General features: G+C 35.7%; 1 pseudogene; it reads right to left on the reverse strand.

The window, feature by feature from the left end:
* Positions 1–18,478: 18,478 nt before the first annotated feature.
* Positions 18,479–66,247, reverse strand: LOC110568624 (cleavage and polyadenylation specificity factor subunit 5-like; annotated as a pseudogene).
* Positions 66,248–144,179: the final 77,932 nt, after the last annotated feature.

Here is a 144,179-nt window from a genome sequence, read left to right on the forward strand (position 1 = left end):
TGACCAAAGTGTATCATGTTATCAACTCTACAATCCACATGTGAGAAACAGTTTTAAAATAACTCATTTAACTCTCACAGTGAGTGAAGAGGCAGAAACTGTTATTATGACCATTTCACAGATAAGAAAACTGAACCACGGAGAGGTTAAATGGTCCAGTGACCAAGAAAAGGAATTCTGGGAGTTTGACTTCAGAGCTTGGTTTTTTAACTAATGCAGATCTCCTGCTCATTCTGTCTAGGAACTTTTAGTAACAACTTAAATTCATTTTCTAGACTCCTTGGTCTTGGTTTTGTGTTTTTCTTGGATACAACAATATGCTGAGAATGACTCAAGAAGCACAGTTTGAAGACAGAGGGGTAGATAGAAAATAGAAATCAATCTAGATAAAGATATGTGGATAAACGTACTGATATTCTGCTCATTCGTTATTCTGTCCACCATATACATTTAATTCAAATAAGCAACTCCTTCTGACATACGTTTCTCAATCTGAAATTTGGGAAGAAATAAAACAGGTGTTCTGAAGATCCAGTTCTGTAATTGAATTCACCATACCTTGGTCTGAGCTTCGTAGATATAAATACATGTGAAGAGCCTCATGACGTTACCACCATCCCATTCCCTCAGACATTTGCTGCATTAGTGTGACAGAGAATGGGTGAGTTGTGTTCTTTCTCATGACACTCTCTTGGTTTCCTAAAAGACTGGATAATATCAGACTGGAAGCTGAATGTTGAGTTCCAAGGGATTAGAAGTAGTCTAGACAGCAAGGACAGTGAGCTAGACCCTGGGAGAGTGAAATTGCTACACTCTTGGCGATGCTCCTCCCAGCTGTGGCCCTCTCTGAAGTGGGGGCCATACTAGATTTTTCTTTCAGGCCCACCACCAGAACCTTGTGATTGTTATAATTCAAGCAATGTGTTCTGGGAAACCTGGTTTAGTCCAGTCAAGTGAAGCCCAGTCAAGCCCTGCCTAGCACACACAGACACTCCTGCAACTGAGCCCATAGCTGGTTCTCCCCGTGAAATAGTGGAAAAGAAAAGATGAGCTTCCAATAGTTGTAATTGGAATGGATACTTGAGTGTGTTCTGGTGCACACCAACCAACTCAATAATGGGCATGTCAGAGAGAGAGAGAGAGAGACAGAGAGAAAACATCTGTCTACCTTCAAGTGTTTACACACTGCTAGGTAAGTTTCTGTGACTTAGAGAAGATTCGTGGATGGGAGAGTACTTGGAATCCCAACGTCTGTCAGGCAAGTAAAACATGACATACTTAAAACCATTGCAGAAACAATTATTTTGTTTCAATAGTGACAGGGTGTTATTAACAAAATTCCCAATGTACAGTGTGAATGTACCTAAGAAGGGATTTCAGCCACCAAGAGGTTTGGAAAGGTGCTGTTGAAAAGCTCTCTGCTGGCTTTCTCCTTAGATTAGGAGATGGAATGGGTGTTACCCAGAAGGTGGGAGCAAAAGAACCTTACACTGTGCAGATTACTAAATCAGGAAGGAAATTGTTAGGTTTAAAGATCTGAAGAGCCTATGCCTTGAGCTTAGGGACTGAAAGGGGGCAGTGGCAGGAGGTGAGGCTGGGGTGCAGGGCAGGCAACAGGTCCTGCAGTACCCTGGAGACCAGACACTATCATCATAATTAGCCCATGATAGGTTACTGAGTTCATACCTTTTAAAAAGATACTTCTGGGGATCCCAAGATGGCCGAATAAGAGGCAGCTTTGGAAAGCAGCTCCCAGAGAGAGAGGCGCAGAAGCCTAGTGTTCTCCACAATTCCAAAGGAGGTACCAGGTTCATTTTGTGGGTCTGGTTGGACAGTGGGTATAAACCAAATAGGGCAAGTTGAGGCAAGGCGGGGCACTGCCCCACCCAGGAGGTGCATGCAACTGACCGGAGGACCAGGGGATCTCTCCCTCTGGGACTTCAGTTCTGATACAGGACTCCATGCAAGCCCTCTACAACCCACAGAACAGGAGATCTTTGCTGGGCTGAAAAGCCTCAGCGAGCTGCCTGAGCAGGGCAGAACAGCAACTTGGGCCAGCGCCAGGGCTGTCATCATAGATCTAGGCGGAAGTACTGGCTGAAGCTGAGAAAGCCAAAAGGCTGGCTTCTTGACACCTTACACTAAAATTAACTCCAGATGGATTAAAGATCTAAACATAAGACCTAACACCATAAAAACCCTAGAAGAAAACCTAGGTAAAACCATTCAGGACATAGGCGTAGGCAAGGACTTCATGGCTAAAACACCAAAAGCTAAAACAACAAAAGCCAAAATAAACAAATAAGTGGGCAAATGATATGAACAGACACTTTACAGAAGAAGACATCGATGAGACCAACAAACATATGAAAAAATGCTCATCATCACTGGTCATTAGAGAAATGCAAATCAAAACCACATTGAGATACCATCTCACACCAGTTAGAATGGCGATCATTAAAAATCTGGAGACAACAGATGCTGGAGAGGATGTGGAGAAATAGCAACATTTTTACACTGTTGGTGGGAGTGTAAATTAGTTCAACCATTGTGGAAGACAGTGTGGCAATTCCTCAAGGGTCTAGAAATAGAAATACCATTTGACCCAGCAATCCCATTACTGGGTATATACCCAGAGAATTATAAATTTTTCTATTATAAAGACACATGCACATGTATGTTCATTGCAGCACTGTTTACAATAGCAAAGACCTGGAACTAACCCAAATTTCCATCAACGATAGACTGGATAAAGAAAATGTGGCACATATACACCACGGAATGCTATGCAGCCATAAAAAATGATTAGTTTGTGTCCTTCATAGGGACATGGATGAATCTGAAAACCATCATTCTCAGCAAACTGACACAAGAACAGAAAACCAAACATTGCATGTTCTCACTCATAGTCGGGGGTTGAACAATTGGAACATGTGGACACAGGGAGGGGAACATCACACACTGGGGTCTATTGGGGAGGGGTAGGGGAGGGACAAAGAGGGGTGGGAGGGTGGGGAGGGATAAAGAGGGGGGAAATACCAGATATAGGTGATGGGGGCATGAAGGCAGCAAACCACCATGCCATGTATGTACCTAAGCAACAATCCTGCATGATCTGCACATGTACCCCAGAACCTAAAGCACAGTTAAAAAAAAAGATACTTCTGATGCTCCTGCAGAAGCATACGTTATTTTTCACTGCTGTCTTTAGGGATAACAATGCATGGAAAATGTTTAATAGTGAAATAACAAAAATAACAACAAGCCCATACTTCATACTAGCTTTTTTCATTGTGTAGTAATTTACATGCCTTTGCCCAGAGAGAGAAAAAAACAGACAACATTGAAATTTTAGAGAAAAAAATTGTTAAAAGTATTTCACAAAAATACTTTGAAAATAATTGTGTTGTGTTCTTCCTAGCTTGTTGATTAAATTCTCTTCCATCATGAAGAACATTTAGTGGGCCAAGGAACATAGAATGTAGTTTTGTGTTCTTTTTATTCTTGTGAATTTTTACATCTACCTACTGTATTGACGCTGTGAAGGGTGGAGGCCACGCCCTAAACAACTTAGCAAATTGCATGAAGCCTGGCATTGGATAAAAGAGGGTGCCTTGATAACAAAGGGCTAGATGGAAAACTCTTTCAAAATAAAGAACACTCTTCCTATTTAAAACTAATTTCCTAGTCATATATACTTTGTTCTTAATTAACTGTGATTAGGATAAAAGGTTATAATCTTCCTAACAAGGGGAATTTAAAAATCATGTGCCTTGAATATTTTGTTGGTTTTTCAAGTCAAGTGAAGCTTGTAGAACTCATTTTTTTATGTTACATTAAATTTATCTTGAAGTTTAAAAAAAATTACCTTCAGTTTCTTTCTGATTAAAGTATTTAATCACGTTTAATAATTAGAAATTCATAGTGATATGTCACATAAAAAGGGAAAAATCCATTTGATAGATTAATTAGAAACTTCATTTTGTTTTTAAAAACATATGGTGTCTCTACTTTTCATCATTTTGTGTGTATCTTCTTTAATCTATAGTGTAATATGTAAATATATATAATCACATTTATTTTTTCTGCTTATTCTCTTTTCCAGGCATGTTTTTCAGTTGAGCTGGATATTTATGACATGAATCAATAAGAGCTACAAGCATGCCTTTATTAAACAGCTATATGTGCAAATCTTAATAAAAATGATCATTTATGGAGGGCTTGAACTTTGCAGACTTGTCTACAGTTTCTGAGGTGGGTATTGCTATCCCTATTTTACATAAGAGTAAACTCAGCTCAGAGGGGTTGAATTCATCAAGGTCCCACAGCTAGTAAATAATGAGGTCTGAATCCAACAATCTGACATGAAATATTGTGACATTGAAGTTACACAACACATATACACACACACATACATGCACATCCCACAAACACTGAAGTTAGAGTCATTCTTGGTCATAGAAATAATACATTCAAAAAAGTTCATTCTTGCAATTATTTTCTAACCTTATGCTTAATGTACTGAATTAGGGTTAAAAAAGAACATGGAAATCTTTTCATAGTTAGTTTTTGATTTGTGTCCTCTGACAATTATTAGGTGTTTTTACTAACAAAGTGTTTAGCTGAAGATAGCATTCTTCATTTGGTTATTGGTGCTTGGGAGGCATTGAAAATTAATCAGAAGGCATTAAAAAAAGACCTTCATTTTGTTTCTGACATCCAAGGGCTTTGCCCAGCTGTGACTATTTTAAAGAAATCAAGGGCATGAGTACATTATTTGTTCCTTTTGCCAGCCATGCATCTTAATAACAGCGAATATCTATGTACATCATGTTCAATATAACAAGGCTTTTGATTAACTGTTATACTCATCTACAGAAGAATCTGTACAATTTAGTCACAGAAAACTGTACAAGAGTTTATGTGCTTTATTCCATGTAAGTTAGAGCCAGGTGCAGTGGCTCAAACCTGTAATCTCAGTGTTTTGGGAGGCTGAGACAGGGGGATTGCTTGAACACAGGAGTTTGAAACCAGCCTGGCCAACATGGCAAAACCCTGTCTCTACAACAACAACAACAACAAAAATTAGTTGAGCGTGGTGGCATGTTCCTATGGACCAGCTACTTGGGAGCCTGAGGTGGGAGGATTGTTTGAGCCCAGGAGGTTGAGGCTACAGTGAGCCATAATCCCACCACTGTATTCCAGCCTGGGTGACAGAGCAAGACCCTGTCTCATTAAAAAAAAAAAAAAAAAAAAATTAGACAGTGACTGTTATTACATTATATTTTGCATTATTATAGATGCACTAATTCCCATACATTCATCTTAATTCAGTCACTTTATTTTTGGTTTACTTATTTTCTTCACCCCTAAGTACATTTTATTTTGGCATATTCTAGCTTGGGCATTTAGGTTTACACTTCTTGTGTCTCATGTGTTGCATGTATTTATGAACTCAGAAAAAATTTATTAAAGTATAATTTCTTTATGACAGAGAGTGGAATTGAATTTCAAGTGTGAAGAGATTTTAATAATGAGGCATTTATGATATAAAACTCTGAAGACATATTTTCAAAAAATACCTAAAAATATATTTTTGAAATGGTTGCACTCAGGGATCATTAATTATAATATAAATAAACTGAAGGAAAACTTAGAAATTATTTTACTTCCCATCCTCATGTTTTATGGCCAAAATAATTGCCTTTGGAATTTAACAGCCAATAACCTTAATGTCTTTTTTTTTTTTTGAGACTGAGTCTCATGCTGTCTCCCAGCCTGGAGTGCAATGGGGCCATCTCGACTTGCTGCAACCGCCACCTCCAGGGTTCAAGCAACTCTCCTGCCTCAGCCTCCCAAGTAACTAGGACTACAGTTGCAAACCACCATGCCTGGCTAATTTTTGTATTTTTAGTAGAGATGGGTTTTCGTCATATTGGCTTGGGTGGTCTCAAACTCCTGACCTCAAGTGTTCTGCCCGCCTTAGCCTTTCTAAATGCTGGGATTACAGATGTGAGCCACTGCACCCAGCTTAATAACCTTAATGTCTGTCCCTTTTACTCTTAGAAACTGAATTTAGCACAACCACATCCCTCACGACAACCATGCCCCACACCGTAGCCACACCCCCCCACTAACAGCCACAGCCTTCACTATAGCCAGGCCCCACATATTGCCATATTCTCTTACTGACAGCCATGCCCTTCACCACACCACATCCCATACTACAGCCACATCCTCTGACAGCCACATCTCTTACCATCAGCCACGCCCTCTTACAGGTTCACACCCCACACTATCAGCCATGCCCCTCACTATTAGCCACGCCCCTCACCAGCTACACCTTCTCATTGACAGCCACACCCGGTAATAAACCACACCGCTCTCCAGCCACGCCCCTAACCACACCCACAAGTCACAATATAGCCACATCCCCTCACTAATAGCCATGCCCCTTACCAAGCTTTCACTACTCCCTGTGGCCACACCTTTCATGGTAACCACACTCCGTAGTATAGCACGCCCCTTACCAAGCCACACTCCTTGCCAACAACCATGAACCCGTTTGAGCTGTCTTTCAGCACCAGCACTGTCACACTTCCTTGCCTTTGTTCATGCTACTTTTTTCATTAGACATACCGCCCTTTCCCATCCATTCTTCAACCTCTACCAGCCTATGCACCTCGCTTCCAGTGTTCCTTCTCGGAAGCCTATTTAGGCTCCTGAAGCTGAGTTAGTCCTATACTTCTATAGCACCCCGGAGATGTCAGCATGACAGCAAACCACATTTAAGTAATGCTTTAGGTATTTTTTTCATTCCTAGACTAGAGGCCCTTCAGAGTGGGAACCGTGCTCTCTAGTTTCGCTCTTTCCACTTAGCACAGCACTTATCATCTGGTAGGTGCTAACTCAGGAGGTGACTTGATCACAGGTGACTGGTGAGAGGCGTCCTCTAGCTCAGTATTGTTTCACAAACTGCACAGCTTCCCTAGTGGGCTTAAAGGGATTTTGCTCCGCTTTATGACCTAATTGTCCTGGGCTTGTCATCACGAGGGAGAAGAAGAAGGAGAAGTTGCTACCTATAAATGTTTCTGTTGCTTCTTCATTCTCTAGAATATGATGGCCTAAGGCATCGAGGCTAAATCAGTCTCACGACTTTGAGCAAATTTGCTGCCCTCTTTCTTTTCAATATGTGACCAATTTTCTAATTCATTTCCCCCAAATTTCTCTTTGTGTGCTGTTTTCCACCCAAATTATACGTATGATACATCCTATTAATATTCTCTGCACCTAAACCTACAGAGTACATATCGCTTCACTGATCATCTGGAAGAAGACGTTGCTAGAAAATAGAGCTCAATTATTTCTAAGGTGAAAGGAATTTCGTGATAAGGGATTTTACCTTTAGCAGGGCTCACGCTCGTCTTATTTTATTTTCTTGAAAAACTCAGAGTCTGAGTCTCTAAGAATTGTACATTAATGATTTCTTTCTGTGCTTTGGGAAAACAATTCTTATGAGAAAATACAGCGCATTCTTCAAGCAGATTAGATAGGCCAGGAGGCTGTTGACCCGATATTTTCTTAATACCTCTAGGATTTTAAGGCACAAATCTGAGAAATCTTTATTCATACAGCCACACATTCAAACGCTATTTACCGAGCATACAAACTGGGATTAACAAATATTCCTCACATGCATAACAAATCTATTTATTTGGCAGTCACATTTTATATATGTGTCACATGTGCCCAATATCCTATTAAGTAGACAAGATTTTAAATGACATATAGTTAAACTTGGAGTAATTAAAATTGGAATAAGTAGTGTTTCTACATGACCCAAAGATGGGCATGTATGTAAGAAGATTTATGATGCCAAGCTTTGTGGTGGATGCTGGGTTTGCTAAAATGACTAAATATATTCTCTCTTGAGGAGCTCAGTACCAGGCTTACCCTTCCAAATGGTTGCATATTCTGCCAATCAAGTCATTGAATCTCTGCTGAGTGTTGTCCATTTGAATTAGGACCCAGATCCCTTCTCTACCCCTTTCTTCCCTGCTCTGTGCTTCACAGGCCGACTGCATAGAGTCTTTAATATGATCTCCCCTGACTTTAGTTGAACATGGCCAAGGAGAAGGACTAGCAGTGGACGTGGGGTGGGAGAGAGTTCTGGATGTTTATGACTGCATTTCTCCCTGTTGCATTTGTGGTTCTGGTGGTGACACATTCCTCTAAGGCCATGGTTCCTCTCAGTGGCCATTTTTCTTAGGCTCCTCATCTCATCAGGCTCCAGAATTATGACACACTGTCCCCACATCTGTCTTTAGTCCCAGGGCTGAAATGGTTTTTCCTGTGGCTGGTGGCTCACTGGCCCTTGATGACTCCTTTAATCTTAACTTCATTCATTTTAACTATTTTAGCGTGCTGTCGATTTCACTCTTGGTGGGACCCGCTGGTAAACAAGACATTGAGTGCTGAAAGAGGCTTTTCAACTACAGTCATCTAGTTTTATCTCCTGTATTAGTTTCTTCAAATTATTATTAAAAATTTCCCAAATTTGGCTGCTTAAAACAAGAACAATTTATTCTCTCACAGTACTGAAGGTAAAAAGTTAAAAGTCACCATATAAGCAGGGCCACACTTCCTATGAAGACTCTTGGAGAGAATCTTCCCCTGCTCTTTTTAGCTTCTGGTGGCTCCTAGTATTCCTTAGCATTTTCTACCTCATTGCTCCCTCAGCCTGGTGTTTTGTTCTCATCCACATGACTCATGAGGGCTCACCAAATGCCTCCATTCTAACTGTCATGGAGGAGGAAGAGTGCCAAGAAGGGCACACTTCCAAGAATTCCTGTATGTCACTTCTGAGTACATATAGTTAGAGCTTTATTATATGGCCCCGTATTGCTGCACAGGAAGTTGGGAATAGAGGGCTTATTTTGAAGAGTCATATGTTCAGCTAAAGGTCAGAATTTACTTCCTATTTGATGAAAAATAAACAACAGGTTTTTGGAATAATTAGCATACTATTTCGCTCTCTGCAAAACCTTAAGTACCATTTGCTTAAGCATATCCTTTACACCTTTTCAGGATCTGCAGAATTTTCTGCAAAATTTGTAATGAACTCCTTAAAAGATAATTTTTAAATAGATATTTTCTGTGCTTTCATAACCTCATCTGAAAAGTCATTAACTCTTATTGTATGACTACCATGTGCTAAACATTCATTCAATCACCATATATTAATTGGGTACCTATTATGTACCACTATTGGAAATGTATCAGTGATGAAGACAGCTGAAGTCCTTATCCTTTGGAGGGAAACACAGCTCCAATGGGGCAGAAAAATAACCATATTAATTCATTTATTAATTAAATAATCATATTAATTCATTTATTAAAGATATAAATGAACTAAATCAATTTATATACTTATACATATTAATAAAATAAAATGGAGTATGATACAGAGAATGACTTGGGAGGGGAGAGTTTACTTTGATAAGAGAAATATACTACCTTGAAGCTTATAAGCAGTTGTGCAAGAAAGATTTTTTCCCTTCTTTTATGCTCAAAATAACAATAGTGTTTATTATTTTCTCATTTTACAGGTAAAAAAAATTGCCTAAGGTCATATAACTTGTAAATTCAGCCTTGCTGAATTTAAGGACTAAGTCTGGGCCCAGAGTTCTCTTTCCTTTCCTCTATTCTACATTTCTTCAAACAAGTCTTCTCTAGGATTATTTCCATTTCACCTTATGAAATATATAATTAGGCAATTATCTTTTAAGATGAAAGAAGAAGCTAATGATTTCATCCAACTCTGTAATTTTCATGCTGCATCAGGTTGAACTGTAAAGTCAGTTTAGAATATGTAGGAGCCGCTTAGAAGAGAGCAAGTGAGAGAGTAATGGGGGCTTACAGGCCATCGAGGCTCAGTTACAAGGTCACTGGGCATTGTTTGTAGAGAAAAAAAAAGACCCAAGCGGGCATGAGAGCAGTCTCCAAACATAAGGATTCAATTTTTGCCAAAGATCAATACATTTTTACCTTCCCCTATCATATTTCTGTCCTTAACTGATGAGGAGAGTTTTGAGAACTAAGTCAACCATTTGTTTGTAATACTTTGATTGTTTCATTTCTAGAGTTATTTGTCTCTAAAGGTACTACGTTTGGAATCACATAATATTCTTGTTAAAAATATAGATTTCTGCTGGATGTGGTGGCTCACGCCTGTAATCCCAGCACTTTGGGAGGCCAAGGTGGGAGGATCACAAGTCAAGCTCAAGAGATGGAGACCATCCTGGCCAACATGGTGAAACTGCATCTCTACTAAAAACACAAAAATTAGCCAGGTGTGGTGGCATGTGCCTGTAATCCCAGCTACTTGGGAGGCTGAGGCAGGAGAATCTCTTGAACCCAGGAGGCAGAGGTTGCAGAGAGCCAACATAGCATCACTGTACTTCAGCCTGGTGACAGAGCAAGACTCTGTCTCAAAAAAAAATACATACATATATGTTTATTTATTTATTTAAGTGCTATATTATATTTAAGTGCTATTAAACAGTACTAAGACATCTACCAACAAAAACTGTTAAATATATATGCATATATATTCCTGTGCATCTCTCTAGAGACAGGGTATATTTTGAAGAAAAAAATAACCCTGGCAATTCTTTATACACATTAAATTTTGAGGAGCACTATTTTGCCAAAGACTATTGAGTAGAAATGAGCCAGGTTAGCTGCTAAACATGGTGATAAAATGGCCAGAAGATTTAAGATAATCTTGGATAAGTCCCTCAACTGTGCGTTTCCCCATATACAAATGAGCTCACGGGGACCAACAAGAGCCTTGCTGCGCATCTGTAATTCTAGATACTGAGACAGAGTGCAGGCATAAAGTCACATGTGAAAGAAACTAGAAAGAATGAGTTATGACTGGTTATATATCTGCAGAGAAATCAGGAAAAGCTACATAGAGTTGTTAAAAAGTTTTTATTGGTAGATGTCTTAGTACTGTTTAATAGCATTTAAAAATTTAATGAAAGTAAATCACTCTAATGAGTACTTTAGTTTTTATGTTTATATTTTACTAATTTATCAGTGTGTTATCTTAAAAGAGAAATCAGATTAACTACCTATCACAATCCTACATCATTTCAGAAACTTTACATTTTCTTTTCAAAAAATATTTAAGTCTGTGCCAACAAACCATTGAGATTTTTCTCATATGTTAGGAAAACAAACGAGCAAAGAGAAATAAGATAGATTGCAACATGTAATTTAATCTCATGATACTGATGATATCATAAACATTACAATCTACAGATTGAATTACAACTTTGTGAACAATCTCTCTCCCTATCTATTATCCACCACTGAATATATGATGGCAGAGGAATCTAAATCAGAATGCACCCATGAACAAGATTAACAAATGAATGCAAACTACTCCTGAAACTTCCCTCAACAAAACTACCATTTACTGGTAAAATAGATGAATTTAGGACTTTTTGTGTTAACATTGGGACTTAACTCATCCAGTTTTCTTCATGAAGACAAAGAATTTTAGGACTGGCTTTTGTAGACTTACTGGCTTAATGACATGATGTCTACACTTGAAATGCTGTGAAGCTCTGAAATGAACACTCAGCACTTTGACTAAAGAGAATTTTGCCATCTGGCGTATTTTGTTGCCACATAGACCTAAGACATTAGAAATCAACAATTCTTTGTTTGGTAGCGTGATTCAAAATAAGATATTATCTTTGAATCATGGTTTATAAGTTGTTAAATGTTGTTAAGTGCTTTGGTTTACTCCAATACTGTAAGGAAGAAATTAGGAAATGTTAGTATGGACAGTAACATATTGGAATATTGGACTGAAGAGATTGAACTGTATAAGGACACATAGCTAGAGAGAGGGGTCTAAGATCCTGATCTAGGACTCAGGTTCTGAAGGTATCTGAGTGCCTTATTTAGTGCATCATACCACATCTCATAAACACTGGAGAATTATTCTTTGAAAATTTGCTTGCATTGTATATTTGTAATTATAGATGCATGTGCTTTTAAAATATAGCAATTTCTCAAAATGAAACGTATTTCTTAGTATTTTATAAAGCGCTGTTAAAATTGAAATTATACATACTTTTGTAGTGACCCTTAAACTTTTTAGTGAGAATAAATCAAATCAGTGTTATTGTTGAAAGTAATTACTTATTAAGTAAAAGAAATTCAGAGTTGAAAGAGAATGTAAGAACCACATTTATTATTTATGCTCCAATTCCATTACTGGCTTGGAAACTATCTGGAGAGAGAGAGACAAATACCTTTGTAGAGGGTTTACCTCCCCGATGCCAATTTTTTTTTCCATATTAAAAACTGCTAACAAATGAAGTGCTAAGGTTTTTAAAAATGTACGAAGCATTGTTGACAAAACATTACTTAAGAATACTCTGGAATATGATATGGAAGCTAAAGGTATTTAATTAAAGGGATTGATAGTTCAATGGGCCCTGCTGAATGAATATTATAATAATCAAAATTAATATCTAGTTAAAATGTATCTGTATTTTTCATATGCCAGGCACTATTTGAAATATCTTATATTTTAACTTATTTAATACAACAACCATATGAGATGAGTTCTCATATTACTCATATTATCTCAGGTTACAGAGGAAGAAAATAAGTGCAGATAAATCAAGCAACTTGCTCATGGTCACACAGCTAGCCATTTTGGAGCTGTGATTTAAAAGCAGTAAATCTGTCTCTAGAACTCATGAACCTATTCACAAGCTGAGATTAATCTCTCTTCTTCCATATGAATTTGCGAACTGAATGTATAAATACCCAGGGCCATGGTAGATATTTTCTGAATATTCCAAAAGATACGCTTTCAGACTTGAATTTTGTCTAAGTAGGCATTTTATTGATCGATGTTGTCCAGAGAAATGGAACCAATAGGATGGATATCTATCTATTGACATATTTATCTTACTTTAATGCACTGGCTCATGAGATTTTGAAGGATGGCAAGTTTGAAGTTTGTAGTAAGCCAGAAGACTGAAAATTCCTTACTGGAATTTTTATGGAAATAACAATTAACCTATAGATCACTTTGGTCAAAACTGATATCTTTACTATTGCAAGACATGCAATCTGTTAATTTGGTACATTTCTATTCATTTAGATCTTTGATTTGTTTTCATCAGTGTTTCATAATTTGCAGCATATACTGTACATATTTTGTTAAGTGTTATCTGAATTATTTAATTGTCATTGAACAATTTTAAATGTTTTTTAATCGATTTCTGCATGATCATTGTTAGTATATAATAATTCGATTGATTTTTGTGTGTTCTTGTATCCTGCAACTTGCTGAACTGACTAATTAGATCCAGAAGTTGTTTGTTGAACACCTTGATATTTGCTACATAGATAATCATGTAATCTGAAAACAGAAAGTTTTATTTCTTAATTTTCATTCTTTATGCCTTTTATTTCTTTCGCTTGCTTTATTGCACTAGTTAGAACTTCCAGATAACTTGAATTAGATTACTGAGAGCAGATATTCTTGCCATGTTCTCAATCTTAGTGGGGGTGACTGATTATTTAGTACAATGGTAATTATAGGATTTCTGCATATGAGTTCTATCAAGTTGTAGTAATTTCCCTCTGTTCCTATTTTTTTTCTGAGATTTTGCACATACATAGGTATGTGCCAATACCTTGCTGGATATTTCCAACATTCAGTTCATCTCAGTGTTATCAATTGATTGTTTTTTCTCATGAAGTTTTGATTTCTTGCTTCTTGGTTTTTGATTTTTGATTGTATTCTGGCCATTTTGTCTATTATGGTAGGAGAATGAGTCCTGCTTAAATACTTAGTAAGAAGCCCCACTGTTTGTGTTTAGCATGCATTTCCTAGTCTACTTTTGTGGGCTGTATTTCAAATGATGGTTTAATTTTCAGATGCCTTGCAGTATTATTTTGGTTTGCTCAGTTTATTTGTTGCTGGTTTGGTTTCCACTGGTCCCCGTTGCTGTTGCCTGAATGGGCAGGGTTTCTCCAGGCCGCCTGCTCCCTCTCAGTGGAGGAAAGGAGTCTCAAACCACAAGTGTGAAGAGACTACCTTGGTTCATGCATGTTGTGGTGAGATATTTCTGCCTTTGATAGAAAGCACTTTCCAGGAAGGTCACTTGCAGGAGTGGTATCTCCTGTATCAGAGTTCACCAGACACCCATGTCTCTGGGGAAAAGTCTCAGGTCTCTGGGGACAAAGAGGCTTCTTTGACTGGGCCACATTTTATGGTGAACTCTCTTTGAGCAATGCTCACAAGTCACCCTGTTTTTCTGGGCCAGAATGGGAGTCAAAACACACACAGAGATAAAGAGAATTTCCTAGTGTTTTGATTTTCCCTTGTTGCCTTTACAAATAACCATAAACTGAGTGGGTTAAGCAACTCAAATTTATTATTTGATAGTTCTGAGAGTAAGAAACTCTCACATATCTCAGTGGACTAAGATCAAAGTTGACAGGGCTGCATTCTTGTAGGCCTTGGGTCCCATTCATTTTGTTGCAACTTCTAGAGGCCATGTGTATTCCTGGTCTCATGGCCTCTTCCCCATCTTTAAAATTACCAATGGCAGGTCAGGTTCATTTCATATTGCATCACTCCAACCTACCCTTCTGCTTTCGTTTCTGCTGTTAAGAAACCATGTGATAATATTGGTCTTACCTAGACAATCCAGGGTAATCTCTTATTCCAAATTTCATCACGTCTGCAAAGTCCCTTTTACCTCACAAAATGACATATTCACAAGTTACGGTGATTAGGATATGGACGCTGGACCGAGTCACTTGTGGCATAGTCCCTTTCACCAGCAAGCCCAGTTTCTCTGGTGTCTGTAGGTGAAAACAAGGGATGGAATCCTTAGGGACAAGGAGGCTTCCTGAGTTGGGATACCTGTTGTGGTGGAATGCTTCTAGATTGTGCCATCTTGTCACCTGATGTGTCAGAGAGGAGCCTGCAGAGAATGGGGGCCTGTGTGGAGGGAAAGTTCTTCTCCTAGTCACTTTTTAATTTTGATACTAGACACAGTGCTAATTTTCTTTAATTAATTTTCCTAAGTATCTTTATGTTCATAATTGACAAATAAAAATGTATGCATTTGAGGTGTACAATGGGATGATTTGATATACACCGTGAAATGATTGCCACAGTCAAGGTCATAAAACAATCCATCACCTGGCCTCTAATTAGCAGGGTTTCCTATGGTTCCCCCTGCCAGTGGTGCTGGGCTCAACTGGTGTGTTAAAGGAAGACCCATCCCATCCAAGGAAAGAATAAGGTTACCTGGGATGCCTCTGTTGCTGTGTTGGAGGTGGGAAGGCGTGAAGTCTGGCTGCCTTGTCTGTTAGCTGGGGTCACCTACGATGCCTTGCTACTGACTGGAGCCCCTCACTAGTTCCTCTTTCCTTTAATATATTTCAGAGACCTCTTTTAGTTTCCTCTTTTGCTATTTCCAAGGTTTGCATTTATCCTTAGGAGGATAGCAGGGAGAGACAAGTCTAGTTCATCTTGTCTACACGAGAAGTCATCTGTTCCATTTCTTATATTTCAAAGTTCTCTGAGTGACGTGGATAAAACCCATCTTCTTGAAACTAAGTGCACTTTTATTTTTGTAAAACTTAGATTTATCCACCTTATCACAATTATTAACTGAATTTATTGGCTAATAGTAGTTTCCTATTTCATTTTCCTTTCATAGACTCACCTAGGGTATAATTGCACAACACAGCAATAAGTCACCGTGTCAAAGCTTAAAATATTTACTCATAAAGTGTGTGTCTCACAGTGCAAATAAACCTAGACCTAGTTAGTTGAGTTAAATTATTATATTAAAGTTTGTCTTTTTTTTGACCTTTACATATCTTTATCTGTTTTATATGCCCATTTCTTCTCCCATATAACTGTCCAAAAGATTAAAATTGCATCTTATGCTTCATTAAACTATGCATTAGGATTCTTGAGGTTCAGAATTAAAGTGACATGATTATGAATAAAATGATTGAAGCATAATTATGGTATAATTACCAAGCGATTAGAATAGTTAATCTAGATGGTTGTGTCAATAAACATAACCATTTTTTTCTGATTTTTATTACAGAGTCAAATTATAAATATACTTCATGTTTTAAAAAACTACTCTGGTTTTAACTCATTTTTATTAGAAAAATTATAATGACTTCATTTTAATCTTGAGGTAAATGCACATCTTAAGTATAAAATGGGGATAAAAGACAGTTTGCATGACTTATGATGCTAGATGTCATTCCTGATGCACTTGTCCAGGGAGTGTAAAGCACGCTCTGAAATGTTCCAACTGTTTTCCACTCGATGGCTCATTCACTATTCACTTTCTGCCTCTATAAAATTAGCCAGTGGACCCTTTACAGGGAAGGATGGCTATTCCTATGAAAACTTCTAATTTCATTCTAGTCTAGTCAAACACATTCTGTAGTGTTATATTAGTAATGCCCAATTAGCAAGGCCTAGGGTAGAAAATAGAAAAAAAAAATTGGCAAATGCATCTCACTCCTAGTAAAGTCATTTAATCTCACTCATCAACAGCTTTGCTTATCTTCACTAAAATAGCAAAGTGGAAGTTTTGAGAAAAAGAAAAAGGAGTCAGTAGGTCACGGTTCCTAGACAACACACAGTTTCTGAGCCAATGTATTTTACTTAAGGCATTCTAAGGACAATGACTTGTCCCAAAGCAGAACCTTGTTCAAAGCAGGAATTCAATAAAAGTTCATTCAGTGAATGGATTAAATAATATGATATTCTGAATTTGCTATGCAAAACTTACAGGTGTTAATATTTCGCCATAATTATTAAATTATTCACCACATAAACCCTCTATTGTGTGACAGACACTGTCAGGGTGCTGCAAATCCCTAATTCATTCTTGATACTCTCTCTCAAACACTTCAGGGATAAAATGAGATTTGCTGAGATGGAATCATCTTTGGGTGGGTGTTACTGGGACACAGCTTAAATGTACCTAGGGTCCCAGCATATTCTGCATCTTTACCTGTGTGCCAATTACCTGGGCATTTTGCAGGGCTAAAAGTTATTGAGTTATACAATTACGTAATTTTTCTGTATGCATCTTATCTTAAAACTTTTTTACATGGGATTTGTGAATTGACTTTCATAAACACAACATATTTGGTTTGAGGGTCAAAGTACAAGCTGTAGAGGACTGATAAACATCAAAGACTGTCAATCAAAACGCAGGAAGCCCAGTTAAACTGGAATTTAGATGAATTCCAACATTTTCTTTTCTGTAAGTATGCTGCGAATATTTCATGAACATACTTACAATAAAAAGTGTTTAACTAAGTGTCTTACAGATCCTGTAAATTTTGTTTGCTAAGTCAATCAATCCTAATTGGAAGCAATCCACAATGACTATAAATCAGCAATAAATATCACACTTTTTACAGTTATGTACTATTTGCCACCTATCTTTAAACAGCTTACATTTTTCTTAAAATACTGTGAAGCTGTTATAAATCTATTCTAGCTAGAGAAATTTGCAAGACATATTTGTAATTACAAAGGAAAGATCACCAGGCTTGGTTTTCAAGAATTAACCAGGAAAATTAAGAAGGATGGAAAGAATAAATTGATCCCATTGTAACTCCAACAACTGCCTTAATTAACATTGTGCACCTTTCTAAAATCAAATAATAGCAGTTTAAACCTATTATAAATAATGTATTAATTTTACAGGTAGCTTTTACTGTTTCCCTGCAGTTCGCTGTGGTCATTCTACTTATTGTTGACTTTCTACATTGATGAAATACACATTGTTTGTGCTTTTTGGCTCATTCTAAAAATCTTCGTTGTACATTGAGTAAAAAACTAAGACCAACCTGAAGAACTCACTCATCCTATCATTGGTTCCTGCTGGTAGAATTCTTATGCCTAGAATTCCCATGTGGAATAACCTACTTTGTGTAGGCAACTGGTGAAAAGCTTAGTGAATTAACTAAAATGATTTTACTTTTGTTTCAAATATACCGAGGTTGCAAATGTCTTCTAGCAATTCTGCAGGTTTTTTTTCTGACATAGAGTCTATGAACTACCTTAAAGCACTAACGGATAAAGTTATTTTACTATGATTGCAATAAAATGGCTCAAGTTACTCCTCATTTTTTAGAAAGAAGTCTATCTTCTTTAATGTTGTACAAAAAGTGAGTAGAACCAAAAGTAGATAAACATCATCACATTTGTTCACTCTACCATCTAGTTCTCTATATTAACTTTACCATTTAGACAATAGAAAGTAGGCAGCAATTTAGGGATTGGGAAAGAGATAAACCAAAGAAACTATTCATTCTTCTACACTGTGTATCTGTGCTCACAGAATTGGCTTCTTTCACTTCTCCACTGTGCAGCGATTCATTTGTAAATAAAACTGGACCTGCTCAACAGCTGAGGGAAGCTGGAAATGATAGGTCCATATCTTGGTGCATTATCTTACAATTCAAATAATGGTTTATCTACCGGCTTGTACTTTTCAGGGACTCCAAACAAGGCTTTTTCTTGAAGTTGAACAAAAAAGCAACTCCCTGTGTCCCGTATACTTTGCAATACGTGCAGGAACATAAGGATACTGAGGAGGTTCAAAATGCCCTTCCATCATTTACCAATGCAGCCGTCAATCACCCAGTCTTCAGAGCTCCATCTTGATGACACAATGTCTCTGTCATTAAGCGTTTTAGTCCTTTAACTTTATCTTCTCCTGGGTTAAGTTTGTGACCAGGTGAGTTGAAGAAAGTTGTTCCCAGCTGTAGCAGTATCACATGGGGTAGCCAGTGGTTCTTGTCCAATCAGAACCCTTTCTACAGTCCTCTTCCTTGTAATTTTATGAACTCCTTCCCTCGTGCACTAAAATCTGGCTGCAACAGAGCTGTCCATTACACAGAGGGGTTCTTTTGTACCCAAAGTAATCATTGGTAAGGGGGTGCAACTTGATAGTGTGCTCCAGGGTGAGGGGCTGGGTCTGCTGGATGTACTTCTTGCCCAGTGATTGACCCCCCTGGGGCCAACCAGTCTGTGAGCAAGTGGGTGGTGCCCGACAAACTGGTGAGCTCAGCCCTGGAGGACAGCAGGAAGCGGAGGTAGGGCGCAAGGTTAAGTTATCTGCAACCCACTCAGCAGTCACTGCCTGTCATTAACAGGAAACCATGGTAGAAGGCCAAAGCTGTTTCATAAATTTCATATTAACTAGAGAAGAACCGGCAAAACTGGAAAAATTTACTCTATTAACTATGTGTTTAAATTTAGTTAATACATACTAGAATTGGTATTATTATTTGCTACCATACATTCAATAAATATTCTAGACATTCTTTTACAGTCTTTTATTTTTTCTTCTTAATTTTTTCTTCTCATCAATTTATTTGCAATTGACAAATAAAACTTATATGTATATATACATACCTTTATCATGTACAATATGATGTTTTGAAACATGGATACATGGTGGAATGGCAAAATCAAGCTAATTGACATATACATTACCCCACTAATATTTTGTGGTGAAAACACTTAAAATCTGCTCTCTTAGCAATTTTCAAGAATACATCATTATTCATTATTGTCAGTATGTTGTACCACAGATCTCTTGAGCTTATTTCTCATAACAGAAATTGTGTGTTCCTTAACCAATATCACCCTTGTTCCAGCCTCTGGTGCACACTGTTCTATTTTCTACTTTCATGAATTCAACTTTTTTAGATTCCACATATGAGTGAGATCATGTGACATTTCCCTCTCTGTGACAGGTTTGTTGAACTTAACATAGTCATGTAGGTTCATCCATGTTGTCGTAAATGACACGACTTTATTATTTTCCAATGCTAAAGAGTATTCAATTGTGTATCGTATCACATTTTCTTTATTTATTCATCATTTGATGAAGACGTGGGTTGATTTCTTACCTTGCTTAATTGTGGATAATGCTGCAGTGAATATGGGAATGCAAATATCTCTTTGACATAGTGATTTCATTTTCTATGGATGTATATCCAGTAGTGGTATTGCTGGATCATGTGGTAGCTCTATTTTTAATTTTTTCAAAACTCTCCATACCGTTATCCATAATGGCTGTACCAACTTGCACTCCCACCAACAGCATGCAAGGATTTCCCTTTCTCCATTTCCTCTCCAATATATATCTTTTGACTTTTCGATAATAGGCATTCTAACAGGTTTGAGGTGGTGTCTCATTTTGGTTTTAACTTGTGTTTCTCTAATGATTAGTGATGCTGATTTTTTTCAAAAACACCTGTTGGCCATTTGTATGTCTTCTTTTGAGAAATGTCTACTCAACTCCTTTGTCCATTTTTAAAGAGCGTTATTTCCTTTTTTCCTATGGAGTTGCTTGAGTTTCCTAAGTATCTTAGATATCAACACCTTATTAGATGTATGGTTTGCAAATATTTTCTCACAACATAGGTTATCTTTTCACTCTGCTGATTGTTTCCTTTGTTGTGCAGAAGTTTTTTAGTTTGGTATAATCCCATTTGTCTATGTTCACTTTTATTAGCAGTGCTTTTGGGGTCTTTCCCCAAAAAATCATTGCCCAGACCAATGCACAAAGCCTTTACCCTATGTTTTAGATAGAGTTGAAATTGGTTCTTCATAGTTTGTCATTCTTGCCATTGTTTTTACATTTCCCTGATAGTATTCTGATAGGCAGAACCCAACTGAGGGCCAGAAGGCAAGGGAGTCCTTTCGAAGAGTCAACTCATGGGGCTTAGAGCAGGTGGAGAGTAGATCTGATGGAGAAGTGGGAGGTACTCAGCATTTCCTATGAATTCCTTTAGTGTGGGTGATACCCCTCTTTTGGAGAGATTTATTAAAGATAATCGTTTATGAGCTGAAGAACTACTCTTGATTTGCTTTTTCATTGAAATTGGCTGTTCGAACATCTTTAACTCACTAAATATTTAGCCTTAAGTGTTTGGATTCCCCTTTCAAGTTGAATCAATGATTTCTAACTGAATTCTTGCCTTTGAATTTTGATGCATATTTGGTTGAAACTGTGTTTTTGGATTATAGTCTCAGCTGAGGCGTGCAAGACAGCATTACCATTCTGAGTAAAAGTTAACATTATTATCTGATAGCAAATTCTCAGTTGCTCTCCTATGAAGAGGAATATCATGTTATATTTTTAAGGAAGTGAAATTTGCCAAAGTGAAATCCTAGATAAATAAAAAACCAATAGCTGAGATTACTGAAATGTTGCATATGGTATTTGAGAAATCTTAAAGAATAAAAAAAGTAATGAAGAATTATAAATGTAATAACATTGCTCAATTTTTAATTTGAGATGTTACCTTTGAGCAAATACTCCGAAGAATTATTTTAAAATTTGACAAATGTATTTTCCAATAATCATAAAGTGTATGCAGGCTTTTCATGCAATCCCCAAAACCATGTCTATCATTTGGTGATTTTTTTCAAATAGTTACTATAACTTCCCCATTTTAAAAGCAAAAGATAAAAAAGTATTTGGGGAAAAAAGTGAAAGAAAACAACCACAAGTTACTGTAATATACTTGGGAATGTATTTTATTATTATAAAGTTTATGGAAAATGCTACCATGACACAGTTAAATCCTTCCCAATGAGATGAGTTTTCAGTTGCCATTTAATCTGCTTTCCTTTATTGGGCAACAGAAAATAAGAAATTAGGAAAAAAGCAATCTTTATTTAATCCTACTAACCAGGGCTGTGATAAGCTGATAGAGAAAACAAAAGGAAATTGAATTTCTCAGAAATAATCTAGCAAAAATGGGTCAGAATGGACTGGAAAGGGGAAAAAAGACAATATCAGTCTACTTTAAAATAGGAAGCAGTCAGAAATTCAGCATGAATTATTGTTTATCAAAAGGCACCCACTTTCCAGCCTTGATGTAAATTTCCATTTGCAGAAAGCTCAAATATCTCTGAACTTGATGTTCTGAATAAAAGGTATGATTTCTAGAGGAAATCTACTAGCTGTCTTATTTCCCATGCAAAGGGACAAAATCCTGCAACTTCTAGGCAGACTTCCTCACTACATAGGAAGTAACATCTCCTGTTCATATAAGATAAAGAAAAATCTTATAGTTTGTAGTAGAGAAATATTAATTTCTCATTAGCTATTTTTTTAATTGAAGTTTTAAAATAAAGAAATAGTAATTGGATATATGCCACAGATAATTTCCCCTAAACAGGCTGCTAAATATGTTCTGCTTTATACAACATGCATTCAAAATATCTTGTAGATATAATTTATTTTAAAGAGGGATTTCTTTTTAAAATTCATCATTTGCCTGTAAAATGAAAAGTTGTCTGTTACTAAAACTTTACCTAATTAATTACTTCCAAAATCAAATCAGTAAAATTCCAAATTGAAAAGGACTATGTTAAATTGTCCCTGTTTGTAGATGACATAATTATATATACAGGAACCCTGAAGACTCCACCAAAAAAAACTGTTAGAATTAACAAACAAATTCATAAGAGTTGCAGGACACAAAACCCTCATACAAATATCAGTAGCGTTTCTACATATTAAAAATTAACTGTCTGAAAAACAATCGAGGAAATTCCATTCACAATAGCTACAAAAAATAATAAGTAAAACAGGAAGAAATTTAACCAAAAAGTTGAAAGATCTGTATACTGAAAAGTATAACATACTGATGAAAAAACATTGAGAAAGACAAAAACACATGGAAAGATGTCTCATGTTTATGGATTGGAAGAATTAATATTGTTAACGTCTACACTACCCAAAGTGATCTACAGATTCAACATCATGTCTTAAAAATATCAATGACATTTTTCATAAAAATGGAAAAAATAACCTTAACCTTTTTGTGGGACCACAGAAGACCTTGAATAGCCAAAACAATCCATAGCAAAAAGAACAAGGCAGGAAGCATCACACTACCTGACTTCAAAATTTACTGCCACGTTCTAGTAATCAAAACAGCATTGTACTGATATAAAATGATACAAAGTCTAATAGAAAAGAACAAAGGGCCTAGAAATGAATCTATGCATTTACAGTCAACTGATTTTGACAAAGGAGCTAAGAACACACGATGAGGAAAGAGGGTTTCTTTAGTCAATGGTGCTGGAAAGTTCGAATATACACTTGAAGAATGAAACTAGATGCTCATCTCTCATTATAAACAAAAATAAATTCAAAATAGATTAAAGACTTAAATGTAAGACACAAAACGATGAAATTAGTAAAATTAAAAAAATATATAGGGGAAAAGCTCCATGACACTGGTCTGGAAAATGGCTTTAGGAATATCATTCTAAAAGCACAGACAGAAAATACAAAAATAGACACATGGAATTTCATCCAACTAAGAAGCTTCTGCACAGCAAAGAAAACAATCAACAGATTGAATAAACAACCAAAAAAAGGGGAGAAAATATTTGCAAGCTATACATGTGATAAAGGGTTAATATCTAAAATATATAAGAAACACAGACAATTCAATAGCAAGAAAACAAGTAACCTGATTTTAAAATGGGTAAATGATCTGAATGTAGATATACAAATGACCAACAGATATATATTAAAAATGGTTCAGCATCACTAGTCATCAGGAAAATGCAAATTAAAATCACAATTAGATACTGCCTCAATAGCTATTATCAAAATGACAAATGATAAGTGTCAGATAGATACAGAGAAAAGGGAACCCTTGTACACTGTTGGTGGCAAATGTAAATTAGTAGAGCCATTATAGCCAACAGTGTGAAGGTTCTTCAAAAAATTAAAAACAGAACTACCATATGATGCAGCAATCCCACCACTGGGTGTATATCCAAAAGAAAGTAAATCAGTATGTCAAAGAGTTATTTGCACTCTCATATTCATTGTTGTGCTATTCATGACAGTCAAGATATGGAATCAATCTAAGTGTTCACCAGTTGTGAATAAAGAAAATATGGTGTGTACTCACAATGGAATACTATTCAGCCCAGAAAAATAACAAACTCTTGTCATTTGTGACAGCATGGATAAACTTCCAGGAAACTATGTTAAGTGAAATAAGCAGGCACAAAAAGAAAGATACTGTATGATCTTGTTTGAACCTAGGATCTAAAAAAGTTGATCTTACAGAAGCAGAAAATAGAATGGTGGTTATCAGGGACTGGGTGGGTTGGAGTGGGTTGGGCAGATGTTGGTTAAAGAATATGGAAGTTCAGTTAGACAGGAGGAATAAGTTTGAGAGATCTATGGTGACTGTAGCTAATGATTCTATATTGTTAAAAAATGCTAAGACAGTGAAAGTAAATTGTTCTCACCACAAAAGTGATAGCTATGTGAGGTGATTCATATGTTAATTAGCTAGATTTGTCATTCCATCATGTATATATACTTCAAAACATCATGTTGTAAACAGTTAATACATTTACTTTTACCTGTTCATTTTAAAAAGTAGTCTTTTTTTTTTTTTTTGGTTTGTTTTTTGAGACAGAGTCTCTGTTGCCCAGTCTGGAGTGCAGTGGTGCCACCTCACCTCACTGCAACCTCCACCTCCCCTGTTCAAGAGATTCTCCTGCCTCAGCCTCCCGAGTAGCTGGGATTACAGGTGTTCACCACCATGCCCCTCAGCTAATTTTTGTGTTTTTAGTAGAGATGCGGTTTCACTATGTTGTCCAGGCTTGTCTCGAACTCCTGACCTAGTGATCTGCCCGCCTTGGCCTCCCAAAGTGCTGGGATTATAGGTGTGAGCCACTGTGCCCAGCCAAAAGTAAAATAAAATATTTTTTAAAAAAGAAATAATTATCCAAAGATTTAATAACATATAAATATTCCACTGTGAACATAGCAGTCTACTTGTTCTCTATTGATCTACATTCTAGTTAAAATAGACAAGATGAAAACAGAATATATATATATATCTATGACTATGTACATACAAGATATGAATAGGTTATACTGACAGACAATATAACAAATAAATTAAAATGTGGTTTCACTTTTAGTAATGTATTTCTGATAAACTGTTATCTCAACATTTTATGTTATAGAATATATTTAAATTCAAATTGCCCTTCAAAACTCAGTACATTTATTATTAATCAGTGTCCTAGAGGATTTCTTTGCACTTCAAATATTGCTGCAATAGCTTAGGCGCAGTACCTTCCAGGTGATGTTAGCGTTGACAATCAGATGGTGAGAGATAAAGAGACGTCTGTGAGACAGTAACTACTTTCATTTAAGTGTTTTTCTACCACTACTTAGATTTACAGCAATTAATTTCCACATGCTTTAACAATAAGCCCGTCCTCATTAAAACACTAAAACCAATATGTAGAAAACATATTACTTCAGTATCTTGTCTCCAAATTGTTATATTGGCACTGGTTAGAAAACATATTTTAAAAATTCACACATCTTAAAGGCTAAGAGATTTAAAAAAAAATACTCATCTTGTCTGTGGAATATAACATTTTAGGGTCTTATTGTAGGTTCTTCAGGCTTTAGGAAAACAAAATTAAAATTGCTGGCTTAATTTTCTTCTCTGGTTGTAGCTACATTATCCTGTGAGAGGAGAATCCTTTGATGTTGCAGATATGTACCTTTTCAGATGTAACTCTAATATACGCTTGGGGACTATTGACCTCATGTCGTCAAGAATCCCATTAACAAAAACACACATGCACACACACACACATACACACATGCACACACACACATACACACACACCTCAGAAACTAAGAGTATTAAGAAAAGGAATAGCCATATAGTATTTATATCTCAGGAAGAACATTAGAGGTGATCCATTTCATGATCCATCTCTTTAGTTCTTAAATCTTTTATATCTTTTTCCCGATTTTCTTCCTTATGAGATCTGCTTGATTGGATCACATATAACAAACCCTGACAACTTTGCTAGGCAACTTGTCCCCAAGTTGCCTAGGTTTTATCAGAACCTTATGAAGTTCTGATAAAATAGAATCAAATTTTACAATGACCTAGAGTTGACATAAAGGCGTAGGATCACTCCTCTAAACATGGTTTTTAAACTCCAGACCCAAGCCGGGCTCAGGACTAAAGTGAACCTCTTGAGATACATCTCTGATCTCAAATGGGTTATTTTAGATCTTTCTCAGAACAAAACTGTGCTAAGAGGTTGCTTTGCTGTCTACACACACGCCTCAATAGTCCAAAAACAATGAGCAAGGGAAAAATGGAAAGATAATCCAAGCTTGTCTTTCCACATCTTAACTACCTTTGAGCTCTTCCTTTTGCATAAGGATTCAGTAAAACTGTGACCTCTCCCAGGACAGAGCAAAACACCTGGATTTCCCATGCTTCACTAAGTTGCAAACAGCTTCTAGAGTTAGAAGCTTGCATTTACTACTTGCATTTTTAAGGGACTAAATAAGCTTTTATAGCTAAGAAATATTCTAATGATATGAATTTAAATAAAAAATAGCAATAAACTAATACATTTTGAAATCACTGGGACCTTCTAGTGCTCTCCAAAATGAAAAGAAGTGGGACAGACATTTATATCATGCCTTTTTTTATTGGGCAATTTAATGATAATAACGAAGATAAAAATACGAATCCCACTTTAAATCTGATAAACCTGAGGTTAAAAAAGGGTATGTAATGGGCGTAAAATACGCATAAGTGAGGGGGTGAAACACGGAATAGAAACTTTAAATCTTTGACTCTAATGTGCCCTCCTAAAACCAGGTTACCTTTTGTGTTTGTACATGGCAATATACAGGTAATTTTCTGTGCAATTTCAATTCAGTTGCTTTGTGGTCATTTGACCAAATGTTCCAAACTTTTCTCATTCAGTGGACTACATGTTTCTTTTCAGAGCTGGTGAATGAATACTTGAGGTTCACTGGGTTTAGAGCAGTCAGATAAAACAGAGAAGATCCAGTTAAATTTGAAATTCAGATACACAAATGAATAATTTTTAGTAGAAGTGTATCCTAAATATTGAATGGGATATACTTGCAATATTTGGGACATGATTCTACTAAAAATATTCACCTATAATTCAAATTAACTAGGTGTCCTGTGCTTGCATTTGCTCGATCCATACCCTAACTGGGACACACCAAGTTAAGGCATCATTTCTAAATCCATCGTTTTTTATCCTGACATTTACCATTGTTTTGGGTATGTAAGATTAGATGCAAAATTTTACATTGTACTGGGGTGAATGGTATACGTGCATTACTGAATTCTATCTTTCTATTACTGAATTCCTTAACTGGAAGCAGAAAATCTCTTTCACTTTTTCAGCAAGAAAAAAAGTGACTCATGAAAAGTTCAGCAAAATAAATAAAAGCTTCTGTGTAAGTATCACTAACAGTAAGGTGTGTGTTTTCTTTCAATATTTTGTATTTTTATTTTGCTGTGGCACCAATTTTAGTGACTCTTTCTATAGCCTGTGGTGAATCGGTATGTTTGCCATCCATTACTTTTGACAGCTTTAACACGCTTCATTGAATATTTAACAATAAGGGCATTTGATTGTACACATTTTTCATAAAGCTTAAAACATTTTTCTGTATTGAAGTTGAGGGCAAATGGATATGCCAAGGGTAATTTTCAGCAAGCGGCTAACATCCCTAACGGTCTAATTGTGCTGAAAATCTGTATACATAAAAAATCAACGTATGTCCTTTGCCTTTCTGTTGATGTGCAGAGTGTTATTTACCAGCTCTGAAGTAATAGTTGTTCCAAAGAAATTAACATAATTATGTCTATTTTTTTGTCATCTTGTAGCTTACTTTGCATTTTTACTTACGTTTTAATTCATAATAACAGTCTACTGAATTAGATAGGTATTACCCCATATATACATGAATTAATTTTACTCCTTAAGACAAGAAATTTATGCACTTTTGAATTTGCACAAATTGTAGGGTGGTATTTATCTGAAAAACAACCAATGCTGGACAAATAAAGATATATATGTATATATGTACATATACAGACACACATATATATGCACACACACATACAGAAATACTATTTACTATACTATACTATATAAATGCTATAGATACACATGTGTGTGTATATATACACATATATATACACATATATATACACACATATATATATACACATATATATACACACATATATATATACACATATATATATATACACATACTTATCTATGAAAAAAATCTCTTGCAATGGTAAATTTGCTAGCTTGAAGATGCTTCCTGACATAGAAAGCAAATCTGACTTTTGGGTCTCTGGTGCTACATCAGAATGAACATGACCCTTGTTTTGAGTTATATGAGATTTGTTGCAAATTATATAAGAATGGGACAAAAATATGTAAGGATTGTATTTTAAAGTGTTATAAACACATAGGATTTTAAGTCTTTTGATAACAGATTTTTAATTTATATGCATGTGGTTTCTATGATATTGTAATTTTTTAAATTTATGAGTATTTTCCTTGTGAGTCGTTGTGTGACAAATATTGAAAATATTTCATATTTACATGACAAGAATCAGAGACTCATATAGTGTGCATGTTAGATAACACTTGTTAGTATTGATATTGAAAACTTCTATTTTCATAATAATATTTTATCTTCTTTCTGAAAGAGGGCTATACAATTTTTGTACTATGATTTTGCAGTTGTCAAATCTTTCTTTATGTCCATAAGTTTTTTGCTTTCATACCCATTATGGACATATTTGTAGATGTTCACAGGATGATAACTGTAATATCTCTTGGTGAGTTACTTCATGAATAGAAGTTATCTGCTTTTAGCACTTTTTGTACATTTTTATCTTAAATGTAATTTTGTCTGCTGTTAATATTACTACATAGAATTTCTTCTGGTGAAGTGTCACGTTTATATTGCTTATTAGTCTCCATTCCTCATTTTTAAATTTTGACTGCTAAGTAGCATCCATTTACTGAATTTTTCTCTGTAGCAAATGTGACTATTTCATTAAAAAAAAAACCTTTTTATTTGTGAACAGTTTTAGATTTGCAGAAAAGTTGTGGAGATGGTACAGGTTTTTCAGACACTTCATATTCAGCATTTCCTATAATTAATATCTACTATCCTTACAGTATATTAGTTACAAATTAATGAACCAGCATTGATACATTATTTTAAGGTAGTGTCCATAGTTGGTTCAGATTTTTTTGGATTTTACCTAATGTCGGTTTTCTGTTCCAGGATTCCGCATTATTTTTAGTCTTCCATCTCTCATTAGGCTCCTCTTGGCTGTGAACGTTTCGCAGCCTTTTGCTTTTTGATGACCTTGATAGTTTTGAGGAGTACCGGTCAGGTATTTTCTAAGTGTCCTTCATTTGTGTTCTCATCATGATTAAATGGTGGTGATGAGTTTTGAGATGTAGATGCCGAAGTAAAGTGCCATGTTCATTATATCATGTCAAGGATACAAATCAAGGATACTGTTAACTGAAGAATCATGAGGTTTATAAATTTGAGGAAGAGACTTAATTTCTTATAAATGATTGCAGCCTGCAGGTTGGCCATTTTGGCAGAATGGGAGGTGTGCATAAACTCTGGCAGAGACTGGAAGATGGCACTTTGAGGGAGGGGAGGGTGGAACAGGAATTTATGTTGAAAGCGTTGGCCAAGTATACATATTTAACAGGTATATGGGGGTTATGTATATTTATGAAGGGGGGCATGAATATGTATGTTAAGCAACATGTTACACGCATCTTACATTTACTTTGGGATGGAGATGCAACATTTAAATGTATTACAATGAGGCCCTATACGTCAGAAGGTGAAGCAGGTGCATGAAGATATTAGTGTGCAGCCTCTGTAAACTGGCCAGAACCAGTCCATGGTCGGCAGTCTCCTAATTTTTTCAGAAAAAAATTATTAAAATCAGTTTCTTGTCCAATCAAAACTATAGTTATGACCTGCAAAATAGGAGAGCCAGTTAGTGAGTGCCTGACAGTTGGCAAGTTGTAATTATTTTAATACTGTTTATATTAAAGGCCAGTTTTTGTCTACCTGCTAAAAAAAAAAAAAAAGAAAGAAAGAAAGAAAAGAAATCTCATGACAGTTAAAACAAATTCATTCTTTAATTTTAGGTGTGTGTGCCTTAACCCTTACCTGACATGGTTTTAAGTCTAGATTATAACTCGGTATTTTATTGCCACAAAAAGTCCATTCTGTTGTTTTATAACCCCTATTTAGCAATAGCATCAAATTACTTATCATGGCTGGTGTCAATCTTGACCACCTGGCTGAAGTGGGATTTGTCAGCTTTCATCACTGTATTGTTACTCGTTTTTCACCCTTTGCCCACTGTACTCTTAGGAAGGAAGTCACAAAATGTAACCCACATGTAAGGAGTTGAAAGTTGTATATTACCTCTTAAAGATAGAAAATCTACACAAACTATTTGTGCTCTGTGAGTAACAATTTTACAGAATTTCTAGCCTATGCAATAAGTTAAGGAGATGTTAGATAATGATCGAATAATTTACTTTATTCTTAATTTCAAATAAATAAAAAATCATGTAAAGAATGCAAGGACTACAATCTTTTCTATGTACCAGTAATCTAGTCAAAATATACGATGAACCATATATATTAGCAATAGCATAAAAACTATAAAACATGCTTAAACATGAGAAATGCTTATAACATATAATAGGAAAACTAGTATGAAGACACTATAAAACGTTATTGAATGTCATATAATTGTGTTTCTGAATTAGATTAACCAATATTGTAGTAGCCAACTCTGTATTATTTAAAAATTTAACAAAAGTTTACACAATTCTACTTAAAAATCTCAGTGATATTTTCAGAATAAATTCTAATATTAGAATTAAGTCTAAATTTAACACCAAGAAAAAGATTATAAACTGTCATATTGGCAAGTGATTTTATTTTAAAGGCATCACTGTTTTTTAGCATAAAAGGAAGTAAGCAATTATAAAAATTGTTGGATAAGGATTCTTAGTTTATTGAGAATTTTTAGTATGAAGGGCTGCTGAAGTTTGTTGAAGGCCTTTTCTGCATCTATTTAGATAATCATGTGGTTTTTGTCATTGGTTCTGTTTATGTGATGGATTATGTTTATTGATTTGCATATGTTGAAGCAGCCTTGAATCCCAGGGATGAAGCTGACTTGATCGTGTTGGATAAGCTTTTTGATGTGCTGCTGGATTCAGCTTGCCAGTATTTTATGGAGGTTTTTCTCATCAATGCTCATCAGGGATATTGGCCTGAAATTTTCTTTTTTTGTTGTGTCCCTGCCAGGTTTTGGTAACAGAGAGAGGCTGACCACATAAAATGAGTTAGGGAGGATTCCCTCTTTTTCTATTGTTTGGAATAGTTTCAAAAGAAATGGTACCAGCTTCTCTTTGTACCTCTGGTAGAATTTAGCTGTGAATCCATCTGGTCCTGGACTTTTTTTGGTTGGTAGGCTGTTAATTACCGCCTCAAGTTCAGAACTTGTTTTTTAAATTAAGTATCGAGAAAGGAGCGTTCCCATTTCTCCCCCAGGGCTATCAGTTTTTCTACGTGTATTTCGAAGCTATGCTTTAGGCTACCCACACATTTAGGGCCTAAGTGTACCTGCACATATACTTTTAAGAGATGTTGCCAAATCTCCCTGTGGAAGTGTTATCTCATTTTTCATTTCATCAACAGTGACTATGGGGAATGAGAGTAATGATAGTTTCCCTAAGGCATTATCACATCTCGTTTAAAAAGTGTTGTCTAGTTTTCTTTTTTTAATGTTTTTGCTTTCATTTTTTAAAAACTTTAAGTTCAGGGGTACAAGTGCAAGTTTGTTACACAGGTAAACTTGTCTCATGGATGTTTGCTATACAGATCATTTCATCACCAGGTATTAAGCCTAGTACCCATTAGTTATTTTTCCTGATCCTTTCCCTCCTCCACCCTTCACCCTCTGATAGGATCCAGTGTGTGTTCCCCTCCACATGTCCATGTGTTCTCATCATTTAGTGCACACTTATAGGTGAGAACATGCAGTATTTGGTTTTTGGTTCCTGGATTAGTTTGCTAAGGATAATGGCTTCCAGCTCCATCCATGTCCCTGCAAATGATCTGATATTATTTTTTATGGCTACATAGTATTCTACATTTTCTTTATCCAGTCTGTCACTGATAGGCATTTAGTTTGATTTCATGTTTTTGCTATTGTGAATAGTGTTACAGTGAACATATGTGTGCATGTGTCTAGTTTTAAAAATTGTGTTTATCGGATGGATTAATCACAACAGCACCTCTGTATCATTTTAACTTGAATTTCTCTTATTATGAGTAAAGTTGAACATGTTTTCACATGACAGAGGTCTATTTTAATATTTTTAATTGTGAATTGTCTGTTCATGTTTTATCTATTTCTTCATAGAATTTTTGGCCTTTTTCCTCAATTTCTAAAATTTCCCTATGAATTTGGCATACCAGCCCCCAATATGTGGTCTGTGCCACACATTGCAAGTGGTTTCTCACAGTTTGTCATTTGTCTTTTGACTTTAATTGATGCAATAAAATCTATCAATTTTTTTACTGCATTGATATTTCTAGTCAGATTTAAAAATCCCTTCTTGAAACCGAGGTTGTGAGTAATCTATGTTTTCTTCTAGTATTTACAGATCTTATTTTCGCATACAGACCTCTGATACATTTGATATTGATTGTCATTCATGGTGTGAGAAATAGACCTAATTTTATCTTGTACAAATTGCTACGTTTATTTAGTGATGTTAGACACCACTTTTATTATATAGTAGATTTTAAATACAGCTGAATCAATTGCTAAACTTTTCATTTTATTCTATTGTGTCTGTTTATGCATGCACCACAACTACATTTATACAGGCTTCTTATTAAATTTTAACAACTAATGGAATTTGGAGCACTTCTGTTTTACTGTTTTCCTAGCAATTGTTGTATTTTTTTTTTTTTAATTTTAAACTTTGGATCAACTTGTCTATGTCCATTAAAAAATTCCCATTGAGGGCCGGGCGCGGTGGCTCACGCCTGTAATCCCAGCACTTTGAGGCCGAGGCGGGTGGATCACGAGGTCAAGAGATCGAGACCATCCCGGTCAACATGGTGAAACCCCGTCTCTACTAAAAATACAAAAAGTTAGCTGGGCATGGTGGCGCGTGCCTGTAATCCCAGCTACTCAGGAGGCTGAGGCAGGAGAATTGCCTGAACCCAAGAGGTGGAGGTTGTGGTGAGCCGAGATCGTGCCATTGCACTCCAGCCTGGGTAACAAGAGCGAAACTCCATCTCCAAAAAAAGAAAAAAAATTCCCATTGAAATTTTCATTAAAATTGCATTACATTTATAAATTGACAGAGGAGAACTGACATATTAATGATGTAGAGGTGTCATAACCAAGAACAAGAAATAGCTTTCTATTTGTTCAAGGCTATGTTTTTTTTCATTTTTAAGGAGTATTTGATAATTTTTTCTTATAGGTTTTAAACAGTTTTATTAGGTTTATAACTACATGTTTTATGATTTTTGTGGCTATTGTAAATGGGATCATCTCATTCATTATATCTTCTAACTGGTTTTTATATGTCAATACAAATGCTATTGATGTTATATTAATTTTGTATATTGCTCCTTTAACTTCTTTTGTATTTTGGTTTGTTTTACTATTGTTTTAATAGAATTTTTGGTGAATAATAGTATCATATCATCTGTGTATTGAGGTGTTTGATTTTTTCTTTTCATATTCTTATTACTCCAGTTGATTTTCTGAAATCTAAATTCATTAGCTAGTACATACCAAAGTATCTTAAACAGCAGCAGAAATGGTAGTCATCCTGTCATTATCCTAAGTCCATTGGCTTGAGCTGTTTCTTTAGGGTTTTCCCATTAAATGATTATGTTGGCTTTCGAATCTTTCTCTCTTTCTCTCTCCCTCTCCTTACCCCATCTCACTCTACAGATCGATCGATGGGTAGAAGATTGATAGATAGATAGATGATAGATATTCTACCCACTCTTCTTTTCGAAATGATTTTTCAATAGTACCGAATTGTAGATATTGTCATATAATTTTTCGGAATCTATGGAGACAGCAATGTAGATTTTCTCCTGGTATTGATTGATATAGTCAATTATTGTGATACATATTCGAATTTTGAAATAGTTTTGCATTCCTGATATAAAACCTGCTTGATGTAGTATTTCTAAATGTAATGTTGGGGTCTTTTGCTAATATTTTAGTCAATATTTTTGCATGCATATTTATAAATGATATTTATCTTTAAATTTTTTTCTCTGTGTGCCGTATTTATCAGGTTTAGTTATCTGTCTTGTATTTTGTTCACAAAAAATAATTTGAAAGTTTTTCTTGCTTTCTATGCTGATGCATTTTGTGCAATATTGGTATTCTTTGGTCTCCAAAAGTCTGGCAGAATTCCCTTTGAGACAACCAAAACCTACTGCTTCTCTTTTCTTTTTTATAAAGCAATATTTTATAACTTTTATTTTTTCTATAAAAACTTGTCTGCTTCAGTTTTCTGTATGTTTTGGGTCAGTTTTGGAAGATAGGGTCAGTTTCGGAAGACTGTATTTTGTAAAAATCCATTCCTTTTCTCTAGTATTACCATCATGCATTACCATCAATTATAATTTACCCTGGGCTGGGTGTTGGGACAGCAATTAGCTGTGACACTGGCTAGTACAGTTTACGTCTCCATTATTCACATAACAGAATAAACAGTATATTTCCATCTTCTTTGGGTGGTTTGTTTGTTTTGCATTGTTTTAAATTTAATTTTCTATGTATAAATGATTATTTCTTCCTCATTTTTTCTTAGTTTGTATACCTCTGCTTTATCTTACCTTTTTATAGATTAAATTAATGATTCATCTATTTTATTTTTTTCCTAATGAAGCAGAATTTGATTTATTTGATGTAAGCTTTTTATTGGTCCTCTACCACACTAATTTATGTTTTTGTTTTTATTTCATTCATTGTATTTTATTCTAGCTACACTTTAACACATACATGCAGTCCTGTTTTCTGCATACACAAATATTCAATATTATTAATCTCATATTTTTGAAATTAAATAAATTGCCTTTGTTTTGAAGAAAATCTTACTTATTGAAGTTAAAATTTAATTTTGTGCTATATGACATCTAATGCAGTGCCAAGTACAGAGTCTGTATTCTAAAACACATCTTGAATCATGACAGCGACAGTCAGTTAAATAATATCTTGAAGCCTGATATAAAACAAATTGGTGAAATGGTGGCTATATACTATTTCCTAGGTTGAAAGCTTCATGTTCAGAGTTTATGAACTATGAGGGTTTATACGGTTTGACTTTCTGTCCTCACTCAAATCTCATCTCCAATTGTAATCCCCACATGTCGAGTGAGGAACCAGTAATCCCCACATGTAGAGGGAGGGAAGTGATTGGATTATGGGGGTAGTTTCTCCCATGCTGTTCTCAAGACAATGAATGAATGCCCACAAGACTTGATGGTTTTATAAATGGTAGTTTTTCCTTTGTCACACATGCTCTCTCACCGGCCACCATGTAAGACATACCTGCTTTCCCTTCTGCCATGATTGTAAGTTTCCTGAGGCCTCCCTAGCCATGCAGAACTGTGAGTCAATTAAATCTCTTTCCTTTGTAATTATCCAGTCTTGGGTAATATTCTTTATAGCAGTGTGAGAATGGAGTAATAAAAGGGTATATAGCTTTTTCTCTCAAAATTTGTAGTTAGATAAGGGTCTTATCCATGAAATAATTAAAGAAAAGGCTTAAAAACAGTGATCAAAGTCTTATATATAATGTAAACTAATATAATAATAACTTTAATTATTCTAATGATATCAGAATAAATAGTTTAATAGCAAAACATTAGTGGGTAAGTTGGAGGTGATTATAACCTCATTCCACATAGTTGGTCATGTATGTTCTTTAGTAGGGATGAACCACACTTCAAACAATCAGCAACAATGTGACCAGCGATCTTAATGATTCTTCTTCTAAAATATTACATGTTATAGTATTATCTTCTTAGACAGTGGCCAAAGCAGAGCTTTCCACTATTTTTATTTTGGAAAACTTTTGATAACTATAAAATTTTATTGCTCTCCTTGGTCACATACCATCTGTGATCTTTCCATCCTTCTCCTAGGTGAGAATCAACTATAAGGAATGATTTCACAAATTAGAAGAACCCTTTTTAAGTACATTCATAAAACATTATATGTTTAAATAATGACTACTGATAACTATCCCCCTATGACATTTCTGATGCTGTTTTTCACTTGAAACTCTGATAGCATCTGGCCCATGCACAAATTCTAGGTAGAAGTAGGTAAGGGCCTGCCAGATAGGTTAAAATGTAAGTCATGTTGACAGATGGCTTGGAACGCATTTTCCATTACAGAAAGCAGGGAGCTAATGAATAGAGAAGGTGCAAATAGAAGATTATGGTAACTGAGTATCTTGTGCAGAAACTATCGTCTGTAATAAATGGTGCGAACACACCTATGATATGAATGAAATGGATTATATTTTAAGCAAAGGACTCTTTTTTGAAGCACATAAGTTTTTAGTCTCATTTGGAATTTGTAAGTTGCCATTTCTTCCAGGAAAATTTAAATAATTTGAAGTATTTTATTTTTATGGGAGTTTCTATTTTAAATTAAATCAGTGCAGCAGTATTGTCTTTCTACTCAAGAAAAGAGTAGAAGATTCAGCATCAGAACACCCAGCATTTGAATCCTGGATTTAAGTTGCACTGTGTTTTGGGCTATTAATGCATCTCAGTTTTTAAATCCATATAATAGACATAATAGACTGCATGAGAATAAATTTAAGATAATATATAGAGAGGCACTGGATAGATGGTAAAGGTAAATTTTTACAAGCATGTTCTTAGGTGATAAATTCCTCTTCCTGTTAGTCTTCCTTATTCTTTGTTTTTTGTTGCTTTTGTTTGTTTTCATTTCATTTCATTTTAATGTACTTAAGGTGTACATAATTTTGTTTTGTTTTGTTTTGTTTTGAGATGGAGTCTCACTCTGTTGGCCAGGCTGGAGTGGAGTGGTGCAATATTGGCTCACTGTAACCTCTGCCTCCTGGGTTCAAGTGATCCTCCTGCATCAGCCTCCTGAGTAGCTGGGATTATAGGCATATGTTACTGCACCAGGATAATTGTTGCATTTTTAGTACAGATAGGGTTTTGTCATGTTGGCCAGGCTGGCTTTGAACTCCTGACCTCAAGTGATTCACCTGCATTGGCCTCCCAAAATGCTGGGATTACAGGCCAGAGCCACCACACCCAGCCTTACATGATGTTTTAATATACAATATGCAGAGTGAAATTATCACTGTAGTCAAGCCGATTAACATATCTATTGTCTCACCTTGTTATCTTTTTCTGTGTATATGGTAAAAACACCTAATATCTATTCTTTTATCAAATTTCCAATACACAATACAATCATATTAAGTGTAGCCCTCAGGTTGTATATTAGAGCTCTCAGCTTTATCTTGAATAAGAGCAGTTTGTACTCTTTGACCAACATCTTTCATTCCTTCTACCCCATCTTTGATGGTCTTTCTTTCTCTGCATTTAACTTTTGTTTAGGGTTGCACATTTAAGAGAGATCATGCCTATTTTTCTTTTTATATCTGGTGTATCTCACTTAGCATAATGTCTCCAAGTTCATTTATATTGTTGCAAATGACAGGATTTCCTTCTTTAAGACTGAATAATATTCTATCATTTGTGTGTGTGTGTGTGTGTGTGTGTGTGTGTGTGTGTGTGTATACCATTGCTTTATCCATTCATCAGTCAATCGTCACTTAGGTATTGTCCATATCTTAGCTACTGTCAATAATGCTGCAATGGACATGCGGGTGCAGAAAATGGGGATAATAATGACATCTGTCACATGAGGGTGCTGTAGTGATTAGAGTTTTTAAAATGTTAAGCTCATATCTGGCCCTAACACACAGCATGTGCTAAGTAAGTTCTAGTTACTGCTGGTGCTGAAGTTCTCCTTCTTTTTTATATTACAAGAGTTACATATTTGATATTTACACAACTGTTTCCCACTTGTGTGTTTTGCCCTTTGGAGACAGACCCTGTGTGGCATTCAAAGTATTTGTGAACCTTACCGTGATCGAAAAAAATCTCATTGTTAAAGTTATAGTTTATGGACTACAGTGTTCTAAGTGAGAATAACCTTCCCTGGGAGGGATCAGAATGATTAGAACAGAATGCAGAGGACATAGTAATTGGCAGTTCCCAGAGTTGCTGACTGTATCTAAGCCACATGGCACAGCTCCAGGCACCACGCAGCTCAAGATGTTCAGTGTTTTAGCCATGCAGGAGAAGCGGATGGCAGAAAGATAGAGCCCAGTGCTTAATTGTTTTAACATCCTTATTCAAATGCAAGCTGAGTTTCAAAGATAGACATCCTTTTATATCAACAAAGGGCAGATTTTACTGACAAAAATAAATGCTGAAACTACAACCACAGAGAACCATTACACTGCAAATGCTTCATTGAAGTTTGATTCTGTTTTCTGTCAGCTGTGGAGGCATTTATGAAAATGTGAGAGTCATAAAATGATGTTCTGGCATAATATTATCTGTAATCTTCTCCAGGAAGAAGATGCCTGTGAGTCCAATTGGATTTTACTTTAAGGTACTCGCAGCAGCCAAATTAATCAGAGTGTATTTCGAGGCAAGTTTTAGCAAGTATGTTCTTATTTAATGCTGAAATACAGAAATAATATAATCACAGATATATTTTAATTTTACTATACATCACTCCTTGTATAAAACCTATCAGACCTAGAATTTCCAACTTTCCCAGGTAAATTCTTTTTATTTTAATAACATATTTAACTACCATATGAAAGCCACAGTATTAAATGAGCTTAGAATTTTAAGATAGTACTAGACATTTGTCTGTGTTCTGAGCAGGAACATACGTGTGTGTGTGCATGTGTGTATGTGCGTGCATTCAGACATGTACATATGCATAACTTCTGCATTTTTATATTATGCCAGAACGATTTATTTTGTTACAAAGGAATTTACTTACAAACAGGAAAAATGAAAGAAAAGAAAAAAAAACTGCTTGAGAATAAACTGAAAAAAATTATTCAAGAATCAGAGTGATTACTCAGGTTATAACATTATGTAACTTTAATAACGCTTTATTTTGAGTAAGCCAACCTATCCTATGCCATGGGGTGGCGGGGGGTGTATATTCTGAAGTTTACATATATCTAGTGATGCATAAATCGATCAGATGTAAGTATCAAAATTCTGTCTCAAAAACCAGTACTTCTGTTTTGCTCTTTGTGTTAAAATGTCTTTCTTCTTGTTAAAGATGAATTAAGATCCTTAATATTTGTTTTAAACTTTAAATAATAATGTAAAATAATTTAACCTGGGCCATCAAGCCGGACTGAAATAATGGATTGAGTTCTGTTGACAGTGTTAACAACTACTAGTATCCTGGAATCAAACTGGACAAGGAGACATCTTTTGGCCATACATAATTATAATTAACATCCATATTGATGATCACAATGTTTTATGAAGTATTGAGATACTTTTGCAATTATTAACCAAAAAGATTCTCTGTTTTTAAAGATAAAATTTCTTTTTTCCCATTGTCTTTAAAGATTGTGTTTCTGCAACATGGGAGTGAGAATTGGAAGTTATATTCCTTAATAAGGAAAATATTACCTTATATTACCTTAATAAGGTAATTGGGCAATTATGACCATCAACCAGCTTTTAAAAACCACAGTCCAAATACAGTAAAAACTAGCTTTTGAGTCACACAATTTCTGTATTAGCATTGCAGGTTTATAGGGTATTATATTAGTCCATTCTCATGCTGCTATGAAGAAATCCCTGAGACTGGGTAATTTATAAAGAAAAGAGGTTTAATTGACTCACAGTTCAGCATGGCTGGGGATGCTTCAAGAAACTTGCATTCATGGCTAAAGGGGAAGGGGAAGCAGGAAGGAGAGGTGCTGAACAAACAGGGAAAAGCCCCTTATAAAACCATCAGATCTCATGAGAACTCACTCACTGTCGTGAGAACAGCATGAGGGTAACTGCTCCCACAATCCAATCACCTCCTACCGGGCCCCTCCCACGACATGTGGGATTATGGGAACTACAATTCAAGGTGAGATTTGGGTGGGGACACAGCCAAACCATGTCAGGTACCCTCTAGGAACACGAATTCTCCTGCCACTTAGTGTAACTTGGTGTTATTCAAACTCTTTGTGAATTTCTCCAGGTTTCAATTAGCAAAAACAATAGCAAATATAGTTGGTTCTCATTATTTCATGAAATCTTTATTTGTGAATTTGCCTCCTTGCTACAATTTATTCGTGACCCCCTAACCAAAACTCTCAGTGCTTTCACGGTCATTCTGGGAAGTACATAAAGCAATAAAAACTTGGAGTCACCTGATGCCAACATTCCCACCTGAGGACAAACAAGGCTATGCTCTGCCTTTTCATTTCAGCTCTCACAGTAGGAACACGTGCTCATTTGGCAGTCTGTGTAGTGTCATGATTTTCACATCTGTGTCCTTTTTTTTTTTTGACAGAATCTCACTCTGTTGCCCAGGCTGGAGTGCAGTGGTGCAGTCTCTGCTCACTGCAACCTCTGCCTCCCAGGTTCAAACAATTCTTCTTTCTCAGTCTCCTGAGTAGCTAGGACTGCAGGTGCACACCACCACACCTGGCTAAAAACTTTTTTTTTGTATTTTTTTTTTTTTTTAGTAGAGACTGGGTTTCCCCATGTTGGCCAGGCTGGTCTCAAACTCCTGAACTCAAGTGATTCACCCTCCTTGGCCTCCTAAAATGTTGCGATTACAGGCATGAGCCCCGATGCCCAGCCCTTTTTGTATGATTTTGTTGATGATTCTGCATTTATAATGGCCCCTAATCATAGTGCTGGACTACTGGCTAGTGTTGCTAGGTATAAGAAGTAAGGGATCGGTTTCATTTAGGCTTGAGTTACAGTGCATTGGCTGACTTCACCAATGAGTTTATAATGTTAATGCATCAATAATACACATCAAATGAGGTTTCTTTCAAGAAAATCACACAAAAAGCAAGGTTATGTATGGATTGTTTGATAAAAATGACTGGAGGCTCACAGGAATCTGACCCTTCATTTCCCTTAGGAGCAACCATTCTGTATTTGTTAATTCAGTGTTTATAGCAATTTTATAGAGCATAACTACTATGAAACATAAAAATCTATTGTATATGATGAATAAATTTACCTAACATTTTAAATTCATCTAAGTATAAGTTAATGGCTTGTTTGTGATTCTTAAAGCATGTTTGGGATTGTACAAACTACAGTCTGTTGAGAAATCTATACAAAAACATAATCTGCATTTAAATAAATGTGTTTTTCTTAATAGCTATTGTATACATACTATGTTAAATCTATCTTATTTATATAAGAACAGTATTTTATTATTATAATTAGAGCAACAATAGTTATCGTAGTAACAATATTGACTGAAAATTCCTGGGTGTCCAGAATGGCATATAGCAGAATACACACATTTTGCATTTAATCTTCACATGGTACAGGTAAGCGCAGGAAGACACAGAGGTTTTGTGACTTCCCCAGGCACACTGCCAACAAAAAGTGGACCAATTAATACATATTATTATATCATGTGTCTTATTTATTAGGTATATATTAACTAAATATATTAAGTATATTAAACATATATTGGAATAATTAATTTTTTGATACTTGTTGCCTTAGTAGATTGTAATTCTCATAAAAGAACATCTCTTATTTTTTTCATCTTGGCTTTACTGGTTCTTGTGAACACAAGACCTCAATATAGAATGGATACAAAAATAGGTGTGTGTTGCATGTAAAGTAGGCTTTGAGCCCATCATGTCAGTGTTACATCTTAGAATCACAAAGGTAAAGAAATCATAGGCGTGTTATGTAATGAGAAGCACATTAGTCCCCTCTCTGGCAATAGTTAACATTGTCACTGAGTCAATCTGAGTTGCATATTTTAAGTATACAATGGAGAAACTGTTATGTGTCCTTTACCTTATTGTAAATTACTTCCACATCCAGGACACTTATGAATATTAAATAACATATTAGCTGTAAAAATACTGTTAAACACAGGAGGTGCTGAACATGAATCATTCATCGTCATCGTCATCGTCATCATCGTCCACTAGATACAGTCATTTTATCATTGCTTCTTTCAACAGTTAGTGTTTGACAACTGTTTCCTTGAATTAAGTTCAAATATGATTCTTAATGGTCCTGCTTTTTATACTGGTCTTGACTGAATTTATATGAGTTGAACCATTTTTAAGACATATCATTAAAATTAAAAAGAAGACTTCCAGCAATTTGTATTTTATATGTTTTTACTGAGTTAATTTTGGCTTAATTTCTCATGTCATTTTTGATTACTTGTCACTCAAAGCACTTCTTAATTTGGCACTAAATATCTCTTTGATCAACCATCTCAAGTCATTGGGATTTTCTTAATGGACTACCTCCCTACATCAGAATGAAATACACTAGCAAATAAAAGCAGTAAATATCTTTTTGTTCTATAAATAACAATCAATTAAATTCTTTTTTTTTAAATTAAAAATTTCTTCACAAACTCATCTTGAGCTCGTTAGATAACATTCAAAATCCTGGCATTATCTCCCTACAAGCAGAGCTTAGCTTTTCAAATGGCTGGTAGGAAAATTTAACAGCTACATTTTAGACTCAGGCAATTGATTTCCTTTTTATGATGTGATACATTTTAATACCCGATAAGCTCAATAAGAAGAGTCTTCTGTGAAGCATTTACTCAATAAATATTGATGTGAGTTGATTTGCAACACTGTGCCCTGTCAGCAATTTATGTTTTTAAGGTAACAAACTTAAAATGAAAACTGTTAAAGAATTTTACTTCTAAGAGTATGTTGAATCCTTAGTTGTCTTCTTTTAGCTTTCATCTCTGCTTCATTTGGCGACTAACACTAAACATATTCTATTCCTCAGGTTGCTTTTTGTGTGTGACTAGATGGAAAGTCACCAGATCTAGGGCTTGAAAATATTTTCCATCCCAGAGAAAGTTTCTTATCTTTCATTGTGTCATCGGTGAAATACAAATTCTTCAATGACCTTTCTCACACAATGAAAGCAAGATGAAAGTCAGTCCTGTGAAGTTTAGCACTCAGTACTCTGCTGCCTGTTGAAAAAAGCCATTTTATGTCATAATAACTATTGAGTCTAAGCCTGAGACAGGAGCTCCCAGTTTCTCTTGAGCCAGTGTGACTTTAAGTTAGATGACTTTGAAATGACTGCGGGTATGGGAAAATCAAACATGTTAATATACATTCATTAGGTACCTGCTTTGCATAGGCATGTGGCAACATTATTCAACATTCGGTAAATATTATTGAGCTGTCTTATGAGTAAATATTTGTTCCAGGCATCTGAGATAAGGCAATAAACAAAAGATACAAAGGCTCTTTGTAAATGCAATTTACATTGTAGTGAAATGAAGTGGGTGAATAAATATGCGTCTGGTAGAGATAAGTCTTGTGAATAAAAAGAAACCGAAGCAGGCTAAAATAATACATAAGATAGCTTACGTCTGGGCTACCTGTTGTTTGCTTGCTTTATGCATGATGAGGAAAAACTACTCTAAGGAGGTGATATTTGAGAAGAAACTTGAAAGGAGTGAGGGAATAAGCCAATTAGAGGTGAGGGAAACATTTCAATCAGATAAAAACAGCAGGTGGGAACCAACCTGGCATGTTTAAGGAAGAGTGAGATGGATGTGACTGAGAGAAGTCAGGGAAGGAAGAATGAAGGAAACCCAGTCCGGGGCTAAAATTCAGATCTATTTAAACATTAGGGGAAGCCATTAGAAGGTTTTGAGTATTGGAATAGTATTCTCTATTGTCTTACTTATTTTTCAAGAAAGATCCACAGGCTGGTGGGTTAAAAAGTAGGTTGTTGGAACACATCTTTATGGGCTTGGAGTACTCAAAGTCCCTTAAATAGAACACCAACAGCATTCTCTAGAGAGAAAATGTTTGACCAACTGGACTGCATGAAAATTAAGACCTTCTGTCCATCAAAAGACACTATCAAGAGAAGGAAAAAGTCAGCCTGTAGAGAGGGTGGTGATATTTGCAGTATGTGTATTGCAAATACACGTATATGTGTATATACATATATAAACACACACACGTGTGTATACAAATATATATATACACACCAATGTGTGTATATATGTGTGTGTGTATATATAATGACTCATATCCAGAATATAAACATATAAAAACCAAAAAGCAGTAAGAAAAGATATCCCAACATAAAACAGGCAGAAGACATGGGCTTTTTTACAGAAGATGATATGTTTGACTGAACAATAACATGGAAAGGGCCTTTCAACTTTATTAGCCATCAGGTTACTGCAAATTAAAAACACAATTTGATGCCACTGGATATTCACCAGCATAGGAGGAAACAATGGAAAATGCCAGGTATTCGGATGTGGAGCAACCAGAATGCTCAGATGCTGCAGTGGAAGTGAAAATGGGGATGACAACTTGTTTAGATAAATGGTGTAAGGAAGAGAGAGAACAGGCATGCCTCATAGGGACTTTTGCCTGAGTAACAGAGTGAATAATGGCCTGTGTTCAAGATGCCATTTGAAAGGAAAGAGAGGGGTGAAGGGTGTCTTCTCCCTGTTTGGTTTGAAGTTACTGTTAGACATTCTAGTAGAGTTTCTGAGTAGGACATGAAGATTTAAAAAGATGTCAGGATTTGTAAGATAAACAGGGTGTTTCAGCACCTAGCAGATATGCAATGTTCTGTGATGAGATGAGATCACTTGGAAGGTGAATAGAAGTCGAGAAGAGAAGGAGACCAAAATTGAGACTCCCAAGCGTGCCAACACTTGGAGTTTGGAGAATAAAATAAACACAAAAGGGACAGGCATAGTCAGAGAGTAAATGCAGAAGAATACAGTGTCATAGAAGCCAAAGGTTCAAGGTGTTTCAAGGAGGACTTAAAGAGGGAGTGGTAGAGTATGCCAAACAAGGGAAGGTTTTGGAAGATGATGATCGCAGCCTGACAACTGAATTAGGCAAGATGGAAGTTACTGACAACTTTGAAAGGGGAGTTTCCAATGGATGTGATCTCAGAATCTGGTTACAATGATTTGAGATAAAAAGCTGATAAAGAGAAAACAGGATAGGCCACTATTTCTAGGTATACTCTTTCTCTGATATTAGGCACGGATAAATGGAATGGTAGGTTTAAGGTGACATGGAATGAAAGGAGAGAATATTTAGAAGGAAGAGGTATGAAATTCTGATTGTAACCTTGTAGGGCTAATATAGAAGAGGAGAAATTGATGCAGAAAACAAAGAGATGTTTGCAAGAGAAAATACTGGGTATGGAAGAAAGATAAGTTGTGGTATACAAGTAAGAAAGCCAATCTTTGCTTACCAGGCAATTAATAATACCACCGAAAGCAAGTAAAACTAGAGTTTGAGACAAAATAAGTAAGAATATAGCAGACTCCAATCAACCTGGCTGATTGCTTACTTAAGCTAACTGGCATTTACAGAACACTCCTCCCAATACTGCCAGAATATACTTAAAAAAATATATATATACATAGATAATTCAACAAGGCAGACCATGTGCTGGGCAATGAAACTAATGTAAATAAACAAAAAGTTATTGAAACCGTACACAGCTTGTTCTCTGAGCACAGGGAATTTCACTTAAAGGAAGCAACAGAAAGATACCTGAAAAATATTCTGAATATTTAGAAATTTTTTACAATGCATATAAAAATAACCCATGACTCAAATAAACTCATTTGGAAGAGAAATTAGAACATGTGTTGAACTACATCATATATTTTTCAAAAGAATCAAGTTTGTGGAAAATCCACATTTGTGGGATGCAGTTAAAGCAGGGCTTAGCAGGAAATGCATAGGCACAGACAGTTGTATTCGAAAGGAAGAAAGAACCAACACTCGTAACTTAAACTTCCAACTTAAGAAGACTTTAGAAAAAGTAGAGTAAAGCGGTCTGGGCATGGTGGCTGATGCCTGTAATCACAGTACTTTGGGATGAGAGGCAGGAGCATCACCTGAGCCCAGGAGTTCAGGGAGGATCCCTTGAGACTAGCCTCAGCAACATGGGGACACCTAATTCCTATAAAACATTTTAAAGAATAAAAGCAAAAAAGCAAATTGAAATCAATTAAGTAGAGAGAAGGAAGTGATAAAGACAATGGTAGAAGTGAATAAATACAAATGGATAATAGACAAATATCAATGAAATTAAATGCTAATTTATTTGAATATTATGAATAAAATTGACTAATCTCTAAATATAAAAGCAAAGGAGATACACATTTCCAATATCAATAATCAAAGAGAGAACAATACTATTATTTGAGTTATTTATCGGATAATATTATGAATAACTTCAGAACAATATATTTGACAGCTTAGATGAAGCAGACAAAATCTTTTAAAAGCACACATTTCCAAAACTGACTCAAGATAAAAAAAGAAAATCATAATAGTTCTATATTTACTAAATAAATTAAATTCCTAATTAAATTTTTACCACAAATAAAATTCCAGGCCAACATTTTATCAAACATTTAAGGAAAAAATAACAATCTTACACAAAATATTTCATAGTATAAAGGAAAAGGGAACCCTTTCAAATTCATATCATGAGACCAACATTTCTCTGATTTTAGACTCATGAAGACCATTATCAAAACAGAAAACTACAGACAAAATCCCTCATTAATATAGAGAAAAAATAGTCAAAGTTTATACAAACTGGATCCAACCATATGTGTATGTGTAAACACATATATAGAGACATGCTTTATCCAAGGATATGTGATGTTTGTTTTCCATATTAAAATTAATCTACCATGTTAATAAGTGAAAAAAGAAAAAAAAACATTTAAAAAATCAACACCCATTCATGATAAAATTCTCTCACCAAACTAGGAATAAGAGACATTTTTCAACCTGGTAAAAGGCATCCATTAAAAAAAAGCTAAAATTAAAAATTTAAAAATATACATTTAAATATCTAATATCAAACATAATGATGAGAGACTGAATTTTTTTCCTAGTTCACGAAAAAGGATGTTTGCTTTTACTACTTCTATTCAACATTGTACTGAAGATCCTAGACAGTACAGTCAGACAAGTAAGAAAAAAGTCATATAGATAGGAAATGACGATGTAAAACTGTCTATATTTGTAGAGAACATGATTGTGCATGTAAAAAGTCTTTAGTCTTCTTAGTGCTGGTAGCACTGATATATGTCATTTAGCAAAGTCACAGCATACAAGATAGTTATTAAAAATTAATTGCATTTCTACATTTAAGCAAATAACAATTTGAAAGTAAAAATATTTAAATGATCATTTACAATGGTATCCCAGAATATTCAGTACTTAATAGAGGTCCCCAGAATATCAAATACATAGGACAAATCTTGCAATACAATATGTGCAAGACCTGTACATGGAACACAACAAAAATACTTCTAAAAAATAATGACCTAAAGTAAATGAAATCGTAATCCATGTTGATGAGTTAGAAGACTCAATACTGTTAAGATGTTCATTTTTTCCCCAAATGGTGTACAGAGCTACACAATCCTAATCAAATTATCAACAGGGTTGCATTTATTTGTTTGTTTAAAAATTGACAACTGGCATGTCAATTTACTGGGAAATATAAAGGATCTAGGTTATCTGAAACTACTTTGAAAGAGAAAAACAAAAGTTAGACTTAGATTATATGCTATTAAGACATACTTCGCAGCTACAGTAACTAAAACAGTATGCTACTGTTGTAGAGTAGACATGTAGATCAATGGAACAAAGTAGAGTCAAGAACAGGCACACATAGAAGGTCAATTGATTTTAACAAAGATTCCAAGGCAATTAGATGGAGAAAGAAAACTCATTCAATAAATTGTTCTGTACCAAATATAGATGGATAGGGAAATAAAGAAATTTTTATCTTTACCTTAAACCATGTATAATATCATATCTATATCTCTCTTTGTGTTATAAATACATAATATGTAAAGAACTCTTGAGATTCAATAGGAAGACAAAAGTCAAAATAGTCAAAAAATTTAAGCACATGCATACTATATATATATATATATCTCCAGTAATAGCCAATAATCAAGTGAAAATACACTGAACATCTTAGTTTTCAGGAAACGCAAGTAAAAACAGCAATGACATTGAAATTGCTAAAGTTAGAAATAATTGAGAATACTAATCATTGGCAAGGATATGGAGCAGCTGGATCTCTCATGCAATGGGGGGAATGTGAAATGGTAAAATGCCTGCTAAGGGAAGCAGTTGGACACTTTCTCATAAGCCTAAACTTACATACAATTCTGCAATTTGTTTCCTACGTATTTACCCGAGATAAATGAAAACATATTTCGCTCACACTTACTTCTGCAGAAATGTTTAGAGCAGCTCTACAGGTAACAGCTCAACCCTGGAAACTTCAAAAGTTCTTTAACAGTGAATGTCAAACAAATTAATGTCTGTCTGGCCAGGAATATTACTTGGTTATAAAATAGTCTAAAATATTAATTCATGCAATGTTATGGAGCAATCTCAAAAATATTCCTCTGAGGGAGCCAGATTCAGAAGAGTTTATAGTGTGTGATGCCATTTACATGAAATTCTAGGAAAGTGAAGTCTAACCTCCAGTGACAGAAATTAGAAGTTAGATCACTGGTTGCCTAGAGGCAGGGGTCCAGTTAGATTGCCCTTAAAGGGGCAGCGGGAATTTTTTGTGGTGATACGCATGTTCCACAGGCTGATTTTTGTGATGCTGGTAGGAAGAAGTGTTAATCAAACCCATTGGTCTGCACTCTTCATTTGTGTCCATTTTAGTCTATGTAAATTATGTCTTATTAAAGTTAATTTTCAAAAGTTTGGCCAAAAGTGCACTGTTGCTCTAACAGAATTATCTCCCAATTTGTGTCTATTGTATTTCATGAATTAAAATGACATGCAAATAAAAATGAGTAGTCAGATGCAGGGCAGCTGTGGTCTACTTGGTTCCACTTTGAGAGGGTTGGTGAGAAGTTTAAGAGGGGCTTATGGCAAAAAACAGTGTCATTAGTGGAAGGGTATGCATTAGTTTTTAAAGAGTTGACTTGAACCTACCCTTATAATAAAGATTTTGGTGAAGTTTGTCTCTCCTGCTCATTTAGCCTGCTCTACTAAAAAAAAAGAAAAAAAGAAAAAGAAAAAGAAAACAAATCACTACGAATCACTAAGGAGCTTGTCCTGGATAAAGGCAGAGCTCACCCTCCTGGTTCCCTCGGTTGAGAGTTAGACCAGTGTCAACAGCTTGCTGCTAGAATTGCTTTCTTCTATCTTACTGGAACTTATGTGTTCAGACTGCCTAGAGCAAGGAGAAAGAATGGAGTATCTAAGAAAGCACAAACACAGGTTGAATTTAAGGCTGAAAGATAGATAAAGAAATCTCACTTTATGTCTCAGTCGAAATTATCAGTGAAGACTTTAGCTAAATTGAAGGAGAAAGGGACAGGCTGTGAAATTTTCATCTCAGTAAGACGAATTAGTTGACCATGTAATTGTCCTAGGACAACAAGGGATTTTTGGCGAATCACTTGGAAGGTGCATCTACAACTTTAAAATGGGACATACTAACAGGGTGTATGTCTTTAATTAACTACACTCACCTTTGTGGGTACGGACCCAGAGTAGGCAAAGGAATGAAAAAGTCAGGCTACTGCGTGATTGTGGGGTGGGTAATTGGAAATAGGAACGTTTCTTAGCCACAACAAAATCATAGTTTATTCAAAGGGACATACCCATACACATATATTTTTGTTGTTTTCATTGTGATGAAATATAAGAAAATAAGAAAAAAATCTAAAATATTTTCATAAATAGATTTTTTGAGTAGATTTATACATAGGAAAATTGGTTAATAAAAACCAACACAACATTTTTACTACTGGGCATGTTGGAATTATGAGGAAGCTTCCGTCTTCTGACTTTTATCATGGCTAAACCCAAGTGAGATGAAGCAAAAACATGAAGGATTCCTCACCCCTCAAAAAAAAAAAAAAACAAAAAACAACTTTGTCTTTGTTAGGACTGAGAAATGTTGAAAACAAAACAACACAAAAGATATTTTCTGAATAAAATGCCAATGCAGGTGGCAGCTAATAGAAAACAGACTGTTTGTGGTTACTGCTCCTCCTCACTCTAGCTGAAGTGATACCTTTAATAAAAAGGAAGCTGGTGATGAGAATAATTCTAGAACCTCAGAAAAAATAATTACTTTGAAATTAAATGCATGAATTCACTATCATTATTGACAATGAACAATTTAATCATTCTTAACTTGATTAATCATTGTTAAATATAACCTCACAGTTATATTTGGACTATCACCGAGAAAACAGAGTTACACATATTGTACCTTAGTTAAAATTATTCCCAGATCAGGACTTTGACACCTTAAGTACAAATAGTTAAAATATCCCCTTGAAGAAATTAGTATAAGGGCAGCATATTCTCACTTATGTTTTGAAACGTGATTTAAAGAATTCAAAAAAGTGTGCCACAAACCTTACACATCCAAATGTAGGTACTTATAAGTTCACAACGACTTCTAACTTAGGATTTCCGGTGGACTTAAAAGAGGGTGTGGTCAATTTGAAATCTGATCAGAGCCTTTGGCATCGACTGTCTTCTGGTATTTCTCTGCCCCTTAGATGTTTGGACTTTGGGAAGTCCCCTCTCTTTGAAGGCTTTATCCCTTTTGAGTGCAATTATTGTCTAATTCTGGACCCAGGTGAGAACACCGTCTCATTAGGGAGTAGATTGAGACTCAAACCTGCCAAGTCCATGTAGTAGTGGACGAAAACGTGGGAAAATTCAAGAAACATCCATTGTAAAAAGGCAACAACACGTGGCTGGAGGGCCAATCTTTTTAACCCCCAGGCCTCAGGCACCTTCACAAATAGGTCATTTGCACGGTTAGGACCCAACCTCTTATTTGGGAAGGGGAAGGTTGCTTTTAAAATCTGCAACCTGGCAAGAAAGTCCATTTAGCTAATGAGACAGCTTTCCCTTGAGGCAGCCACATCTGACATGCTGTAGCTTATTATAAAATTATTAATGACATGACATGTAACCATGAGGATGTGTTACTGAGGACCAATGGCCTTAGCCTTGCTGTCACAGAGCAGGATTGATGAAAACTTAGCCTTTGCACACAGAGACTGTTAGTCCAGGCCTTTGGAATTCTTTAGTCACTTCAATTTCTTTGCTGAGATGCTCCATTTCTTCATTTGTTTTAGGAGAATTCGAACTGTTCATTGGAGCATTTGAATGAAGGCTGCTCTAAATCTCTTTTCGGACAATTCTAATAGGCGACTCCTTTTGGCGTTCATTGTCAACAGTTGATGGAGTAGACTGCTCAGGCTGTGCTTTTCCTGGTTCGTGGTGTGACATCCGCTTTTTCATCATATTCTAGGAATTTTGGATGTTAGGAGACTTTGATCCCATTTAAATCTATTCTAGTAGGTAACTTAAACTTATTTTGCCCAACATTTTTTTTTTCTAAACTTTCTTTAAGTTTAGCTTATAGGTCTTGGCTTACTTTTCTAAGCTTTATATCCAGTAACAATTTAGTTTTCAGAGTACTTGCAATAACATTCTGGTATACTGTCACTCTCCTGATGGCTCTGGGTCTCTGATTTCTATCTCTGCAGGTGCCTTTGGGTGGGAGTAAAACAAATCTTGACCCTGATTTGCTTTCTGATTTGAGGGGAAGTTCAGGGAGATGCTGGCCCCGGGCTATTTTCTGCTGCAAGGCAGAGGGCCCAGGGATATCAGGCTGGCTGGCACTGCCCAAGGGCCACCTACACGACTGGAGGGTGGGACAGGTGAGGATGGATAGGTAGCTGCCCAGGCTCTGCTGAAGTTGGTGCTGCTGGCAGATTGGGTCATCACCACTCAGGATGGGGAGGGCACCTGCTTAGGCTGCTGTGGCTGGGGAGACCTGCCCGTCTGCAGGTGTGCTGAGGCATGGATCTCCCTGCCAGGCTTCTGCTGGTCCATCCCTTTCCTGCCACTTTGTCCAGAGAAAAGCCAGGTTTTTTTTTTTTTTTTTTTTTTTTTTAATTTGAGACGGTCTCACTCTGTCACCCAGACTGGAGTTCAGTGGCACCATCTCAGCTCACCGTAACCTCTGCCTCCTGGATGCAAGCTATTCTCCTGCCTCAGGCTCCCGAGTAGCTGGGATTGCAGGCATGTGCCACTACTGCCGGGCTAATTTTTGTATTTTTAGTAGAGACGGCAGTTTCATCACGCTGGCCAGGCTGGTCTCGAACTCCTGACCTCAAACGATCCACCTGCCTTGGCCTCCCAAAGTGCTGGGATTGCAGGCGTGGGCCACTGTTTGTTTTTGTTTGTTTTTCCTATTCTCTTTTGGTCTGTACCTGTTGTCAGTTCCAACTTCCAAGACTCTGGTTCCCAGTCTGGGATATAAGGAAGGTAAAGGGGAAGCTTGCAGAACTCAGCTTAGTGTCACCAAGTCCAAGGATCCCCAGACAGCCTTCCTTTTTTGCCTAACCTTTCAGAGTACTTTTATCTCTTTGAATTATTTCCAAGGACCAAGGTGGCCTCCGTGTTACCCTCTGTTTGACTAAACTTCAGATGGGCTTCTTGCGTCTAGGCCTGAACTCCCTTTCACCAGCCCTTACAGAATGCAGTTACCCTAACCACAGACGCCCTTTGACTCCCTTTCCTTGGAGCTTTTACTTCAGAAAACTGGCCATTGTCATCACCTGTTTGAGACGTAAATCTTTTAAAATGCTCCTAGGCAGTTTTGTAACTCCGGACTCTCTTTTCAAGCACCTGGGAGGGATCCCTTTGACATATAATCAGAGAAGCTAGCATCCCCACCTCCCATTCTTTGGGAGAGAGTAGAAGACCAACTTCCTGCTCTAAGTTGTGAAACCACCTCCTGCAAGAAGATAAGAGAAAATGTACTTTCCTTTGCCTAAGGCCAATTAGCAAACATAGATGGCCTCAGATACTCTCTCCACCTCCAGCTCTTGTTTCGGGGGCGGAGTCCTGACTTTTCTCTCATTGCAATAGCCTGGAATACAGCCTCCCTTAGTGGGTTACCTTGATCCATATAATATTTGCCTCTATATTCCTACTAGAGTTTCTTGCTGGGAACCCCTACCCAGCTTTTTGATTCGTATTTGGGCTCTCAAAGCCTGCACTGGTTTCTCTCTCTTCCCCCTGGCAAACTTGCTTTATAAGAACCAATGAAGATTTTGGAGTTGATGGATATGTTTATCGCCAGGATTGTTCTGATGGCTTCATGGGTGTGTAACCGCCCAAACGGTTCACCTTGCCCGCTGCCTAGACAGAACCAATTTATCACCACAGGGGAATTGCAATGGAGAAAGTGTAATTCATGCAAAGCCAGCTGTGCAAGAGACCAGAGTTTTATTATTACTCAAATCAGTCTCCCCAGGCATTCAGGGATGGCCGGTAGAGGCTTGGGAAGTGGAGAGGGTTGATTGGTCAGGTTGGAGATGGAATCAAAGTGGGTGGAAGTCAGTCGTTCTAGCTGTCTTCTGTTCCCGGGTGGGATGGCAGAACTGCTTGAGCCAGATTACAGGTCGTGGTGTCTGCTGATCCACCAAGTGCAGGGTCTGCAAAATATCTCAAACATTGATCTTAGTGGTTTTGTTTTCTGTTTTTGGAGACAGAGTTGTGCTCTTGTCACCCAGGCTGGAGTGCAGTGGTATCATCTCAGCTCACTACAACCTCCACCTCCTAGATTCAAGCAATTCTCCTGCCTCAGCCTCCTGAGTAGCTGGGATTACAGGCATGTGCCACCACACCCGGCTGATTTTTTGTATTATTAGTAGAAACGGGGTTTCACCATGTTGGCCAGACTGGTCTCAAACTCCTGATCTCAGGTGATCCACCCACCTCAGCCTCCCAAAGTGCTGGGGTTACAGGTGTTAGCCACCATGCCCGGCTTGATCTTAGGTTTTACAGTAGTGATGTTTTCCCCAGGAGCAATTTGGGGAGGTTCAGACGCTTGGAGCCAGAGGCTACATAACCCCTAAACTGTAATTTTTAATCTTATAGTGAATTTATTAGTCCCCAGGCAACAAGGGGGTCTTTTTGGGAAACAGCTGTTATCAGTTTTGTTTCAGAGTCAAACCATGAACGAATTCCCTCCCCAAGTTAGTTGGCCTATGCCCAGGAATGAACAAAGACAGCTTAAAGGTTAGAAGCAAGATAGAGCTGGTTAGGTCTGATTTCTTTCACTGTCATAATTTCCTCAGTTATAACTTTGCAAAGGCGGTTTCAGGTGTGTGCATATGTTCAACCTCATCAAACTGTACACATTAAATATGTGCATACACCTTTCCTTCTTTCTCTCTTTCCCTTTCTCCCTCTCTACCTTCCTCGCTCTTTCCTTCTCGTCTGCCTCTCTTCTCTTTTTCTTCAGGATTTCTTCTTAATTCCTTTCTTTCTTTTTCAAAAACAGTTTGGGGGTTTTCTCAAGGAAAACTTAGATGATAATGTAAGAGGCCTGTTCTGTTCCCTCTAGGTACATCTGCATTTGTAAAAGGGATCACCTGTCTCCTCTCCCTAAATGACTTATGAAACTATTTCAAGCACAGGAGGATTTGGTAAGTCCGAGGTATGAGTGTCTTTTATCTGTTTTTATTTAGGTTAATAATAAAAAGTCAAAGGTTGTCACTGCCTGTATGTTTAACAAAGATTTCACTGGGTGAGAATCGATCATTACATATTAAGACCAACATTTTTTCAATGACATATTGTTAAGGATAATATTAAAATTGCCTTCAGAATATCTTAAATTGCCACAAGAGAACAATACAGTACCTTGTCTTTATGTCTAAGGCAGGGCATTTTTTCCCCAAATCATTTGAACAGATCACTATTATTAAACTTGAACACAAACTAAATTATTTGTGCTACATTTGTGAGGCAGGTTGTCAAGAAAGCATATTGTATTTTTGAACACTGTAATCATACCCTCAACAGGTTAAAAAAATAAAATCTCACATTTTGTGAGGCTAAATGAAAAACACAGACTTGAATCTTCCATCTGTTAACGTAAATTAAAATGGGGACCAGGCCTGCAGAAACCTCAAGCAGACAAAGCCAGTTAGGCCTCCTTGTGACACCAACTTTGCTTGATATGCAAACATAAGTGAAATGAGCTATTTCTTGTAATTGCCTATTTTGAAAAACAGAACATAAGCTCAACCAACCAAAAGCAGCCAACAAACTTACAATTATATAACTAGAGACTTTCTGGTGGAATAGAACAAGTAAGGCAACTTTGAAACCAATCACACATCTTCTTTGTGTGGCTTCTTTCTTCATTCTATAAAAGCATGACCCTTAGGCTCCTTGCATGAGGGCTCCAAACCACTTCTGGCACGGAACTCCTAATTCAGGAATCGTTATTTGCTCAAATAAACTATTAAGAATTTCTCAGTTTAGTTTAGTTTACCTTTTAATATCTTTCATCATCAATAAGAAGTATATGCTTAAACTGCATGTCAAAATCATCTCTCTTTCTTGCCATGCATGTATATAGTTAGGTTTTGGGGGCCAGTAAATAATACCCTGCTTTGTCTTCCAAAGTCATGATCTCTTGAGTGATAAAGGCAGAAGTACACGTTTTGGTGTAAAAATATCTACTTTATTACCAATAGAGCTGATCGGAAAATATGACCTTGGATTTGCTGCTGAATTGACTGAATAATAAGCCTTCCCCTTTGATAGATATAGATGGATGCACCAACCCCAGGCAGTGTTGAAAAACCATATATCATAGGGCCCTCCCAAAAGGATGGACCTGGCCCTGGGAAGCTTGCTGTGTAGTGCAGAAAGCGCAGAATGGGAAAAAGTGATCTTTTCCTTTATCCCAAACACAATGATGGAACCTGAGATGCAAGTCACAGAGAGTCTGGGAAGGTTCCTCCACATGAGTGGCCAGGAATATTCTTTCTTGTTCTTTTTTTTTTTTTTTTTGAGACAGAGTTTCGCTCTTGTTACCCAGGCTGGAGTGCAATGGCGTGATCTCGGCTCACCGCAACCTCCGCCTTCTGGGTTCAGGCAATTCTCCTGCCTCAGCCTCCTGAGTAGCTGGGATTACAGGCACGCGCCACCATGCCCAGCTAATTTTTTGTATTTTTAGTAGAGACGGGATTTCACCATGTTGGCCAGGATGGTCTCGATCTCTTGACCTCGTGATCCACCTGCCTTGGCTTCCCAAAGTGCTGGGATTACAGGCTTGAGCCACTGCGCCCGGCCCTCTTTCTTGTTCTTTTCTCTCCTTCATTTTTTTCTTTTGGTAGAGACAGGGTCTCACTGTGTGGCCCAGGCTGGTCTTGAACACCTGGCCTCTAGCAATCCTCTCCCTCGGCCAATGTCCAAATGCTTCAGTGTCATAATCTGGGCCCAACCTTGCTGCCTGGCATTCTCCCTCTCTGAGGAGTCCCACTGGGCTCTGTGCCAGTGAGTCTGCTTCTTACCTTCCCTCTACATGGCTTTCTCCCTTCCATCTTCTACTGAAAAAATCCTGATCATAATTTTTAAAGTATCTATTTCATAGTGTTGTTATGGAAATGGCACACATTATATTGAATAATCATGGATTAGATGAGGTTCTTGGTGATTATTACTGGTATTATTTAGGGTGCTGTTCAGGTGTGATGCTATCCAAAAAACATTCCCTTTCTCAGCAAGTGGAGTGGATTCTCCTCTTCCCTCATCCTCTCCCAGTAGCTTGCACCTGTGTCTACCATGGAAAGGCCTTTGTTGACTGCCTTTCCCTGGTCCTTATCATTTCCTCTGTGACAAGACCATACTTTGCCCCCACCTGCACACTCACAACAGCCCAGAGTCAACAATTAATCACACATAGTGTTTGGGGGATGAAATTGCTTCCCATCGGTCAAGCTCACAAAGCCTGTATCAGATTCCCCTTTTCTGCTCACCTTAACTCCCCACGTTCCTCTCTGTCTTCCTCCTTTCCTGATATGGTTTGGCTGTGCCTCCACTCAAATCTCAACTTAAATTTTATCTCCCAGAATTCCCATGTGTTGTGGTAGGGACCCGATGGGAGGTAATTGAATCAAGGGGCTTGTGCTATTCCTGTAATAGTGATAAGTCTCATGAGATCTGATGAGTTTATCAGGGGTTTCTGCTTTTGCTTCTTCCTCATTCTCTTTTGCTGCCATCATGTAAGAAGTGCCTTTCACCCTCCACCATGATTGTGAGACCTCCCCAGCCATGTGGAACTGTAAGTCAAAACCTCCTTTTCTTCCCAGTGTCGGGTATGTTTTTATAGGCCGTGTGAAAACAGGCTAATACATATCCTTCTTCTTCTTTTTGTCCATTCTTCTCCCCCATCCTAAGTCAGCTGTGGCTGCATCTGTAAGCATGGTGAAGGCCATGGCAGAAAAAAGAGGCATTGATGTGGAAAATCCTCTATCCTCTCCTTCCAGCCACAGCTCTGAATGGAGGCAGTTTGGAGGCATGCTGGTCGCTGGCCGCTGAGGCCTGGCCCTCCACTTTCACTGTTGATCTCTCCTGTCGGCAACAACCAGTCTTTTGTAAAATCAAATGAGAGGAGGCTGAAGAAGAGCTGAGCATTGCTGGCTCCATAAGTGAGAACTTTTTATATTAAAATAATAATTCTAGTTTTAAAAGACAGAGCAGGAAGATTAAGACATATTAATGTGGTGGTAGAATACCAATAAATCCTGCTAATGCTTTCCAATACAGCAGTGAAATGTTTTTAGCCATTTTAATGGCCAGCTTATAATTAAGAAAAAGATGGGATTTCAGATCTAAAAGATAGAACATATAATTCTTTGAAAGAGTTATGGCCTTTGTCTAGGTAGATTGGTATAACAGGACATCCTCTGAGAAATTATGACCAGGAGTGGTCTTGGTTAACCAGGGAAGAACCTGTCAATGTGCTTGGGAATATCACTAACTGGCTTTAAGTAGGTAACTCCCTGCACCATCCGGTAGCGGACCTTACGGTGAGTGCAAAGTGGTTCCTGGGGCTGCTCTGGAAAAATGACAGCTCAATTTTATACCAACCTCCATTGTAAAGCCCCAGCCTTCCAAAATGAGGAATAATAGCAGGGCTTTCCATAAGAATTCCTCTGCTGTGAGTAAGAATTCAAAACCCTGTACCCCAGGAATCTGACTCTGAATGCTGGTTGTTATACTTCTTTTTTACCTCAAAGATGGAATATCTTCCATAGACCCGAGGGGTCAGGAGGACCATGAGTGAAGTGAGGAAAATCCAAAGGAGGCACAGGCTTTGGGACTTAGATAAGGGGCTCACTTATTTGTGTGTAATAGAGAGGGACTTTGTGAATCGTAAACTTAGATTTGTCATATATATAACTTAACTTTTTTAAAGAAAATTTACTTCACTTTTGAATCTGAATTTCTGTATGTTAAGTGGAAAACCTAATTTTGCTAAGCCATCCTAAATTACTTCTTGTGAAAAACTCAGTTTCTAGGGAAAAATAATAGGGTGATTCAGGATTCTCTGCCATCTTCTTCTTGCCTGACTGCCCCAGGTGGTGAGCTGAGTGTTGGGGGCAGGGGTGAGTGAGGTGCCTCCGTGTCACCCCGTGTCTGAGGGAGTGGTGTGCAGAGCCACTGCATCACCCTCTCCATACGTGGCCCCTATTAGATGAGCTTCATTTCCTCTGGTCCTTGTCATTGTTCACTGATATCTGCTGTTCCTGTCAAAGCCCCCAGCTGCGGGATTCCCCACTCCCATCCCCGCTCCTTTTCCAGCCCAGGTAGTTTTGGTTCTGCTGCTGTTCTCTTAGAGTCTCCCTTCTGTCTTACTGGGGGTACAGGACCTGCTGCCTACATTTTCCATGCCCTGGGAAGCTGGGAAGCTGGGAAGCTGTGGACTCCACCAGTTCCTTGTCAGGCTCACCCTCTTAGTTTTAGTTAAAGGTTTAGTGCTGAGGCCAAGTCAGCACCTGTGCAGACACGGCCTGCCTAAATGGCTCACATTGTCAGCACAGTATGCAGAGCCAGCAAAGTGAGAGCATTTCTACTATCAGCGTGGGAACTACGGGAGGAGGGAGACAATGGTCCGCACCCAGCGGGGGCAGATGTTAGGAACAGGAGAAGGAAAGTCAACAGCATGCATGGAACACCAACAGCGTACTTTCTTTAGATAGACACTGTGGAACTCGTCATTCAAGTTTATGAGAAATGTGTTTGCCACATTTCAGAGGAGGAAAGGGTGATTTGACTGTGTTCAGAGAGAAAAAGTTCCTTTCCCTGGGCTTCCTGGTCTTATAGGGGGAAAAGTTGAGATGCATATCTATTTCTATAGTCTCCATTATGTATTATTTTCTTTCAGCAGCTGGTATCAGCTTACTGCATCACTCTTTTCCCCATAAGCAACAGAATTATAGTTGGGAAATACTGCCTTTAAGTATATTTTATTAGAATTAGGAAGACTATTTTTGTTTGTTTGCTGAAAATAAAATGACAGAGGGCAGGAAGGGGATGAGGAAAGGGGAGGGAGAAACAGGAAGAGAAAGAAGAAAAAGGAGGAGGAGGTGAAAAGAAGGGGAGGAGAGGAAGAAAAGGAGGGAGAAGAGAAGAGAAGAAAAGGTAGAGAAGGAGTAGAAACAGGAGAAAGAAAAAGAAGAGGAGAGGAGGAGGAGGGGGAAGAGGGGAAGCATCATTCAAATTAGATGGAGAAGGATATAATTGATGGTGCATCACCCCAGGAAAGAGAAAGAGAGTGGTAGAAAAATACAGGTGAAGGATTTTACTTGCCTGGAATAAGTAACTTTTCTGCATAAACAGGAAGAGACAATTATATTTGATTCAAATGAATTTGCAGTTAGGAGAGAGGGTGTTCCAGTTTTCTATGAAGAGGCAGTTGGAGTGTGCTGGTTGCTTAAGACAGGGTTAAATTTAGGAAGAATCACTGTCAGGCTGGTATGGGGGATGAACTGGGAGGAAATAAGGACAATAATTGAATTTAACTAAGGGCCTTGAAGAAACGTGAGTATCACACTGTGTTTTTCTCTACCTTCTGCTTGGCACTCATATTTTTTCACTTATAAAATTTATGTGTTGGGTGTTTTGGTCTCTTAAGAGGGCTAAGTGAAACTTTTACAAGGCACACAGAACTGAAATATCGCAGCTGTCATAATCAGGTACTGTTTTCACCAGGAAGGATAAAAAAATAAGGGAAGCAAAAGAAAATACTAGTGAGGAATCTGTATTTTACTGAGTGCTTCCTAGGGAACATGGAAGAGTGTGTTTACTTTATAGACTCTCTGAGAATACTTCCAGGACCTCTGGGAGCATCTAATCTTCCTAACACAGCCACTTCTCCTCTTTCCGATCTTCCTCAGCCAACAGTTTTATGTCCACAGCTCCTGCCATCCTGTTCTCAAATTGCCATTAAGAACATCCTTTTCCACTACAGCTCCACGTCAGTCCCAGTGTGCCTGGCCAGAAAGGGATCTTCCCAAGATGAAAACCTCCATCCTATGAGAGCACTGAAGGGGCCACACATGACACCATCAACAAAAATTGTCTGTGACATAAAAATTCATATATTTTTACACTGGCGTTTTCTGCAAATATTCCAGAATAGGAATCTGTGTCTTGTCATGCTTACTTTTAGTCTATTATGTGATAAGAGAATTGACCTAAAATTCTTTAAAGAGGAAAAGTATCCAAAATAAAAATGAATAAATCCTGAAACCTATCTTTGAAAACACAAGTTCCCTTTGGATATATACTCAGTAATAGGATTGCTGGATTATATGGTCATTTCATTTTTAAATTTTTGAGAAACATCCATATTGTTATTCTTAATGGCTGTACTAGTTTATATGTTTATTAACAGTATATATAAGAGTTCACTTTTCTCAGCATACCTCCCAGCATTTATTATTTTTCTTAATTGCAGTAACTCTAACTAGACTGGGTAATTTATAAAGAAAAAGGTATAAAGACATACCTGAGACTGGGTAATTGATTAAAAAAAAGTAAGTCATGAGTTCCACATGACTAGGGAGGCCTAACAACCATGACAGAATGTGAAAGGCATGTCTTACATGGTGGCAGACAAGAGAGAATTGAGAGCCAGGTGAAAGTGGTTTCCCTTAAAAACATCGGATCTCATGAGACTTGTTTACTACCATGAGAACAGTGTGGGAGAAACTGTCCCCATGATTTAAGTATCTCCCACTGAGTCCCTCCCACAATATGTGAGAATTACGGGAGCTACAATTCAAGGTGAGATTTGTGTGGGGACACAGCCAAACCATTTAAGATGGAAGATGGATACTTTGCAAATATTATATTCCATCTGTAGCTTGTCTCTTCACTTTGTTGATTGTTTTCTTTGCTGTATCAATTAAAAAAAGAAAACTAAAAAAGTATTCTGGAAAATTAGGAAGGGTCAGCCAGTGAATGACGTAACAAATGAATGAATACACCAGGTTGTGCTGTCTGAAGTTTGTCCTGTAGGTGATGCACGTGCTGGGAGCCCCAAGCAGAGTCCACAGGAGAAATGGCAAGATCCTCACAGGAGGATGGGGATGATTTTAAGGGGTAGAATATTTGGGTGATGTTTATATTTGGATGTTTGAGATGGAGAAAAAGGAGTTGGGTAATGGCTTTAATTTAGGTAGGCTTGGTGAGGAGCTGTGCTGGAATTAAGGAATGGACTACAGTAACTTCGGCTGGAGAGGAGATGAGTGAGTCAAAACATGGCAGGCAGCATCAAAAACTCAGTCACTGAGATGAAGGCAAGACTGGAACAGGAGTATATTTGATTGGGAAAACCATGAATTTACTTTGGAAAATACTGACTTCCAAGTGAAAAGAATTGATACCACGGCACAGAGAACGTTGGCTTTATAATTTCAAGCAGATGACAAATGAGGTAGGTCTAAGAAGATAAAAAAGAAAATAAAAAGAAAAATTTGAGCAGCATTTAAGTTGATTCGTTCAGATAGCACAGAAAGAAACGGTGGCAAAAAGGGGATTGCAGCACCTCTACCCTTAATATTATGGGTTGGCATTATATATGGCACATTATTCAAAGAGGTTTTTACTAATTTCAATGTGTTCTACAACCCAACAGGTCAAGAATTACTAGAGAATATGTTGAAGCAGAGTAAGGGCAAGGAAAATTGTATGTAAAGAGCTCCTTTTTCCCCCAGGTAAAGTAGGAATCAAGGTTCTTTGAAAGTGAACCAGTGAAAATGCATTAAAGAGGCAGAAGAAGGTGGAAAGAATATAGAAAAGCTGTTGTGGAGAACTAGAGAGAGTCGGCTCAAGATTAATTAAAGATATCAGCAAGTATCATTGAGGACTCGCTGACTGATCCCAAAAGCAATATGTTTTTTAAAAGGTTTTGTGCAGCGACACTATGATTGGATAGGTATGTATCTTCTCTATGTGACCTCTTTTAGATATACGAGACTCATTTGTACATGTAAGTTGATTTGTTTACTAAAATTATATTATATAATTTTATAGCCCTGACTTGTATTACAGTGGTAAACTCAAATAAAGACTTTCTATTAGAATATACTTTAGAATACCTGGAAGTGTTTACATTAAAAATCCTTAAACATTGGATAAAGCAAACAATTTCTTTGAAGTAAACATTTCTTCAAGCCTACAAATGTCACTTATCAAAGCCAGCAGTATTAGAGATTTAAGCTGAAAGTAAGTAGCACACTGAAGCAAGGAAGATTTTGAAAGCCATAAAACCATAATCCTCTATTAAAATATGGGATTGCATTGCTTTGTCAAATTTGAGAGGTGTAGTTTTACTGGGAAGTCAATAAAAGCCTCAGAGGGAAGGTGACAGAGGAGAGCAAGTCAGAGTGTTCTTCATAAGTAGAGAGAAGAGGAATGCTTTGCCTGATACTGAGCACTATTATTTAGGGAGGCTTGTGAAATAAAAATAAACTAAGTGGATCCCACTTTTATCAGATACAAGTGATCTTACTATCTTTTGAAGTGTAAAATTATCTCACAATGAATGGAGTAGATATGTTGCTAATACTTTGCAACTATTTCTTGAACACCTGATATTATCCAGCTTACAGTTGATAATGAAATGCATTTATGTGGAGAATAAAGTATGCTAGAATTAGGGAGGAAATGTCTTGAGCAATAAGAAATAAATATAGAGAAGATTGTATCAGAATAGCTAAAGACCTAGTAAACAGTGAGATAAGCACTAGAAAGATTGTATATTTTCAATTTTTAAATGAAATATTGTATATATATACACATATACATGCACACATATATTTTATATTATATATATAGTGTCTGAAAGGTATCTTTAACAGAAATAAACACTTAATAAACAACTTGTCATACAATACTAAAAACAGTAAAATAAGTCTGTTTACTGACATACATATTAGAATGGCCAAAATACAGAATATGATGAAACCAAAGGCTGACAGGGATATGTAGCAATAAGAGTGCACATTCAATGCCAATGGAAATGCAAAATGGCACAGCCACTTTGGAAGGCAGTTGGCAGTTTCTTACAAAACTGAACAGAGTCTTAACATATGTATTAGTCAGGGTTGTTTAGAGGGACATAATGGAATATATATATATATACACACACACTTATATATATGTACACACACCCAGGATTAATACTTTGCATCCTTCAATCCAAAGTGTGTACATATATATGTGTGTGTGTGTGTATATATATACACATATATATATATAAAAACTCTCCCGTATATATGTGCATACACACACACACACACACACACACACACACACACACATATATAGGGGAATTTATGAAGCATTAACCCACATGATCGCCAGGTCCCACAATAGGCCATCTGCAGGCTGAGCAGCAAAGAGATCCAGTCTGAGTTCCAAAACTGAAGAACTTGGAGTCTGATGTTCGAGGGCAGGAAGCAGCCAGCACAGGAGAAAGATGTAGACTGGGAGGCTAGGTCACTCTAACCTTTTCATGTTTTTCTGCCTGCTTTATATTTGCTGGCAGCTGATTAGATGCTGCCCATCCAGATTAAGGGTGGGTCTGCCTTCCCCACCCTTCCACACTGACACAATGTGAATCTCCTTTGGCAACACCCTCACAGACACTCCCAGCATTAATACTTTGCATCCAATCAAGTTGACACTTCAATCCAATCAAGTTGACACTCAGTATTAACCATCACAAGTCCACCCATTGTCAGCTTGAACTCATACACATACATCTCCTGAGTTCATATATAATCTTCAAATAAGGACAATAATAAGGTCATAATTACACCTAACATAATACAGCTATCCTTCTTACAGCTCGAAAAGCACCAATCCCCAACTCAAATACTGTTACATTAAGTTAACAATACTTAAATGCTGATATGAAGTCAATAATCTTATGTTACATGATCAAGGAAAAAGGAAATTAAATGAAGATGTTTTCTTAGTACAAGTGTATACATGCTCAAACATGTTTTTAACAAAAGGAGGAGGACTCACTCATGACAACGCTGCAGCTGGTCACATGGTTGTAGTTAGTATTAATAACTACCTTCTTCTATTACCCATTCTGTATTTCCTTTACCTTCAGGAAGCACCTCAGTAGGTCGTGGGTTTTTTTGTTTTTTGTTTTTTCCTGGTGGAGTGACCCAAACCTTCATTCCTGAAGAGTCTATGCTGTTTGTACTCCTGCCTAGATTGGGCTGTTGTAATTTCCATTGGCCTTAATCACAGAGCCTGGTAATACTAAGAGATGCCCTAATGGGTCTCCTGTATTCCATGCATACTCTTCCTTACCTCCGTTATGGAGTAGTAGACTGAATTCATCTTGACAGTCCGGGTCAATCACCCTGGCCAACACTGTAACTCCCTTTTTAGCCTGTTGACTTAAAGGTAGGAGAAGCCTGAAGTGTCCAGGGGGCAATCTTAACTTCCAGTTTAATGGAATTGTTGTTGTGTCTCCTGGTGGCAGCATTCCTTCCTCTGGAGCTAAGACTTCTAGGCTAGCAAAACATAGCTTCTCAGAAATGGGAAGCACAAATTTTGCTAGTGGATCACTAGGGGTGATGGTGAGTGGTGCCACTATCACCCCTTAACTCCTGGACCCATGAATTTTGGCTATGGGACAATGATTCAGAGCACACATGGCCTTCTGGATAACCTTGCCCCAGTCCTGCAAGGTATTGCCACCTGGGGGGTTGTCACCTAGTTGGTGTTGTAATTATAGTTTCAAAAGGCCATTCCACTGTTCTATCAATTCAGCTGCTTCAGGATGATGAGCAACATGGTAAGACCAGTGAATTCCTTGAGCATGAGCCCACTGATGCACTTCTTTATCTGTAAAGTGAGTGCCATGGTCAGAGGCCATGCTGTGTAGAATACCATGTTGATGGATAAAGGCATTGTGTGAGTCCATGGATGGTAGTCTTGCAGAAGTATTATGTGCAGGATAGGCAAACCCATATCCAGAGTAAGTTTCTATTCCAGTGAGGACAAACCTCTTCCCTTTCCATGGTTGAAGAGGTCCGATATAATCAACCTGCCACCAGGTAGTTGGCTGACCACCCCAAGGAATGATGCCATATGGAGGGCTCAGTGTTGGTCTCTGCTGCTGGCAAATTGGGCAGTCAGCAGTGGCCATAGCTAGGTCAGCCTTGATGAGTGGAAGTCCATGTTGCTGAGCCCATGAATTACCTCCATCTCTGGCACCATGGACAGTTTGTTCATGGGCCCATTGGATGATGACAGAGGTGGCTGGGAAAGAGGCTGAGTGGTATCCACAGAACAGGTTATCCTATCCATTTGATTATTAAACTCCTCCTCTGCTAAGGTCCTCCATTGGTGAGCACTCACATGGGATACAAATATCTTCACAGTTTTTGACGACTCAGAAAGGTCCATCCACATACCTCTTCCCCATGTTTCTTTGTCACCAATTTTTCAATCATGCTTATTCTAAGTCCCTGACCATCCAGCCAAATCATTGGCTTCAGCTCATGAACCAGTATATAATCTCACATCTTGCCATTTCTCCTACTATACAAAATGCACAACCAGGTGCACTGCTCAAAGTTCTACCCATTGGGAAGATTTTCCTTCACTGCTTTTCTTCAGGGAGGATGTCCTTAAAAAAGGCGGTAGTGCTGCAGCTGTTCACTTTCAGGCGGTGCCTGCATATTGTGCAGAACCCTCTGTGAACCAGGCCCTAGTCTTGTCTTCTTTTGTCAACTGATTGGAGGGCACTCCTCATGAGGCCATCAGTGCAGGCTAGGGGAGAGAAGGCAGGGTGGCTGGAGTAGGTAATATGGGCATTTAGAGTCTTTATTCTTATTTGGTTAAAATTTCCGGAAGGACAGGGGCCAGTATTCACAGTTGCATAGCTAGTGCTTGGGGCATAATAAACACCCAATAAATATCTGTTGACTAAGAAAGATTATGTCTGTCAACCTTCTGGAATGAGAATCATATATATGTATATATGTGTGTAAATATGTATATATACATATGGATATATGCACAGACATATGTATATATGTGTATGTACTATATGTACATATGTACACAAACACATTTATACATTTGGTATAATGCTTAAAAACACTAATTAAAAATAATAGAAAATCTAAAGTAACATTGAAATTTCCAAAAAAATCTCAGGTATACTAACAAAGTAAGATCGTGGGTACCTGAAAACACACTTAACTGATATATGTATAAACAATAAACAATTTTTTAAAATAAAAATTTAGCATCCTCTGAACTACTTCTAGTGAGTATGATATGGGTGGTGGCTTGAGCATATTAAAATTAGCTGTTCTGGTTTCCCTTGTAAACCCACATGGGAGACCCGCCTTTACAGTGACTAACAACTTGGATGGTGTGCAAGTCATTTGATAAAAGTGCCATTTAGTGAACTGTGTTTGCAATTTCCTAAATGGCAGCCATGAGGCCTGAGCATAATTACAACTCCTCCCTAAATGATGGGAAAATTTCCACTAATTAGGCCTAGATGCTTTTATGTATTAATGACATTACTAAAAAAAAAAATACTTTAATTAAAGGTTAAGAGTATTTGAAGATAAAAAGGCCATCACTGAATCCAGCTGTTTGTTACTGTTTATAATAGGCTTTCTTTACATTAAATGGCAGAAGAGTAATGTGTTCATATCAGAGAATTGCATTAACATTACACTGAAATAAACAGAGGAAGAGTGGCTGCTTCCTGTTCCACATGCTGCAAATAGGTTACTGCAAAATCATTAAGCTGTGTAGCACTTCTGGCACATTTGATGCACCCTGTACACTCTAAATCAGAAGTGTTGGCAGAGTCTCCTGAGCTAAGTTGAATTCACAGAGTTAGGAACATTATCATTAAAGATCATCTTTACCTGGCCTTCAAAATATTTACTGTTTTATTTATTAAATGTATAAACTGACCATGTGAATTGCCATGCAGTTTAGATTCTAGAGGAACTTCAAGCACATGGTCATTTTCTCCTATTGGACGTTTCCTGAATGCTGGAATGGTATAGGATGCAGGGTGTGAGATCTGGACTAGAAAGGCTGAATATCGCATCTGATGAGGAAGGAACCCATAGCCAGTATTCCAGCTTTTTTCCTTTCTTGAATAGGTAAACGAAAGGAGAATCAAATGGCTGCATACATTATTAATCCATTTAAGTGGCATTCCACCCATACAATGGACATTTTTGTAATAAATGGAGAAGGCAAAATTGAAGGACAGAAAAGAGCAGTGCCGGCTACAAGGCTGCATGAATGAGATAAATATAAAGGGACACAGGAAATTATTTGGAGTTAGGAATCATCTATAATTTGATGTGGAGATGGTTATATCACTCTATGAAATGTCAAAATTCATTTTGCTATGGTTTCATCACTCCTATACTATAATGAAAGTAAAGCTGAACAATCTGAAAATCAGTGAGTTTTCTTGCAACCTTCAGAGAACTGAGGTTGCAGGGCAAACTGCCATCCCAAATTCTGGACAAACACAGAGAGTCACAGCTAAGATCAGTTTACCTGAAGCAGAAGCCACTGTTATTATAAACTGGTAGAAATACAAAAATGGCAGCCTTCAGAAATCACTGGAGGCTGAGTGTACATCATTGTGAGTGTGAGAAATTCCTCAGGGTGGTAATTTGGGGGGGGTTACCCCCTTTCATGGGTCTTATCTCAACAACCCCAGTAGGCTTTCATGAAGAGCCAAGAGAAAAAGAAAACCCTCGTGTATCTGGTGAGAGAAGAGGAATAGCAACAAGTTTTAAGTACACATGGAAGATTACTCATGACAAAGGCCTACCCTGCAAGGGAAAATACCTCACCAGGGCCTCATCAGACCTAGTAGAAGAGCAATTACCCAACTCCATCCCCACCTAGTCTTCCTGTGTGGGGAAAGAGGAGAAACTCCTGATGGTGATAGTCCAGGAACACAGGCCACTATAAGCCTGATACTTAACCATAAGATTATGGAATGGTCCTCTTCTCTTTTCTTTCTTATAATATTACTGTTGTTTCTTATAATATTGCTGTCATTCATTTCATTGTTCTGTATAATTACCTAATACATTGTCACTATTATTTGAACAAATAATTATTAGATCCATTAAGAAAAAAGAAAAAGTAAAACATGTTATTTTACCTTCATTTATCTCTTCTCCACTGCAATTGCATCATGTAGACATGAGTTTCTGACCTATGCCATAACCCTGAAGAACTCTGAATACTTCTTGCATGTTATTTCCACTGGTGATTAATTCGTTCAATTTATATTTGTCTGAGAAAGTCGCTGGTTCTCCTTCACTTCTGAAGGATAATTTCAGTGGATATAGAATTCTAGGTCATTGGGATTCTCTTTCCTTAAATACTTTGAATATTTTAGTCCACTCTCTTGGGGCATTTGTGGTTACTAATGTGAAGTTCAATGAAATTGTTATTTTTGTACCTAAGTAATGTGGCGTTGTCATTTTCTGCCTTCTTTTAAGATTTTATTTTGCCTTTGGCTTTCTTCAATTTAAATATGATATAATGAGGCATATTTGGGGGCTTATTTATACTGGTTGGTTTTCTTCCTCGATCAGTGATTATTTTGGTGTCTGCCATTAATTTTGGAATATTCTCAGGCATTAATGCTTGAGGTATTGCTTCTGCTACATTATTTCTTCTTGTGTATTTCAATTATGTATATTTCACATCTTCAAAGTTCTCGAATATTCTGTTGTTGCTGCTGCTGTTGTTCCGTTTTCTTTTGCTTTTCAGTTTGAACAGTTTCTGTTGATCTTTCTACTCAGTGATTCTTTCCCTGGCCATAGCCAGTCACTAATGAGCATATTTAAGCCACTCTTCATTTCTCCTGCAGTGTTTTTACCATTTCCTTCTCATTCTTTCTCAGAATTTGCATTTCTCTTCTTACATTATCCATCTGTTCTTGCAGGTTGCCTACTGTTTTCATTAGAACCTTTAAAGTATTAATCATAATTATTTTAAATTCCTTGTCTGGCCATTTTAAAATCTGTGCCATATGTGAATCTTATTCTGATGCTTTCTTTGTCTTTTCAGATTGTGTGTATTTGTAGTTTTTTTTAAAAATTCATTCCCTGGGACATGCTGTGTACTTTTTTGATAAAGGCTAGACATACAGTATAGGGCAATAGGAAGTGAGATAAACAATCTTTAGTGTAAGGTTTTATCATTATCTGCTAGGAGTTGCTCTGTGTTTTATGTTTACTGTTGCTAAACTGTCAGAACTGTCACTACTTCTGACTTTGTTTTTCTCCCATTTTCTCTTTAGTTTTCCTACTATCTCCCTGTGACATACAGTCTACACCTCACAGCTTTCTGGCTAAAATCCACGGCTATTTTGCTGAACTTCTGTTGTTCTGGGACCAGGGGCTCCATTGAGAAATTGCTCATTTTATGAGTGAGCCAGAAACATAAATAATGAATCTGTAACTCTTATAGTGCTAGAAAGTCAGACAGTTCTCAAAAAACAAAACAGAGCAAAACACATTGATGGAAGTATGTCGAAAGAGTGTAGGAGTTCACTGAAAGATATACGAATGGTCAAACCTGAAAAAAATTGGATTGGATTATATTGGATTGTTGGATTATAATCCAAAGTACAAAATAAATGTTGCTGATTTCATACGGATATTTTTTAAACGTCTGAATCAATTAATCGGCAGTGGAAATCACATGGACACTGTTTTCTAAGGGACGAGGAGCATAACTCCCTTTAATAAACTTAGAAAATATAGAAAAAATGCAAATAAGAAACTATCAGCCATATTCAGAGTTAGTAACTTAAAAACTGACATCCATCCATCCATCTTTTGTCTATCTACCTACCTGTCTAACCAATATCTATTTATATCTGTGTCTATACCTGTATCTACCTATCAGCTATCTATCTAAAATATCATTCAAATTTTCTCAATACTCTCAATATCTATCCTGACAGCTGTTTTGCATTTATTTCATCTGTTATTTCTGACCTCTTGGAGATGGGATATACATTTTATTTGTGTTTCTTATTGATTTTATCTAATTCATTATTAACTGTTTTTATTATGGAAATGTATCCTCTTTTCTCATTCTTATCACAAATGTATTTGTTTTAATTATTCATCTTATATTTAGCTTTCCTATTTACCAAGTCCTGTTTGTTTTCATTTTTATCTTTTTTTCAGGCTTCAGATGGATTGGTGACATGATTTCATTGTTTTGTTTATTTGTTTTTGTTGTTAAAACAATTTGGTTTGGAAGTTACACATTCTACTTATATTCCCTTGTTTGTGATTACTCTTAGATATTTAATGTGTATTTTGAATGTGAATTTTTATTGCAATTGCTAAAACGAATCATAACCTCTAGACTGCTTCTAAATAAGACAAAAATCTTAGCAATACAGGATGATAAACTAATATGCACAAAAATGTTCTGCTTTCTTACTCGGAATTTAAAAAAAATTTTCTTTTTAATAATTCTGGATATTTCCACTTCTTCCCAGTATATTTTTGTCTATAAATTTTGTTTAGCTTATTTTTAAATATGTATAGATGCAGAAAGATAAACAGGTAGAGGAATAGATAATAGGTAGATAGATAGGTAGGTAGGTAGGTAGACAGATACATAGATACATAGATAGGCAGATAAGTTCAAGCTTCTGGTGTTAAAATCCACTTCAGTCTCATTTATTCGCAATGTCCTTGCTTTTTCCTTCCTAGTTGATTTTTTTTTTAACATTTTAACTCCTTAATATGCTTTAGTTTATTTCATCGAATCTACTGTTATTTCCATGACTTTGATTTGTCTTGTGTCCTTGCTGGCTTTTCCGAAATGAAGCCCTGCAATTTTCTGTTCTGAGATAATTCTGAGTCATTATGTTTTCAAATACTGTGTCTCCTGTGTTCTCTCTACTAGATATATGTTAGTACCAATGGATTTAACCTCCATACATACAAGTTCTTTTTCAAAAATTTTAATCTACTCAAAAAAATTTTAGCTACATTCTCAACTGAATCTTCCCATTTAGTAGTTCTTGTTTCTTTTGTGTTTGGTTTTATATTCAACACATCTAATGTTGTTTTCCTAATTTTTTTATAAAAGTATTTTAAAAATATATCATTTTCCTTTAAAAATTTTATAGCCTCATTGTTTTGTATTCATGTTTCATGACCCAGTCTCTATTTCATGGGCATTATTCTCTCTGTTTATCATGGACAGTATTAAGCACACTTACTATAAAGGCTACCAAATTGCTCAATTTCCTCAAGCATACTTACTATAAAGGTTATCAAACTGCTCAGTTCCCTCTTTTTCCTCACTTCCTTGTATCCATTTGTTGAACATGCTGCTGTGTCTCTCACTGTGTCGGACTGGTCTTATACTCAGTGATTCTTGGTTTGAGATCATAGTGTGGGTGAGTCACAATTTCTCTCCTGATGTGGAGTGTGAGGTTAATTGTGGATGCTTTAGTAATGACCTCAGCACTGGGTTTCTAGCACAGCTCTGGTCCAAGTCTTTCATGGTCTGCTTGTTTAGGGACTTTTTTCATGTGTGACCAATGTGGTTTCAAGCTTCTACCTGATGTGATGCCCTTCTCTGGGACCTGGTTACAACCCATGCCATCTCTAAGAATGTCCATGGTATCATTCTTGGACATGACCATGGGTTGTATCTCAGCTGGGTTCTGGGGGCAAGGATGTATGAGAGATTCCTGGGCCCTGGTGTGGCCAGACAGCACGTCTAGAGTCTCAACTCTGCACAGTGTAGGACCCTAGGCCACAGCTTCACATATGCTGCAAATCCTCATCCCCAGTTCTATGTGTGCACACAACTTTCTCCTTATCCTCACTAGAAAATATTGGTTCCTACTATGGGTGTTGTTTTCTTGCTTTCAGGGATATTTCTCTATTTCTGACTGATGAATATTCTCCATTTCTAACTGATGAATATTTTAAATAATTGATTACATTTATTTATTACTTTTTAAGAAAGTAATTTATTACATTTACTGTATTTAAAGCAGAAACATTAAGTTTTAATGTGTGCTCAGCCAAATTGGGCATTGATTTTTATAGGTATTTTCTTGGTCTTTGTTATGATACAAACATACTTAAAATGATTATCATTACAATCTTTTTCTGGAACTTCTGGGAAAAGTTGTTGATATTTCTTTCTGCCATAACACATACAAAATGGCCTAAAAATTAAGTATTTGTATTATACAACTGCTTCTGTCCTGGTTCATTAAAAATAAAATAAATAGACATCTCAAGATATTTTTCAGGTAAAGAATACATTGGTTATTCCAATAATTAACTTTTATTCAAAAGAAATTTCTACTCCTAATGAAAAAAATGAATAAAATTCAAATAAGGTTAATCTTATCACTTCAGTTTGTGTTTTATATTTCCTATTTGTTCGTGGAGCAAATTCTAGGTTGAATTTTTGTTTCAATTATAGTTTCATCAACAAAATGCTGATGGGTGAGATTTCTTGGGCATATTCAATAAATCATCTCAACTATCACTTCTTTTTATATTTCTGTATATGCTGCTCTTTCCATTCAAAACATCTATGAAAACATCACAGTCTACTGAAGACACTAAGAGAACATTGGTAGAGCTCAGTATATTTGCTTTTAGTAGTTGTGGCTTGATGCTTACATGAAATATGGCTAATATATTCTTCCTCACCTTTCCACACAACATGTGCTGCATTCATTTCCTCTACTTCTTGATCCTTATCTGTAAGAGATACGTCAATGAGAACTAAGGTGAAATATATACTTTGACATTTTTTATGGCACATCATTGTGCCATACAGTGTATTGATCCCTAAGTTTGCTTCAGTTCTGAACTGTGTTTTACTTTCTTTGAGTTTACAAAATCACATACTTTTATTGTTTGAATTTGCACCTCTCTACATCTCATTCACACACAAGACCTTTGTGCACTGAACTTAGTAGGGTTAAAAATTAGAGGTGAAGGCTGAGAGTGATGACTCACACCTGTAATCCCAGCATTTTGGGAGGCTGAGGCGACAGATCACATGAGGCCAGGAGTTTGGGACTAGCCTCGCCAACATGGCCAAACCCTACCTCTACTAAAAATACAAAAATTAGCCAGATGCTGTAGTGGGCTCCTGTAATCCCAGCTACTCTGAAGGCTGAGACAGGAGAATCTCTTGAACCTGGGAGGCAGAGGTTGCAGTGAGCTGAGATGCGCCACTGCACTCCACCCTGGGCTACAGAGGAAGACTCCCTCTAAAAATAAAACAAAAGAAAAAGAATAAAACAAAGCTGACTTGGAGGTTAGCACAAATAAATAGATGGCTACTTATTTTCTCCACTTGCCTTTTGCACACCGTTTAGTTCATTCCTTTAGAAATTCTCAATAAAAATATTTACTTCATTGATAACTTATTAGTTTATTTTTTAAGAATAACAAATGTAACAGCAGCCATTCAACATGTATTTAGAATAAAAATATTTGTGTAGTTTAGATGATATAAATTAAAAGTCTTAGCAGCAATTCCTAAAACCTAGGCACATATACAAAGGCATGATAAATCATTACCCACTCTTGTTAATGGAATTTATAGTAAGACTTACTCCAAGAAGTTAGAAAGTTAGATTGCCTTAGGGTGAAATTTTAAAATCAATGCATAATGAATCAGAGTAGAGGTATGAAAAATCCTTTAAAATGAGAAAAAATAGTTTCTATAAATATAAAGATGGGCTTGTAACTTAAGTATATTAGCATATCTAAGTTAGAAAGTGTCAATTCAAAGGCCATTCAATCATCCTTGACAACTGAAAAAGAGAGGACCACTTTCAATTTTCCAAGGAGCGAGAATTGGAGTGAATGGACCTACGGTGTGCTCCAACCTCTTGGTAAAACAGTTTCTACTTTGCAACGTCTGTATCTATTTTGATATAATTAAATATTGTACTCTAATTCCTCTTGTTGATTCTGAGCTCACCCAGATTATCAGCTTCCCCTCTCTGTCTCTTTAGGTAAAATCACAGGCAGTGATATTTCTAAGCCAGTAGTAATTGTGCCACTTGGCATATAAATTAATCAGTGCTTCCTTTTATTCAAACTTGAGCTTGAGTGAATTTACTCTTGGTTCGTTGGATAAGTCACTTTTCTGAGCCTGAAATAAAGAGGGCTCAGTTTTCAAACGGAGCAAATTTACTAAGATATCATCTAGCACTGAATGGGGCATCCAGAGAAATAGACTACAGCTTTTGTCCTAGCCTTCCCGTGCCCTCAGCAACTTTTTCGACACTGTCATCCAAAGCAAGGCATAACTCTCCATAGAAAATTGCTAATAGGTCAGTGTGAGAAGTACCGAGCATGAGAATTTGGCAGAATGTCTATTTCTTCAAATAGAATTATCTTAAAATTAGACTTTTTTTCCCCAAAACTTTTGGATCTAAACAGTTTTAACTTTAGAGATAAAATTATTTATCCTATTTAATAAAGGAAAATATGTGACCTGGTGTTTCATCAAATAATAGGGCAAGTTTTAAGATATATCAAAGCTTTGAGGAGAAATCTGATTTAAAATGGAGGGCGATTTCTATCATAATAACATTAACATCATTTACTTCTCTAATGACTGAGAAGAACGAATTGATGTTTTCATTCATAAGTTGACACAGGCTAGTAAAACACCATGAACCATTTGGGATAGAAGATTGTGAGGAATAATAATAGGAGCATTACATAATGGTAAGGGTCAATTTTCTGAAAACAGATAACCATTCTAAATGATTTTATATCAAACAAGTTACTATCAAAATACATATGGCAAAACCTGATAGGACAGTAAGAAGTAGACAAATACACTTTTGTAGTTGAAGTGTTTAAGACTTCTCTGTTATTAATTGAAAGATCAAGAAGGTAGAAAATCAGTAGGGATGGGAATAACCTGAACAGGCTATCAGTTAACTTGATCTAATTTACATTTATGGATACTTGAAACCACAGCAGAATACACATTCTTCCCAAGTTAACAAGGAACATCCACCAACATAAACTATATTCAGTGCCATAAACTGTGATTAACAAAATTAAAAGAATAGAAACAACATAAAGTATGTTATCAGGCTACAATAAAATTAAAGTAGAATTCAATAGCAGAAAGATAATTAAACAAATCTCTAAATATTGGAAAATTAAACAACACACTTCTCATAGCACATGGATCAAAAAAGTATCAAGAAGAAATGAAAAATGTTGTACTATGTTAAAAGAAAAATATTTTCACTTTTCAATTATTTTTCAATGTATTTTAATTTTATAGTTAAAAAAATCTTTGAAATATCAAATTTCAATGAAAGTTGAAGGATGTAGTAAAGCAATACTTATAGAGAAATTTATAGTACAATGTATATATTAGAAAAGAAAAAAGTCTAAAATCAATAACTTAAGTGTTTTCCTTTGGAAACCAGAGACAGAAGAGCTAATTAAGCCTAAAGCAAGCAGAAGAAATGTAGCAGCAAAAATTAGTGCAGAAATCAACGAAACAGAAAAAAATGGAAAGCAATAAAAAAATCAACATTTAAAAAAATTAATAAAGTTGATAAACCTCTAGACAGACTAAGCAAAAACAAAAAAAGGAAGAAAGAAAAGAAAAAGAAGAAAAGGAAAGAGAAAGATAAAACACACATATAAATTCCTGATACCAGACATAAAAGAAGGGTCATCACCACTGATCCTGTGAACAATAGAAGGACAATAAAGGACTAGTATTCTATTCCCACATATTTATAATTTAGATGAAATGGCCAGTTCCTTGAAATACAAAAACTATCCAAACTCATACGAGGAAAAATAGATAACTGAATATCCCTACCTATTCAAAACTTTGTGTTAATAACTAGTGACCTTTTGAAATAGAAAGTACCAGCTCCAGATGGCTATACATGGTAATTCTACCACTCATTTTTATAACAATTTCATTGAGATATAATGTACAGACTACATAATTCACCCTTTTAAGGTGTACAATTCAACTATTGTTTCTTCTATTCATAGAGCTGTACAGTTCTCACTACAATCAATTTTGCAGTATTTTCATCACCCACAAAGAAACTCTGTATCATTAGCAGTCCTTCTTCTTATCCCTCTAAATTTCCAGTTCTAGACAACCACTAATCTACTTTCTGTATCTATATATGTGCCTGTTTTGAACATTTCATTTAAATAATATCACTCAACATATATTTTGACTTGCTTCTTTCACACAGCATAATGTTTTCAGGATGATCCAATTGCAAAATGCATCAGTACTTCAATCTACTTACTGCCAAATAATATTTCATTGTATGAATGTACAACATCTGGGTTGTTTCCACTTTTTGATTAATATTAATAATGCTGATATAAGCCTTCATGCACTGTTTTTGGTGCAGGCATATATTTTGCCTCCTTTCTGGTATAGACTTAGTAGTGAAATTCCTGAGTCAAATATTAACTCTATGCTTAACTTATTGAGGAACCACCAGTTTTCCAAAGTTCTTCCACCATTTTACATTCCCACCAGAAATTTATGAGACTCCCAATTTTTTAATGCCCCAACAAACAATTATTTTTGTCATTTTTCTTGCAGTCATCCTATTGGGTATGCAGTAGTATCTTATTTTGGCTTTTATTTCCATTTATGAAGGCTAATGGTATTAAGCATTGTTTCCTGTTATTGTGATTTGTATGTCTTCTTTAGATAAATGCCCATTTAGATGCTTTGCTCATTTTTATTTGGATTATTTATATTTTTATTGTGCTGGTGACGTTCTTTACACATCCTAAGTACAAGTCCCTTATAATGCATATAATCATGTATATATATATATATATATAGTTCTGTGGGTTATCTTTTTACTTTCTTGATGGTATCCTGTGAGCAAAGGAATTTTTAATGTGAAAAAGGTAAATTCATCTAATTTTTGTCTTACGTCGCTAGTACTTTCGCTGCCTTATCTGAGGGGGTTTGGCATAACTAAGGTCACAGAGTTACTCAGATGTTTTCTTCTAAGTTTGTATAATTGTAGTTCTTACATTTAAGTTTGCATTCATTTTGAGTTAAAGTTTGTGTTTAGTGTTTTGTGTGAGGAAGGTGCCAAACTTCGTTATTTTGCTTATAAATATTCTGATATCCCAGCACGATTTTTACACCCCTGGATTGTTTTGTGACCATTGTTAAATGTGAATTGACTGTAAATGTGAGGATTTGTTTCTAGACTTTCATTTCCATTCATTGATCTATATATTTACCCCATATCATTATCTCAGTCGATTACCATGGTTTTGTACTAAGTTTTAAGATCAAGAAAAATGTGCCCTCCAAATTTGTTCTTCTTTTTCAAAATTGTTTTGACTGTTATTGGTCAGCTTGAATTTCCATATGAATTTTAATAGTTCCTTGTTGATTTTGACAAGTTAATCAGCTGCCTTTTGATAGAGATTGAATTGTAACTGTGCGTCCATTTGGCAGACATTGTTATGCTAACAATATGAAGTTTCCAATTCATCAAAATGGAGTGTCTTAACACTTATTTAGGTCTTCTTTATTTTCTTTCGATAATATTTTGCAGTTTCACATGGTGTTTTAATTCTTCAGTTAAATTTATTTCTAATTATGTTATTCATTTGGATACTATTATAAATTGACTTTTAAAAAAATTCATTTTTGGATGATTCATTACAAGTGTACAGAAATACAATTGGCTTTTGTATATTGACCTTGCACCCTGGAACCTTGATGAATTTTTTTATTAATTCTAGTAAACTTTGGATGTCTTAGGAATTTTTAATATACAAGATTATGTCATCTTCAAATAGAGTTGTTTTATCTCTTTCTTTCCAACCTGGATGCCATTTATTGCATTTGATGTCTTAATTGCCCTGGGTAGAATTTCACTGCAATGTTGAATAGGCATGGTGATAGTGGCCATTCTTGTCTAATATCTGGCAAAGTCAGAAGCATTTGTTTGATTAGCACCAACTGTGATGTTTGCTGTAGGTTTACTGTACATGCGCTTTGTCAGGTTGATAAGGTATCCTTCTATTTCTAATTTTTCAATTTGTTTATCATGAAGTATTGTGGGACTTTTAAAAAATTCTTTTTATCCTTTAATTGTGATAATAATCTTTTTAACCATTTTTCTGACAATAGGTGTATTATATTAATTAATTTTCAGTTGTTAAGCAACCCTTCCATGCTTTGGATAAATCCCAGTTGATCATAGAGTATGATCATTTTCATATGGTGATGAATCTGGTTTTCTAATATTTCACTGAGGATTTTTGTGTCTTCATAAAAGATTTTGATCAGTTGTTTACTTATGATGTCTTCTGCGTTTTGTGTCAGGGAAATAGATGCCTTATATAATGTGTTGGAAAGTCTTCCTTCCTCTTGTATATTTTTTTGGAGGAGTTTGAGAGGAGTTGATATTAATATCTTTAAAGGTTTGGCAGAATTCACCTGTTAAGCCATCTGTGCTGTATGATCTCACTTTTATGTGGAATCTAAAAAAGTTAAACTCATAGAAGCAGAGAGTGAAACAGTGGGTCTTTTCTGTATGGGAACTTTCAAAATTACTAATGCAAATTATTGTTTTAAATAAATTCATTCTTAATTTTAATAATTAGTGTCTTCCCCCCAACTTTTTCCTTCTTTTGTTTTGAGTTTAATTTGCTCTTTGTTTTCCATTGCCTTAAGGTAGAAGATTAAATAGTTGATTTTAGATCTTTCTTTTTTAAAAAAGCAATAGGCATTTATAGCTATACATTTCTCTTTAAATATTACTTTAGCTTAATTTGGAATATTTTGGTGTTTTATGTCTTCATTTTAATTCATGTAAAACTTTTTTCTAATTTCTCTTGTTATTTTTGCCTGATCTATCGGATATTTAGGAGTATGACATTTACTATCATCTTGTCACTTTTAAAGTAAGCTTTTGTCGCTGATTTTTAATTTTATTTCACTGTGGTAAAATAAAATACATGCTTGTTGTTTTTTAATTTATTGAGGCTTGTTTTAACTGTGAGGATATAGTGAGGTTCCTGGGAGTAAAACCCACAAAAGTATGGGAGTCAGCTAAGAATGGGCCTCCAGTACTTCCTCACCCCTCTGCCTGTCCACTCCAGCAGCAAAGTGTCATTATTACCATTTACTTGTCTCTACCAACATACGACTCTAGTAACTTCTGCTCCAGGAAATCTGATTTCAGTTACAATCTTCTGTATTCACATATTTCTCGATTTCAGGGTCTGTTTGTTCTGTGATCTTGAATCTTTGATAGGTCCAAGGAAGCCATCGATTTTCAGTTTACTCGGCTGTTTTTTTGTTTTGTTTTGTTTTGTTTTGTTTTATGTGAGGATGGGAGGCTGTCAATATCCCTAACATGTTGAAGTTCAATCCAGGAACCATCCTCCAAACCCCTGACTTCCTAACGATGATGGCAAGCTGTCACATCCACGGTTGAAACTGATCAATTTTGCCGTTTCTCAGATTTGTCTACCTTGTGCCACCCTCAGAGGCTTTCCTTTACTCTAGGAAACAACGCAAAATTATGCGGCCCCTTTGAACACCCCCTACTCCACCAACTTTCTGCCCTCATTTCTCCATAACTTATCTTTGAAATTCTCTCTCAAATCTAGAGTTTATTTTTCAGAAATACTAGCAATAGCCCTATCACCATCTCAACACTTTAATTCTCACACATTTATTCACATCTTTCTTATTATCCCACCTGAGATATTAAATGACTGATAAAAGCCTAGCTTCTTCTGTACATTATTCTTCTAATTGTAGAAGGTCTGGAGCTCTCTGCATTGTCTGGTAGATTAAGTAGGAAAGTCCTGCCTGTGGTCCGTGCGTCTATTAATTAGCTGCTTAAGTTTTATTTTCTCCATTGGGCTACTTTCCCAGGAATTTCCATACTGTACTAGTTCTTAGAAGGGATTATAACCGTTGATCAGATCTTTCAATTGATAGCTCTGGATTAAATGAGGCAACTGAGGTTAATTTAATTAATCAATTCATTCAAATTGTATGCCCTAAATTATCTTACAGATGTATTGTTATGCATTTGATAGAGCTTGTATTTTGACAGTAAAGCTATAACTTTTTGACTCAAGAGCCAAATCATATAATAATCAAGTAAAATTATGTTTCATTAATATCTGGGATATGAAATTTGGTTTTAAAAATAGGGCTCTCTTTTAGAAACCTTCAAGAAAAAAATCTGTCATTAGGCCTCAAAATACAAGAAATCCTTAGAAGTTTAGAAAAATTAAAAATAACAAAAACAGAAAAAAATAGAAAATGTCTATAATAGAAATATTGTTAAGTGGAAAATTTTTCAGTGGCAGAATTAACCTTTGATTTAACTGAGATAGAGTCAATGGGTAAGAGAAACCACTCAGCAACCTGCAGGTGTTCCTAAGAGTAAAGGGTATCAGTGTTATTGTTTTATAGTAGGAAATTATAGTGTCTCTCATTGTGGTCACTCATATAGGTTATGCAGTAGAGGGGCTGAACTACTTACAGAGTGGCTCCTGGTCCCCAAAACACCAACGTCCCACGAAGTTTCAGATGAAAGTTGTAGTGCACTTTAGCTTCAAGATTAGCCTGAGACTGGCACAGTGTCTCTTGTTCTACCTGCAATTCATTAACCCAAGTAGCTGACCAGCCCAGAATCTCTACAGGAAGAACTACACCAGGGTGTGAATAGTGGAAACTCCAGTTTAATGCAGGGAGTCTCTGAAGTCTAGATGCCAAAGAGGGATGCATTAAGTAGTCTCAACTTATTTGAATGCTGCCAGTAACTTTCCCGTACACTTTAGTATAAATGTGTCTCTTGTCTCTGCAATTTATATAAGCCAGTGATTATTTAAATATATTAATATATAGAAGTCTGTGACTTTGAACTTCCAAAGTAGAATTAATTAATGTCTGGCTAACTCTAAGAAAAAAGGTTTATTGTTTTTTTTTCTTAGAAGAGAATATCATGCTATTTTGCTTCACTTTTTGTTTATTAAACAAAGAAAAAATCAAAATAGGTATTTATGGCTGTGGCTATGAGATGTCAAAAAAGAAACAACATCATCCTGGAAGCTAAAATGTATATTCTTTCCCCAGGTGTGATATTTCACAGGTAATTTAATACAGTTGACCAGTGAACTACATGAGAGTCAGGGCACTGATGCTCTGCACTGTTGAAAATTTATGTGTGTATCTTTTGACTCTTCCAGAAATTAACTACTGTTGACCGGAAGCTTTACTGATAACATAAACGGTCAATTAACACAGATTTTCTATAAGTATTATACACTATATTTTTATAATAAAGTAAGCTAGGAAACAGAAATATAAGGAACAGAAATATATTTACTATTCATTAAGTGGAGGCGAATTCTTATAAAGGTCTTCATCTTTGTTGTCTTCACATTGAGTAGGCTGAGGAGGAGAAGGAAGAGGACAGGTTGGTCTTGCCATCTCAGGAGTAGCAAAGGCAGAAGAAATCTACCCCATATAAGTGGACTTGTAGTTCAAACTTGTGTTATTTAAGGGTCAACTGTATTTTGGGTCCTTGGTTTTTTCCAACCATGAGAGGGTATTGGATTTAGTTTGAACGTTACTTCATCTTTGAAGCTTTATGCTTGATTTTACCTAATAATGAACTTACAGAGTAAAGAGGGACCTCCAGGTGTCCCTCATCATCTAACTTATAAGTACAAACATCTAGCTAAGATATCTCACATGTTCTTGTGATCATAATATTCAAGATACTGAGATGCCTAGGAGGAAATAAGATATTTATTTATTTATTTTCTCATTTTAAGTTTACAAATTTCCTTAGGACCCCAATCTTTCTTTTTTTTTTTTTTGGTCCCTCGGGAACGAGCTAGCCAACAGCGTCCGGGAAGAAGGACCCCAGTCTTTCTTCAGCCTACTGGCACTAACCCAGTTACACACACACGTGCATACGCATACAGAGATGTGTCATCTCTATGTGATAGAGGTCATCATCAGATTGTCCTTTTCATTTTCTCATCAGATTATTATTGAGAATAAGCTTGTACATCATTCCTGATTTTGGCTTTGTGGTGAACATATATTCATTTGTGGCCTGTGCTTTTTCATTAGAGTCTTTTTAAATCAGAAAAGTTTTTTTTTTGTCAATCTGGGGCATAATATGGTAAAATGATCAAACTATAAGCTGCTAGAACCAGGAAGTATGAATGATCATGTTTGATTCAGAAAATGTCCTGAATTTCTTGTTTTCTACACCAGAGGGAACTTTAACTAGATAAAGCTCAGCATAGCAGTTGAACATTCTCACCAAAATCCATGTGCTCTACAACCACTTCTATAGTTGTAGAACTTAAGGACACACAAATTGGAGATGTTACATGCAAATGACTGAACTATAAACAGTGGCATGCTGCCAGTACATATTATAATGAGAGCAAGCTGACCTGCAGAAGAAAATTGACCCTATCTTTGCAACTAAGAAAACTAAGACACTACAAATATGGGAAGACTTAAAACTTAAAAGTATGAAATTTGAATAACAATAGACTGAGAAACATAATTTTGTGCAATTCATACCAACAGTCCTAGTCTGTGGAAAAGATTGATTCAATACAGATGGCTCATGATTCAAATAGCATCAGTCACTGAAAAGGGACTAGAATGTTATAAAAAGGAGAATGTTATAAAACAGCTGAGCCCAAAGAATTCTCATTTGGTTTTGTCTGGCAAATGATCTCACTGATTTCTTAGTTCAGGGAGGATGGATGCTAAAGTCAGAATAAGACTAAATCTTCCTTTTAGATCCATCCATGCATAATTTTGACCCAACCTCTAATAATATGCATATGATTCTTGCTTGGGTGATGATCATTCTTTATTCATAGGTGTCTTTTTTATTAAAAAAGGAGTCATTAAAAGGCAGATACCTAACAAGGTGACCACCAATGTATAACTGATATTAATGTTTGTCCCCAGAATTTATAAGCTAAGATTTTAATAAAGTGAACTCCATTCCGACTGCATCACATGTTTCATTGGCTCTGTATTTCTAAGTTAGTAAATGATCTGCAATGTTCAAAACCACATTCATTTGTTTAAAGAGTACTGTGTCTTTACAGTGCACCTTCTGAAGTTCTTGTTAACATGCAGAACTTCTAAGATACAAACTAGCAATTGGGAATGACTGTTACAAGTTTTTGTTCCATCTGTGGAATAAAAATATAATTAGTTTATAAACCAAAATTTTTCTTTCATTCAAACCTTTTTATATAATCTATAGACATTTATTGCATACCAGTATTATTGGACATTATGCTAGCCATAGTAAATGAGAGGATATTAGATAATTTTCAGTTATCTCTGCTAAATCAGTACAAGTGAAAAATAAAATACAGATTATTAGCAGTGTGTAACAGCAGAAATTTAGATAAAACATCTTCTCAAGGGTTTTCGTTTTTGCCACTGTTAGGTCAGTTTTGGTTCAAAAATGGGTGGCAAAGATGAGTAAAACTAATGCACACACACAGACTCTTGGATTTGGGGCCAGATGAGTGAATGTGCAGCACTTGTGTTCCCTCTGTTTAGAAAATGCTTTGTCAGTAAAGCAACTTGACAATGCCTCTTGAAGGAAAAATGATTACAGAGGGTTTCATCTGGATCGTGACTAGTCTTAAATGAACTATGTATGTGGAAATCACAATACTCTTTAAGACCTGAATGATTTTAATGTAAAATTTAAAATTGATTCTTGAATTATTAACTAGGACATTTTTGTCAAACCAATTATTAATTGTTTATAAATACATTATTGTAGATAGTACTATTTTCCAATATCATAGTCCTGAAAGAGGATTTCCAAAGAAAAGTGATGAGCTCAGATCTTTTTTATATAAAAATTACAGATAAAATATTAGCTATTGATAAGCTATGAAAGATTTTAAACTTCCCAAAGAGGCTACAGAAAGTTCTTTACAAATGATGCCAATTTAAAAGAGATTTCAGTTCCATTAGTTTGCGTGTCTATCTATAGGGCAACATGCTGAGGTTTGGATACAATGCAAAAGAAAGTGATATTTATTTACCTACTATAGAGTAAAGAAACATATAATTGTTTTTACATTCATATAAGGAAAAGGTTATTTACAACAAAGTTCTTGGCACATTTCTAAAAATTGGAAAATTTACTGAGTTTCTAGGTGCTAAGGATCATTGCTAAGTTTATATACTAAGTTCTGTTATAAGGAATTGCAGAAAAAACTGATAATAATGACAACATATTCTGAGAAAACTGGAAAAATTGCTCAGACCCAATTTCCTGATGAAAAGACTGACTTTTTAACAGTTCTGAAAATTGTTTTCCTTTTCACCTGTTGGTCTAGCTAATTGTACATATCCATATTTCATTAGTGCCAGATTGCAAAACCCTTGTCAACAAGATTATAACAAAGTTGTAAATGTGGGAAAAGAAGAACACACATTTCCTTCCATAAGGTATATATCTATATACATGCAGGATTTTAGGGATTTGTTACCACTTGCCAAGGAGCTTGGTAATAATGGAATATCAAAAGATGAGACAAGGTCATTAGAACAGGAGATATCAGAGTTATCACCGGGAGGTGAAGACTGCAGAAAGTAAAAATGCAGTTTTGTTTGTTTTCTTCATTAGCTGCCCCTCCTCCCTCTAACACACACTCTCAGTTACACTTTTACGGAGAGATAAAGGAAAGTATTAAGATGGGCAGTAAGAGTAGTTGGAGGGTGCTGTAGAGGGGAGGTTGGGACGGTTAATGGGTACAAAAATTGTGAAGAATGAGTAAGACCTACTCTTTGGTAGCACAACAGGGTGACTGCAGTCAATAATAATATAATCATATATTTTAAAATAATATATAAATAAATAATAATAAAAAGAGCATAACTGGCTTGTCTGTAACACAAAGGATAAATGCTTGAGGGATGGATACCCCATTACATATTGAGTGTCCGTCTCAAATGTTTCATGTACCCCATAATGGTATATAACTGCAAAAGTTTAAAAAAAATTAAAAATAAGTATATAATAAATACACATTTTATTGCTACCCCAAACCCACTTCCCATGCTTCCTGGTGACAAAACTCCCAATTTCCCTTGGCAACCAACCCTCCCCACATTTGTTCATGTCATTTGGGGTTATTCTAATGTAAAGCAATCAGATTATCTCATTTTCACTGCCACCACAATTGATTCTGGAGAGGTTGTTATGATTTGAATATATGTGTACCTCCTAAATTCCTGTTGGAACTTAAGCCCCAAGGTGATGGTATCATAGGGTGCGGGTTTTGGGAAATGATTAAGTCAGGAGGCTCCACCTTCATGAATGGATTAGTGCCTTGTGAAAGAGGCTGGAAGGAGAACCCTAGTGACTTTGCCCCTTTTCCCTTCCACCTTCTGCCATATGAGGACGCAACAAAAAGGCCCGAACCACACGCTTGATCTGGGGCCTGGATTTTGGACTTCTGAGCCTCCAGAATTGTAAGACATAAATTTCTGTTTTTTATACATTACCAAGTCTAAGGTATTCTGTTATTGCAGCAGATACAGACTAAGACATTGATCTTTACCAAGTAAGGCCACTGTGAGGCTCTGAAGAGACACCCTGGTGGGAGAGTCCAAAATAGCAAAGAACATTTAAATCCCCAAATGAAGCACACACAAGAAAGCCAGGTGATGATATGGATTCTGAGGGTGTGAATCCTGGATCCAGCTATGCTTGACAAGATGGTCATCTTTCCAGTGGTGACAGTCAATAAATAACCTTCAAGTTTCACATAAATTTTATTTGCTATTTCTGCCGCATACAAATGAATTATTTCCCAAACACCTTTGTAGATGTTTTGCTATTTTCCCATAATCTAGCATGCCCCAAGATGTATTGTTCTGGTCAGAAAAAAAAAAGACACAGTTAAGTTTTTGCTTTCCTTACCCAATCAAATTGTTTAGCTAACTCAGCTGGAGTTACACTTTTAAAATTCCATCTAAAGTGTTAATGGTTCTAAGAACAATGCATGTAGGCAATATCCAATTTATATGTATATAATTTCAACAGGTGCTTAGAGATACTACAGAATTGATTAAGATGGCTTGATTTGATTTGAATAAAGAAATGTTTGGTCTCTGGCTGGGCACTATGGCTCACACCTGTAATCCCAGCACTTCGGGAGGCCGAGGTGGGCGGATCACGAGATCAGAAGATTGAGACCATCCTGGTCAACATGGTGAAACCTCGTCTCTACTGAAAATACAAAAATTAGCTGGTGATGCACTCATGTAATCTCAGCTACTCTGGAGACTGAGGCAGGAGAATCACTTGAACCTGGGAAGCAGAGGTTGCAGTGAACCCAGATTGCCCCCCTGCACTACAGCCTGGCAACAGAGCGAGCCTCTGTCTCAAAAAAAAAAAAAAAAGAAGTGTTGTCCTTAGAAGTCTTCCTTTATGTCTTTTTTCCTATGTCTATATATAGATAGAGTAATTCCTGCCAAACATTTTGTTAATGTAGCCTTGGACATGGAGAGTTACTAAAAACAGGAAAAATGGAATATTATTTACTTTCATTTTAGGAAAGAGGAATTATGTGCCTGACTACCTCTCTGTGCTATAAATTTACTGGTCATCAGAAAAGTAACACTGTATTAATCACCAATGTATAATCATTTAGTAGCTTATACTGACATGTGATTTGGATATTTAATGAGATTTGAAAAGAAACAAAATTCTTTTTTGTAGCTCCCCACATATATCCAGTAACCTAAGCCTGACATATGCAATAGGCTGAAATGCTACATGCTCATATCATGAGTATAGTTGCCAAAGTGTCTTTTGCTCAGTGCCTGTGACAGAGTAGGTTCTGCATGTCCATTCACTCGGTCAGTCTGAGTTCCACACTTCTGTATGAGAGGAATTTCAAGACTACATATTATTCATGATCTCCCCACATGCAAAATAAATGTTTTTGCAATGTACAGAATATCTGTGCTTTCAACACTATGTAAAGCATAAAACAAGAAAAATCAACACTAAATTATTTCAATCTATTATAAATTAACATTTTAATGGTTTTTTATTATTAAGAATTTGATAAATTATGTAGGAAGGCTAAGATAAATTAGCTATAGGAAGCTCATTTGAAGGTGCTGAAATTCCACTTAGAACTAATTTGCTAATTAGTCCAGGAATAGGCTGTGTTGACAATGCTCATATTTCATGGGTGTATTCTCCACACTTCTCATAATTCTTGTGACTGTGAGATTGATTAATAAGTATTTTATCAGAACTGTTTCTTTCAAGTATGATGTAACCTTGTTGTACATCTTTAATTCCTGCCAAACTCCATTTAAGAAAAATAGTAAACTTGTCTTTGTATCAACAAATGGCCCTTTCATTGTTACCTCCATTACCCATTACCCTGAGACAAAGAAAATACTGTTCAGTTATATGTTCCCTGATTTTTCAGAAATTCGACTTTGACTGAGCATTCATTGTTCTTCTGAACAAATGGATTTGTCCTCACTCTATCTGTCATTTTATAAAAAAATATGATGACCAAACAGCTAACGTAATCTACTTATGCCATCAAATTTTCTTAGTATACATTCTGTACAAATAGTTTGAAATAAGTTATGCAAGGAAAGTACTGAAGATTATAGTTATCCTGTGCATCAATAGGCAACCTAACTGTTTGGGAGTTCCATTAAAAATGACATTTCAGTAAGCAAAATAAGAAAAGAAAGAAAGAAAGAGAGAGAGAAAAAGAGAGAGAGAAAGGGAGGGAGGGAAAGAAGAAAGAAAGAAGGAAAGAAAGAAAGGAAGGAAGGAAGGAAAGAAGGAAGGAAGAAAGAGGAAGAGAGAAAGATGGAGGGAGGGAGGAAGGGAGGGAGGGGAAAGAGGGAGGGAGGGAGAAGAGGGAGAGAGGAAGGGAGGGAGGGAAGAGGGAAGGAAGGAACGAAGGAAAAAAGGGAGAGAGTGAAGAAGGAAGGAAGGAATAAAGGAATGAAGGAGGAAAGGAAGGGAGGGAGGGAGGAAGGAAGGAAGGGAAAAATGTTAGTTTATTCTCCAACTACTGTAGGCTTCATAGCATATTCTTCCAAAAGAGTAACTGTATTTTTTCTGGCATGTTTCTCTTATTTTGAGCTTGGTAAATGAAAAGTTCTGCGAAGGAGAATGAAGGAAAAATAGTCTCTATAAACTCAGTATGAATTAACATTGAGATGGACACTTTGGCCTTCTGGTCTACCAGTAGGGCCCTATAGAGTGGTCTCTTGAGGAAATGATGCCGAAGTCTATTGAGGGAAATTATATCAGTGCCCAGGTTGGAACTAAGTTCTAGTTCCACCTTACGTGTAGCCAAAAATACTTATTCCTGCATCAAAGAGTAAACACTTAGCTCTATAGGAAATATTTAGTCACTCTCTAGGCTACACATCATGGACCTGCTGTTTGACGATTCTTTGAGAATCTACTGGTGATTAAGTTGTCCACGGATTTAAAACTTCCAAGAAGTAAATAATTATCTTATATGAAATTAGGAGAGAGCTATAATATTGTCATGATTGGAGGGCATTCTGAGTGTCCCACTTACTCCCTAAACAAGTTAAGCATGAGACTGCAATTTCAAAATGTCTAACCAAAATATGTTGGAAAAGCAACCTTCCCTAGAGAAAGACAGAGCAGATTACATAAATACAGATGTGTCTTTTTGTGTCTCATGTTCAAATGTCATACATAGAATGCTTCTATTAGAGGTGAATGTAAAAGGTATGAGAATGGAAGTTAACTTTGAGAATGACTGATCTAGCAGGGGAATCAGCTACAGTCAAGTTGCTCAGTATCATTGTGGAATCCCCAGTCCACTTGTACTTCAGAACCGTGGGAGGTATTCAGAAACTCTTGTGGAACAGTATATTGCGATATAGCTTTTCTTGTAACCTTTGGGGGTTTCTTCTCTAAATAAATACTTTTCGTAGATTACAGCTAACAAGGTGGGAGAAATAGAGTCAACGTTTAGACTGCAGTCAATCAATCAACAAAATGCAATCAAATGCCAAACAAGAGTTACATGATCTGAAATAACAGAAACAACATAGTTCTGAAGGGATCTGGGGGCTGGTTCAATTTTGCCTTAAAGCATATACTTAACATTTTTTGAAATCACTTCTCTTCTAATTTTCCATAATTTTATAACCTGTTGTGTCATTCCAAGCACTTTTATTTACTTGAATGTATGCCCTCATTTTACTTGTGTTGTGTATAAGTCTGAAAAATTAACTTCTAATCAACTTGAAGTAATTGAAAAAAATACTACAAACTTTTTCTTTGTTAAAATGTACACTAAAATATTTAAGTTTTATTCAGTTCTGGAAGTTATGCATTTTCCTTACTATTCCTGTATTCAAAATTTCTAGTGGAGTTTAACAGGATTTTTTTAAAAAATCATTTTTTTTACTGTACTTAAGTTCTGGAGTACATGTGCAGATCATGCAGGATTGTTGCATAGGTACAAACATGGCAATGTGGTTTGCTGCCTCCATCCCCCAGTCACGTCCACCTGGCATTTTTCCCCATATTATTCCTTCCCCACCTTCCCACCTCCTGCTGTCCCTCCCTTGGCCACCCACAACAGACCCCAGTGTGTGATGCTCCCCTCCCTGAGTCCACGTGTTCTCATTGTTCAACACCCACCTATGAGTGAGAACACGTGGTGTTTGATTTTCTGTTCTCGTGTCAGTTTGCTGAGAATGATGGTTTCCAGATTCATCCATGTCCCTACAAAGGACATGAACTCATCATTTTTTATGGCTGCATAGTATTCCATGTTGTATATGTGCCACATATGTGCTCTCTTTTAGTTCCATATGAAGTTTAAGGTGTTTTTTTTCTAGTTCTGTGAAGAAGGTCATTGGTAGCTTGACAGGGATAGCATTGAATCTATGAATTAGTTTGGGCAGTATGGCCATTTTCACGAAATTGATTCCTCCTAACCATGGAATGTTTTTCTGTCTGTTTGTGTCCTCTCTTTTTTCGTTGAGCAGTGGTTTGTAGTTCTGCTTTAAGAGGTCCTTTACATCCTTTGTTAGTTGTATTCCCAGGTATTTTATTCTCTTTGTAGCAATTGTAAATGGGAGTTAGCTCATGATTTGGCTCTCTGTTAGTCTGTTATTGGTATATAGAAAAGCCTGTGATTTCTGCACATTGATTTTGTATCCTGAGACTGCTGAAGTTGCTTACCAGTTTAAGGAGATTTTGGGCTGAGATGATAGGGTCTTCTAAATATACAATCATGTCGTCTGCAAATAGAGACAATTTGACTTCCTCTTTTCCTAATTGAATACGCTTTTTTTTTTCTTGCCTAATTTCTCTGGCTAGAACTTCCAATACTATATTGAATAGGAGTGGTGAGAGAGGGCATCCTTGTCTAGTGCCGGATTTCAAAGGGAATACTTCCAGTTTTTGCCCATTCAGTATGATATTGGCTGTAGGTTTGTCATAAATAGCTTTTATTATTTTGAGATATGTTCCTTTGACATCTAGTTTATTGAGAGTTTTTAGCATAAAGGGCTGTTGAATTTTGTCAAAGGCCTTCTCTGCCTCTATTGAGATAATCATGTGGTTTTTGTCTTTGGTTCTGTTTATGTGGTGGATTGTGTTTGTAGACTTGAGTATGTTGAACCAGCTTTGCATCCCCAGAATGAAGCCTATTTGATCGTGATGGATAAGCTTTTTCATGTGCTGTTGCAATCGGCTTACCAGTATTTTATTGAAGATTTTTGCATCTATGTTCTTCATGGATATTGCCTGAAGTTTTCTTTTTTCATTGAGTCTCTGCTGGGTTTGGGTATCAGGATGATGTTGGTCTCATAAAATGATTTAGGAAGGATTCCCTCTTTTTGTATTGTTTGGAATAGTTTCAGAAGGAATGGTAACAGCTCCTCTTTGTACGTCTGGTAGTATTCGGCTGTGAACCCGTCTGGACCTGGACTTTTTTTGGTTGGTAGACTATTAATTGCTGCCTCAACTTCAGCTCTTTTTATTGGTCTGTTCAAGGTTTCAACTTCTTCCTAGTTTAGACTTGAGAGGGTGCAAGTGTCCAGGAATTTATCTATTTCTTCCAGGTTTACTGGTTTATGTGCATAGAGTTGTTTGTAGTAATCTCTGATGGTAGTTTGTATTTCTGTGGAATCGGTGGTGATATCCCCTTTATCATTTTTCATTGCATCTATTTGATTCTTCTACCTTTTCTTCCTTTTTTTTTTAATGATTCTAGGAAAACCTAGCACATGATTTTTTTTCCTCCTAGATGCATTAGGATAAACCAACTGAAGTTGCTCTTTGTTAATGCTGTGATTTCAGTGCCTCTGTGTTGGTTCAGTAAAACATACGCTACGACAGATTTGGTAGTATGCCCTCATTTCTGTAACAGCCTTAATTCTGCAGGTTCTTCCTCCAAGTTGTTGGCCTTTGTTTTTATTTGATTCTCACAGCATATGAACATTTATAATGTGAAAAAAGTCTTCGTTTTGTAATATACTAGTAGAAATATCTTTGACGTTCTAGTATCTGATGTGGTTTGATTTTAACAATAAAGTTAAAATCATCCTTGTTTAATATCTTCAGGATGTTTGTCTTTCTCCTCATGTGTCAGGACTTCAATTTCAGAGCTCTGTGGTGGTGCTGTCTCAAAATGTGGGAATGTACAGTCTAAATCAGCATTCACCTTTACTTTGTCACTATTGAAGTGCCAGAGAAAAATGCCATCTTGAAACTTATTTTCATTTGTGTCAACTTCTTTAACATTCTTTCTAACCATACTCTTTTATGAGATATAGTGGATCTATTATCACTGAGAAAAAATTCAGTGATCAAGATGATCTTCGAGCTTCTAATCTCAAGCTTCTTCCTCGAATGAGCCACCACTATCATATTAAATTACAACCTTCCAAACTTTCAACCATATATGCATATACATGTACGTATATGTGTGTTTATCTATCTATCTAATGTAGCCTATGCTTTAGCTTTAAATGTAAATGATATTGTATTACTTCTTGCTTTTTTTTCATTTAACAGACAACATGTTAAATATATCTTTCCTATTTGTGAGTGTAGAATCTCGTTTATTATATCTATCTATCTCTTTCTCTCTCTCTCTCTTACCTCTTTCTTAGTAAAGATTTAGGTAACTCACTATTTTTCTGCTTCAAAAAATCTTGTAATGCACGTCCACATCAGTATAAGAATCTTTTATATCTGTGTACTTTTATTCCAGATAGATGCAGATTTGCAATTTTTGGATCTGTGGGTGATGTGTGAGTAATATTGTAGGGGGGAGCTTACTTTTTAAAAAATTAGAAAAAGACTTTGACTAGAAGATCTGTAACATTTAAAAAACTCCTTAGCATTTTTCACATCTTCACAACAAATTTACATCATCAAATTATGTATATATATATTTTTAATCTGGTGGTTGAGAAACATTGTATGTTATTATTTACTTTGCATTTTAGTGATTATTACTGAGATGAAGCATCTTTTCTTAGGTTTTTCAGCCTTGCGTTGGTGAGTCAATTATTCATGTTTCTTGTCTATTTCTTTCACAGCATTGTTTTTGATAAAGATAGATAGGGTTTAAACATGTTCTGCATATGAATTATTTGATATTATTAAATGAAAAACTTCAGCTGAATTAATTTTAAAAGAGTTTAACTGAGGAATGAACAATTTCGAATCAGGAAGCCTCCAGAATCACAGCAGATTCAGAGAAACTCCAGGGGTGCTATCTGGTCAGAATAAATTTATAGAAAAAAAAAAAGTAAAGTGAGATACAGAAACCAGAAGTAAGGTACAGAAACAGCTGGATTGATTACAGCTTGGCATTTGCTTTATTTGAACACAGTTTGAACGCTCGGTAGTGTATGGTTGGCTGATATATGGCTGCCAGGATTGGCCAAGACTCAGTGATTGTTACAGGCACACATTCCTAATTAGACCTTAATAGGTCTCATCTACCTATTAAATTAGGTTGCAGTTCATTCACAAAGACTCAAATATAGAAGTACAGAGTCCTTCTCAGGCCGTATTTAGTTTGCTTTAACAATATTAATGTTTAAATAATTTCTCCCAATTGATTTGACTTTTAACTTCATTAATAATATATTTTGTTGTACAGCAATTTTAAATTTGAAGCAATAAACTGTATTCATCTTTTTCTTTGTGGTTTTTGGATTTGTGTTTTTTTTTAGAAACTCTGGTTTAAACTTACATAAACATGTTGATATTTTCTCTTGTTTTTTTTGACTTATGATCTTTTAAATCTATCTGAAATGTTAATGCAGTGTTAAGTGACTCTAAATTTATGAATTTGCATATTAATAAATGAGTGTACAAGAACCATTAGTTGTATTAATTCCCCATTGATTTGAATGCAAATCACTAAGTTTGTCTGAGTTGTCTGCACAAAAGCCAATCACAATTTCCTTCTCACTTTCCTTCATTTTCTATAGATGTCAGAAAGCTTAAAACATTCACTTACCCAGATTCCTTTGCAGCTTGGTGTGGACATGTGATCCAGTTCTTGCCAATGAATTTGGATGGGGTTTCCTCAAAAGTTTTATCTTTGGATCAGATTAGCATCCCTCCTCTGGCTTTTGTTCAGCCATTGTCTTCCTAGTTAAAGTATCAATGAGTTTTGAGGAACAACTACTTTGAAATCCATATGACAAAGCTCTATGTGGAAGGAGGGTGGGAGAGAAGGATGAAAAAGACAGAGTCTCTAACAGCACCACTACATCACTGTTTTCAATGCTGAAATATTATTAACCACAATTTATTTAAGCTGGTATTGTTGGGTTGTCTGCTGCATGCAACCGAATGCAATCCAAATGATTAGAAACATAAACCAAATTCCAATATATTCCTGACTCTGTTTCTAGTTCGTTGGCTTTCATATTACTATTTATTCCTATACAACACCACAATAATTGAATTAATATTTAATTCATATAGATTTTATGTATTTTAATAGGTGGATATGTTATCTTGTGTCATTTATCTAAATTTTGTAAAGTTTATAAACTTTAATTCAATTTTAAAATTTATTATTTTACCATATTTCCTAAAAAACATATTTAGATGTATTTTGTATATTATCTGTTTGATTATATTATGAATATATTGAATGTTTTATTTCTTTTGTCCTTGCATAATTTTTTCTAAAACTTTTTAATATAGAAAATTATATTGTTATGTTATCTAATTTGAACTATTCTGGATTACAGAGGTAAATTCTGGTTGATTATGGTGTGTTTTTTATTTTTGTATACTTTTGATGCAATGTGGTAAAATTTTTGGAGAACGGTACATCTGTGCTTATTACTGATATTGAATTGTAGTTATTTTTCTTTTGCTATCATTTTCTGGCAGAATACCATGGTTATTTAGGTCTGAGAAAATGATTTGTGTATTTTTCCATCATTTGCTCCAAAACATTTTGTAAAACTTGTGAATAATCTGTTTTTGAACATTTGACAAAACTTGTTCATAAACTATTTAGGTGTTATGGGTAGGCTTAGTTCTTGAACTTAGAGTTTTGTTTTTGTTTCTGTTTTTGTTTTGGAGTTCATTGTTCTAAAATATTATTAAATAATGACTCTAATACTGGTAACTTGCTGATTTTATCTTTTATACTTTGTCTTGTAATTTCCCAGATAAACAAAGAAAATTAAATTAGATACATATTATAAAAATTATTAAAATTTACAAAACAGCTAACATTATTTGAGTTTTTTTAGTTTAAGTAACAGAATTTCTTATGATAAAGTAGCATTTCTTTTAAGAAAGTACTCTTAGAATTTATGATTTTTGACTTGTAACATAATTTAAAATACAGGTTCTAAATTTTTATTTATAATATTCACAATTTATATTTTAAATTGATTTAATGGGAATATTATTGAGGACATCAGAGAAATACCTCGACAAAGAACACAAAATGTATAATTTTAGAGAGCATGATATTGTATTTCACAGTATTGTCTTATGATTATAGTCATTTCCTATAAATGCCTTTTGAAACAGAAACAAAGGACCTACTGCTTCCTTACAAAATAGGCAACTGTCTCTCTTCTAAGCAATATTGAGCACAAGGTATATTTCATTTTCAAGTAACAAACACATTTATATTTGTAATGTTCAGCTGATCATAAAAAACAATATCACTAAAATAAAACCCAACAATTGTTAAGTACAGAAATTTTTCATTTGGATTATCTTTCATATGATATTATTTCATGGTAGTGTTTTACATATTATGATTCTTATCTGGTATTGTAAACTATTTGTGCAGTCAGAATTAGTACTGTTAAGTCACTCACATAACTGGAGGATTCTTGTCAAAGTTAAAATATATGTTTGTGAATATATACATTCACAAATGCACTCATACTTCTACACTCCCTAACATACACAAACACACACACACATGCACACACACACATGTGTATGCTCAAACACATTCATGCTACAATGCACAAGTGGAAAATACCTCAAAATGGATACATTTTATCTTGTGAAGGCTATCATCTTGTTTTCCATGTTTGACAAATAATTCACCTAAATTAAATAATGATCATGATAAATAATATTTTATAAAAGTAAATTTAAATTTAATATTGAACTTTGTAAACATTAAAAGTAAAAGGCCCATATTTATCTTTAGGTATCCATATATCAGACAATGATTTCATACATTAACTTAATGTTTTAAAATATTCTCTATTATGCATATTAATGTGCAGAGAACACATACATTTATAATAAATGTGATATCTACCATAAATAAAACATTAATTACATTATAATTATGTCCCCAAAATTGATTTGTTTTGAAAATTTTTATAAAACATACAATGAAAATTGTAATGAGTTTTTTTATAGTTAGCAATTGTTTCTCATGCTGAAAACATTTTAAAATTTTACAATTAAATATTTTATTCTATTCAGTTCATCATCAAGATTTTTTTTGCCTTTTATTTCATTTTCTTTTTAAAGTGCAGAAGTAACTATATTGTACTTGAAAAAAATCAAAGACAGAAAAACACAATAACTCTATTGATATTTAGCAGGGCATCCATCATATTTTACTATATGATCACTGACTTAAGTATGAACTATTGAAAACTAAGAAAGCAAGGAACTTGAAAATTGCTCTTATTGCTTGAAATCGAGCTCTTTTAAATTGAGTGAAGAATCTCATCTCCATGATCATTTGCTGACTTTTCATCACACTTCACATTCTATCAAGTTGTCTCATTTGAGCTTGCAACATTATTGTGAGATGACTATTCTTTTTCTCAGCCTTATTTTGAAATTGAGTAACATGAATCTCTGGCAGTCTTATAATTATTACATAATAGATATATTTTTATTTTTAATTAAAGCCTTTTAATTTTTAAATTAAATATGTTTTGTTTTGTTTTGTTTTTGCTTCTAAATCTGCTAAGATACTCAAGAAGATGCACTAAGCCCTCCATGTCTCTGAAGCTGGTGATAATTAAATGGATACTCATCAAACATGGGAAGCTATTCAGTGGCATTTTCTTCAGAGTTATCTGCAGAGAAAATTAGACTACATAAAATTCTTTTGAAGAAAAGCTTAAAATTAAGACACTGTTTAAATCGATTTCTTTTTTTTTTCTTTTACTTTAAGTTCTGGGGTACATGTGCTGGTCATGCAGGGTTGTTGCATAGGTGCATACACAACCAGGTGGTTTGCGGCCTCTATTCCCACTTTGACTATATCCCACATTTCTCTCCATATTATCCCTCCCTACTCCCAGCTGTCCCTCCCCTAGCCAACCCCCAACTGCCCCCAGTGTGTGATGCTCCTCTCCCTGAGTCCATGTGTTCTTATCATTCAACACCCGCCTATGAGTGAGAACATGTGGTGTTTGTTTTTCTGTTCTTGTGTCAGTTTGCTGAGAATGATGGTTTCCAGATTCATCCAAGTCAAGCTATGGTCTCAAACATCCCAAGAGATGCGGGTGGAGGGGTGGACTTCAGAATGGATGTTGTGTTAACAGACATGAAAATAATCTCCCTTAATCTCCTTGTATGTCTCCATCAGAGCTCTTTGGTGACTAGGTACATTGTCAATACACTAACATTTTGAAAGGGGTTTTATTTTTCAGCAGTAGCTCTCAACAATAACCTTAAAATATTCAGTAAACCATACTGTAAACAGATGTGCTGTCATCCAGGCTTTGTTGTTCTATTTAGAAATAGAAAGACAGTTGATTTAGCATTATTCTTAAGAACTGTAAAATTTTCAAAATAGAGAATGAGCATTGGCTTCAACTTAAGGTAACCAGCTTCTTTAGCCCCTAATCTTAATGTCATCACATACTTAGAAGCTTTGAAGACAGGCATTGACTTCTCTTTAGCTATGAAAGTCCTAGGTAGCATCTTCTTCCAATATAAAGGTGTTTTTTCTGCATTGAAAATCTGTTTAGTGATGTATCTTCATCAGTGATCTTACCTAAATCTTCTGGAGAACTTGCTGAAGCTTCTACCTGGGCACGTTCTGCTTCACCTTGCACTTTTATGTTACAGAAATGGCTTCTGTCCTTCAACTTCGTGAGCCAAATATTGCTAGTATCAAATGTTTTTTTTATTTTTATTTTTTTCTTTAGCTTCCTCACCTCTCTCAGCCTTTGTAGGATTAAAGAGAGTTAAGACTTTGTCCAGATCAGGCTTTGGCTTAAGGGAATGTTGTGTATGCTTTGATCTTATATCCAAACCACTAAAACTTTTTTTCCTAACAACAGTAAGGCTGTTTTACTTTCTTATTATTCATGTGTTCACCGGAGTAGTGCTAAAAATTTCCTTTTAAGGTTTTATTTATTTTTTTTGTATTTACACCTTGGCTAACTGAAAAGAAGCCAATAGTGCAAGATGCCTACCTTTCAACCTATCTCAGCTTTCAACTTGCTGTCCTCACTAAACTTCCTCATTTTTAGCTTTTGATTTAAAGTGAGAGATCTGGGACTTTTCCTTTTAATTAATTAAAGCAAACTAAATATGGCTTGAGAAAGCTTCCGTACTTCTCTATTTGAGTCCTTGTGGATAAACTGTAATCCAGCTTAATAGGTAGACAAGACTGAAAACCTAACTAGGAGTATGCACCTGTAACAATAACTGAGTCTTGGCTGATCCCAGCGACCACACTTCAACCACTCAAAGACGGCTAAGTGTGCAAACTGTGCTCAAATAAGGCAAGCACCAACCTGTAAACAATCCAGCTATTTTCTGTGCCTCACTGCCCATTTCTGTACGTCATTTCTCATTTTTTGACAATAAATCCTCTTCCACCATGTAGCTGTGCTGGAGTCTCTGTGAATCTGCTGAAGTTTTTATTTTATCAACTTGAACATTTAAAAGTCACTGTAGACTTAGTAACTGGCATATTTTAATATTGTTGCTTCTCAGGGAATAGGAAGTCACAGGAGAGGGAGAGAGATGGGAAAATGGATGGTGGAGCTATCAGAAACACACATGTATTAATTAAGTTGTTTATCTCGTATGGCTGCAGTGTGTGGTCCCCTAAGACAACTGTAATCAAAGATCACTGATTACGGCTCACCATAATGGATGTAATAATAATGAAAAAGTTTGAGATACTGCAGGAATTACCAAAATGTGGCAGAGACATGAACTGAGCATGTGCCGTTAGAAAAATAATGCCAATAAACTTTTCCTTTTAAATTTTTTGTAATTATTTTTGACTTTAAAAAGTTCCAAGTGGTCAAATTTATTTATCTTTTAAGATTTCTTGCATTGATTTATGCTTAGTAGGTCATTTCCCATCTTCAGAAAAAAAGATGCCTTAATTTGCATCTTTAAATATATTATTCTTTTATGTGTAGCTCTTTAATTTAGCAGGAGGGTATTCCGTGATATGATGTGAGCCTATATATTAATACATATTGTTAAAATTGAGCTCATTCCACAAGAGCATGATTATCGGACTGGAGGGCACTTAAAAGTAAGATGTTAAGGTCGGAGAATTCTCAGGCTCTCTTCATCTGCATCTCACCTATCGTGAGCAAAGTAAAGAGGGAAAGGTACAAGGGCGGTGTTTGCTCCATTTTCACTGCTCTTCAGGCAGGAAGCAGTATTCCTTCTCTGATCTTCTATTCCCTTTTACTGTCGCTCTTCAATCAGCCATCTCCTTATAATTTTCTTACCTTTGGTCCTCAGATTCCCACTTCCAGCACCTGTGGTTCATTTTCTGATGCTCAAACATTATAGCTGTGCCCACAACACAGACATTTTATTAAGTAATAATAAATTATTTGATGGCCCATGATTTGAGAAGCCCCAACGATTGTCATCTTTGATGGGGCAAAGGAAAATAGCTAGAGGAATAAAAAATTATCTTTAATGGAGTAATACAGATTTTCTAAATGCAAAGCTAAAAGCATAAATGCACTTAATTTTCTTAACTCTCTCTGATTGTCAGAAGGAACTAAAAGTCTTGGTAGAAGAAATATTGTACGATATTTTATTTTCAATTTTCTCTCACAAAGCTGAAGTTACATGAACCTTTATGCCAGTCAGATTTACATGTATTCAGGCATTCTTTCCCTCATTTGTTCACCTTATTCTTTTTTTTTCCCAAGCAGTATTTAATTAAGCAGGTACTAAGTGTTAAGTGAGCTTTTAGCTGCAGGGCATTGGAAGATGAGTGATATTCAGCTGCAGAATCTTCAAGCCTTAGTGTGAGCTGCAGATACACAAGAAGATTTTTATCATCCTGTGGTAAGGGCAATGATGGAGACTGGGCTGGTTTGAAAGCACGTGGAGGGCCAGCTGCCTGAGATTGGTTTATGTGATGAAAGGGGAAGGCTTCCTGAAAGAAAGGCTATGGGTTCCATTAGTGAGCTTATTTTAAACAAGGGGAAATGTAAAATTAGCAACATTAGAGAAGGAAGTGGGATGAGGCAGGAGGACAATCTAATTCTATGCATCTTTAGAATTTTAACGTCTGAAAACAACACATCTTCTGAGCTTTATTGGGAGTGATCCCGAATAATGAACTCCAGTTGGTGAGTCAGGAAACCCTGGTTCCAGAACCTGTTAGCTTTGTGCATGAATCATGCTCCCCGGGGATCAGCATTCAGCCCAGGCTGTGAAGTGAAGCTGCTTGGGTTTAGCCTTCTAGACATTAGAGCCACATCTTATTCAGAGATAGTAAAGGTAACTGCTCATTTGGGCTTAAATGTTTGTGAAAATATAAAATATGACAATATTTTTTAAAGCATGTAGGCATTGTAAATGAGTTTGTAAAATTGTATAAACAACAGTAAACCCTAAAGTATGTTTTCTTCTCCAGAATATTAATATTTTCTCTTTCCGAAGAGCTAGTTCTATGCAGTTACCAAATTTCTACCTTGACGTTTATGATATCAACAATGGAATATCTCTAAATTAAATCATTAGTTAAGAGAGCTGATGACATTTAAAAACAATATGAAAATAAGTCAAATGTTTAACCAAAAAGAAAGCCAGTGTTTTCCTCTTGATAAATCAAGCCAATTAAGTTGCTTCTTTGTGTATTTTAGATAACTATAATCTTATCTCAAGTCAACAGGAAAAATCGTCCAATTTAAAAAATTACATTTAACCTCTTACCAGTGAACACAACAGTGCTCTAAGGTTAGGATAAGATGCATAAGATCTTAGAAAATGTGATATTCTCTGATTCTTTTGAGATTAAATACATTCCTGTCATACTGGCTGGGAAATGACCTTTTTGTGTTCCTCCTAATAGCTTCAAGAGATATTTGATTTTCTAAAGGGGAACAAGAGGAAACACCAGCATCCTGTTGCCTTTCCTTTCTGGTGTCTCATTTTGGTTTTCTTTGATATGTATTTTTTCAAACACGTCCTTGAAGCTATGCAAATGAAAGTCAAATTACTGTCTGACATACCACACAGTCAGAGAGCCAGAAGGAGTTTTTAAAGATCTATGAACTCACTCTCTAGACAATTTATAAAAGTCTGATTTATAATTTGATTCGTTGAAGTTCATGTTGAAAGTTCCATTTTATAATTATTTTAGATTATTTCTGCATAGTGTGGGTATATGTGTGTGTATACATGTGTGTATGTATTCATGCACACAACGTATGTATATGTATATATTATTAAAGGTCATTTTATTTTTATATATGTTTATACATAAACACAAACACACACAGAGTCAAAGAGAAAGCACTTTCCCTCAACAAATTCAGAACTGATCCCATATAATTTCTTTCACCAGCACTCACCTGAACAAACTTGAATTCTTTCTTTGGCATCTTTCTACCCACATCCACCCCATTTCCTCAGTAAACCTGCGGTTTCTGGGTGAAAGTTGTGATTTTTCTTTCTTTCTTTTTTTTTCTGATACAGCAGGACTCTATTCTACAGTATGACAGAATAGAAATCATAATTGGGTGGTGAGCTGGAATCTGAGTGCACTACAGTCCTGCTTTGTGGGAAGCAGTCACACCCTCGGGCAAAGCATTTAACATGGGCTCCTGTGCCAGGATCATCACAGCAGCCATGAAGCTTATCTTAAATTCTCATTTAAACACAAATTGCCTGGTTCTTTTTTTTTTTTTTCGTCTGCAACATAACTAGAACAATTGTATTTGTGTCACAAGGATCAGGGGGCTGGAATGACACTGTGTACAGTGCACATAGAATGATGGCTGGCACCCAAAGCATGTCCCATAGATGCTAGCCACTACGTTGTGGCGAGATGAAGACTTGAGGGATACCTGGATACAGGTGACCATGCAGGCAGTAAATGTAGGTGAGACCACCTAGAGAATGTAGAATGAGGAAAGAGTCCAGGAGTGCAGTGTCTGATAAAGTAGCCACTGGCCCCACAAAGCTGTTTAAATGAAATTAATTAAATAAAAACCAGTTCATCAGATGCATTGGCCACATTTCAATTGCAATATGCACATGTGTTCATTGGTTACATACTGGGCAATGAGTATTAGAACATTTTCATCATCACAGAAGGTTCTCTGGGAAGCAGTTATCTAAAATAAAATCCTAATTAAGGTACCTATTTAAGAAATCATGATCGGAATAGCTAAAAATCACTGAGCATTTACCATGTCATGTGCTGTGCTGAAAACATTAATAAATTATCTGCATTTTTTTCTCAAAAACTATGAAATACTCATTATTGCATTTACATTTTACATCAGAAGAAACAAAGAATCCTGTAATTTAAAGCAAGGCTCCAAGAGATATCGAAGGAGGATTTGGAGATGCCATGACTCAAATCTAAGTTTGATGTGGTTTGGCTGTGTCGCCACCCAAATCTTATCTGGAATTCCCATGTGTCGTGGGAGGGACACAGTGGGAGGTGATTGAATCATGGGACCAAGTCTTTCCTGTGCTGTTCTCGTGATAGTAAGTCTCATGAGATCTGATGGTTTTTAGAAGCGGAGATCTCCTCCACAAGCTCTCTTCTTGCCTGCTGCCATCCTGTAAGATGTACTTGCTCCTCCTTGCCTTCCACCATGATTGTGAGGCCTCTTCAGCCATCTGGAACTGTAAGTCCAATTAAATCTCTTTCTTTTGTAAATTGCCCTGTCTTGGGTATGTCTTTTTGTTGTTGTTGTTGTTGTTTTTGTTTTGTTTTGTTTTGTTTTTTTTTGAGACGGAGTTTCGCTCTTGTTACCCAGGCTGGAGTGCAATGGCGCGATCTCGGCTCACCACAACCTCCGCCTCCTGGGTTCAGGCAATTCTCCTGCCTCAGCCTCCCGAGTAGCTGGGACTACAGGGATGTGCCACCGTGCCCAGCTAATTTTTGTATTTTCAGTAGAGACGGGGTTTCACCATGTTGACCAGGATGGTCTCGATCTCTTGACCTCGTGATCCACCCGCCTCGGCCTCCCAAGGGTATGTCTTTATCAGCAGTGTGAAAACGAACTAATACAAAGTTGGATTCCCAAATACTAATTTTTCATTTAGTCTCTGTCAGCCTCATTATCACATAGGATTGATTCTAAGAATCTACAGGCAACATTGTTTATATTAAGAAAACATTTACTCTGTATGTGCAAGCTAACTTTCTATTTCTGAATTTTACTGTGTCTTCTGTGGTGATACAGAATGATTACATTATCAAAGATTTTAAAGCTTTTAAATTTTTCAAATCTTCCAAAGCCAAAAGACAGAACTGTTAAATAATTTGCCCAATGGCATATATCATTGAGTGTCTGGCCAGGAGTCAAACCAACTCTTTGGGAAACAGCACAAACACTGGAACTAATTTTCTAGAGCTCACATCTGAAGCATTTCTATTTGCTATCTCCCCCTGTGTCTCCCTGAAATGGTCATATGCACTCTTACTGTATTCCTTATGAACTTACCTAATTTTATAAAACCTGTGGTTAAACATTCGCTGAGTACAATTAAAACTGTGCATAAATCACTGCTGTTTCTTCTCTTACCAGTGAAAGACACCATGATACAGCAGCCTGTTGTTTCTGGCCTCTGTTTTTGATTGGTTCTGTTTTGTGTTATGTCAATAATAAAAATTGCTTTACTATTTTGCCTACAGACATTTTGACAATGCTGTAACCCTTCTATCATCAATCTTGTTAATAAAAAAAGTTAAGACAATCAAGCTCTATTGTAGCCATTCTGAAGCAGAAACTGTTCTTCTCAGGAATAATAACTTTTTTGCAAGATTCTGCGTTTTCCCTCTGTTCCTGCAATGTGCCGCTGATTGGTCTGTGCCAATCTGTCACTCTGCATACCTTTCCATTTATTTTTAAGTGGCATTTTGATGATATGTATGACTCATGCGACGCTAATGATACTTTTCATGTTCAATTCAGTTTTGCGTTATATACTGTACTGACATATCCATAAAATTACTAGCATTGTATAAAAGCAGTTCTACGGAATTATCTTGAGCTTAGAGAATTACTCTTTTAAATTGAAACTAAAAATGTCACCATTTAACTGCTCTCATCATCCTGTCAATCATACCCTAAGATGTCATTTCAAGGTAGGAAAGAAAAATGACGTTCTCAACAAAAAGAAAAATAGTAAAACATTTCTATCTCAATAAAATCATACCCCAGTCACATGTATCAGGGCTATCTAATGACAAAAGAGACATGCCGTTTATTCTCATGGGAAAACATATCATGCCAAAAAATTTATGGTTGAAAATTCTAAAATGATTTATAACATTTTTGTCTCTATTGTGTATATTCAATAAACGTTTCTTAACTGAAACAGATGTCAGGTTGGGTGCAAAATGCTACTCAGTCATTATTTTTTGGTACTCATATTTTAAGAAATGTAAATACCTAAACATTTTTTAAATGGCTGTAATCTTCATGCTGTTACACAATATTTTATGGTTGTAATTTTTATCTTAATCTCTGCAACTGAATATGAAATCTGAAAAGGAATTTTAACTTTGCTTTTGGAATTTATATTTCGAAAAATAGAACAACTATTTAAAATCAACTCAATTTCATGAAGTAGCACCATTAAAAAGTATGTATGTATATAAAAGTTTGTATATACTATTAAAAGTATGGATAGATAAAAGGTATGTACATACCATTAAAATATGAACATATATATTTTAAAAGTATATATATATTTAATACTAATATAATACTATATGATATATAGTTATAGATAATATTATATAATTATATATTTCCTGATCTCTGTATTTAATGAGCTTGAACTCCAAAAACAAATATTTCAGTAAATGAAACATCAAATATTAAATCTATAAGCAAGTAATTCATAAACTACCTAAACAGATACTACTACTGTTAACATCAGTTAAAGTCATTTTACGGGGGAGTTGGTGCTTAATATGAGCCTTGAAGGACTGGTAAAGTTTAAATGAGACATGCAAAATATTCAATCAAAAATGATGATTAGAAAGAAATAATTAGTTATTTAGAACGTATAATAATTTAAAAGTCATAAAATATAATAGCATACATATTATGAATAATATAAATGTAGGGATTGACTCTTTAATGTATACAAGAAATACAAAATAAAGTTGATTTTGACTATATTTAATTGTAATTAAAGTAAATTCATATAATTTAAAAAAGAATAATTACCACTAGACAGTCTGAGAGAAATTCTTGAGATGCTTTTATTTCACTTAATCATAAAATTTTTCATACGTAAAATAATATAAACGCAAATTATTTTGATGCTCTCTAATTTGCCTATGCAAAAAAATATTTTTATCACACTTGAATCCTTTTGCATCAATTTATATAATGCGCTTTTGCCTGTTTCCTTTTTAAGATGAGAATATCTGGGAAAGATAGATTTTTAGCAGACTTTATGTAGCCATGCTCTTAAACGATCACGTATTAATAAAAAAAGGCAAAGTGAGAAAGAAACTGATAAAATTACCGTGGACTCCTTTATTTGGACACTAGAGATAGAGTTCGTTAACTAAATTTATAAAGAGATAAAAACTAAGGGCAACCAAATTATAGAGGATATAAGCATTTCTAATACTCGTATAAATTATTAATAAGAGCAAAAAGGTACAAGAGGAAAAATTCATTGATAATAAATGAAATCAACCCTAAGAAGAGCTTTGTGCAAAACATTGAGAACAAGCAAGCGAATGTGTATTTACTCTCTGAGAAGCTGTACGTGCTGAAAATATAAATAGGCAGTTTCTCCTGAGATGAGAATAAAACAATCTGAGGGTTACACCCCTTAATGCAACCCTTAAGAGGCTGTACAAAGAAACAGAGTTGAATAGATTCTGAAAACTAGCCTAAACTGTATGAGAAACCACTGTGGAGTAAAGATTATTGAGTCATATGAGTCTATTGGGATACCATAGCAAACCAGGGGCCTTACACAACAGAAATTTATTGTCTCACAGCTCAGGAACATAGAAGTTCCAGATTGAGGTATTGACACGGTTGGTTCATTCTGAAGTTCGTAAAGGAGAAGCTGTTCCAGGCTTCACTCCTGGCTTCTAGTTTGCTGGGAATCTTTGGCATAGCGTGGCCTGCAGGTGCATCACCTCATCTCTGCCTTTATGTACATATGATCACACGATGTTCTTCTCCTACGCATCTGTGTCCAAAGTTCCTCATTTTATAAGGACACCAATCATAATGGAACAGGTGCTTACCCTAGCTTTCTTAATGAATTATGTCTTCAACAACTTAAATGAGATCAGATTCTGAAATACTAGAAGTTAGGACTTTAATGTTTGAATTTGTGGAGAACACAAGTTAAACTACAACAGAAGGCAACAGAAGACTAGATCCAAAGAGGGCCAGACACCATGGATGGGAGAATAGACTTGAGTAACTCCATTTTAAATAGCACATCTAAAAATATATGAAATGAGACCGACATATTTAATTAATCAGGAAATTTATATTGATGCTCCACATATGCCAATCTCTATGCAAGGCATTGTACAAAAATAAACAAAATATGTATAGATTCTGATTTCTGTACTCAATGAGCTTGCACACAAACCAGTAAAAAAAAAAAAAATTTTAAAAGAAGAAACGTTAAATAAAAAATCTATAAGGAAATGTGTCAGCTACCTAAAGAGCTACAATTGTTATTTTTAATATTCATTAAGTCATTTGAGAGTGACTTACCGGGCAGTTGAGGAATTGTTAAGATTTGAATGTCTACAAAACACGTGCAGGAGGATTAACCAAAAGTGACAAGAAACAAATAATTGTTTAGAATAACTAATAACTTAAAATTGTTGTTAAAATGTCAGCAGAGATGGTTCCTTCTGGAAGCTCTGGGGGAGAATAAATTTCCTTGCCTTTTTTCAGCTTCTGGAGACTGCCTACACTCCTTGGCTTTTGGTCCCTTCCTCCAGCTTCAAACCAAGTGATGACATCATTGCCACTTCTGTGTATGTCATCTTATCTTTTGCTCTCTTGCCTTCCTTTTTCTCTTATAAGAAACTTCATGACGATATTGTCCCCCACCCCGATCCCGAGTGTAATCCAGGATAGCCTTTTCATCTCAAGGTCCTTCATCACATCTGCAAAGTCCCTTTTGCCATGTCAGGTGGCCTATTTACAAGTTCTAAGGTTTCAAACACAAATTTCTTAAAGGACCATTAGTCTGCCTAAAATTCAAGGTAGCATCAAAGAGGTGCCAGATCTTAGCTAAGGTGGGAAGTAGATGTCACAAGCCCACAGAGAAACTAGGAGTCTTGAACATTTTCTTAGCTCTTCATCTGCACCTCTGCACCCACGTTTATACACTGTTGGAAGGTCAATGGTTTCATACTTCATCATTCACATACATCCCATGACACACATTACTGGTAGATATTACTAACACCAAAATTCTTTTTCCCCCCAAAGAAGATGGAAGACTACATTTCCCATGACGCTTGCATTCTTGCCAATTAACTGAGATGGAAAGCACCATTTACCTTTCCAGATGACAGCAATGAAAAGACGCTGGGTAATTCTCCAGAGCCCCCACTCTATTCCTGATGAGACCAATGACTGTAGGGGTGGTAAAGGTAATGTCGAGCTGTGTCCCCAGGGAACAATGTCAAGCAGAGCCTTCTCATGTTCGTCCTCTCTTTCACTCATGCATATTATAAGAGACTTCGTATGTGCAAAAAAAAAAAAAAAAAAAAAAAAGGGAGAGGGGTCAAGTTATTGGTGTTTATTACTGCAAAATAAGCTTACCTTTCTGACTAGTAAACTTCTCAAACTATTTTTTTAAAGTTAACTCCTTTGTGTATTTTAAGTTGATGTATAAAATGTTTCATTTTAATTTTAACTTGTTGCACATGATGTAATTTCTAGTGTGTTGTGATATTGTTATAATTTAAAATGGATTCATCACTCTTTGATATTTAATCCTATGGAAATTTAGAAATGTACACTATTGTATTGTTACCTTTATTCACCATGCTGTGCAATAGAGCTCAAAATTTAAAGTATTCCTTCTGTCTGAGATTTTGTACCCTTCGGCCATCATTTCCCCCGTTCCCTCATCCCCTAGCCTCTGTAGCCACCCTTCTACTATTTGCTTCCATTAGTTTGGTTGTTTCAGATTCCATACCTATGTAAGAACTTGCAGTCACTTGTCTTTCTGTGTCTGGCATATGTCACTCAGCATAAAGCCCTCCAGGTTCATCTATGCTGTCTCAAATGACAGGATTGTGTTCTTTTTATGACTGAATAGTATTCATTTAGGTTGACTTCATAACTTGACGATTGTGAATAATGCTGCAATGAGCGTGGGAGTGCAGGTATCTCTTCAACACTCTTTTCAAATCTTTGTGGTATATCTCAGAAGTAGAATGGCTTGATAATATGGTAGTCCTATTTCTGTTTTCTTGAGGATCCTCCATATAGATTTCCATAGTGGCTCTACTAGCTTCCATTTCCACCAACAGTGTGAAAATGTTTATTAGAGGAACTTTGATGTGGACCTAATCTTTGGCTGGGTGCAGTGGCTCACACCTGTAATCTCAGCGCTTCGGGAAGCCTATGTGGGCAAATCACGAGGTCAGGACATCAAGACCATCCTGGCCAACACTGTGAAACCCCATCTCTACTAAAACACAGAACATTAGCTGGGTGCGGTGCCGTGCGCCTATAGTCCCAGCTACTTGGGAGGCTGAGGAAGGGGAACCGCTTGAATCCGAAAGGCAGAGGTTGCAGTGAGCCGAGATCACACCACTGCACTCCAGCCTGGTGACCGAGTGAGACTCAATCTCAAAAAAAAAAAAAAAAAAAGAAAGAAAAGAAATAATATATCACACAATGAAATCAATGGGGTTTTAAATTTTTCAGTTAAGTATCAATATATGATTTACTGAAGAATTCAAACATTCAACTTCAACTTCATTTATTTTTAATGTAAATTATCAAAAACTTTATAAATAAGAAAATGAGGCATAATCTTGTTATAGCAATGACGTATACCTCATATTTATCATCAAAAATTATTTTAAATAATCTATGATTTGACAATTATGCCTCGCTTAATTTCTTTAAAAAATCAAATAATTAAAATTTACCAACTCAAGTGAACTCTTTAGAAAAATATTCCTGCATCTCAGTATAATAGTCACACTATTTCAGTGACTGCTATGCCAGATGATTACAACCTAGCAAATACAGTCATAGAAAAGATCATTGCCTAGATCGGAGTTTCACAGAGACATCATGAGAGGCGGTAGCACCTGGTGAATGTGGACATGAAAACCCGAGAGAGAGACCCCAGTGCAAACTCCCTTCCACAGTGAGACAGAGATCCCAGTGGAGACTGGCTTCTACAGTGTATTAATCCATTTTCGAGCTGCTGATAAAGACATACCGGAGACTAGGCAATTTACAAAAGAAAGAGGTTTAATGGACTTACAGTTCCACACAGCTGGGGAGGCCTCGCAATCATGACAAAAGGCAAAGAGGAGCAGGTCGCATCTTACGTGGATGGTGGCAGGCAAAGAGACAGAGCTCGTGCAAGGAAACTCCCACTTATAAAGCCATCAGATCACACGAGATTTATTCACTATCATGAGAACAGCATAGGAAAGACCTGCGCCATGACTCAATTGCCTCTCACGGGGTCTCTCCTACAACATGTGGGAATTCAAGATGAGATTTCGTTGAGGAGACAGAGCCAAACCATGTCATGCAATAAGCCACTGTGATTTGTGGAAATGTGCTTTGTCCCTTGAGGAACTTTGATGTGGACCCAAACTTTGGGAAACCCTAATTTGGAGTCTTTGCATTAAAGTCTACATTTATGCATGGTTTCCTTTTCATTTCACTATACTCCCTAACAGCATTAATGGCTCACCTACAACCAATGTTTCAACCACCATCTGAAATATGTTTTTAGTGCTGAGTTCAGAATCTCAAATTCAATATTCCCTAAAACTAACCACATCAATTTGTTTTATTTCCTTAGAATTTTCTGACTGTGTCTTTCCTTCTTCTCCCACCTCGTCCTTATTTCAGGCTGATTTGTCTTACCTTAACAGTGGAAATGGCTTTATAATGCATATCATCTCATTCAGTGTAGCCTTCTTCCAGTAAATTTCTCAACTGTCTCCAAGATTATACTTTTAAATGCAAGTTGAATCATCATAATCCACTCCTTAAGATCTGTAAGTAGCCTGCTATCTTCTTCCTCCCAAAATAAAAGCATTCGTATTATAAGACTTTTCCTTATCTGACCTAAGAATTCATTTCAATCCACCTCTCCGGCTTTTCATTTTTTCTTGTGTTCCTTATAGCTCATCCATCAAAAATTTGAAGTTTCCCAATGTTACACTCTCTTGGTCTGTTTTCTTAGTATAATCTTTCCCATACACATTCTTTGACCAAAAAATAATCTTTCAAACTTAGCTCACTTTGAGAGGCCAAGGCAGGTGGATCACTTGAGGTCGGGGGTTTGAGAGCAGCCTGGCCCACATAGTGAAACTCAGTCTCTACTAAAAATACAAAAATTAGCTGGGTTGGGGGTACACACTTGTAATCCCAGATACTTGGAAGACTGAAGCAAAAGGATCTCTTGAACCCAGAGGTGGAGGTTGCAGTGAGCCAAGATTGCACCACTGCACTCCAGTCTGGGTGACAGAGTGCGACTCTGTCTCAAAAAAAAAAAAAAGCTCAAGTCCCCCCTTCTTCAGGAATACATTCCTGCAGCCCACCATTTTTATACTCTAATGTAGCTGATGTGTGTGAGAAGCTCAGTATCAACATGTATTCAAGTGAACTAGAGCATATGCACTTATCACTATGCATATTTTTCCTTTCTACCTGCTTTTGAGAGAAAACAACACTAATTATTTTTATTATATCCTTAGTGATAAAAGAATATTTGGCTCACTTGTGTTTTTTGAAAGAATACAAATTCATAAAATTGTGCCTCTTTCTGATTTAGTGCCCTCAGTGTTCTATTCATCATGTTTCTTTGTTCTTATCAGGGTAAAGTAGATTTTTCAAAACGTGATATTTGAACTAATTTGTATGTGTTTGCAGTAAAATTCTATCAGTGCATATCAACTAGAAAAGACGTTATTATTTAATTAAACACCTTTCAACAAAAGCAAGATTTAAACTGTTACTTTTCTTATATCTTTCAAACTACAAAGGCTCTGATAAGAAAGATAAGAAATCTTGAAAGCTGATTTTTATGTTGCAGATGCTGTATGAGTATTTATATAAAAGGGGGTGGGAGGGGGAGAGAAACAAGCAGAAGACAGCTGAGGAGAGAGGGAGGGAAGGAGACAGAAGAGGAGGCACATATATACTTGCAGGCTTTCTTTTCAACAAAAAATATTGCCTTCCCTTTCTTCTATGTGTAGTAGCTAGAACAATGCTAAAGTTAATTCAATATCCAATGCTAGAAATCATAATCTTTCAGCAAAAAAATCTAGTGAAATTCAGCCCTCCCCGTAGCATTTTTTCATGTACAGGGATTTTGGAACTTACAATTAAGTGAATATGTAACAAGACAAGCATAAATCTCTTCAAGACATAACTTTACAGAAATCTTAGTGTGTTTGTAGACTGAAATAAGCTTTGAACATTCAGAATATTGTGATTTTGCTCATTTTATTCAGGCTCAAAGGTCCCTGTAGGACAAATAAAATTTTCTTTGAATATCCTGAAGCATTAATAATAATTTAAGTTTATTCTGCATGCCTCCTTCTGGACATAGTAATAGAATAAAGGTTTGAGGCACTGTTTTTTGTGTATTTTGTATAATATATCTTCAACAGTAAAGTATGTCATATGTTTGGATTCTGAACATGGATGAGCAGTTTATGCCTCAGTCACATCTGTTTGTTCCACCTGTATTTTTATTGATATAAGAGATTCCAATATTATTAATTAAGGCAAGAGCCTAAGAAACTATAATTATAATGTGGTTTGTTACTTGCTGAAAATAATTATTTACGTTTTACACTGTTTTAAATCAAAATTAAATTATCCTGTATTTTCATATTTTCAAAAATTGTATCAGTTTAAAAATCAGAAATTCAATATCTAGGATTATAGAAAAATGTATGTTCTAATACAACAATGGCACAATAAAATCTTATAAAACCAACACAAGAGTGTATCGAAGCTATAAAGAAATAAGATGGTTTTCTTTCTTGATATTTCTGCATTATTTTGGACATTGCCTCTTATTGGTTTCATTGATATAAATATATTCTAAATCATTGGATTTGTTTATAAATAATTTTATTATTTCTAATATCTTATCTTGACTGGGAATATCCAAATGTTGCTAAGATATAGCAAGTATATGCTTCAAGGTCTGTGTCTTCTCAGGGAAGAGAAACAGTCTCAGAAGCAGAACATACTGTTAGTGATAACCCGGAAATTAGATTTTCTGTAAGGCACATATGAACTCATCAAATATTTAGAGGGTCTTATGCTAATAGTTATATCAGGGTTATGCCTACGTTCAGCACTATGGGTTGAGATAATCAAGTAGATGAAACCAAAGTATATTCTATTTACTTCTAGTATCTTTTGTCTTTTAATTGTAAAAATGCTATTTAACAAATAAGCATTTCCTCTTTATCTTTGTAGCCAGCTAAAGTCAAGAGCTGGCAGCTCTCCACATTTTGACTATGTCTCCCAGAGAAGAATAAACACTGTGCCTGGAGCAACACTGTTTCTTCTGACTACACAACACCATGTAACTTGGGTGAACTGTTAGATCTGTCAGTGAACGGAATGACATTGCCATACCCTGATGAAAATACTGCTGTTGCAACAATTAAGCTCTTCCTTCACTTTCTTCCCACTTAATAACAAGACCCCTATTCTCACTCTTCCCCCAGAAAAGAAGTTACAGGAAAATTGTGAAATATAATTAAAATATATTCTTGAATCTATGAATAGGAGACCAACTTTAAGTAAGATGAATTGTGAAGAGAGATGAGTTATCTTCTCTGTAAATAAGACTCGGGAAATGAGTACTATGTTGAGCTACAAAGTAGCAGGACTCTTCTACACTAAAGGCACAAAATGATTAGCCCCATGAGGCATGATTAAGAACTGTGACTGGAAGTTGACATAACAGGGATCTAACTGATTTCATTTCCTGGATACAGAATGCCTAGCCCATCTTTTATGAAGGAGTGACTGGACTGAATCATCACCACATTGGCCTGTTCTTCAGGCCCATTCATTCAATATGTCTTGACAGTCGGCACATATCACCAGTGTTTCACATTACTATAAATTACAGATTCCATTTTACTATGGTAAGTGAATAACATGAATGGTTGGTTATGTGATAATGATTTTTTTAGTGTTAATAACACTTTTAAATGTAATTAAATATAAAATGTAGCATTTCAATACAGGTGCCATTTAGTATAAATTAATTACAGGTGCCGTTTTACTATGATAAGTGAATAACATGAAAAGCTGGTGATGTGACAATGGTATTTTCTTTTGGTGTTAACATTTTTAAATGTAATTCAATGTAAAATTTAGCATTTTAATACATTTTTTACTACTTCCTTTGGTTCACTTCCATTACTGGAAACATCCTACTTCTTTTAATAAAACCACATGTAAGGTCAAATATTTGGGAAGCCAAGGCAGGAGGACTGATTAAGGCTAGGAGTTCAGGACCATCCTGGGAAACACAGCAAAAGCCTGTCTCTACAAAAAGTAATAAATTCACCAGCCATGGTGGCATGCAGCTTTAGTCCCAGCTACTTTAGAGACTGAGGTGGGAGGATTGCTTGAGCCCAGGAGTTTCAGTCTGCAGTGAGCCGAGATTATGCCATTGCACTCCAGCCTGGGTGATGGAGCAAGATCCTCTCTCTCTTAACAAAAAACAAAACAATACAAAGCAAAAGGTCAAATAGAAACTTGCCTGCTCTGCCATATACATGGCCCACTTAAAAAATAAAAATAAAAATACAACAAATTTATATATAAAAGCCTTTGTTTCTAAAATATTTTGGCATATAATGTCCTTTTAGTATTCACAGCCAAGTTATGTAAAATAGTGGAGCCAGGCATGTCTCATGTGCTTCACGTAGCTTAGTGCTGTGCTTATTATCTTAAACAGTTATGTGAATTAGAGCTTTAGTACAACTCATAGAATTAAAGTGGATTCATTGAAACCAAGCATTTTATAGTTACCTTTTCCGTACACATTTTGATCTCCGCATATTAAAATATACAAACTGAAAAGTTTTAATGTAGCTCCTGTCAACAATAAATCCTGGGGACTCCTAGAGGCTGGAGGGAGTGGAAGGGGGAAAAGTTGAAAAACCTTACTGTTGGCTGGGCGTGGTGGCTCACACCTGTAATCCCAGCACTTTGGGAGGCCGAGGTGGGTGGATTACTCTAGATCAGGAATTCGAGACCAGCATGACCAACAGGGCGAAACCCTGTCACTACTAAAATTACAAAAAAAAAAAAAAAAGAAAAAAAAACCTCAGCTGGGCGTGGCGGTGCATGTCTGTGATCCCAGCTACTTGGGAGGCTAAGACAAGAGAATTGCTTGAATCTGGGAGGCAGAGGTGGCAGTGGGCCAAGATCGCACCATTGTACTCCAGCCTGGGCAACAGAGCAAAACTCTGTCTCAAAACAAAACAAAACAAAACAAAAAACTGTTGGGTACCATTCTTGGTATCCGGGTGACTGGTTCTTCATACCCTAAACTGCAGCTTCATGCAGTGTATACAGGTAACAAACCTGCACCAGTACCCCCGAATCTAAAAACTTAAAAAAGAAATAAGAAGAATAGCACTCCTGAATCGATTTGAAGAATCAAAAGTTGACCCAAACCTCCCCTCCAGTAAGATTCATGTTATCCGGTACAAGAGAAACCTACTGACCTGGAGCACTGTTGATTATGAGAAACTAACGGTAATCAATCACGAAATAGAGAACATGAAATTCAATATAATTACATTTCATGAAATTGAGGACATCTTTGACAATTTTGCAGATGCATGCATTTATTTTATAATTTTTCTATTCTCTAGTGTGACACATTATTCAATTTTGAAGCACGTTATGTGTTTTTCTGGGGTAACAGATGTCTTTTTGAACATTTTTTTTTTCTGCATTGTGGTCCTATTTAAATATGTGGTGTACACTTTCCACCCTTGACATCTTTAAACTTGTTTACCTTTTAAACATTGAACAGAATTAAGATACTGTCATGGTGTCCATCACCCTGCATTTCTTCTTCCCAGAGGACACATCATGCTATCTGACATGAATGAGGCTTCAGTACCCTTCTGTGTTGACCAGTGCTCTAAACTGGGCACTGATTGCCTTCACTTATTTGCTTTATAAATAAAGCAAACCTAGAGATCAGTTGTTCAATACTTAATTTGCTAGGATAAATCTAAGTCCTTCAGATGAAAGACATTTTTAATTATGTAATACAAAGTTGTACATGGATACATATTTCAGAGGAATATTAAAAAGTACCAAACTTATTCACAATCTTTGAGAAGCTATTAAACCTGAGAAGAGAATTAAGCAGTTCCTCTAATTACTAACATACATTACACATTTTATGGCTGTATTTTAATTAGTGTCTCTTCTCTGTATGCTCTCAATGTCAAAGTTTCCTTTCACTAAGGTGTTTGAAGAGGGGGAGAGAAGGTTTGCATGCACCTGCACTGCCCCATTGCTACCTTCCCAGAGCCGTGTGGCAATCCCCGTATTTTCCTGACAGTCTTAACTACACCCTCACTTTTCCTTAAGCACTTAAGTGTGACTGACTGTCAAGCTCTTGAACTGAAGTCAAATACCATTTCATTTTTTTTTATTCTGGAAAAATGAGAAGGCTGTCACAGAAGTAAAACCAGAAGCCATAAAACAAATACATAAGTTTTAGGTGTTTTCTATGCCATAGAGAACTGAGAAGAGAGAAAAGAAATCACGACAAGGAAGTATGGTGATGGTAACGATGGTAGCAACAGGGCTTTCCTTGTCAGAAGCGGCTCTAAGCACTTCACTCGCATTATTTCATTTATTCCTTACAGCAGTCTCATTAGATATGTGCTATTTTTAGCCCCATTTTAAAATTGAAGAAGCGGAGGAATTGGGATGCTGAAAAACTGCTTAAGGTCATATATCTGTCAAGGCCTGTGGCCTCTGTACAAAAGGGACAATCTGCCTTTGCAGTCAATAGCTTTATAATGTTAAAAAATAATTGTGGCTTTGTGAGTCTCAGCTCCTTTTCTTGCACAGAGGAGGTGGTATGTTGGAATAGAAATAGTCTGAGCCTTGTTGCTCATTGGGTTCCATACTCAGGATTCTGACATATTTCTTTGAGTAGATTTTACATAGATAGGGACCTTTGATAGTTTTATTTCACAGAAAATGAAAATAATAATACCTACCTCATAGGACTTTCAGGGGGTTTGAAAAGTTAACATATTTCTCATGCCTTGTACAGTTCCTGATAAATTGAAATCAATAAATATGAGTTTATATTCTTTCCCTCTTTCAATAATGGTAGAGGGAAAAATGATACTCAAGGATTCTATGATTCTTAAACAATGATTTCAAAATAAGTTCATTATTCGGAGGATTGAGAAATATAACTAATGAAAAAAAGTGTAAGTACATAAAAATATAAATAATTCCAAAGTTACCATGAAATATTTTAAGAAAAATAACAAAATTATTAAAATTGAATTCAGAGGATCCTAAAATATTTGATTTACTTGATGTTAAAAATGAAGGATACAACAAACTGAGTTTGAAGTGGGAAGGGAACTTACGAAATGAAGGAGTTTGGGACTTTTTAAGGAGAAGGGACACAGGGCCAGTATTAAAGGCTTGCATAGCCTTTTAAAGAGGCAAAATTGTGCTCTACATCCTTATTAACTAAAGCCTGTAGTTTACTCAGATTTCTTTAGTTTTTATTTAATGTTGTATTTCCAGTCCAGGATCCCATCCAAAATACAACTTTACATTTAATTATCATGTCTCTGCAGTTTCTTCTTGCTGTGACAGTTTCCCAACTTCCTTTGTTTTTGATGACCTTGACAGTTTTGAGCAATATTGGCCCAGTTATAGCAGGATGCTGCTCTATTGGAATTGATCGGGTGTTCATCTCATGAGTGGATTGCTAGTACTCTTCATTGGAAAGAACACCACAGAGGTAAATGCTATTTTCATTATCACAACATATCAAGGTTACATTCTGTTAAGATGGCTAACAATCTGTTAAGATTGACCTAATCAATTGACTGAGGTTTGCTAGGCTTCTCTGTTGCACAGTCCCTTTCCCTGCTCTTCCTACACTGTAATCTTTGGAAGGAAAGCATCCTGTGCAGCCCACACTTAAGGCATAGAGAATGAATCTCTTCTGCATTCAGGGTGGAATATTTATATACATTTGAATTCTTGGCCCAGGAATTCTCCACCATTTGTTAATTTATTCAATCATTTATTTATATCGATAAGGACTCATGGATTTTACATTTTGGGGTATCATCCAATGTTACTTTATTTTGTTGCTCAAGGCACCCCTGTTTGGATTTGGGAGCTCTTTCAGGTGACTCCTGTGTCTCTTTGACATACCCCTATCAATGCGTGTTTGTGTGTGTGTTTAGCACTTCCTTACTGTCGGACTACAAGATATCGCATGCTCAGCTTGTGTATTTCCTTTTCAATCCTAGAATCAGCCATTTCTTCAAGGAGCCATGGTTCCTTTTACTAGAGAACGGTATTAGAAACCACGATGTGGAAAATGGGTGTACTTCCTGCCACTAGAGCATTATTGTTGGTGTCATACCATCTGACACAGAAATCTGTGTGCACACACTAACCCATGTACATCTATAAATATTTCAATATGCAACCATCTGTGTCTGTATCAAGCACATCTGAGTGAAATGTGAATTTATACGGGTTTTTCCAACTCTAATGCATTACCACATGGCTCTTCTAACCTGCTCACTTTTCTTATCTGTAAACTCCTATCCCAACAATGACAAGTCTGGCGCCTATGAGCTGCCATATATTTACTTAAATGTGTGATACTAATATACATGTATGTATCTATATATACACTGTTATAACAATGTTATATATACTATATATATATATATGTACTGTTATAACAATGTTATATATACCATATATATATATATATATACTGTTATAGCAATGTCAGAATTGGTAATCTGTGTAACCCCTTGGAAACAACCGTAGGATCTGGAGGACAGCACTTATATGCAAGTAGTTTTGCTTTAGTCTTTAAAGATGCCACCCCTTTCCAAAGTTACTTAGATGTGTTCCTTTTCCTTCCTCTGCTTCAGTGAATCTGTTTCACACGTGTAATAAGGCTAGAATCTCTTGTTACAGTCTGTAATTCCTCATGGGACCCCTAAACTAATGATTTTTCTAGTTGGCATGCTTTTCATCATTAAGATCTCTATGTTTTACAAATACATAATGTCATGTATCCACCATCACAGTTTTATACAGAATGTATTAATACCTTAAAAATCACCTGTGCTTTATCTATTGATCTTTCACATTGCTTCCAAAACCACTGATTTTTTTTCTACTCTGTCTACAATTTTGCCTTTTCCAGGATGCCATATAATTGGAATCATACAGCATATAGGCTTTTCAGACTGCCTTATTTAATGTAGCAATATACCTATAAGAATCTTCAATGTCTTTTCATGGCTTCATAGCTGATAAATAAGTTAAATAAGTGACTACAATATAGTGGATTTATATATGGATGACGTGTGTTTTCACCTGCTGTAGTTATCATGAGTACATGAGGTACTAGAAGACACCTCAGTTTACTATTATTCCGTTTTTCATTTGCTTTGTGTTTTCTTGTAGCAGATATTCTGATACTAGAGTCCACAGGTATCTCTTCTCTATTGGTACGAATTCAGGGGTCTGTGAATCTCCTGAAAAAAGACACAGAATTCAGATGTATACATACAGGCATTAACAGGGGCTATGTGTTTTATTTATTTCAAAATTGTACTCTGCTAATATCTATATTTATACTAAAATCATACTAAAGCTATTTTGTGATAACAAATTAAATGCCTTATATACTATCAAAAATTTGTTGGTGAATTAAGACTTACTGGTACTGATCGCTAGAAGAGGCCGTAGCTGCTTGTCGTAACTTTGATCTCCTGTTGTTTAGGTGTGACAGTACAAACCCTGAATGCATTCCATAAATGCTATTTCATTGTATTTCACTCTTATGGAAATAAACCTATCTTAAATAATGACATGAAAAATTCATCAATATGCATTAATAAGTTAGTTAACTCAAATTATTGTCTATTACAGTGCTCAGAAATGTTAGTGTCCGAGAAAAGGACAACCGTTCTGAAGTGGCATCCCTGGAATGAGGATTCAGCAGAGCCCGGGCTTTGATCTCAGCACTCCTGGGAATGATTTCCAAGACAGCAATTACCTTAAGGGCGGGTCACAGTCCCCTTCTGAGTACAGAAGTTTTCCACTAACTTCAAATTCCTGATGGATGAAAAAACTACCCTGTGCCAAATCTGCTTATCCTGAACTTAAAATTTCTTCTTTTACAAAATCAAAAAAATGTGGTCTCTAATAAACTGTATATTTTCTATCAGTTAAACTTGAATTAAGTGTGATACCCCAAGTTTTATATGATTGCTATTATCAGAACATATTTTAGTTAATATGTATTTACCATCTAATGAGAGACACATGAATAATAATATAATCCATAATGAATAATTATCTGAAAGCTAAAGGAAATATGACATCAGATTCAATTCTACAAGTAGATAAGTCTATTGGTTGATATAAAATATTAAACATTTTACATCAATATAAATTGATAAATATGAATATGTAAGTAAATGTATATATTTATAAAAATATTTATTTACATATTTATATAAATATATACATATTTTATATATTTAATATAAAATTAAATATAAAATATAAAGTATTAAATATACCTAAAACATAGGGTTAAAACAGTATAGTTATAAACCCTCCGAAATGTTCAAAAAACAGAAAAATATATATATAATATGTAATTATTTAGGGCTTAGGAAAAGAGAGATATTACACAATTTCTAAAGCTAACATAATCATGATATCAAAACTTGACAAAATCTTTAACGGAATATTCTCACTTATAAACATACATGCATATATGCTAGTTTCATACATGCATAAATGGTAGTTTCTAAACATACATGCATAAAATACCATAGAGAAATTAGAATTTAATAGTATAGTAGTATTGAAGGTATACAATCTCTCTGAGGAATAGACTGGTTATTTCTAATATATGAAAGTCTTTTACTTTAATGTATTGTATCAATAGATACAAATAAGATAGCTTAAATATATGCAAAATACATTTAGAAAATTTAACAATGTATTTTTAAGTAAAGTACACAAAACGATAATTTTACCAAATACTTTAAACAAGATCCAAGATAGCATTTCAGTAATCTATAGCTTTGTAATAGTTGTTTCAAGACTTTTCTGCTTAAAAGTTTCAATGGTATAATTTCTTATAATCCTCTTAACGGGTAATTTGAGCACTTAGCTTATTTGGAGCTGTAAGAAATAAGATGGACTCTCAACCTTCAAAGTGCTTATCTTCACTTACCTTCTGATTAGCCAGTTCTCTAGTAGATTGTCTTACTGCATGGTGACTGGAGTTTAAGATGGAGGAAGCAGAGCTGCCTGGTTTTTATGTCCTGGGCTTTGAAATTCCAGAACATAACTTTTGCCATATTGTATTCATCAAAGTAAGTCACAACATAAAACCAGATTCAAGCAAAGGGAAAATAGACTCCACTTCTTGAAGTGGGGAAGAGAACAAGCATATGGCTATAAGAGAATATGATGCCTGTCGTAAACATCAACATCCTTCACAAGCAAAACACGTTCACACACTCTGAACATCCCGTTAGTTTACTGATTTTTAAATTAAGGTTTAGATATGAAAGCTTTTCAAGTATAGCTCCTCTCTGTGATCACCTGTAAACTAAAAATATATTTTTTCTGCCTCACCTCCCCACCCATGCACCTAACAGGAATAGAATGACTGCAATTGATCTGCCCAATCAAAAGGCAAGGAACACAAAAATGCAGAGGAGCCATTGGTCTAATGCAATTCCAAAATCCAGCTGGGCATAGGTTTTTAGGGTCTCCTATTCCAGTGGCCGGGGTCGCTCTTTAATGGGGGCATGGCTCTTCTTTGGAGTCCTTCTCTGCAACTCTTGGCTTTGTCTTCTGGACTTTAGCTCTACTTGATCCATTCTTCTCTATACTTGAATCTCCCATGAAGGCAACTGAATTGCTTTCCCAGCTTGTTTTTGGCTGTAGAAAGTTGGATGCTTTTTTATTTTTTTATTTTTAAACCACCATTTTTCTTTTAAATATAAGCAGAGATCCCTCCTTTAAAAACTCTCTGGGCTTCCCAGGCATAAAATTCTAATGCATTCCATGTATTAACCTCCCGTAGAACTATATGGACTGAATTTCTCTTTAGATTTGGGCTGTCATTCAGAATGCTGAAGGACAAAACCTCTAAGATTTTCAGATGGCTTTTCAGCTTGATGATAACATCTATGCTGTAACACTTTAAATCTTCCTGAAATTTCAAAAAATACTGTACAGACACAAACCTATTTAATATTTACATTGAAGCTATATTTTATTTGGAGTCCCCTGGACCCTAGATTTCATCTTTACTTTGAAGCTATCATTTAAAAATTTTATTTTTAATGTTAGTTTTTAACTTTGAGAAGTTTTTGCTATCCAGAGAGGCTCAAAGTAAGAGACACTTTTATTTTTCAATAGAATAAGTTCTGGTTTGGAAATATTTCTTCTAAATTCTCCTTGAGAACTGAAAAACCTTTTCTCTCTTTCCAAACTTCATCCTAAGCTACTTAAAGAAGCTGACTGACAGACACTTTCAATATTTCACCTATAACTCTCAACCTGGTTCAAAATCAGTAACTTTCAAATTTTTCAGCATCACTCCCATTTTAGATACAAAATGTACTGTCCCTTCTCTATTGCTGTATAGTAAGTTGCCCCAGAACTTAGTGTATTCGAACAACATTTTTTTTTCACCTTCTAAATGATTCTCTCAGTCAGGAATCAGGCAGGGTTCAGTTGTGCTGCTTTTCTGAACTCTGTATGTTGCTGCTGGAGCCACCCAGTCAGCTTCATCGAACCAGAAGCTCAGATAGAACCGGAGCCATGAAGGAGGCCTCTCACTGTTCGCAGCGTCCTTTCCAGTCCTTCAAGCATTCAGTTGTCTAGACTGGACTGACTTACACACCGTGGTTGGCTTCCAGGAAGGAGTATATAAAAGTGTGTATTCCGGGCAAAGATTTCTTGTGTAATTCCCTACAAGCACAGGCAACCACAGTGAAAACTGACAAAATCACATCAATTTAAAAAGCTTCTTCACAGCCAAAAAAACAATGAACAAAGTGAAGAGAAACCCACAGAATGGGAGAAGATACTGGCAAACTATCCATGTGACAAGGGATTAATAACCAGAATATATAAGAAGCTCTAACAACTCTATAGGGCAAAAAAAATCTAATAATATGGTTAAAAGTGGGCACAATATCAGCATAGACATTTCTCAAAAGGCAAGACACACAAATGGCAAGCAGGAATATGAAAAGATGCTCAACATCACTGATCACCAGAGAACTGCAAATCAAAACTACAATGAGATAGCATCTCATCCCAGTTAAAATGGTTTTTATCCAAAAGTCAGTCAATAACAAATGCTGGTGAGTACGTAAAGAAAAGGGAACACTTGTGCACTGTTGTTGGGAATGTAAATTAGTACAATCCCTATGGAGAACATTTTGGACGTTTCTCAAAAAACTAAAAATAGAGCTGCCATATGATCCAGCAAACCTACTGCTGGGTATGTAAGCCCCACAATGGGAAATCAGTACATCGAAGACGTAGCTACACTCACATACTTGTTGCAGTACTATTCCCAAAAGCAAGATTTGGAAGCAACCTAAGTGTCCATCAACAGATGAGTGGATAAAGGAAATGTGGTACATATACACAATGGAGTACTATTCAGCCATGAAAAAGAATAATATTCCATCATTCGCAGCAACATAGATGGAACTGGAGGTCATTATGTTGAATGAAATAAACTAGGCACAGAAGGACAAAATTTTCATGTTCTCATTTATTTGTGGGAGCTAAAATTTAAAACAATTGAACTCATACAGAGTTGAATGATGTTTACCAGAGGCTGGGTAGGATACTTAGGGAGGGATAGTGTAGGGAAATGAAGATGGTTCATGGATACAAGAAAATAGAAAGAACAAATGAGACCTAGTATTTGCTTATCCAGTGAGGTGAATATAGTAAAAAGTAACTTAATTGCTTATTTAAAAATAGCTAAAATAATGTAATTGGATTGTTTGTAAAACAAAGGAATAATACTTTCCTTCTCACAAAAGTGATAAGTACCCTATTTTCCATGATGTGATTATTACACATTGCATGTCTGTATCGAAATATCCCTTATAGCCCATATATATATACATCTACTATGTACCCACAAACATAAAAAGTAAACAAATGAATGAATAGTCAAAGCAGGTGGATGACCTGAAGCTAGGAGTTTGAGACAAACCTGGTTGACATGGTGAAACACCTTCTCTACTAAAAATACAAAAATTAGTGGGGTGTGGTGCAGGCACCTGTAGTACCAGTTACTTGGGAGGCTGAGGCCAGAAAATCATTTGGCTTTGGGAGGCGGAGGTTGCAGTGAGCCGAGATTGTGCCACTGCACTCCAGCCTGGGTGGCAGAGAGACTCAATTAAAAAAAAATAATAAACATAAGTAAATAAATAGAAATTATCTAGTCCTCCTAAGACTAGGGTTAGGAAGTTCGTCATCACTTTCACCACCACATTGCATTGAACAAAGCAAGTTACAAGACAAGATTCAAAGTGGGAGTTTTCAATTACATTAAAAGAAAAAACAGAAAAAGTCAAATCCTCAATTTTGGGAATAGCTTTCTTAAAGGTAGACACATATTTAGGGCACACATTTATATGTTTGTAACTCGATTTTCTTACAACCACTATTTAAAATCTGCTTATAATATAGATAATGTAACTGGTAGAAGCAATGGCTATTGGCCTCTGGGCTTTCTTCTGTTATAAATGTAGTGTTTTTAGGGAATTCTAAACTCTGAAAGATTTTCTGTCTAGACAGTTTTGTTTTTTGATACCTGAATATCATTATTCTACCAGATTTACGTATATTGTGTGCTATTTACACTTGCATTTATTAAAATGAAAAAATAAAACATTGAAGTAGCATGTAACTTTATATCATCTATTTTAATAGACAGCTATAAATTATGATGAACAATTTTTTCTATGAATATCAGGATCTATTGGATTAGAGATTTTATCTAAATTTTTCATGACAAGCTACAGTAATTCATCTTTCATTAAATAACTGATTTTATAAATGTCTGATTTAAGTCTGGATCTGGTGCTTAGATTATTTTTGTGTGTGTGTCAAAGATGACACATTAAATAGTATAAATGGATTACTTCAATAGTGTCTTTTTTTCTCTCTTTGGGTAAACAATGCAGAAAACAATGTTCTTGGGTCAAAAGTTATACAATCACCCCTTAAAACTATTACAGAATTAACCATATATGGTTAGTGGCAGATGGTCTTTTTTGTTTTTTTCTGCAGTTGTGTTCATAGCCTGGTGTATTTTGACTCGCATGAGGGAAAAGTTCTGAAATGGATGCCTGAGACCCTCTGTGGTTGTCTTTGCAGTTCTTGGAAGCAGCAGCAGTATTCAGGTTCTGGGTGGCCCTCTAGAAAAAGAAGGTGGATGTAATAGCAGAAAGCAAATTAAAAATCAGTTGGAATTGGCTAGGCACAGTGGGTCATGTCTGTAATCCCAGCACTGTGGGAGGCCAAGGCAGGCAGATCACTTGAGGTCAGGAGTTTGAGACCAGCCTGGCCAACATGGTGAAACCCCATCTGTACTAAAAATAATTAGCTGGATGTGGTGGTGCATGCTTGTAGTCCCCAGCTACCTGGGAGGCTGAGGTGGGAGAACTGATTGAATCTGGGAGGCAGAGGTTGCAGTGAGCCATGATCAACACCACTGCACTCCAGCCTGGGCAACAGAGGGAGACTCCATCTCAAAAAAAAAAAAATAAATCAGTTGGAATAGATCACTTTAAACCCACGTATTCTAAAATTAACTACAGGTTGGCATTTTTTTCTACATATTATACTGATGTGATGTGATTGTATATTCATTTAATATGTAAATCCATTTATTTAACATTGCATACTCAGAGAAAAAATATATTTTTAGTTAGTTACTTAATATTAAACTTGGACTTTGCCCTACTCTGTTCACCCTGCTGTAACAAACTACCATAGACTGGGTGGCTTATAGACAACATAAATGATTTTTCATAGTTCAGGAGGCAGGGAAAAAAAACAAGATTAAGGCACCAGGAGACTCTGTATCAGGTGAGGGGCTACTCTGTCTTCCCTTTGTGTCCTCACATGGTGAAGGGGGAAAAGGACAAACCCTCACATCAATCACTTCGTAAGTATCCCACCTCCTAATAAATCACATTGGGGATTTATTATTATTTATCTGACTGTGTCAAATTTTAGACTGTTAGCTGTGTACAGTAAAGGTAGTGCCTGCATATGTGTGTATCAGTCAGTTCAGGTTGCTGTAAGAAAATATCACTGGCTAGATGGTGTGAACAATGTAAATTTATTTTCTCATAGTTCTGGAAGCTGAAACTCTGAGGTCAAGGTGGTAGTTTGGTGTTTTCTGGTGATGACTTGCAGAGGCTGCCTCATTCCTGCCTGCTTACCTGGTCTTTCTTGGGTACCTGCGTGTGGGAGAGAGAGATGAACTCTGTCAGATCAGGGCCCCACTCTTACCTTAATCACCTCCTAAAAGCCCTGTCTGCAGACATAGCCAAAATGAGGGCTAGGGCTTCAACGTAGGAATTTAGAGGGAGACACAATTCTGCCCATTGAAGATTGCTAGACCAGTTTAATAACCCTCCTAGGAATCCTCACCCCAGTATCTTTCAAGGATGGGAATTATTTTCTAAATCCCATTTTCTCTGAAGCTCCTGGTTGAAAATCTGTGAATGAGAGAAACTGAAACAAGATTGAGATAGTGGGAAGTCAGTGGAAGTACTTATTCTGAGAAGCTGATGACTGTCATACACAGTGAGGCTCAGATGCGGAGCGCCTAGGGAAGAGGCTGTTTCTACACATTTAGGGGCTGCCACACACCCAGATGTTGCACAGACCTCTGCAGGAGCTCACAGGACACACTGTCCAGGAAGATTCAGGAGCCCTCCACGAGCCATCACTTTGCAGCCTTGCATATCTTGCCTCTCACACTTGTCTGACTTCTCTGGCCTTTGCTCTGACACCAAGGCTTTGAGCTGCAGTAATTACTGAATATTCCTATTTGTTCTTTACACACTTGTGCAAACTCTAATCCGTATGTGCTGTTTCCTAATCTTTTAGTATTTGTAGTGGCTTTTTCTTCCTGAGAACATTCAGATTGACATACTGAGATAAATGTATTTCTTTACAATATGTGAGGATCTATTTACACATTTGTAAATTGTTAAATTTGTATATGGCTTTACCTAAGCACAGAATAATGTGAAACTTAGGTTATATTATATATCAATAGATTAATTTTATAAATTATATTTATATGTACATAAAAATATATATGTATATATGAATTTTCTAGATGATTTGCCCTTTTAGTTAAAAAAACTTAAAAATGCCATAGGTTTTATTTGGTTTTATGTATCATGTAAATAAAGAGTTTAAAAATAAAGCCACAGCGTAGAAGAGTAATTACATAGTGTTACTTGATTCATAGTAAACTCCCAAGACACTGTGTTGTGAATTAGGTACATGAAAAGGACATTAATTTTTATAATAAGAATGTTGCACAAAATCCTAATTTTTCTGATTTTCACAACTTGTATATTATAGGCTATCTCCTTAACAAAATGTTTTACAAAAACTTGCTGTATTGTACTAGAGAAAGCACATTTTTACAGTAATTACAAAGGGTATAACTCAAGAACTATCTATGAATATATAATCCTAATAGTTTAAACTTACAACTTGGAAGCAACTGAATGCATCTTTTTATTGTAAACTGCAAGGTAAAAAGTTTGAACTCTCATTTTTCACCCTCATTCAGATGTACATTGGGAAGAGGCTCTTATTAATTATGCTTAATCCTTATTTTGGTTTTAAAATTTATTTCATCTAAGCAAGCAATGCTCAAAATTGAGATTTAAAAATAGTTTCTATTGTTCAGTTTGTATGTTCAAGAAACAGCAATTGTGATTGCTACTTGGGTGTTTACTTTGCAAACTTTAACCCTCCCTTTCTTTCAGAGTTAGGGAAATGAAAAGCAATTCAAGGCAGAAATGGGAGTTATTAGTTCCATTAACACATCAATAAATAGATTTGGTTTTTAGCTTCAAAGCTGCAATAGAATCTGGAATGTAGGGCCTGTAACGAACATGTCCTTCATGTATTTTTTTAGGCTGCCATTCATAATGATGTCAGCTAGCATTACTCACTTTTGCTATTATCATTCATAACCTACTCGCAAAGAGCAATGGGTAGGGTGGAAGGTGAAATTTTTTTTTTTTGTCCAAAACTAACTGGAGTTGTGTATTATTATCTATTTCTTTGACTGTGGACATGTATGTACTTTTCTTTTACATGTATAATACGTATGTATATTTTTAAGTTGCTTCTGTTTGCTATTAATATTCAGTCCTGATATTGCAATTCTATTATAATACATCCTAAAATATGTCTTTAGAAATAGCCAGTTGGTATTAAAAAATTCCAGATTCTTTACATTATATAGAAAGTAGTATTTTCTATTATTGAGATGGGAATCTGAATTGTCTAGTGTAATATCTGCATTTATGAATAGTCTAGCTTTCAATATTTATGTAAGAAACAAGTTGATTCTTTAGTAGCAGTGACATATCTGTAAATAATCTGCCATGTGGAAAGTTAAATATAAATGTGTTTTCTCAATTAGATATATTATTGCTCATTTCCCAGAGTAAATGAGAAGACTGAGACAACTTTATATTTCTCGCTTAAGTAAATATATTTCTATGATTGACGATCATTTCTCTTCTCCTCAAATAAAAATAACTGTTAGGTAATAAACTACTTAAAATTCAAAGGCAGTAGGATGATATTTTCTTTTTTTATCTTACCGAAAAAATGTAGCAAAACATAATTTGTCCAGAAAAACATGTATAACAAATACAAAGAATATTAAAACTCCTAGTCAATTTCATTGTATATTTTTCTGGGAAGAAAATACCAATGATGATCCCAGGTCTCTGAGTGAAAACTCAACTCATGAATGGGTATGTTCTTTTTAATTTATTACTCATGACATGGCAGTTCACTGATGCTCTCAAGGATTCAGTAAAATATAATTTTATTAAGAGTAGTAGCTGCTAAATTTGAAGTTTCACTAAATAATTTTCTTTGGTAAGATACTTGATATATACCTACAAATTCAAATTGAAGAAGTAAAGCAATTAAATTTGCTGAAATTTTGTAATGTATTACCAATGTACTTGATTTATTTGTGGTTGAATGAGTTTTGATGTGTATCATCCATATCTTAATTTCCCAGAAGTATCATTTATGTGAACCATAATCTGTAAGAGAAATGACTAACCTTCAAAAAATTATTTTAAGGTATGGTTACAATTACATGTATCTAAATTGTACATCAGATCTCACAGACTAAATGCGCAGATATTTTAAAGCATTATACTGTATGTGATATTTCTCTTTTGACTCTTTATATCATAATAATGCTTTAAGGTCTAGGATAGATCTTTTCTTTTCTATCCATTACAGCCATAAGTAGTACATTTATTGAGCAATACAATTTAGTGTTCATGTGCATGTGCTCTGGAGTCAGCATCCCAGCTCCTCCATTAATAGTTGTGACCTTAAGCTAGTTACTTACCTTTCTGTATCTGTTTTCTCAGTTACAAAATGGGGAAAATGATAGCATCTATCTCATAAAATTGTTGAAAGGATTCGATATATTAATAAGAGTAAAATATTTTGAAAAGTGGTACATAGTGTTTTTAAATTGTGAGTTGCTATTTTTATATCATTTAATTCTGTCAAAACCCTAGGGGTTTATAATTTTAGTTTTTCATTGTTTAGATTAAAAAAACAAATCCTGAGATTTGGAAATCTTAATTACCTTTTCCAAGGTGACATATCTTGTAAATACTGTAACCTGCCTTATAACCCAGACTATCTGATCCAAAATGGATTTTGGATCAGATAGTCTGGGTTATAAAGAAAAAAAAAACCATGGGTTTTATTTCTATGTTATATGTTCTCAATCTATATGAACTCTTCCTGGCATCTCCACCTCTGATTATTCACATGCCTTTTTCCTACATTTTCAATCACTGATACAGTTATAGCACAATTTAGGACTTGCATAGATACCTATGTACTGCATTATAAACATTATTTTCCATGTATTTTTGTTTCATTTGTCCAAATCGATTAGAAGTTTGCAAAAGGAATGGGTTGGATTTTAAATAATACAATACATCCAGAGCATGTAATATAGTCCTGAAAGACTGGCATTTGCTCAATAAATGTCGTTTAATTGAAACAATGCTGGAAAGATGTGTTTTAGAAAAATGCGCAAACTCAAACGCAAAATTCTTCAGAAATTTTCTGCAATGCTGTCAAATATGTACAGCACAATTGTGCTTTTCCTCAATCAGCAGGTGTTTTATATTTCATTTCTTATAGTTTTTGATAGATAGATTAAAGTTTGACAAGAGGATCTCTGCACAGATGTAACAAAAGAAAAAAGTACATTGTGTTAAAAGAAAGAGGTATAAGAATGATGACTAAAAGGTGTGTGTAACAATTTAACTGCATAGCACAAATGGTGTTCAAAATCTGTGTTCCCTCTGGTTTCCATGTCTAAGAGTGTTTCATAAAATTGGAGTTATTTGGAATAATTATAAATGATAAGATGGTAGTCTGGAAAGAACATTTGTGTTCTAAATTTGAGTATAATAAATATGGAATACATTTATTCAGGGAAATCTAGAATAAAATGTGCTTCCTTGAATTTAAGAGGTATGACCTTGTCTATAAAAGGAACAAATGTTATCTTGTTTGAAGTAGCTGTATATTTCTTATATTTTGCATTATAAAGGCAATAATCCAAGACTATGGTGGGACTATAGAGTCATGTAAGAAGCCTAAGTAGCAGCAACCTCTAACTTAACCCACATCTTGAGCTTTGGGTAGGTGTCTACGTTTAGCAGCAGTTTTCAAGGAATGAGGTGAGGATCAGAGTACAGTCAGAGAGATAGTAAAAAAGTAACTTGAACACAGACATTTCTAACAGTATATGCTAAAACTTTTTTATTAGGAATATTTTAATAAGGCCATGAAGAAATGTAATTTTGATAATGTATGACTATTAATGTGCATGGTTCTACTACATTAACGTATACACACATATCAAATAGGATCTATTTCCTTAAGTCTCTTTTGAAGATAAATAAGATGCTACAGTGTTAAGTAAACAATTTTATCCATATGTTTCAGTGTGCAAAGTAAATAAAATTAAACTATGATCTTGATTGTAGTGTGCATTCACTCATTACAATCTGTAAAGCTCCTCACTGAGAAAGCACATTTTCTTCACCAAGAAGGTTCAGTGTTATAAAAATGACAATACCTCTAGAACTGACATACCTCTCACAAAAGGAACAGTAAATCTCACTCAACAATTTTTTTACAACACTAAATTCAGCCGTTAACACTGTTTTATAGGCCAGTAAAATGTCTAATATGTGCTCCAATAAATAACCAAACATAATCAAGAGAGGCAAATATTCTTTACTTACTCAAATTGTAGTACTTCTCCCTTAATACAAAAAGAATCACCTTACACTATCATCTTTTAATGTTATAGTATTCCATAACACAGCCGTTAAAGATATAATTTGAATACATGTAAATTATGGTTTTATTAAAATCTACTCATGCATTAATTGATGTCTTGGATATCCAACCCTTCACCAAAGAGTTAAGGTGGCAACTGAAAAAAGCAAATCAGTAAAACAGAAATTTTAAGAGGATCAGCTATAAATAAGAGAGAAGCTATGTAAAGATTTTGACTGCTAAAAAGGGTAAGATTAAGACGGGCTGCAGCCGGGGAATAAAGAAACATTCAACTTCACTTTTGCCTTTAATTCAATGCTAGCCTTCTTCAAATAAAATTTCTTACCCCAAGTTTGCTTAACGTATAAAATTTCCCACCTTTACCTACCCTGAAACTACCTCTACACACAGATCATAAATTGTTTCCTGCTCCAGAGATGTGCTGCCTGTCCCTGCCTTTCCCACACAACATGGAGAAAATATCTTCCCTCATCACACAACCTCAATCCGCACCACTGCCTGCTCAGCCGTGGAATGTCTCCAACCAGAAAATTTCTCTCCATTTCTGCATCCATAACCCTTTCTGAGATTTCTTCTGTATTTCACTTTTCCTGAAGCCTCTCTTTCCTCATAAACGTTAAATTCCTTCCACCTCTCTCAAATCTGATTATTCTACATTTCATGTTCCCAAGAGTCACAGTCCTTTTCAGCTCAGTTCACACATTTGAGTCTATTTTATTATCCTTCCATTACTTTATAAAAGACACAATGGTGGTAACAACTGGGGAGGAGTTTGTTTTCCGTTGCTGTTGAAAATAATGCCACCATTTGGCAGCTCAAAACAACATCCATCTATTATCTCATAATTCTACAGGTCAGAAGCATCAAAATTCTGGTGGGCTCAATTGGGCACGGTGCTTAGCATCTAGTATGGGAAAAATTGGAGTGGAGAGAGTCTGGGCTATTATTTAGAGGCTTCTGTCTGCAGTGTTATGAGGTTCCCATTACCTTACTGGCTGTCAGCTGTGGGGACAACCTCAGATCTCAAAGCTGCTCATACTTCGTTGCTAGTGGTGTTCTCCTCCATCAAAACCAGACCCTCATGCTTTGAGTTTCTTGGAATCCCCTTTATGCTTTTGAAGTCTTGTGTGATTACTCAGGCACCCCTGGATATTTCTTAAAGTCAGCTGATTAGTAACCTTAAGCACATATCCCTTTTGCCTTGTAACATGACATATTTGCAGTCCTGGGGTGAGGATGGAAGTGCCATACTCCTTGGCCACTCTCATTCACTGTTGAATAATTTTCACTCCTTAAAGACTATGTTGCCCATGCCACACCCGACTCCTCCATCCCAAGCCTGGACTGTCTCCCACACCAGGTCATCGCCAGAGCCTCAGCCTCTTGGCTTCTCACCCACACTGAGCTGCTCCTCACTGGTGCCTGAGCCTTCCTGGCTGCATGACAACCACACAGAACATGCCCCCCAGATCATACTGGGAATCCATTCTGACTCTAACATTTTACTCCCTCGTGTCTCTCACCCCACTACATTTCTTTCAGCTCCCCCAGGCCTCCAGTGCCTTCAATCTTCTTTAAGCTGAAACTGTTCCCTTTCATGTCTAGTAGTCTCTTCATTTAACCATGCTATGGCCAATATTCTAACCCTTCCATTCCAAAAATGTTTCATTTTTCATTATGCAATGAAATCCTCCCTGAATCCAGGTAGATGTCCTCTTCACAACTGTACCAGCTTGTTCACTGCTGTTTACAAAGAGTCCATGGAGTGCAGGTGGACGCCAGTAATGAGACAGGGTGGGCTCCAGGTTCCAGCAGGGTCTCCGTGCTGCCCTGCCACCCTCCTGTGTCACCTGCTGAGCTTTCCTCCCAAGCTGCAGAGGGCGACTGAAACTCGCTCCATTCTTTTCAAAGCCCCAGGTCTGTCACCTTCTCCTGTACTAGTGACAGATCACCTTGTTTTCTGTTACAGGTCCAAATAATATGATCCAATCATAGGATGCTTGTTTCTTAAAAATCTTCTAAAATCTACAGTCTAATATAACTTTTGGGGGAAAAAACTAATAATTTTTCTCTGATGAGTTAGAAATAATAATCTTCTTAGATTATGTATTTTACATTTATTTGTAAGTAATTTAGTATTCCTTTAAGTGAATCCATTTTGCCCCTTTGACAAAAAATACAAAAATTTAATTAGCTAGAATTAATAAGACCTAGTATTTGATAGCACAGAACGTAACTACAGTCAACAATAATTTATTGTGCATATTAAAATAACTAAAAGAGCATAATTGAATTGTTTGTAACCCAAAGAAAGGATAAATGCTTGAGGTGATAAATATTTCATTACTCAGATTATTATACATTATATTCCTGTATGAAAATATTTCATGTACCACATAAATATATATGCCTACTTTTTTCCAAAAAAATAAAGATTAAAAGATTGATTCAAAGCTTCAAATTGTCTAATCCCATCTATATGGAAAGGACTATAAATACAAGAGATTCCCAAAGTTTCTTTTTGTTTTGTTTGCTTGATTTACTAATATTCAGTTTAAAAAAAAGCAAAATGTCTGTATTAACTTAAAATTAAAACACAAAGACAAAATGAATTTACATTTTAAAAATTAATGGATTAAAAACGAAGTAAGCCAAAAAAATAAAAACTTTACCAATGTATCAGAAAACATTGAAAACAAAACATAAAAACAAGATCTCCTCTTGATGAGGTAATTAATGACCTTCAGGTCAGGGTCGTAGATAACTCATTTCTTTTCAAGGTCGTGGGGCGATTGGATGAATGTTTTCATAGCTGGGTAAACATTGCTGGAGACAACAGTATTACGGGAGATTGTTCATACCTGCAGATTATATGTGATTCTCTCTCCTCCCGTTGCATATGTTTCATTAAATAAAGAGGAATAAAAATCTGAATATCTTTCACCAAAAGAAAGAGAATCACAACTTGAAAGGTACATTTTTTAGTCCCTTTCACTGCATCCTTCCCTTTGTAAAATGGTTGAGGAATGAGCATGAATTTCTGATTTCTTACTTTAGGACTATTAACTTACAGGGTTTTAGTCAAAATTAAATTTGGATCCGTCTGGTACTGCAGAAGTAAAAGATGGTCCCTTCAGTTGAGAGAGAACACACATCGCTCACGTGCTGTCATGCTGGACAGCAGAATGTTTTCCATGGCGTTAAATAGGAACGCCATGAACAGCAGGAGCAGGGAGAAACTTACTATCATGACCACAGGACTTAGCACATGCAGCCACCATGGATTCAGAGCTTTTATGGGTTCTTCCCACTGGGATATGTGTAAACAGAAAAATATCTGACTTTCCAGTTGGTGCACCAAATACCTGTGAAACGTACCCCAAGGGCAGTCAGTGCCTTAAGGCCCATCTGCCCCAGCATCTGTTTTGACTCCTCTTCCAACCTCCAGGGCACACATGGAAACTCATTACTTGGGTCATATGGTGTGTTCTTAGACGTTTTCTCTGTTCTTGTATTTTTGCATACCCAGAGAGACAAAACAGACAGAGAAAATTGGAAGGCCTAAAAAGAACATTATTATCTTTACCTCAACATTATTAACTGGGCAGTGGGTGGAGTGAGGAGGTCAAATTAGCTTGCTTAGGAAAATAAATGTTTACAAGTGAAATGCTTGTATTGGGTGAGGGGCTAATGGAAACCTGGGTGGGTCTAATTTAGTTATTTCTAACTTACAAATAGGAAGAGACTTTATCTGATGACTAAATCCAAAGAATAGTGGAGGAAAGATTTCTGATGGAGAGATTAAGAAAACACAGATTGATGTGATTTTCTCTTTTTTTGAAGTGTTTTTATTACTAAATAAATTATATTCCCTGTTTTTCTCAGTGAGGCTAGTATTGTAAAATGATTAATCTTAGAATTTTAAGGTCTCTGTTTGATAATTTCTCCAATATGGGGCTCCTATAGAGTCTATTCCATAGTGTATTGAAGATAGCAACTAATGACAGACTTCATTAAGAACACTTGATAGTGAATCACTTAATAACAGGTTTTCATTTCCTGTCATTACTAAAAAGCATGAAAAATTTAAAATATAGTCCATATACCCATGACACATGGCCTTCCTGTAGTGCTTATCTAGATATAGAAAAGCATATAAGAGTTAATGAACTCCCAAAACACAGGCTCTGGACAAAGAAGACAGAATATCAATCTTAAGCATACTATAGCAGTTGTGAAAATGCTACAGTTCTGGTAGCCAGATACTTCCACATCCCTATAACTCTTTGCTAGGCTGCAAGCAACTGTTTTTCTTGCTGAATCTGGCACCTCCCTCTTGTCTTCTGAAACAATCCTTCCTCCTTGACTTCTGTGACCCTGGGCTCCCTCAGCCCTCTTTGTAGCTTTCTGACACTCCCTTCTGTCTCTTTTCCTTCATCCTTATCTTCTTTCCACGGTGTAGACGCTGGTGCTCAACATGGATGCTGGGTTCTTTTTTTGCCCTTTCTCTTCTTTCTTCTTGGAAGCTTTCTTTCACTCACACTTCCACTTCAGGGTACCTTAAGCCCTTCAAATGTCTGACAAGCTGAAGATGAAACTCATCCTTTGCCCGCTTCCTTCCCCGCTTAACTCAAGGTAATTCTTCCTTTTTGGTCTTTCTTGGGATTAATGGTGGCCTTTTTATCCAGCCAATCGTTTAGACTGAAAATCTTGACATCATCATAGACTTGTCTTCATTTGCCTCCTCTGAAATGATTGCAACAAAGGTCTCCTGCTTTGCATTCTACATGTTTCTGAGTTCCATTTCTGCCCCTCAACTTCACTGTTGTTGGCTGAGATGAATTCCTCTCTCATTAGGCTTTTGTGCCCTCTGCTTCTAATATAAAATATCCATTATCATTATAGTTAAAGTAATTTTGGTTATACTAATTTACTAATATTGCCACTATTACTGAAATCTGTATGTATTCTGTTACGTTTGAATCAAATTTCAGTATCTTCAGTGTAATCTGTATCGAGTATCGTCTGTTTCTATCGAATCGTAATCATTATTTATTGCTACATTTATACCAACGTTTAGCAGATTAAAGCCACAAACATGTACCACCCCATGATGACAAGGATCCAGGCATGGCCAAGCTAACTGCCTCTGCCTCAAAGTCTCACAACAAGCCATCAGGTTGTCCACCAGCCTAGAGCTGTCTTAAAGTTTTCTTTCTTTTTGGTTTTTGGCAGACCTTATATTCTCACTAGTTGTTGACCAGTGTATTAGTTTCTTGCCACTTTGGTCTCATTATGACTATGGAAAAATGGTGTCTTCTTTTTCTGAGAGTTAAAATTCTAAAAGAGAGAGGGGAGGGGCAAGATAGAAGTCACACTATTTTCATATGCAAGTGACATCTCATCATTTTTGCCATATTCTATTTTTAAGAGGAGAGTCACTAGTTTTAACCACAATAAAGAGGAGAAGATTTTAAAAAAGGTATTAATACCAATGGGGAGATAATTTGGGTCATTTTAGAGGCTCTCGACTACTTTCAGAAACTAGTGTAATGTCTTATTACACCGCCTGTTTTCTGGCTTTTGTATGTAGCTATTTAAACATATTTCATGTTTTTTTTGAATCTGCTTTTACATATATAATTTTTTCTTTCTGAGACTTTTTCTTTTCTTAGCCAGATTTGAAGAACTGATATTGACACTTCAAATTTAGTTTTAGGTAAAGCTAAAGCTAAGCTCCTTTATAAGACATTCCTTAAATTCTCATCATTTTATGTCTTCTGTATCTTTTATGTTTCTTTATTACTGTATATGTTACATTATGCTGAATTTATTAGTTTATGAGTTTCTCAAAAGATTGTAAGTTTATCAAAATGATGGGCTCTCTTACATTCAATGTTCATTGAGTAAACATCAGCGAATTATAAAATGGATTGAATAATTTTTAATCAAATTAACTAGAGAATAATTTTCATGATTCATATCTAAATTAGGATGTAACACTGTTGGAATACTGTTACTTCTTTTTTTTTTTTTTGAGACAGAGTATCACTCTGTCACCAGGCTGGAGTGCAGTGATGGGATCTCGGCTCACTGCAACCTCCGCCTCCCGGGTTCAAGCAATTCTCCTGCCTCAGCCTCCCTAGTAGCTAGGACTACAGGCGCGTGCCACCACACCCAGCTAATTTTTGCATTTTTTAATAGAGACGGGGTTTCACACCATGTTGGCTGGGATGGTCTTGATCTCTTGACCTCGTGATCTGCCCGCCTCAGCCTCCCAAAGTGCTGGGATTACAGGAAAATACTGTTACTTCTATAAAAATAAGATATATACAAGTGAAAAGATAAATTCAGTGCATTATTCATTACCTTCTATTGTGGCATTCTGCTTATTTTTGGACAAAAATACTAAGTAAATTATGTTTCCTTTGAAGGAGCTCACAATTTAATGATAGTGGTATACATTGAAGTTAGATAAGACACGCTGAAACCTCAGCTTCATCAACTTTAGTACAGTTTACTTGGTGGGTCTCGATCTTTTTCAGCTTTGTATTATTAATATTGATACCTATTATAGAGAGTTGTTGTAAGCATTAATCTTAGTCTTCATGTAATATTGGATGTTATTATATATAATCTATCATTGTACTTTGAGGTATCTTCTAAGTAAAATAATATATTCAATCACCATTTAAAATGAGTGGGGTTAAAAAAACACTGTGGCTGGTAAAGAATACTGTCTTCAGACTCAGACATCTATTAATAATGAAGGTGAAGAATTTTGTATTCCAATATATTTATTTAAAGAAATTTTTAAATCTATAAGTATCTTATGTTACTGAGATTTCAATACATTTTAATCAAAGAAAAATGCCATGGTATCAATCAATGCATTTATCCCATTACTGTTCATTTCTCTTTCAGACATCTTTTATTTTTTCATTTTCTCTCTCAGCACTTTCCACTAATCTTCATTTTATGTGTATAAATTTCTTCCTGGTGTAATTTCTCTCATTTTGCACAAAGACATCAAAGAAACAGTTCTGAGAATTTGCTGAGATCAGGTAGGGAAATAACTGTTTTCTAAAATTAAAAATGCTTAATCATGGTCTAGAGATTTTCAAGGTTAGAATTCTAAATATATAAATAAGATGTCATGCAATATTTAAAAGCTTCCCTAAGGATATTACATAATGTCAACCAAACGTTAAGATGAGTATTGTATAAAAGCTGTCCTTAGGAAACCAAAAGGTGATGATGACATAGGGATGTTATAGAGAGGGATTCCTGTGTGTTTAGCATAAATGTCACTGCTAAATCAAATCTTCTACACACATTTTATAAAAGTTATGCAGATAAATAAAGAAAACATATACTATCATTCAAAACTCATACTAAGAGGATAATTTATAAGTAGAGAATGTGATAAATCCTCACTTACTGGTAATTTGAAAATATACTCCTGAGGTCAGCAGAGGTGTTTCTAAAACAACTATCAGCAATATAATTGGGGGAAGTTAAGCAGAAGATGATTAGAAGTGACGCATGATGGAGAAGCACAAGTATACTCAGTGTGTGGGGGGCTTTCACTCCTAGAAGGCTGCCCCAACATTTGTGGCAATGGAGCAAGAACAGCTTTGAGTGTAGTACTAATGGTTATGGACTTGGAAATTGTGAAGGATCAGAGATGCCTGTCTCAGAAATGAAAGGTCCTGGGAGAGGAAGGGCATTACTTACAGACTTAGAAGGGAAGGTATTAAAACAAAGTGACTGCAAGAAAGATTGTTTTAAAACAGAGATTGTGTAAAAAGTTACAAAAAGAAAGACTCTCTGTAGATGCCATTTATTTGATAATGTTGTGCCTCACAATACCAACAGAAGAGAGTACTTTGAATAAAAATTGAGTTAAGCTACTTAAACTTTCCCATCATAAAACTGTTAGAATACTTTATTATTGCTTAAAAAGGAATATTCTTGTATGTAATAATGAGTAGGAAGTCTAAGTCTTCATTTAATCAAAGCTATGAGAAGAAAACAGAAAGTGAAAAGAAAACATTGATGAAAATACTCAAAGAAAGAAAAAAATCTATAAAGCAAGAAAGAAATCTGGAGCACACAGATGAAAAAATGTATAACTTAATCATTTAAATAAACAACCATCATATAGAAATATAAATTAATAAGCATAAATTTAGAATAGAAATGGATGAACAACAAAAAAGATACAAAATTGGAGTAGAAAAAACTCAGAAAGATGTTAAAGAAAAAGAAAAAAAAACAGAAATGAATAACAAAATGTAATCTGTAAATAAGGGAATCAACACTTGTATAACATGAGCACGTATTAAGGATCCTTTCTTTTGGATCATATGCAGCATGGGATTGCCGGATCATATGTTGCTACTATTCTTAGTTTTTGAGAAACCACCATACTGTTTTCCATGGTTGCTGTACTAATTCACATTCCCACTAGCAGTATATGCATGTTCCCCTTCCTCCATATCCTCAGCAGCCTCTGTTAATTTTTTTTGTCATTTTAATAATAGCCATTTTAACTGGAGTGAGATTATAGCTCTTTGTGACTTTGATTTTCATTCCCCTGATGATTAGCAAAGTTGAGGAGCATTTTTTCATATACCTGGTTGCCATTTATGTGCCTTCTTTTGAGATATGTCTATTCAGGTCCTTTGCCTATTTTTAATTGGGTTGTTTGTTTGTGTTTTGCTGTTGAGTTGAGTTGCTTACATATTGTGGTGAAATACTTTGTCAGTTGAAGTTTTCAAATATTTTCTCCTGTTCTCTGTGCTGTCTCTTTGCTCTATAGTTTCCTCTACTGTGCAGAAACTCTTGAGCTTGATGTAATTCCTTTTGTCTATTTTTGCTTTTGTTGCCTGTGCTTTTGAGATCTTCACCCATATCAATGTTTTGTAGAATTTCCCCAGTATTTTCTTCTGGTAGTTTCATAGTTCAAGGTCTTACATTTAAGTCTTTAATCCATTATGAGTTGGTTTTTCTATACAGTGAGAGATAGGGATCTAGTTTCATTCTGCTGGATATGGCTATTCAGTTTTCCCAGCACCATTTATTGAAGAGAATGTCCTTTTCTTGTGTATGTTCTTGGTGCCTTTGTTGAAAATGAGTTGGCTGTGAATGAAGAGATTTATTTCTGAGTTCTTTATTCTGTTGCCTTGGTCTATGTGTCCATTTCTATCCCAGTAGAATTCCGTTTTGGTTGCTACAGCTTTCTAGTATAATTGGAAGTCAGGTAGTGTAATGCCTCCAGCTTTGTTTTTTGTTGTTGTTTTGTTTTTTTCCTCAAGATTATTTTGGCTATTCTGGGTCTTTTGTGAGTCCATATAAATTTCAGGATTATTTATTTCTGTGAAGAATGTCATTGGTATGTTGATAGAGATTGCATCGAATCTATAGATCATTTTGGGTAGTATGGACATTTAAAAATATGAATTTTTCCAGTTTGTGAGCACAGAGTATCTTTTCATCATTTCTGTGTTCTGTTTAGTTCTTTCATCAGCATTTTAAAATTTTTATTGCAGAGATCTTCTCCTTCTTTTGTTAAATTTATTTCTAAGCATTTTATTTTTCTGTAGCTATTATAAATGAGATTGCTTGCTTGATTTCGTATTGTTCACTGTTGGCATATAGAAATGCTACTGAATTTTAAATATTTTATGCTCTGAATAGTTTGTTTTTAACACAATATGAATTTAGGTAACGTAAAAGACTGATTCTTAAGAAGCAGATTGCCATTTAAAAAACCAGGGTTTGTACTGTAAACCATCTTTCAATAAAGTGGGATATCAGAGAAAAAAACACTGTCATATCCTCTTCCTTGAACATCCAATTTTTAGTATAAAATGACTTGCCATGTGAAACTCTCAACTAGTCATTGGAATGGCTTGCTATTCATAAACCTTGGTTCCCTATTGAGTCATTTATTGAGTTGGCTATGCAGAATTCCCTGACCCGCCTGTCTTTCCAATTGCCATTATTCCAAGGCAAAATATCATCATCAGAGGCTGAATTTTGCCCCAGCATGCATCACTAGTCATACTCTGCTTTGTGGGATTAAAGCTGTACCCAAATGAGTCATAATTCTCCCTTTCTTGCTTTATCTCTGTTGATTCCCTGTATTTAGAATGCCTCTCGTCACCACGTGAGTGGTACCTTCTTTCCATTCATTAAGTTATAATTAAAGGATCTCTTCCTCCAGGATGTTACTATAATCCTGTCGGTCAGTCTTTTTCTCTTCTTCTGCAGAATGTAAAGTAATGTATGGTATGATTCTGAGAAATTTCTGGAGTTCAAAATGGATGACTTGGTACTATAAACAGATTTATTTGTGTGTCACTAGTAAAAAATATGTAATAAAAATAAAATAAAATGTGATAAAAATGAAATCTTACTACTTGACTAAAAAATAACAAATGTTATCTTATTAATTTCTATTAGTAATATTTTTCAAAAATCTTAAGAATTTGAGAGACAAAATATTTCATATGCAATCCCTTATTTAATATTTCATGGTTATAGAACAGAATATAAATAATGTCAGTGATCTGGACAGTAAAAAAATTGTAAAAACATTGCATGGGAGGTGTTAAGGAGATGCAGTAAGCCACAATATCTTTATTTTACACAATGGGGACATGAGAAATTACAACTAAAACTGAATGAAAATGACATAGAAGATTAAGTATGTAATTTTTAAAAATGCAAACATAAACAATAGATGAATGTAAAACAAAATTCTATCAGCTTGTGGGCAAGGAGGAGAAGGAAGGTAGAAAATAATTTGTGTAAGCGAAATGCTCGTCTTTCAAAAACAACCATGCACATGCATTATGTAAAGCTGGCACATAAGTAGAGCTGTACGGTACATTTAAAATCACGGAAGTCATTACCCAGAAACACCAAACATCAAAACCATCATACTCAGCAGTCTCTGCAGACAGACTTGAGGGTGCTAAGGGGTAGGGTAGAGAGCCATGCTGTTCTCTAGAGCTTTTGATTTTTTAAAATTGTATACTTTAATAAAATAAGTAAAACATGTTGTTGCATTTCTCTCTTTCAAAAAACGTCCTGCATATCTCTGTTACAATATTTCTTTCCATTTATTTGTGGAAGAAAAAAGCTGGCTCATTTTCTTGGCGGAAATAAAACCAATAATTATTCTTGATAACTGTTTCTATCTGTACATTATGATATCAGTTAAGAAAAAAATATTTTGGTTAATTGAATCTGATAAGATTTATTTGCTTGAGGCAGTGTAGTAGAGTGGACAGAGCTCATATTTAAAAACAGATGCTATTCTAGGCCGTGTTAGTCACTCATTATATTATTTTATTACCAGTTACTTAACCTTTCTGAGCTTGTTTGCATATGTAAATTGAGTTGATATCTAATTCACAGGGTACTGTAAAGATTAATAGTGATAATTTAAGTAAAGTGTCCTTTTCTAATTACCATTCACAAAACATTAGCTTTCTGATATCCTTTTAGCTTCACTGATTGATTGTAAGATGATAAATTGGATGAGCATGACATGAGGGTGTTAGGAATGGAAGATGTCAACTCCATTGACAGCCAGAGTCAGATATTTTATGGTTAAGATGATGCCCATTTTTTTCTCCTGATTTAATATGCAATTCTCTCAAATTTTAATATTTAATTTGTAGTATCAATATTAATTAACTTCTAGGTCACTCTCACAGATAAAATGTTCCTCTTTTTATTACATATTTTTCCCTTAAATTGCCTGAATATTTTAAAGTATCCAGTGCAGATCGTAGTTTAGTTAATTTTTACCACAAATCACACTGCATCTTTATTATTGTCACTGACATAACTCCCTTTAACAGTGTTGACCTCTCAGTTCGTATGAAACAACACAATGATTTTCTGAAATTTAGTACAAAAATTTACTCCTTTATGGGTAAGAACCACCTTTTAGCATATTTATTATAAATCATATTTAACTGCTTGACTATACATCATTCAATAGGGCTCAACAAGATATAACCTCTTTTGGTGCTAAAGCATATTATTT

Source organism: Aotus nancymaae, unplaced genomic scaffold, assembly GCF_030222135.1.
Source record: "Aotus nancymaae isolate 86718 unplaced genomic scaffold, 86718_ANA_hifiasm-v0.15.2.pri h1tg000020l, whole genome shotgun sequence".
Lineage (NCBI taxonomy): Eukaryota > Metazoa > Chordata > Mammalia > Primates > Aotidae > Aotus > Aotus nancymaae.